This window comes from Coptis chinensis, chromosome 9 (genome assembly GCF_015680905.1).
Source record: "Coptis chinensis isolate HL-2020 chromosome 9, ASM1568090v1, whole genome shotgun sequence".
Taxonomy (NCBI): domain Eukaryota; kingdom Viridiplantae; phylum Streptophyta; class Magnoliopsida; order Ranunculales; family Ranunculaceae; genus Coptis; species Coptis chinensis.
This window is the reverse complement of record NC_141464.1, coordinates 72,940,128-73,084,306: the sequence shown is the minus strand read 5'-3', so window position 1 is coordinate 73,084,306 and position 144,179 is coordinate 72,940,128. Positions and strand designations below refer to the sequence as shown.

General features: G+C 35.8%; 5 protein-coding genes and 4 long non-coding RNA genes across 15 annotated transcripts; 3 read left to right on the top strand and 6 right to left on the bottom strand.

The window, feature by feature from the left end:
* Positions 1-11,439: 11,439 nt before the first annotated feature.
* LOC147477925 (uncharacterized) lies at positions 11,440-12,552 on the bottom strand. Its single transcript, XR_015208084.1, has 4 exons — positions 12,459-12,552; positions 12,287-12,379; positions 11,916-11,988; positions 11,440-11,486 (listed from the first exon to the last, which is right to left on the bottom strand). It is a non-coding gene; the product is annotated as an uncharacterized LOC147477925 (long non-coding RNA).
* A 3,034-nt stretch (positions 12,553-15,586) lies between these two features.
* LOC147477924 (uncharacterized) lies at positions 15,587-16,132 on the bottom strand. The gene is made up of 3 exons (XR_015207993.1): positions 15,979-16,132; positions 15,716-15,826; positions 15,587-15,640 (listed from the first exon to the last, which is right to left on the bottom strand). It is a non-coding gene; the product is annotated as an uncharacterized LOC147477924 (long non-coding RNA).
* Positions 16,133-47,889: 31,757 nt separating this feature from the next.
* On the top strand, positions 47,890-61,409 carry LOC147477922 (E3 ubiquitin ligase PQT3-like). 2 transcript variants are annotated; one of them, XM_086583217.1, is made up of 12 exons: positions 47,890-48,228; positions 48,365-48,480; positions 49,038-49,083; positions 57,028-57,127; positions 57,599-57,668; positions 57,764-57,924; positions 58,040-58,110; positions 59,772-59,837; positions 59,938-60,034; positions 60,127-60,278; positions 60,772-60,834; positions 60,984-61,409. In XM_086583217.1, coding segments are annotated over exons 6-11 (420 nt in total). In that variant the 5' UTR covers positions 47,890-48,228; positions 48,365-48,480; positions 49,038-49,083; positions 57,028-57,127; positions 57,599-57,668; positions 57,764-57,922; the 3' UTR covers positions 60,804-60,834; positions 60,984-61,409. The 2 variants fall into 2 exon arrangements, with proteins under 2 accessions (XP_086439343.1, XP_086439344.1); XM_086583218.1 differs by lacking the exons at positions 49,038-49,083; positions 57,028-57,127; positions 57,599-57,668.
* LOC147477923 (uncharacterized) lies at positions 50,421-52,386 on the bottom strand. The gene is made up of 2 exons (XM_086583270.1): positions 51,021-52,386; positions 50,421-50,911 (listed from the first exon to the last, which is right to left on the bottom strand). Exon 1 carries the CDS (start codon positions 52,356-52,358, stop codon positions 51,132-51,134), a length of 1,227 nt encoding a protein of 408 aa, XP_086439396.1. The 5' UTR covers positions 52,359-52,386; the 3' UTR covers positions 50,421-50,911; positions 51,021-51,131.
* A 12,999-nt stretch (positions 61,410-74,408) lies between the features above and the next one.
* LOC147477921 (protein DETOXIFICATION 40-like) lies at positions 74,409-79,333 on the top strand. 2 transcript variants are annotated; one of them, XM_086583712.1, is made up of 8 exons: positions 74,409-75,025; positions 75,138-75,769; positions 75,957-76,013; positions 76,187-76,425; positions 76,899-77,017; positions 77,134-77,220; positions 78,789-78,877; positions 79,072-79,333. In XM_086583712.1, exons 1-7 carry the CDS (start codon positions 74,675-74,677, stop codon positions 78,849-78,851), a joined length of 1,548 nt encoding a protein of 515 aa, XP_086439838.1. In that variant the 5' UTR covers positions 74,409-74,674; the 3' UTR covers positions 78,852-78,877; positions 79,072-79,333. The 2 variants fall into 2 exon arrangements, with proteins under 2 accessions (XP_086439838.1, XP_086439837.1); XM_086583711.1 differs by having other exon boundaries at positions 78,789-79,333.
* Positions 79,334-95,213: 15,880 nt separating this feature from the next.
* On the bottom strand, positions 95,214-102,904 carry LOC147477920 (heat shock protein 70 (Hsp 70) family protein). Of its 3 annotated transcripts, none has more exons than XM_086582170.1 (10): positions 102,761-102,904; positions 101,341-102,565; positions 100,650-100,862; positions 99,106-99,201; positions 98,148-98,309; positions 97,316-97,516; positions 96,169-96,315; positions 95,945-96,073; positions 95,739-95,869; positions 95,214-95,649 (listed from the first exon to the last, which is right to left on the bottom strand). In XM_086582170.1, the coding sequence occupies exons 2-10, from the start codon at positions 102,508-102,510 to the stop codon at positions 95,577-95,579; spliced, it is 2,322 nt and encodes a 773-aa protein (XP_086438296.1). In that variant the 5' UTR covers positions 102,511-102,565; positions 102,761-102,904; the 3' UTR covers positions 95,214-95,576. The 3 variants fall into 3 exon arrangements, with proteins under 3 accessions (XP_086438296.1, XP_086438297.1, XP_086438298.1); XM_086582171.1 differs by having other exon boundaries at positions 101,341-102,560; positions 102,761-102,903; XM_086582172.1 differs by having other exon boundaries at positions 101,341-102,525; positions 102,761-102,889.
* A 741-nt stretch (positions 102,905-103,645) lies between these two features.
* On the top strand, positions 103,646-109,773 carry LOC147477919 (proline--tRNA ligase, cytoplasmic-like). The gene is made up of 12 exons (XM_086582173.1): positions 103,646-103,833; positions 103,915-104,003; positions 104,194-104,286; positions 104,429-104,545; positions 105,242-105,429; positions 105,988-106,054; positions 106,578-106,700; positions 106,798-106,950; positions 107,369-107,650; positions 108,361-108,579; positions 109,264-109,363; positions 109,496-109,773. Exons 1-12 carry the CDS (start codon positions 103,788-103,790, stop codon positions 109,558-109,560), a joined length of 1,542 nt encoding a protein of 513 aa, XP_086438299.1. The 5' UTR covers positions 103,646-103,787; the 3' UTR covers positions 109,561-109,773.
* A 13,510-nt stretch (positions 109,774-123,283) lies between these two features.
* On the bottom strand, positions 123,284-126,294 carry LOC147477918 (uncharacterized). Of its 2 annotated transcripts, XR_015208489.1 has the most exons (4): positions 124,852-125,451; positions 124,421-124,484; positions 124,221-124,323; positions 123,284-123,850 (listed from the first exon to the last, which is right to left on the bottom strand). It is a non-coding gene; the product is annotated as an uncharacterized LOC147477918 (long non-coding RNA). The 2 variants fall into 2 exon arrangements; XR_015208490.1 differs by lacking the exon at positions 124,852-125,451 and adding an exon at positions 126,231-126,294 and having other exon boundaries at positions 123,284-124,323.
* Positions 126,295-126,426: 132 nt separating this feature from the next.
* LOC147477917 (uncharacterized) lies at positions 126,427-129,640 on the bottom strand. 2 transcript variants are annotated; one of them, XR_015208696.1, is made up of 11 exons: positions 129,589-129,640; positions 129,431-129,508; positions 129,321-129,348; positions 129,146-129,231; positions 128,931-129,064; positions 128,324-128,381; positions 128,182-128,204; positions 127,577-127,660; positions 127,399-127,463; positions 126,572-126,620; positions 126,427-126,473 (listed from the first exon to the last, which is right to left on the bottom strand). It is a non-coding gene; the product is annotated as an uncharacterized LOC147477917 (long non-coding RNA). The 2 variants fall into 2 exon arrangements; XR_015208697.1 differs by lacking the exon at positions 129,321-129,348 and having other exon boundaries at positions 129,589-129,637.
* Positions 129,641-144,179: the final 14,539 nt, after the last annotated feature.

The following is a 144,179-nucleotide window of genomic DNA, read 5'->3' as shown; positions in this document are numbered from 1 at the left end:
AACTCTTAGAAGTAATAATTCTTAGAAATAATTATTTTATGCTATGTTTTGGATGTTTGAAGTAATGTCTTAGGCTAAGTCCAATGATGCGGCAAAACACCAAATATCACGTAAATTGTGATCCAATGGTGCGTGAAATCGCTAACCCACTAACGCTATCGGTATAAGTTTGGCTAAGTATACAACCAATTTTAACGATATAGCGTATGCTCCGCACGCCAGAACGAGTGGTGGTCACAGAAAAAATTCGAAATAAATCTACACGCCTCTCTGTGGGTAGCGGCTAGAATTCGATTTAATTTTGAAATGAATCTACACACCTATCACTGTGGCGGTTAGAAGGAGAGAGAGATAGGAGAAAAGGTAAAATGGGGAGGGCGTGAAAAAACAAAGAGCCACACGGCAGTGTGAATGACTATTATAAAAGAAAATTTTCTCTCTTACACGCCTGTGTGAGTGATGGGGTGACTATTTTTGGGCTTTTGCTACACGCTTATGTCAATGGCGGGTAAAAAAAAACTATTAGATCAAACAACACTATCCCGCTAACTGCATATATTGTGCTATTGTGGTTTGCTGTTTTAGCGGTCCAAACCATTGGACTCAGCATTAACTTGACGACAACAAATTAAAAATGATTTCGACAAATTAGAAATTTGGAAATGACCGATTTGGTGTTTGACTTATTGGATATTGAATGTAGCTGGCGGGGGACCAAGTAGATAGTTATCCTACGATGGTTGCTCCACTTATTTATGGTGCGGTATGGTGGTTTGCTCCACTTATACATGGTAATTGTTGAATGGATGGCTAGCTGGTATTTTGAAATTTGGATGTGGACTACTCCAAGCATTGGGTAGACAACTCATTTAGAAAGCTAAAGGTCCAAAACTGATATGTGAAACAAGACGAATGTTGCACATTGGTTGATTTCTTGATATGCGCTACACAGTATAATTACAGCACTCAAGTCACATTCACTACGCCCTAATCTTTTCTCGAACCACCAAAGCCATTGATTTCTTGAACAATTTGTTTTGTATATCGATTGGCATTGTTTTTATATATCTATTGTTTTGTTAAAATTGAGTAGATGCATTTTTTTTTAATAGCTAGAATAGATAGATGTATTTGTTTGCACTATTCACTACTAAAGGAAGAGTTTTTTGTGTCACGTTTTAAGTGACACAAGAAGTCATCTGTGTCACTTTTTAAATTAATTCTGAAGTGACCTAACATCCCTCGACAAATAAAATTCAACCAAAAGGGACACAAAAGTCTTACCATATGTGTCACTTTATGTTAATAAAACGACACTTAAGAATAGCCTTTTGTGTTTTTAAGAAAGAGAGTCACATGATTTGTCAAAAACGACATATTAAGTATACTAATTGTGTAACTTTTAGACCAGAGCGTGACATAAGTACGTTAAAAGCGTTACAAAATTAAGTAGCTGCATTTTGTTTATCGATTGGCATTGTTTTTATATATCTATTGTTTTGTTAAAATTGAGTAGATGCATTTTTTTTAATAGCTAGAATAGATAGATGCATTTGTTCGCATTATTCACTACTAAATGAAGAGTTTTTTGTGTCACTTTTTAAATTAATTCTGAAGTGACCTAACAGCCCCCGACACATAAAATTCAACCAAAAGGGACACAAAAGCCTTACTAAATGTGTCACTTTCTATTAATAAAACGACACTTAAGAATAGCCTCTTGTGTCACTTTTAAGAAAAAGAGTCACATGGTTTGTCAAAAGCGATACATTAAGTATACTAATTGTGTCACTTTTAGACCAGAGCATGACATAAGTACGTTAAAAGCGTCACAAAAGCCCCCTACTTCTTGTGTCGCTTTTGGGAATCAACTCCATGTAACTCTAATGAAAAAGAAAGCGACACATAAGAGTGGTGAGCTATGTCACTTTTAACAAATATTATGTCGTTTTCCCCAAAAACGACATTAATGTAGATATATTTTTTTTTAAAAAAATTCTCATTAACCTGCATATATTCATATATATTCATTAACCTGCATATATTCATTAACCTGCATATATTCATATATATTCATTAACCTGCATATATTCATTAACCTGCATATATTCGAACATATATATTCATTTCTCAACCTGCATCCTGTACGTCATAACCAAAATCTCATTAACCTGCTTTATGACATAAACAACATCCACATTACCAAAACATCACAACCAAAATCACATTAACCTGCTTTATGATGAAAACATGCACTCGGGAAAAAAGAGACAACATTCAAAACAATTAACTTTTATTGATTTTATCGATCAAACCAAGTATTTATCATCTAGTTTGACCCCCCAACAAAATAAGTCATTCTAATACCAAACGAATCACAATAAAGCAAACAAAAAAAAAATTACATGATGCTAACGCTATCCTAGCTATATCTTAGCTTGTTGTGCGAACTTCCAACACCAAAAAACCTAGCTGCCATCTATTCATCTATTAATTGATTCAGGCATCCGCATTACGAAGTCCTCATACCACTATGACTATACAAAATTAAAGAGCAAGTGAATCAAGAAAGGTACGGTATATATATTGCACAAGTAAGAAAAAAAATCGATAAGAACAGTGTATGTTAGCAAGAGAGTCCAGTAGTAAGTAACTCTGGTTCTACCATATCTTATCACGTTAGCAAATAGCGATATACATATTGTATTGGGACTTATAGATAGTGCATAAGAAGAGAGGTGAGAGCGTCATTGAGGATGGTAAGGAATGTTCAGATTCATACTTTCTTCTATCAGTAAAGTTGTCTTCTTTCTGATAGTTGATTTTATACGTAATATGAAGCATCATCCAAATGTCAACACATGGCAGCATTTGAGTAAAAGAAAATAATAATAAAGCCAAAAGAAAAATAAGTAGACAATGAACTACTTGAAATATAACAACAACGTCATAGAAAAATTCCTATTAACTCCCTTTTAGGTGTAGCAGATAATAGAGTCAGATGATTTCAACACAAACATCATCAAACTATACAATTCTTGATATATATTCTCCTTGAGATAAAGTGCATACCTTAACCATAAGTGCATAGTTAAGGAGATAGTAAACAGTGTGAAGGCTTCTCATATAAAAAGCCTAAGCAACTTCAATTCATATTGCACTATATCTGATGGGAAAATCAACTAACCAATGACAATAACATCGTCTTCCTAGAATGCCAAGATGTAAAGCAAAAGTGCAACAAATGCTTGTAAGCATTCAGGAGTAGTACAAGAAAGCTTGACCCTTTAGTTGGCTCACACCTACTTAGAAATGAAGTGAAACATTTACATCCAGATAGATGAGCATTAAAAACAATTTCTCTTTAATTACAAGGATTTTTTTTTAAAGTGAAATATCTTTATCAAATTATAACTTCCAACAAGAATGCATGTACACAACCAAAGACTAAGTTACTCAACCATCAATCACAACCATGAATAAACCAAAGTCCTGTAAACAATTTAGGGAGGACATAATTTCTAATCCTTCATATTAAAAAAGACGAAGTCAAAAGTACTTCTAAAATAGTAAGGCATCTTACCTGTCCATAAGTTATCTGAAATTCAGTTATTATCCAGTAAGGAATTCGAGTGAAGCCAATCAAACACTCTCTCGCCTATGCATATGTACATGGTCTTGACATAATACATATTAAGACAAAGTCCCGTGTATTTGTTGTTTATCCACAATCCTTGCAGCAAGTCCTTCCTTGGTGACCTGTTCGCATGACTCAACAGTAATTATCATTACCTTGAGCTAGATATTTATCTTTGAATTTGAATATTGATTGTCTTGTTTTTTTTTCTTTAAATTTTGTTTGAATAGGATTGATAAATACATTTTTATTGTTACAAAATTTTAACACTCATATTAGTGTATGGAATTTTGATTCGTATACCAATTGGATTTTTTTTTTTGTATATCAACTTTTATGTTAAAGTTTGATTGATACATTTTCTAAAATAGGATGGCTAGATAGATGCATTTCTTCGCATTTTATACCTACATATACTGAAATGCAGTTAGTATATGAACTTTCATGAAGTATTAAACCCTAGTGCTTGAGTAATGAGATGATTGGGTCTATGTCTTCTATTTGGTAGTAGTGTTTAGTTGTTTTAATTGATGTAATGTGTTGTAGTTCGTTGTATTAGTATAGAATGTTAGTGGAGTGTGCTAAATTCATGCTTATGTAGTTGTAACAACATTTGGACTAAATTTGCTTTATTAATTAGCCTACTGTACTTTCCTACTGTCTTTGTTGTTGGAATTCTCCTTTTGATATTTTAAATAACTTATGTGAGCTTGGTTGAGAAGATAAACAAGTGTGTTCTTTCTCTCCTTGTATTTTGTATGATAGTCCCACATTGGTTGGTAAACTCTTGGAAACTAGTTTTTGCAGTCTATATCATTGTTTTAGTCTCACATTGGTTAGTGAACTCTTTGTGAGTGATTTGAAACTCTATATAAAGGCTTGTAGTCATCAACTAGAGATATTTAATTACGTACAGAGACCTAAACCCATCTCTTTCATTCAAGCCTTAGCCGCCAGAGAGAGTTGTGTTATTGTTCTAATATAGTAAGATATTGAATTGTATCTTAGTCTACTTTTGTCACACCCCAAATTTCTAGAATATTTAAAATAGGAAATTATCCAAGATATAATTATCTCAATCGTCACCCTATTCAATCATCTGAAAACCTAGGATAAAATGAAACCCTAATAACATATTATCAATCACGATATTAAAATATGAGATCAAATTTAAAACCAAAAGGAACAATCCTTCAATCACATTATTAAACTACAAAGAAACTAACTAACTCTATTACATCAGTCTCAAAACAAAACCGTACACTTTAGAAAAACTTAAACAAAAAAACTCCAAGAGCAAATCCAAATCACGTGTCCTCATCCACTGCACTCCACCATCTATGTTTCCAAGAACACACCCACGTTGCAAAACAAAGCAAACATGGGTCAGCAAATTGAATTTGCTGGTATGAGTAAGACTAAAAATATAGAAACAATATGTTCAATATTTCAAATAAAAGAATATACTATTACAATCAATTCAACTTAGAAGACAAGTTAGTTCTGTTTTCTCAAAACGGCATGTAGTTTCTTCCCAAGTAAGATTTCATCCCCAATATACAATTCCAAGAATCTCATATAACAGTACTTATAATTATTCTCACTTTCCAAAATAACTCATAACATAAATACCACTTATATTCCACTTATTAAATGCACATATGATAACCTAATTAAATATGAGTTTGATACACCTTACCTTTAAGCCAACACGTCGTCTTAGTGTAGGATATTTACGTCCCTGCATAAAAGATTAATAGATCTTACCCTCTTGCAAAACAGAGTTAGACATCACAATAAAATGATTTATCTCAGCCAGTCAAATTTCCATTCATAATCAAACCTCATTTAAGACATTTAAGTCTAATTGATACAACCTGGTTCGTCCCGCATATTCGGAGAATACCACTTATCATAATATCTATATCAAGGTTAGTCATTCACATAACATCATTACGTCATAAAGTTTCTATGTGCATAACCATAGATCTCAGACTACCACAAGTCATTAATATTTTTGTTATAACATATCAAGTTATAGTCATTTTACAATCATATAAAAGATCACAAACATTCACTAATATTATTCACAGTCACACTTCACATCCATAACATCACACAATTTCACATACTTTTAGTTCATTCAATTCCAGAATGTATCTTGTTTATTAATAACTTATTTACTGACCTCACCTTTAGTTCCTACTCCATGATTTGCACTTCACACATTTGCCAAATCACACATACTCGTGTGCCTCTCTCACACCGAGTACCACTACAAGACATATGTCCCAAGCGACCGGGGATATCACCTCCAAGAACATATTTACATCTTGCAAACTCGTTACTTGTGAGTCACAGACATCTCTAGGCTTTCCATGCGCATAATCACAGCTTCTTATGGGCATTCAATATCTAAGGTCATTCATGGCACATTCAATGAATACCTGGGGTCATTCCCCGTCACATTCAAGGAATACCCATCATACACTAACAGGTCATTCATGGTACATTCAATGAATACCTTGGGTCATTCTCGCCACATTCAAGGAATACCCATCATAACACTAACAGGTTATTCATGACACATTCAATGAATACCTTTCTATCACATGCCATCTTAAGTCATAATATATCATTACCAAATCCTGAGGGGTGGAGAGTTCCAAAGGTGTGGTCGACTCGTTGAAAATATTATTCTCATCTCACTTATCATTGTACTACCATTAATCATGCACAACAATTGATCATACGTACAGAAAATTATTTTCATGCATTAATGCAAATCAATCACGTATTTAAATATCATTGAACGCAACACGAATAGTCATCAATCAAATGCAATTCAAACAGCCACAATCATGTACACAATTAAATACTAACATTATACACATATAGTTATTACAAAAAACTAATATACACTATATAATATAGTGGTTGCACCTGTACATAAGGCTACCTATGTATCCAATCTTTCAAGATTAAAATCAAGTCTTACATAGCTCTAAACCAATAAATATCAACATTCTTAAATGTAGGGCTGTCAATGGATTGGTTTGGGTCGGGTTTTGAAAAATCCAAACCCGAACCGATAAGAAAATTGGGAACCTGAAACCGAACCGAACTGATAATATTATATCTAATCCGAAACCGAACCGAACTGAACCGATGAGATATATTGCAAACCGAACCCGAACCAAAAATTATAAAATCAATTAAATCTTAAATTAAATTAATTAATTTTAACCACACAATTGATAAATACATACAAAATTAATTATAAATATTACTAAAATGTTATTTTATCTGTTCGGGTTCATATCGGTTCGGTGGAGGGTAAACCCAAAACCAAACCAATATCTTATCGGTTCGGTTTGATTTCGGGTCAGTAGAGGGCAAACTAAATTAACAAAACCCAAACCGTTTTTTATCGATTTGGTTCGGACCGGTTATCGGGTTATCGAAATCCATTGACAGCCCTACTTGTATGTACCTTTAAGGAAAACAATAATTTATACTATATAGAATCACATACAATAAGTTTCAAATGCTCCCACAATCATTTACGTAAAATTTCATATTCAGAGATACACTATGAACCTTAAATCCAAAAACTCACAAATGAATATTTCTCTATTTTTTATTCTAAAAAAAATGATCTTATAAATCATGTCGGTTCCAAATAAAACCACAGTCTAAAAGTAGGCTACAAACACTATATAAAACACTCAAGAAGATTTTAAGAGACTCTTAGTTCATTACTAGACATATTTCCCAAAATAGGTTCATGCACATAAAGGATAACACTGTAGGTTTTCTAACCAACTTGTCAAAGCAATAACTTTTTCTACAGTCATCCAAATGATACACTACTTTATTATTTGAAAATTAGGATAAGTATACTTACTTCTTCATGTAGAACTCAAAGTCCCAACTGATAGGGTTGTATACTAAAATCATTACTTTTGTATTAACTCTAATTCTTTATATTTTGAATGAGAATCATATGGGCAAATGTTATGCATATTATATATATTATTAGTTATATGCATGTGTCTAATACTTTATGTTGTAGATGATATGGTGTGTGGTGACACACAGAAGATCATATCATCAGTACCTTATAAAGTATAAGTAAACGTTCACAACCTAGATGGATTTGGACAAACCATTGGTAACACTATACCAAAATAGGACATACCTAACGGTCAGAAACCGTTACTAAAAATATTTGTAACGGTTTTTTTGCGGCACAGTTTTGGCGTTTCTAATTCGTTATTAATATTCGTAACGGTGTAGAACCGTTACAAAATTATTTATTGTAACGGTTTTTTCTGTAACTAAAAATATTTGCTAACGATTTTCTTTGCTCAATTGTATTACTCTTCAGTAACGGTTTTATAAAATTAGTAACGCTTTTGTGTGTTACTCTTTTCTAACATCAGTAACGGTTTTTATAAAATTAGTAACGCTTTTTTGTATTACTGATTTATAGAATTTGCAACGGTTAATTTTCTTTGGTAACGGTTTTACTACTTTGTAAGTGTTAGTTATTGCAAAGTTTAGTTACGGTTTTCCACCGTTACAAAACTATTTCATACGTAAAAAAAATAATTTCCCCCAAAACCACCATTTTTGGGAGAATACTGAACCTGTATAAAAATGCCCCTACTTATTGGGTATTCTACAATTGTCTATAACATAAACAAGAAATCCCACAAGTATATCCAATCACATAATCTTTTATTAAAATAACATTACCAAAACATCTTTCATAAATAGGACTTGCCAAGAATGAAATACACATTTTTTTTCCAAATCAATAGGACTTGTCCTTAAACTCAAGCTTTCACGTCATTTGTATAGAACTAGCACCTTCAGTAGTTGCAAGCATCAGAGGATGACTTTGGGATGGTATCATCAAAAGTCCTTTTCATCCTATACACCAATAGAAATAAATAAAAATGAGTTAGGCAGTAGAAAACAAATATGTATAGATATATACTTATATCCTATTTTTAAGTAGTAGTTCCTTATACTCGGACTCACGGAATTCAGAAAAGAGAGTATGGTAGCAAACTAGTAACAATAGAAGCATAGTATAGACATAAAAGTTTATGTAACCCCAAAACCCTATAACCTTGTCAAACACCTTGACAAAGACATAAAAATGTCGACAGAGTCTCCTCTATATTTTCAACATTTCATATACATAAATCCTGTCATAACCTGAAAATCAAATAATATATTGATTAAAGAGAACCAGCTACTCAAATATATATTGATTTGTAAAACTAGCTATTTAACCATCTCGACTAATGCCAGTTAAGTCAAATAACCAATCCTCGAATCAAAAGACACTATAAATTATATACCAAAATTAAAATAAAAACAACATATATATACATCACTTCCACTTATATCAGTGTTATACACCTCTGTTAGTTCCAACCAGAGATACCACACTTCGAATATATATACACCATACCTTCACGCTACTCACATGTAAGAACCCATCTTCCAAAACAAAACTCATGAATATTCCAACATCCGCATACAATTGTCACATGAAACGAAAGAAAACCACACAAGAACCTTACCTTTCATTAACTGCTAGGTCTCATGTTGCTGCTCTCCATCTACATTCCAACACGAAACGTTAAAGCTAGTTCCTCACTCAGAGGCATTTTAGTTCCTTATTCCCCTAACAAAATAACTAAAGTAACATATACGCGATTAACAAAATAACTACATTTAACTTTACTTTTACCTTTAACCGAGTTAGTTTCACATCTGCTTTATGTGCCTTAATAGAAACTGAAGGTGTTTTTCCCAAATAGGTATCCCATATGGCAAACGTATCATCCACAGAATATGACGTAAAAACATCAGCTTCGGCAGGGCTCCACTGCATGAAGGAATTTAGACAACTTTTAGAATGGAATAGACTTCAAATTGAGGGCTTACCACATTAAAACACCCACACAAAAAAACGAAAAAGTTTTGTTAATCAAATTAGAGTGTACCTGGATATCCTCAACACTTCCGGCATGCCCAACAAAAGGAGTCGATTCTACTTTCCATGTTCTAGTAGACAAAGGCTCCCACAAATGAATAGCCTTCTTGCAATCCCCTTAAGACGTGAAAAATTAAAATAAGAAAGAAAATGGTAGCAGTGTTAGTTTTAAATAGATTGTTTTGCGGCAATGTAATTCAAATACATAACCAAACAGAGATATATCACATCAAATATATAACGAGACCCTTGAATAGATCTATTATTGGACCAAAGTGAATAAAAGAAAAATATACAAAAACAAACATTGTATAATATTACCATATACAATTGCCTTTCGTGTTACTCGGTAAAAAACAAGAAAAGCCCATAGCTATTGCTTCTAGGTATAGAATTAAAAGATAAAAACAGTATCTTCTGCAAATTTTGGTGAAATATTATGACACAAATAGAAAAGTTCATTGTTAAAAGATTGGTATCTGGGTGTATGGTCCACACACCCATACTACATAACCTCATAGTTTTAGATTCGACAGGTACGCATAAATATAGTGGTTCCTTAGAAGCTTGATCGACCGACATACAATAAATGACACAAACAACAAAGAAATTTAAACCGAAAAGCAAAAGAATTCATCTACAATGTGATCAACAATCAATACATTGCACAAATAATGCATGTATTCTTCTCATATTGCCTACATGTGGCTTCACCAAAATCCAGAGAAAAGTTGAAGATAATGGGACGCCCTGTGATTTAATCACGTCTCCAAGTCAACTTAACTAATAATTAAACAATTATAAGATTCATAACCAATTCAAGTAAGTATACTGTATACATCCTTAATCGATTCTAAAACATTATCAAGAAACTCCTGAACATTGTCGTAAACTATTAAAGTCGTTACCTAACTGTACACGTATATTCTATATTATCTGACTACAAGCTAAGTCTTATTTGTTAAACGATAGATGAGATATGATAACTAACCTGCATAAAACCTTCCAGTCAGACTCTAAACAGCAACTGCAGTCTGCAGCATGTTCAACTTAACATACACATTGCCCACCTACCAACAGAAGAAGCAAATTTTCATTATTTACGAAACATACAAACTTGGGGTGCACTACACTATCAAAGATAACTTACCATATGGTCAGCCAAGTTATCACAGATGTTCACTTTCAATCTCCCCATAAATCCTCATAGAAATCCTGCAACGACAAAGAAACTCATGTCAATTTTATCTAATTACAAATACACCCAAGTACATAGATCTAAATATAGAGATGAACTGAAGGTGAAATGGCCAGAAGGGAAATTAGGGAACAAAGAAATGCTAACCTAAATGTTGTTTGTCCCTCGAGAAAATTTAAAGACCAGTTTACAATGATCAACAATGTGTGCAGTTAGTCCAAATCCTCTGTTGGCCTTATGGAATGGTTTGGATGCCATGAACATGCTCGACAATTGAGCCTATAAAAGCAGCGAGTACTCAACGATTTAATAGCCCAAACACAAGGAACTATTTCTACCACTTTGTGTTTGTAGCATGGGGCTTTAGTATTGAGAGAATTCAAACCAGTATGCATGCCACTAATGACTATTTTATTCCTTTTTTTTTAAATAATGCATGACTGTTCTGTTCAGAATCCACTTCCACCGAGAAGTTTGTTTATTTCATTTCCCTAGGATCCAAAATTTGAAAATATGCAAGGTAGCCTATATTTTACTTTTATAACAAACACCATCTGGGTATAAAGGAGGTTTGGAAGAATTCTCCTACCTCGAGGTCAGTAGCACCATCTCCAATCATAACCATCTTCTTAAGCCTGCAAACCATAGCTTTCACATCACTACAAGAAAATAACAAACAGTGGACTCATATTTAGTCTACTTCACAAAGTCTTTACCGGCCTTCCGTCTACGATAATAAATCGGGAATGACAATAAATCTCGTCTCTATTTTGGGATGATAACTAATGTCTTTAGTCAACCTAAAAAACAAGTACGACGGGGTTCAAACAACTTAAGACAACATTTCTCATTCCTAATTGGAGACGGGGTACATATTCCAAGAGTGTCATATTTATGAAATTCTGGTGTACTGTAGTGCTAATATGGTAGCTAGTAAGTAATCAAATTGGTCAAGAATAAGTTAAGCATAGCTTAACGAAATTATATATTAGTTGAATATGCTAAAGTATTACCTAAATATGCATGGAATAACAATTATCTTCCGACAGCGCGAAGAAGTATACCTGCTCGGAACGTCCACTTTCATAAACACGGATTTTACTTTGCATATATGGTAACTTCCAGACGAAGTTGCTCCTGTGTTATCATAATATGTCTCCATTAGTCAATTGATAATATTAAAAAATTTAAATGGACAAAAGCTTTCACTCACAAGCAGTTTGTAGTAATCTTTACCTAAATATGCATGGAATAACAATTATCTTCCGACAAATAAGAAGCGATATACACCTTTCGAATGTCCACTTTCATAAACACGGATTTTACTTTGCATATCACGGTAACTTCCGGCGAAGTTGCTCCCGTGTTATCATAATATGTCTCCATCACCAATTGATAATATTAAAAATTTAAATGGACAAAAGCTTTCACTCACCAGCAGTTTGTAGTAATCTTTCCAGTTCTCCTCATTCAACTCAAAGTTGAAAAAGTTAGAGAAATCAGCGTCGGGATGCTGGACAAGAATAGCCTTCAAAAACAGAGAAAAAAAGTTGAAAAAAAACATATATTGCATTGGTTTAATGAGATCACAAACACATTATACTCACCAAGTTACCATCCATGACATGAAATTCCACTCCACTCCTACTCGTGTGTTTTCCCTACTATCTATTCCATCAACCAGCATTGCTTGGTAATTCAACTGCAAAGAACAACCAAACACCCACCACCCGTGTATTAGTCCAAAATCAATCATTACACAAGAGCTTAAAAAAACATCGCCGTCGGTTTCTTCCAAAATGCAGGACTCGCAAATGAATGCATAAAGAAAACTTTGCCACTTTTCTGGAATTGCAACCTTAAAGTACCACCCCTCGAAAAAATGACTGTTTACCACGTCAAACAAAAAAATAGTTGCTACGAGATACATTCAGCTGACCCCAGACATTTGCAATAAGGATTGGCTATTGTCTATCTTAATAGTGTCATTGTTGATGGATCTTTTTCGAGATGACCGCCCAACCAGATCATTACTTGGGAAGACAGAGGAAGTGGGGCGTGTCGAAATCACACCATCCCCCCTTCTTCATCAATAGCCTCATATAATAAAGTTAAACCCTATGCCTTCTTGGTACACCCTTGTAAATTCTCTCTTTTTAGTACCCCCCCTAGCCTTTGCCAATTTGCAATTTTGCACTCTGTTTGTAATGCTCTCTCTTCAGATTTTGCTTTAGTATTTGCTCTTTATGGCTGCCATGAGTCGGCCTATTTAAAACTCCCTATAAGCATATCATTACTCAATGTAGGAAAAGATTGCTAAAAGCTCTCCAACAACCTGCATAGAAATTTAGGAAATATATGGCTTCATACTACTATCATGGAAACAAAACAAGGTTACAGCATTAGCATCTCGCACAAGCCATGGTAAAAAATTAAGTAATAGGCGGCATGTAATATTCAAGAGAAAATTGATCAAAACAAGTATAAGCGTGGACACAAAGGGTTATATATATATATAAAGGAATATCAACAAGAAACAACAACAAGAAACAAGTCTCAGTAAGTGAGAATGCAAAGGGCATATAGTATGACTGAAATGAATATCATATTAGAACAATAAAGCCATTGAAATAAGCGCATAAATGGATCGAATAAAATTACAGATTGACCCAAAACTCGATTAAACGATAGAAAACCTTAGTCAATACACATTATATTTTTCAAATCGGTTTCAATCGATCATATGACACTTTCATCGAAACATTTACACTTCAATTGTGTTGAAAAATATAATAAAATACTTCAATTGCTTAACATCTCCTCTTTCTCAAAGCATAACGCCGACGCAGATATCCAAATGCGATGAAACTTGGTTCAGAAAACAAAGAACTTGCGTAACCAACTTTTATGTATAGGAAGTCAAAACCTGAATCTAGCTCTAACTTATATGTCGAAATTGTACATCCTGAACTCATTCAAGAGATACCCCAGGAATCACTATGTTCATTTAGACTCCATAGACTCATTATGGTCTGGACCGGAGGAGTGCTTCCTAGCATTAAGTACCTTATATACCATGAGCACCTCCTAGCATTATCTACCTTATATACACAGTTATCTAGTTCAAATCCCATATGGAAAGTGTAAGGCCCCAACCCACTATATCTCTTAGCTAACCATCCCAAGATATAATGAGTAGGAGAACCTTGCTACTTAACCGTCTCGACAAATGCCAGAACATTCAAGTAACAAGTTTACAAAATGAGATCATTATAATACACCTATGCAATAAGCCAAAGATACATATAAATGTCTCTAAATCTATTACATGAACAACATCATTGCTCAAGTTTCCAAAATATATTACAAACACTCATTGTTCTCTTTTACAATGTTTCTTATAACTCAAAAGTTAACTAACAAATATATAAAAGATAAGAAAATTATCCAAAGCCGAACTCTAACCGGACAATGTCCCAGATTGTTGGTTGTCCAACAAGTACACGAACCTCGACTCGATCGTTACTAGTACTGCTCATCTTCTACGCTCCAATAGGAACGCACCCCCGATGCAAGAAAATCATAAATGGATATAAAACTTCACTCCAAAGTCTACAGCTTCTGTTCAGACCAATCAAGCAAATTCCACATAATTTTTTTAAGGAAGCCGAATAAACACAGAACATGGGCTGGAAAATCCTAGTTAACATAGCTGTGCTAAAACAGTAGTATCTTTTTCTATATATATTGGATTGAAACAAATCCAATTGGATATCAAAGTTAAGTAAGAGTTCTACAACTTCTATTTGAACCTCAAAACCTAGTTCCAACTCACAAATCCACACAAGTCAACACAATAGTCCACAAAAAGGAAAGACAAACAAAACTAAGTTATCCTATTTGTCATAATTTCAAACTCTACAAACCCCAAGTTTCTAAGTTTTAGAAACATATCAACCCCAAATCAATTTTAGCAGGGAAAACATGAGAATCAACTCACCTGAATCAAGTCTAGTCAAAATCAATTTCAAATCCACCAATAATCAAGCAGATTTACATTTCTTCTTCAATTAAAACTTTAGCAATACAACTCCCTTGATGCTTGAATTCCACCGTGGTAATTGATTACATAAAGAAAAAAAAGAAGAAACCATCAATGAAAAGCATCCCCTAAATTTGTTTTTCTTTTAATTAGTCTTATCCGATAAATTTTCTAGAAAGAGAAAACCGAATAGAGAGTTCTCAAAAGAGCAATCTCTTTCCAACACAATCTCATGGGTTATTTCACTTGCCATGCATTAGTCCACCATAGACCCATTATTAAAAGTAGAGGCCCAACTAAATCCGACCCAAACAAATCCCAACATTTGGGGTTTTCTGAGAAAAAGCCACCTACTCAACGAGAATTATATTGTATGTTCTCTATTTCCAGTTAAAGAAGAGATACAAAAGTAAGCTTATCCTATGATATCACCATGACCTCAATCATAGAAAATATAAGTTGCATCCACCTTTTGCAAAATAAGAACATAAAACTTATACATAGTAAAACTAAAACTCGTGTCAAGCTTATTTCCGAAATAAATGTATACTTGAACAAGCCATTACATAAAGTAGGAGATGTCTGACTATATTGTGTATTGACATATATAGGGTTAAAAAAAGAACTTTCGGTAATGAATTCCCCTCATATTGTTTTGTTTTTTTCTATTGGAAATAGGAGATTTAGACGTACCAGAAACGTAAAGACCCCAGAGGAAGCAAAAAATGTGGCCTTCCTGCAAAAGATCTGCAAGGCATGCAAGTCATAATACTTAATACGGTAAACGCATTATCTATGCAAACAACATGGCAGAAGCATTACCTATGCAACTCTAGTCCACACGCTAAACTTGACTAACTCCAAGAAGAGTATGCTTTGGTTTGTCTGAATGAAACTGCAACTGCTGTACAAGATCACTTATGACTGAGATACCTAATAGCATTCATAAAGCAATTAAAGATTAAAATCGAACAAAAAACACAAAGGGCACCGCTGAAAATATCAAGCTAGGTCTAATTAACTAGAAGACCACATACTTAGTTTTAAAGCACAACAATATGATTTGAATAAGATACAATTAATACCTGTTTAAGAGCCTTAAGATCATTAGTTACATTCCCTCCATTGACGGTAGACAAGGCGAGCTGTCAAAGCTTGTTCATAGCGACAGTCATATACATATTTAACCTCTTAATCTAAAAACCCCAATTAATAAAATCAAATGAATTGAAATGGAATGTAATGACCACTTATTGTACGTTTCAACATACACAATAACATTAACAACACAAGAATCACAAAAAATAGGTTTTTTTAACAAATAACAAAACCAAATTTTGACAAATGAAAATAATTTTTAAAGCAAAACTAGTTTACAACTCACAACTTAACAACATTAACAACATTTGTCGCCAGTAACAACCAAGATCTAGCAACTCTAAAACAACTAGCACCAAACAATTCATAGTTAACATAACCCAAATACCAAAAAATAGACGAATATTTCATGCCCATCAAAGAAAAATCGAGATAACAAATACCCATGATAGATTCAGCGAACCCCATTGAATCCATAGTAATTAAACAATAAGAAATGAAAAAGAATGAAAAAAAGGAAAGAACTTTACCTCAATTTGGAGAAAGAACCCTTGGTTTGATCGAAGTTTAAAATACCCATATCAGTTTAGTGAACAATACAACAATTTACCAACAAAAATCAGACGAAAAAAACATAAACTTCAAGCTTTAAAATCATTAAATAAATATTATGTTTTGAGAGAGAGAGAGAGAGCTTACAATTTCAGAGAAGCTCGCAAGCTTTGTGTTCCTTGAAGAAGCTCTTAACGGCTTGTTAGAAGTTAGTCAAGTCACCCATTTTTTTTCTCTCTCTCTTTCCACTAGTTTTTCAAGATTTGTTAGTGAAAATAATGAGCGCCAGAATGGAAAACAATGAGCGCCAGAATGAAAATGCAGTGCGGGCCAGAATGAAAAACTAGCCCCACAACCTCAGCGACGAGTTCTAGAACGACCTCTACCGTCGTGTATTTACTACACAAAAACCCGTCCTCTATTTTAGTTTAGGACGGCTTAATGGCATATACGACCGTTTTTCCAATCTTAAATTTAGGACGGTCGATCGGGACAGTCCTAAACTGCTGTCATTTTTCAGCAATTCTGGTGTAGTGTAAGGATCTCTGACAGGATTTAATTGAAAGTTTGAATCTCTGATAAAATGTGAAAGAATTAAGCATTACTTGATACCCAATGCAGGATCCAATTACAGGTATAAAAAACGCAAAACCCTGCCATGCAACCTGCGACATTATTGCAATAATTCCCACAAGTTGTATAATTGAGAAAGCAACGGAACCTTTTTGGCACTTTATGATCTGTGGAATCCTGACGGAGGGATAATATATTAGCTCTTGAAATCCTCAAATATGAATCAACAGGAACTGTAATAAGGAAACCATTAAAGAGAAATAACAGACGATAAAAATCCATCTGCTTGGGGTAGCATAACAGATAATAAGACTACACACCTTTAGTACGAGATCCCCAACGTTCAATGGCAAAACAGTCCAAGGCACCACCATCCTCCCTCCTCCTTTATCCGGGCTTGGGACCGGCAAAGGTTAAAACCAATTATATTGATTTGCACAGGCAGAGTTAAAAATGGGTTAGTATGTTCTTCAACCTGCTAAGCAGACAAGCACACATATACTGCAATCAAAATTATGAAATATATAAATAAAGTATTTCATAAACACCATCCACATATTAAAGTTATTAATCAATCTCCAAAAGAGTATGAACATAGAAAAGTCACTATGACATCCATATTAAACAAAAGGCATTCAAGAAAGGATGCATAAACAGATCTGAGAGAGAAAAACCACAAAGACATATACTCAAACAAATTGATGGGTTTTATAACTTAGTTAAACTACTCAAGACCACACAAAATTCAGGAATGGGGATTAGACAAATTCAAAAAAAAAAAAAAAAAAAAAAAAACTAAAAAAAACGGTTACAAGTAAAATCTACCCATTTGCAGAAAAGCCCACCAAATCACTAGATTTAATTGAGAGAGCACGAGTGAAGACTGAAAAATAATCCCCAAACCAGGAAAAGAACATATACAAAACCATATTATTACTAAAATCATGAATTCCAACACTCAGCAGACTTACAGAACACTCAATATATGAAAATAAAAATCGAAATTTTCCATAGAAGAGTACAAGATATCAAAATATTAAGATAAAAATCATACATTTTGTTATAACTGAAGCAATTAGCACCAAAATTAGTGTTAGTTGTGTATTAAACACCTAGCAGTGTGAAAAAAGCGAAAAAGTATAAATTAGATTATGAAAATTATCAAACCGTAGAAGGAAAAGGAGAAGGAAGAGAAAACTACCGGATGGCGGTGGCGTGCGTATGTTGTTGATTAGGTTTAGAGAGAGAGAGGGGACGAAAAGTATAAGAGAGACCGAGAGAGGGGAAAAGAGAGAAGAGCACGATTATGTTATTTTTTTTTTCAAAATACTAATTTTGTTCAGTATTTTTTAATTTACTAATTATTATCTTAACCTTCATGGTTTTCTATCAAAACAAAACTTTAAAAATACGTTACAAATTAATTCTCGATTCAGGGATAATTAACGTAACACTTTATAGACAATTTTAACACCTAGAAAACGTTAGTAATGTAGTTACGCCTAATAAACGTTACAAACAAAAAAAAGTGTGCGTTACAAATATCATGTTTTGGTGTAGTGTAAGGTTATAGTATAATCTGGTATTAGTCTATCTTGACTATAGGATTACACTAGTACACTTTGTGTGTATTGAACAAGACCAAGTGAGGTTGTTTCTCTTTATACTGACTATATAAGAGAACAAACACCTCTGTTATTATGGATGCTTGTCCTCTTAATCCGGATATAATAACGGGCACTTACGTGCATTGTTCATTGCTTTAAATCATCAATGAGTGAGATTCATTTGTGAATCAACAAACTCGATGGATTGGGTAATGACATTGTATGTAAGGTGTGTTGTTGATTATAGAAGGAATCCGTGACTCGCAAGAAGTCGGGTTGATGATGTCCCTTTGAGGAGCTCATAAGGATTGTCATGTAAACCTTGTAGGTGGATTTAATCCGACATGACAATGAGGTTGAGTGGTACTACTCAAGGACATAAGAAGTTGATTAATGTAGTTGTCAGTAACTTGACTTAATCAACGGACATTCGATATCTTAAACACGTGGAGATCCACAAGCATATAATATGGAGCCCATAAACATAACACGTAATTTGGGATTAGGGCGGTAGTGCAACAATGGCCTTTAGTGGAATAAGCCATTTGTTGACGGACTTAGGCCGTGTGTTCTAGGCGAACATGGGAAGCCCAAGCCCGTCAGGAGGCCCAACCCTAATTTCTTCTCATGGTCCCTGTTGTAGCCTATAAAAACAAACCCTTCTCTCCTGGCTGAATTCACTATTCATTGGTTGAAAAAGAGAGGCAAGAAAAGTATATTTGAATTCGTTTCTAGCTTTATGAGTGAGATAGGCCAAGAGAGAAAGAAGGGGGTTGGTAGATCGTTGTCCACACAACGTCCAATCTATTGATAGAAATACAACAGAAGATCAAGAGGTTGTTGATTTCATAGCTATTGGATTCTCAGAGTTATCTTAGCCGATCTACATGTATGATTTTCTATCCAAAATCGTGAGAACCCATTAGTTCCACTACGCATGGTTTTCACGGTTTGTAAATATTTACATTCTAAAATAACGGTTCCTACACCAACCTCAGCCCATTTTGAAGAAAACCTAGGTTGAAAACGGTAAAAATCCTAATTTTTAGTAAACTAGATTTCTGATGGACTATCTTATGAATGGCTCAACTCTTTCCACAGGTGTCAAAATGAGACAAGGCTTTTTGAGTTGAAAAGAGGACTCTTAGAACTTACTCTTTAATGTTTTACAAAAATTTTAACTGTTACTCTAACTATATTATAACTGAACTTGAAAACAGTGCACAAAAACTGATTTCTGACGCACTGTTTTCTGTCAACCAAACTTCCTGACATTATATCTACCTCCAAAGAATTCGGAATAGGACGAGGCCAATTGAGTTAGAAAGAAGACACATAAAAATCACATTTTAATGTTTTACAAAAACTCTAACTCTCCCCCTAGCTTTATGCAATTTGTGATCAAACCCTATGCAGAAAACTATTTTCTAACGAATAGAATTTCTGACGCATAAAATTGTCGAGGTCATATCTTTTCCGTCACTCATCCAAATTAATTGAGGTTTACTGATTCGGATAAAATAATCTCTAAGGTTTCATTAGGTTTTGGTTTCGCATAAATCTACAACATATATTGTCCTATACACTTCCTACAATGCAATATGTCTAGAATATGTGCACAAATAGTCATCATATATTAAAGTCAGTTTTCATAATCTTAAACACGAGTATGAACTCGGATCAAAGTTTGAGGTTGTACCTCTATAAGTCTATATTCTAATGGTTTTGGAATCAACACAAAAGAATAAATTTTTGATTTTATATGATTTTATTATTGCAGACTACTCAGTTTCAGTCCCAGTTTTTGCGTCAGACTTCAACTTCAATTTCAGTATGCAAATCGACTAAATATTAAATTTTACAAAACATGAAAGTTGTAGATATGCATGTCTACAGTAAACAGGCGTAAGATTCATATCAAAAAGATCAAAAAAAAAAATTTCTATGCTTAAATTACCAAGAACAGTTATGAAATTCTGAAAATCAAAATCCTATAACATGAATCCAATGACTTCACATCGTTCAAAACAGTTGCCGGCCTATATAATACTACCAATCAATCAATAAACGCATGGTTTACTCACTATCGTATACAAATACTCCTCAACACAATAACACCTATATTTCAAAGCTAAACGTTTGGTGCCAATAACTCAATATACCGAAAGTCTCTGATTAAACAAATAATTTCGATCTCAAAGTTCCATTATAGAGAATTAAATACACTAATCTAAACAATAGTAATAAATCAATTATATAAAAATAAGGTTTTCACTACTCAGCCGAAGATAACCGGCGAACTCAAAAACCAATGGTAAGGTGCTCTCTCTCTCTCTCAAAAAAAAAAAAAAACTAACAAAGAGGGAGGGTTCGGTTGTAACCAAACCCCTCTAACTCTCCCACGTTTTTATCTTATTTTATTTTTATCTTTACTTTACTTTTTTTTATATTATTATTACTTTTTAAACCCTAATAAATAGGGAAAAATATAAAGAAAATAAACGGGGTGTTATAACTTCAGTCATTGAATCCTGTGAGTAGAGACACCTGTGAAGCCTTTACACTATCTAAGGGGGCGAAATCTCTTCTTAAGGACAGTGTATTCACACGCCTTGATAGTATGTTCTTCCTCTGTCCTTCTGTTCTATTCGATTATCTAACCTCTTATACAACAATCTTAAGAAGAGATTTCGCCCCTTCAGATAGTGTAAAGGCTTCACAGGTGTCTCTATAGCGGAGCCATTGATTATGGACTTATATTTAGTAGATTTCCATCATTGTTAGAAGGGTAATGTGTTATAAACTGGATCTAGTAGTGTTTATCCTTGGTGGAAATTGAGTGTCCTGGATATCATTCAAGCGCGCTAATCACCTTAGAAAAGGCATGTAATGATGCTGAGTGGGTTAGCAACCTCTTGACAAATCTTCCCATTGGCTCTAAACAACCTCCTGATGTGTATATTTTGCAACTGTCTCATTATAATAGCTAAGACATAAAGAGATATGTGCAATTGGAAAAATATTCATATAAGTTTGAGATATATCACTACACCACAATAGGGATTTTCTAACAATTGGAATTTTTCGTTTGTAACGCATACACAGCCGTTAGTAAATTACTGACAATTTTTCCGTTACAAAGTTACGTAACCATTAGTAAATTACGGGAATTATTTTGTGACCTTTATCAGATATTAACTAACGGTTATGCAAGCGTTACCAATGTTAAAAAGAAGTAAATAGCAAAAATGGGACTAATTAAAAGAAAACAAAAAACCAACGAAATGTTCAGCGGGATTGTTTTCATTTCGCGCTCATTAGGTCTATCCCTCAAGTGAAAAAAGAGTAAACAAAAAGAGAAAAATTGGTGTTGGTTATTGTTGCTGCTGATGCTGTTGTCAATGTAAGTGTTCATCTTCCTCGTTTCTTCTTCCAATCATTTCTTTCTCTTCTCCATCTTGCTCAATTCACAACTAATAAGAATTTTTTTGCTCGATTTCCTAGGGATTTTGAAGGTTACTTGTTGTGGTACCGAAAAGGATAAACCTTTATTTAATATCTCAACATGAAATTGTTTGATCTATGGAAGGAAACTTGCTTTAGCCAAGATAACTAATAATTAGGGTTTTTAATTCTTTTAAAATGGGGTTTGCTCAATCAAAATAGAGTGGGCTGTTTCATGTTAGATAGTTGTTTGTTGTTGTTTAACCCTTATAACTGTTTATTTATTATCTGTTGAGATCTTGTCCATTGTGAAAATTTTAAGCAAGCCCGCCCAATCCTCAGGGGTAATTTAGAGATAATTGCCATTTCTTACAATTTCACATCTAGGGTTTGCTCTCTCTCCACCCCTCAAGTCAGTTCTAGGAGATTTATGTTCAAGTTCTTCTTTCTTCAAGTTAACTCGTAAAATTTTCATGTTTGAGATTTCAATTGCGTAGCTCTCACCTCTCTAATTTCGGTTTGGATGTTTTTCTAAGTTTTCAATCATCTAGGTATACCAATAAATTGATTTCATTTTTTTCCCCCAAAAAATTTGTGCTTCCTTCCTCAAAAAGTAGGAAGGACACTCAAATGGAGAGGTTTGGGCCATGTCAGGAACATTGTTTGTCTAAAAAGGTACTATGGGAACGAAATTGTAAGTTATTCTCTGTAGAATTGTAATTTCTTTGTCCATCTGTGTTAAAAAATTGTTGAATAGTAAGTGTTGAATAAACTTATATAATCTGTTAGATTGCTAAAATGATATAATAAAAGGGTACAAGAGTATATATTTTTTTTTTTCTTAATTGGGTACAAGAGTGTATATTTTCTGATTTCATGGATTTGATGATAAAAGCTAATTTCGAAGTATTTATTTTCTGTTTATGTATGCTCCATATCTATTTTTCTAGTTTGTATAAATGAAATTAACTGTCTTACTTCCTGTCAAGAATTTCTAGGGGAGTTTTCGGGTTTCAGTATCTTACATACCTGTTGTAAGTACCCTCCGTTCTACACTTCAGAGCACGTGTCCACATGGCAGGACGTCTTACTTTAGCTCGTCCCACAACATCAGATCGTACCAACGACCCTGCATCCAGGTCGTCACCAGCAATAGTTACAACCATTCATGGAAAGATATCAACTAACACAATCTTGGAGCTCAATCAATGCCACAATCAAGAAAACATTAACTTTGTAACAACACATTAATGGTGAATCACCAAGATAGCACACAAGGTGGATCTGCAATCCATAACGGTTCAAGCACACCTCTATAAATAGAGAGAGATGAACTACGTAAGGCTTGATTCAAGTTTACCCCGAGAAATTTGATACGTAGGCAACTCTTATCCCAAGAAGAGTGCAACCATTTCCTATCCAACAAATCATCAGGTCGTAGTCCCAAAATAACCAACATCTACATTGGCGCCGTCTGCCGGTTCGTTTCCTTAAGAAAAGAACAACCACTTTTTTGTCAAGCCCACAAAGCTGGTCAGAAAAACCACAATGGAGCCCAACCTACAAGCATTGGCAGGCCAGATGAAGACACTCCAAGAAGCCTTCATCACTTTGCAACAAGAAAACCAGACAATGCGGAGCAGGCCAACTTCAACGCCAACAATGGCACCACAGAAGCCGGGGAGCACAACACTGTTGCAGCCCTAACCAACACCACCAATCAGCATTTAGAAGACTTCGCACAAAAACTAGAGAAGTCAAGAGAAAGAGCCAGCGCGATCCAGATCGCTCAGAAGATGCTAGAGACGTACAAAGCATCACCATTCATCCAAGATATCCGAAACAAACAACTTCCTTCAGAGTTCATCCAACCAAAGTTCCCGTTGTACGATGGTACCTCCTGCCCAGGCGAGCAAGTAGCTCGCTTCAGCCAAATCCTAGCACTCTACAGCCATCCTGACTGCGACTACACCTCAGGTCAAACTTTTTCCCCGCCGGTTTAAAAAGCGGGAGCAATAGACCGGTTTTACACACTCCCTCCGAGATTCAATCAACAACAACGACCTTCTTTGGCGAGGCGTTAAAGCGAGTTCGTCCACAATAGAAAGAAGCGCGCCGACCTGGACTCCTTGTTCCAGCTCAAACAAGCTCATGGCGAAACGATCCGAGCCTTCCTAGGACGTTTTAAGAATGACCTCCTCTCGCTGGAGTCAGGACTTAGTGACGGTTTTGCAATTTCTGCGTTCACAAACGCCCTCTTGGACGACTCCGGCCTAACAAGGTCCCTCATGCGCAACAAGCCAGACACCTCAGCCGACCTGTACCACAGAGTCGACAAATACATCAAATACGAAGAGTGGATGGCCAAGCACAAAGGCAAAGAGGTCCTCGCAGTTAGCAACGAGCCAAACCCCAAGGAAAGCAAGCAATATTTAAACAACAACAACAACAACAACAACAACAACAACAACAACAACAACAACAACAACAACAAGAGATCCAACGCCAGCAAACCCTCATACACAAAGAGAGAATTCTCCAACTTCTCCAGGATGCCAAGTTAAATCCTGAAGAAAATATATACAGCACCATACTTTAAACCAAACATCAATAAGGTGATAGCCATACCAGAGCATCCATACTGCCATTTCCACAAACTCCACCACCACGACACCAATGATTGCTGGAGTCTCAAGCACTACCTCCAAGACCTAGTGGAGGAAGGCAAATTAAAAGAGTTCTTGCTAGAAAGCGATCTGAGGCACAAGCTGGATGCCAAACGCCACAGAAGCAGGAGCCGCAACAATGAACGACCTGCCAACAATAGAAACAGAAGCAGGAGCAGATCAACTAGACGATCTAAGTCTCTAGGTCGGTCAAGGCACAACATGAGACATCACTCCTCCGACCAAGACGAGGACAAAGTAATCAACATGATTACAAACACCTCAAACGACGAAACCTCAGGTCGGGAGAAGCGCAGAAGAGTGGGAGCAATCCAAGAAATCTACCACCTCTCACACAAAGCCAAGATGATCAACCCCACCGACCCTAAGAGGACAACAATAATTTCATTCACAGGAGAGGATCTAGACAAGGTGTGCCTACCTCACAATGATGCCTTGGTAGTGCATGTCAAAATCAATGGTTGGACAGTCAAAAGAGTCCTCATCGATCCAGGGAGTTCATGCGATATACTGTTCTATCAAACATACAAGGACATGCACCTGCCGGACTCGGTGATGATAGAATCCAATGCACCGCTCTATGGGTTTAACGGAGATCGTACAGATGCCATCGGAGACGTAATCCTACCAGTCTCCATTGGCAAAAAAGAGGACATGGTCAAAACTTCAACACGCTTCAGTGTGATCGATGTCAGGTCGTCCTACACTGCCATTCTAGGACGCCATTGGATTCACAAAATCCAAACAATTCCATCAACCCTACACCAGGTCCTACGATATCCCGGTCCCAGAGGCATCATGGAGCTCATAAGCAACCAACTGGAAGCTCACCGATGTAATCAGGTCAGCACTACGATCTCACCAAAGCCTCAGGTCGTCGAAACTAAGGACGTCCCAAAAAGGCAGGATCCTCAAACATCCAGCCCTGCAGCAACAACATCAGAAAAGCTCAAAGAAAAACAAGCTCAAATAGAACCAGGAGAAAAAGTCAATTTGGGCACAACTGATGACCTAAATTTTTTTTATGTAGGGGCTGACTTAGACCCCAAGCTCAAGGAGCAGCTTGTTAAATTTCTATCTCTTAATAAAGATGTTTTTGCTTGGTCGTATATCGATATGCCAGGAATCGACCCTTAGGTCACTTGCCACAAGTTAAATGTAGATCCAACCGTCAAGCCTATCAAACAACGACCTAGGAAACTAGTACTCAAGTTTCAAAAAGTCATCAATGAAGAGATAGAAAAACTCAAAAATGTTGGACTCATCAAAAAAGTCGAGTACCCGACCTGGCTTGCCAACATAGTAGCCGTTCTAAAGAAGAATGGTCAGGTACGACTCTGCATAGATTTCACTAACGTCAACAAGCACTACCCAAAAGACAGCTTCCCCCTACCAAGAATCGACATACTGGTAGACCAAACTTGCGGCCATGAGCTTTTGTCATTCATGGACGCATACAGTGGGTACAACGTCGTACCTTTCGGCTTGAAGAATGCACGAGCAACCTACCTAAGACTGGTCACCAAAATGTTCAAAGACTTGCTAGGAGACACTATGGAGGTCTACATAGACGACATAGTGGTCAAAAGCGAAAAGGCAGGTGATCACATCTCCCACCTACAAGAGGCCTTTGAATGACTTCGCCAAAACCAGGTGAAGCTCAACCCAGCCAAATGCGTATTTGGAGTAGCCTCAGGGAAATTCTTAGGTTACCTCGTCTAACAAAGATGCATTGAAGCAAACCCAGAACAGATACGAGCTCTCCTTGAAATGCCAGAATCAACGACAAAGCAACAAATCCACTAGTTATCTGGCACGGTTTCAACCCTCAACAGGTTTATCTCGAGAGCATCAGACAAATGCAGACCATTCTTGCAAATACTCAAAAAGGGAGCAACATTCACTTGGACAGACGAGTGCCATAAAGCCTTCACCGACCTGAAAGCTTATTTATCAACTCCACACGTCCTGTCCAAACCAGAAGAATGAGAGACACTAGGGCTGTATGATAAACGTAAAAATTGATATAGTTCTACTCACAAATAAACGATGAAACTCAATGCAAGTAAAACTAAAATTGAACTTTACGTGTGATGTTTATCAAAGATTATTCTACTCTCGATTCTATCGAAATAGAGATGGAGTAAAAGATTCGTTTCACTCCTAGTTCGTTAGTATTCAATGCTTTCTAATATTATCAGTCCTAGCCAAAGTTAATGAGAGTATGATGAAGAGAATTATACTATAATGCAAATTCAAATACTAAACAAGATACAAATAACGAAATGACGGAATACTAAATTGATACTAGATAAAGAATTAGGGGGAATTGATTCCACTTTAACTCGACTTAATCAACTAACAAAGATTCGTCGTGATCCAAATTTCTATGCTTTCACATATCAAAATGGTAATTCTGATCCCTAATTATATATGCCAATCTCTACCAATTAATAACTAGCATGTGAAGCAACCAAACCCATTCTCATGGTGAACTAATTACTTTCTAAAATTGAATAGATTATCACGATGATTTCTAAGTTAACAAAGATCAAGCTTCATCAAGGCTTCTTCAACCCCTTTTAATGGAGGTTTAGCCTAGAATCATTATGTTATCATTTCCATACGAATTTAAACTAGACATCATATAAAGATTCTAACTTTACTAATTTAACTAATCAATAATTCAAATCTAAATTAACAACTAAGAAATGATTAACAACTAAGATCGAAATTGATTCTAATGAATTTAATAATTAAACTAGATTATGATTAACTAATTATGAAATAAAGACAACTAATTTATGAATTTAACAATACTAAAACTTAAACAAGACTTTAATCAATAACTAAATTGGAATGAAATTGAATACTTTATTATAAACTAATATTTGATTCTAAAATAAAAATTTATTTGTTCTAACACTAATTAATTGAAAAGTAAAACTAGCTCTAAAACAAGATAATGGAAAAACTAATTAATGGAATAAAAATAAAAAACTAGATCTAGATTATCCTCTAATGGCTACTTCCTATCTAAACTAATTATTTCTTAAGAGTTAAGTCTTCTCCATTCAAATGGAGGAAACCAGATCCACATTTTCGTGCATAAGCTGAGGAGCCATGTTTTGGGCCGGAAAATCGAACCCAAAGCCCAATTTCTTCAGTCCACATACCCCTTTCCAGTCAGATTTGACTTCAGCAGACTTTTCGTCCACTTCTGCTCCTCTGTTGGGTCAAGGCTTGGACCATTGGAAAGCTCTTTACGAGCCGGTCATTTTGACATAATTTAATTCCGAAGTCTAAGCCCAAAGATACGGTCTTCTGAAGTTCTGCTGACTTTCGTGTGCTGTTTCTACCAGAGTTGACTTTGACTTTTCAGCTTTGACCGGGATTTTTAAAGTCTTTTTCTCTTTGAATCTTGGCCTTTAATCACAGAATTCCTTAGCAACCAACCATTGCTCCTTTATCTCGCCAAAGTGACACATTTCTGCACATAATTGACTCTAAAGCCTGAAATACACAAAAACACGTAATCAACATTAACTCTTATTTATTACTCGCATAATTGGTCTAAAAGTATTATTGTTAAGGGGTTAAAACTACAGTTTTGGGCTCTTATCAAACCACCCCGAAACAGCATTTTGCTTGTCCTCAAGCAAATATGAGAAATTAGCATAAGTGGCCAAAAATGGAGTTCTAACTAATCTCGTTTCGCCGGATGCGATTGCATTAACCATATGCAATAAGGCCTTAAACCACTAGGAATTCCCTAGTGGACGAGTTATAGCCTCATGAGAGTTTTCCAGTGAAGGTACTCACAAACTTCATCTATACTACAACGACTAAGAAATAAAACTATTGTTTCCTTATTTATGCTCCAAATTATCTATATATCTCACTAGCAATGAATAAAGAATAATCAAGTCGAAACCTAAGCTAATATATGCATAATAATCAATTATCTACGAATAAACATATATACAATGAGTAATAATACTATGAAATACACTAGCAGTCCATTTCTAAAACTTCGGAATAAGCGTCCCTTAAGTAGGTCCTCACATAAATGTCAAGACAAAACCACTCTCGATTTTTCCGCTCAAGTTTTGCTACTCCAAATGCGATGGGCACACTTTATCTTACAATCTCAATGACACACAAGGAAGCCGGAGTCGATCAAACACATCTGCCACTTACTATCACACTAACCTATTCCTAATTGAGCTAGAGGTCTTATTAGGTGTTGCGGGGATTAGGAGATGGTTTAAGAAGGAAGAAAATGGATATTCCAAAAGGACAAGTCTGAGATAATAGAGTCTTCATATTATGTAGCTAGAGAAAACATTGTTATTTACTTTTGCTTCTACACTTTGTTTCCATCCTTAGCCATATATTTTTTTTCTTTTCCTTTGGCTTTTGACTCATTTGATTCTATTTTTGGAGTTCTAACTCTTTATTTTTTCTTATATATATATATATATATATATATATATATATATATATATATATATATATATATATATATATTTATTTATTTCGATGGAAACTTTCTTTTCTTATTTTGAAGCGACTAACAAATTCTTGATTTCAAAGGTCTTCCTCTTTTCTATTCTACATCTCTATTCTCAGACTCATTCAAAGAATGGGTAGGCTGATATATTTTTTTTATTTTGTTTTTGTAACAGGGTAAAGGATTTGCAGTTTATGAAAGGCTAAAGAAAAGCTCAAAGGGGCAACTAGCGGAAATTAATTCATAGGTTCGAAATTCTGGCTATATCGATCCAAAGAGGGCCTAAATTCTGGCTTAGGATATGGTATAGTGATCAAGCAAGTGGACGTGTGATTTCCCTATCCGGATTTTACTTCTCCCTTGATGTCATTTCTCAAATATTTCACTCATATAAGGCTTTAGGCTATATTCTCACAGGATTTGTAAAATAAGTACTCTAGCCTAGATTTCATAAACTTACTGCCAACAATCATAGATACTCATATAACATATTTATAGATAGATGCAAAGATTATTACCTACATATTAACCTAAGTTTCGAAAAACTATTCTAATGCAAAAGCTACGTGAGATTTCTAGATTATCAAGGGCCTAGAGAAGGAAAACAATACCAATATTCCTAAGTGTACAACATAAACATTTTATTAATATTTTTAAAATTTTTGAATTTTTAATTAGAAAACAAGTGCATATTATACATATTTATATCCTAACATATGCCTTAATTACATGTATTTCTATGCCCCCAAATAAGAAGCATGCTTTGTCCTCAAAGTATTTAAATAAAAAGGGTAGAGAAATATCATGGAAACACGTGAAATTCTGGAACATCTACAAAACAAGGTTAAAATATACTAATATAGAAAATAAAAACTGACGCAACTCTATATGAGTTCCACCCGTTATGGGGTTAACAAAAATTAAATTGCTTGGGACATAAGCAGACATTAACTGAACCCTAAACTTACCTTAACTCCCGATTAAGCGTCATCCTCATCATCTTCAATAAAGAAATGAGGTTCTTTCGCATCCTGCCACGCCATGGTAATTTGCCAGGCTTCACGCCACTTATCGTCTACTATAGCTAACCTGTCAAGCGCCACTTGGTCGGATGGGGTGTAAGGTGCAATCTGATGAGGTTGTATCCTCCACTCTTGCCAAGTCATTGCACGGAACGATTGAATAATACAATTGGTGGGTCTCACAATGTCGACCCCAACCCAATCCGTGAAACGGGCACAAAAAACAGGGAAGAAACATAGCATAATACGGCAAATTAAAACAGGCATAAGAAGGTACTTATGCCTCTTGCTATGGGTTTGGGCTAAACTAGACATTAGGGTCTGGGGAATATCATAGAGTGTACGTCCCCCAGCTAAAGCAAGGAAAATATCACAAGTTTCGTCATTTACAGAAGAATAACGTCATTCCCCTCTAATGTTTACCATGATCCAAAACATAACAGTGCTCACGTTCATAGACAGGCTACCAAGGGCGATGTTATAATCCCCTTGGTCCTCTATCCTAAAGATTCCGACCCCGTAATGCTCATGCAAATCCTTATAGTTATACATGTACATATTATCTACCAAATAGGCCCATGAGTCTTGTATTTCGGCGGGTATAACAAGTCCAAGCACAAAGGCTAGCAAGAACTTGGAAATTTCCATTGGTTCATCCCCGATGGTAATGGAGAACACTTGTTCTCCATCTAGTCTATCAAAGAACTTACAATTATAATAAAAATAAGATGTAAGCGCAGGAGAATAAAGTTTATCAGGACTTACCAATAGTAGCTCCCAGCCTATTAGAATGATCACTTTGCGAAACCACGCACCATAGGTGTCACTTTGGAACAAGTATTCAAAAGACTGTTCCAGTATGATACGACAGGATGTCATCATCAAACTACTCGCTGGAACAGCTGCAAATGATCCTGGAACAACCCACAAAAAATTGGAATTTTTCGTGTCTACGGAGGTCAGGGCGCGGGGTGCGCTCAACCTATGCCTGGGTAGGGTGCAGAGTGTGCTCAGGCTATGATCGAGCTCCAGTGCACTTAGCCGGGCGCCACTTTTTAGTTGGGATGGCGCTGGTCGCGGGGGTAAAATTTGATCGACAGTTCTTAGGCGCGCGGTAGCCGAAATAAACCGAGGTGCTAAAATGAAAAAGAAAAAGGGGAAACGTGGGAGTGAAAGGTGAGAGATGAAAGTGAGATATAGTGTGGGTTGTGAGTGTAGAATGAAAGAAGTTTATATAGGTTTTAAGTTTCCAAAACGAATCGGGAAGTTGCCAAAAAGCTTTAAGGCAATTGTCGGAAACAAAAAATTTCCAAAACCGAAAACGGAAACAACCTATATTCTTGATTCTAAAACAAACCTAATATCTTTTAGATTGAATTTAGAATAATAACTTCTAAACTCTTTTAGATTTCATCCTATCACAACATCTAATCATAGGTATGCCCATATCGACAATATTCTCAACCATCACTCCAAAACAACTTCTAAAATGGAGGATCATATAACAAATCATGCTACAGTAAATAATACCACCCCCAAATAATTCGGGAAGGTGGGATTAATAATAAAAACAACGCATAATTTGAAAAGAACTACGGAATCCAAAAAAACTTAATATCCCAACTAATAAAAACAATAAAAACAACTAAATAACATCGAAACAACAACTTTTTCTAAACCACTAGCCACATGATGAAGATGGACCTTGAGATGGAGATTGGGCCTGGGATGAAGATGGGGCCTGAGATGAAGAAAGGCCCGAGCCATCCGTCTTTTGGCGACGACCCTCATGCCTCTCAGACTCATCTGAAATAGAACCCTCCAAGGGTGGAATACGTCGTAGAATTTCTACTCGGAACAAGCGTTGTGCTTCCATCTTTGCCTTCAATTCATCAATGTATAATGCGCATCCTGACGCTGGACGAGAGTCTCCATGTTCTAATGGAGATCCGCCTAGCTCTTGTCGAGCACTTCAAAACTCGTATGAAGGGTCTTTTATTTATTTCAAATTATAATCTGCCTATCTCTTATATCTTCACAAATACCATAAATGCAACGCACGCCAATATGCAGCACTGACATGCGTTCTAAATCAGATGTACACCTCTCCAAGGCATCTTCATCCAAACATGTCATATCCTCCATTTCCTCATCCGAATCAACCACCCTATCCTCCGGCAACATCCAAGTCTTTTGGATACACTCCGTATAAATAATTTCATTTGAATGCAATTTCAACATAGTCCGCTCAGTTCTTGGTTCCCTCCCCCCCCCAAGACAACATTATCTTCATAATTAAAGCAGGAAATGGTGCAATACTCTTCCCAACTCCTCTAATCATATTTATCAAAAACTCGAGGATACAGAATTCATACCTCTTCTCTTGCAATATCCGATAATAACGCAAACATGTCAAACCGATGTCGCCACTTTCTCCTTCCCCATGACGTTCTTATCAATCCACCGAAGCTGCCCGTTGGTTGGTTCGCAGAGATGACCGCCAAAACCTGATGAGAATTCGGATTGTATTGACCCTCCATGAGAGTGTCATTCATCAATGCAGGAACTCCAGTATACTGGGATTCCTGCACGATGGCTTTGAGGTGGCGTTCAGGGGTAATGCCTACAATCTCAGCTAACTTCTCTCTCGATAATTCTCTCCTAGTCCCAACCACCTTCATGAAAAATTTCTGACCATCCAACTCTCTCTTCTTATAGAATTGTTCGACCAAATCGGAGTGGTAGAAATCATCTGTCGAGTACCACAACCTATTCTAATTCCTCCTAATCATCTCGTCATGAAAAAACGGGCGACAGTAAAAGCTTGTTCCGGCAAAATTCTTTGTCTTAGAGCCATTGAACCTTTGAAAGGATTTGTGGGTTTGAATAAGGTGGGGAAAAAGTTTGAAACCAAACTCACTAAAAACAATGGAAGGTGGTGCGGTGATGGTTGATTTTTTTTTTAATGTTTTTGGTGGTGTATAAGGTCGGAAATGGTGGTGGGGGTGTTGTGGAGAAGATTTGGAGTGGGGTTGAAATATGGGCGTGGTTGTATTTAGGTTTCTATTTTTTTTAAAAAAAATTTGGTTAGGGTTTTGAATTTGGTAATGGCGGAATTGGAAAGAGGAAGAAGAAGAACGCGATGCGTTCTTGGTTTACACTGTTGACTTGGGCCCAAGCCCAATTCGCTGTCCAAAAATTTTCGATTTTTCACGCAACTTCAAACTAAAATTGCCGCTTCGTTACCGGTCCGATTTATGCAAATGAGATATGGAAATGATCAGGAGAGAATTTCCAATCCAATGATCCATAAAACACTCTATTCCAACCGTGGGTGACATATAAGAAGATGGAAGACGCCTCGAAGTGCGTGTATAACGTAAGTTTTGCGAACGAATGAAATCTAAATTCATAGATAATGTCAACCTGAATCAGAATACGATTAAATGGCCTAAGCAACACAAATGGAAAGTTGAACAATCCAGAACAGAAAAAACGAACACCCCACCCCCAAACAAATTTTTGACAACAGAGTTTAGAAAATTTGTTTTAAAAGTGGGTCTTTTAAAGTCAGATTCCCGAGACTTCCTAGATTACTATATTTATGAATTTGATTTTTTTTTATTTTTATGAATAAAATTTAATATAAGAAAAACGAAAAACAATAAAGACATAATTCACACCATAGAGAAACATGACTCAAAACCCGAGAAAATATGCACGAGTGGAATACGTGAATTATGTTAATTGTGGACTTAGGATCCGGTACTTACAGTCACACACTTCATAGGGAGGGCTCGGTTACCTGAATGGTGCACATACCAATATATGGAATTGTAAGGAAGTACACCAAACAATAAAATGAGCCGTTTATAGTCAGATACTCGAGACTTTAACAAATAATTGGATATATCTGACTATAAACGGCTCATTTTATTGTTTGGTGTACTTCCTTACAATTCCATATATTGGTATGTGTATATATATATATATATATATATATATATATATACCCTGCAGTTTTCCATATATCAACAACCTAAAGAGTTGTGGGTCTTTTCATAAATAAATAACATGGAATGCACCCCCAAACAGAATCAAGCACCAATATTTTCTACGACGCAATTTATTGAAATGAAAGCGAAATTTGATAGATCTAGAACGTACCCGAGCATGCACCTTCTTCTTCATCTTTGAACGAGAGCGTGTCCAAGTGAATGATCATGAGAAAATAGGTGTTTGTGGAAGATATGTTGGATATGGATAAGTTTTAGAAGGAAGGAATGGAAAAAATGAGAATGTGGGTACTGTCTCAATTCTGAAAATGAAGGTGTCAAGTGCCTTTCCCTTGGGAATTATTTCTGTATTAAGAGAATTTAGAAAATCATTAGGCACAGAAGAAACAAGAGGGTCAAGCACAAACTCCAGGTTCCGTTGAAAAGGTGGAAGGTGGGGAAAATTGGTGATGGAAGATGAATAAGTGTCAGCTAGAACTCTCAGGTCTAGATCAATAGAAGCCTTGAGATATGCCAGACATTCCTCAATAGGTGGGTCAAAAGAATTACTGGGATAGAGGGTAAAAAATTCATCTTCCGTCATAGCGTCAAGGGATAAATGGATGTTGGCAGGGTGGGACTCGCGAGGTGGCAGGGATGAGTTGCAAAAGCGTTTAAGAAAATCTTCCTCAATTTCATCTACGTCCAAGGAGTCCTTGTCGAAGTTGGAACTTCCAAAGGAAAAAAAATTGTGCATCTGGTCATCCGGAAATGTGGTTTTGAAATAATCATGAGCTAAGCTCTCGATCATGCTAACCTCTCCATCGATATTCATGTTAGGAAACTGTTTGATCGTTTTAAAAACATTGACCTTAATGGAAAGATGGCCAAAGGACAAAGACATTGAACCATCGCGGTAGTTTATAAGCGCGTTGGCAGTTGCCAAGAAAGGGCACCCTAAAATGATCGAAACAGAGTCGTTAGTGACTTCTGTATCGAGGATAACAAAATATGCAGGATAGTAGAAATCCTGAACCTTAACCAGCACATTTTCAACTACACCCTTATGATACTTGATAGACATATCAGCTAATTGCAACATCATTGTTCTAGGTTGCATCTCTTGTAGACCTATTTGTTTATATAAATAATAAGGGAGTAAGTTAACACTCGCCCCGAGGTCTAATAAAGTAGTGGTCCTGTGAGTATCCCCTAAGGTGCATTATACAGTAGGACGACCAGGGTCCTTATACTTAACAATTCCATTGTATTCTGTTAAAGTTAGAAACTGTTTAGTTAAAAAGGCGTCTTTAGGAATCTTTGTCTTACACCTAGTAGTGCACAACTCTTTGAGAAACTTAGCATGGTGAGGTAACTTTTTAATTGCTTCTAGAAAAGGTAAGTTTATCATTAGATTTTTAAAAACTTCCCTAATCTTGTCAAAATTTGTATCCTTGTTTAACATAGCTAATCTCTGAGGAAACGGTGGTTTCTCTCTATATTTAGCATATGGATCAACAAGATGTTTAACCTTGATATTCTGTTTCTTTGGTTGTGGTTTAACTGGTACCTCTACAGGGGTAGGATATTCAATTATCATTTCAGTATCTAGTTCGCTATCCGGTGTAGGGACTACTGGTGGGGTAACTATAGGGATAATTACTTTGTTATCAACCACTCTGCCTGAACGGAGAGTGGTGATGGAATTTATCTCACCTACGTTTGCATTTTCATTACTAGTATTACCATTTACCTCAAAGGCTATGTTTGGTGTTTTAGGATTATCTATTGCTTGTCCTGGAAACACACCTTTGGGTTGTACTTTCTCTTGTGCTAACTGCTATAAGAAAAGTTGGATGGCTTGTAAAATCTGTTGTTGGGTTTGCATAAAGGCATCAAAATGATTTGGTTGTGGAGGAGTGTTAGCTATAGGTTGTGGGACAGGAACTATGTCACGTTGATTATTAATGGGTGGATTTTGACAGTTATTATTTACCGGAACGATACCTCTATTAGTATTATAATTATTATAATTACCCTGACCTTGTCCTTGTCGTGGTTGAGCTTGGTTGTTATAATTATAATTACCCTGACCTTGTCCTTGCCTTGGTGGAGCTTGGTTGTAATTGTTTGTTGGCCTAACATTTGGGTTAAACAACCTTGGAGGTTGTTGATTATTTCGCCAACTGAAGTTGGGGTTTTGTCGCCAAGCTGCGTTAGGTTCGCTATTAATGGAACAAACATTATCTTGTTGTGATTGTTGTTGTTCATAGGTGAGAGGACAATAGGAGTCTGAATGATCAGGACTCAAACAGAAATTACATGGATTGGAGTTGACATTCATGACGGGGATATGCGTTTGTTGAACAGAAATAGCCTTTACCTTTTTAGTGAGAGATCCGATTAAATTTTTAAATTCAGGATCGGATTTCATCTCAAACATACTGGTAGCCTTAACAATTGACGAAGAACTAGCGGAACAGGAGATATCATCACTACCCCCCCCCCCCCTAGTTATTATTACGCTTAGTTTGATCTTCTAAAAATTTATAAGCCTCTGAGGCTCCCTTACTGAGGAAACTACCCCCATTCATTATGTCAAGCACCTCTTTGTGGTGGTGCAACAGTTCCTTTGAAAAAGGCACGAACTAACGTGTCTTTCGCGAGGTTATGGTGTGAACACTCTATGAGAAGATCGGTGAAACGATTCCAAGCCTCAGAAAATGATTCATGAGGATTCTGTCAAAAGAGATGAATCTTGGAAAGCATTTCATCGGTCTTCAGTGGTGAGTAAAAATGTTCCATAAATAGTTGAACAAGTTTAGTCCACGAGTCCACAGAATTAGGCGTTTGGGCAGTTAACCAAGACGCCGCCTTATCGGCTAAAGTGAAGGGAAATACCATCAGTTTAATTTGTTCAGCACCAACCATAGGATGGTGGAATGTAGTAAGGACTTGGTCAATCCTATGCATGTGTTGATAAGACTTTTCATGGTTTAACCCATGAAAAATAGGTAACAAATTAAATATATTTGGGGGAATTCGGAAATCCCCCACTGGGTCTGATAGAACGTTGCAAGATTTTAGGCTATCGTTCAAGGCTTTGTAAAAGTCAGAGAGAGGAGACTCTCTTTCTTCAGCCATTGTTTCAGGTGTGGTGTGTGGTATGCTAGCTAGAGGTGTAGTGAGTGGTATACTAGAAAGGCGTGTTTGTTGACGTTGCCGGTTGATTACGTTAGGTGTTTTTCTTCGGTCCGACCTTAATCTCATGCAAGGCTAAGACCAATCTTAACTAAACATGACAACACTACAAACAATCCTGATATATTAGTATAAACCTCTAACTGGAGATGCAAGGTGTGGAAGAAAGGAGTACCTGAATGCCTCCTTGCTTCGCTTATAAATAACGTCTTGTTTATGCGAGCTCAGTGTATATAACAAGTTAGAACACTAAAAACCTTGAAAAAATAGAAGTTTGAAACAAACCTGTGGAAATCGGGCAGTTTCAGCAGGGTGGGGTCGTCGCCGAATAGGCCCTAGGTAGGGCGCTGGTCGCCAGTCCAACTCGAGCTCAGCGCCAGCCGGGGAGCTTGAACTTTGCCTTAAAGGCGCTGGTCGTCTCGGTAGAAACTCAAGTTCCAGCGCTTCAGCCAGGGGCGAAGTTTTCGCGTTGGCAAGCGGCGGTCGCCAAGTAAAAACTTGAGTTCCAGGCGCTTGGTTTGCGGGGTGGCTCTAATTTAGCCTCGCCTGTATGCTGTCACGCCTGTAATTCTACTAGGAAAATTTCAGTGCTGAAACGGACAACCACAGTTAGAATCAAACAAGGGTGGGTGAGTTATGGAACTTTGGAAACTAACAACACTAAAGAAAATTATACTAACGGGAACTAAGATGGCAACGACACCATTTGATAAACGGTAAAAATTTGATATAGTTCTACTCACAAATAAGCGATGAAATTTAATGCAAGTAAAACTAAAATTAAACTTTACGTGTGATGTTTATCAAAGATTATTCTACTCTCGATTCTATCGAAATAGAGATGGAGTAAAAGATTTGTTCAACTCCTAGTTCGTTAGTATTCAATGCTTTCTAAAATTATCAGTCCTAGCCAAAGTTAATGAGAGTATGATGAAGGGAATTATACTACGATGCAAATTCAAATACTAAACAAGATGCGAATAACGAAATGACGGAGTACTAAATTGATACTAGATAAAGAATTAGGGGGGATTGATTCCACCTTAACTCGACTTAATCAACTAACAAAGATTCGTCGTGATCCAAATTTCCATGCTTTCGCATATCAAAATGGTAATTTTAGTCCCTAATTATACATGGCAATCTCTACCAATTAATAACTAGCATGTGAAGCAACCAAACCCATTCTCATGGTGAACTAATTACTTTCTAGAATTGAATAGATTATCACGACGATTTCTAAGTTAACAAAGATCAAGCTTCATCAAGGCTTCTTCAACCCCCTCTAATGGAGGTTTAGTTTAGAATCATTATGCTATCATTTCCATATGAATTTAAACTAGACATCATATAAAGATTCTAACTTTACTAATTTAACTAATCAATAATTCAAATCTAAATTAACAACTAAGAAATGATTAACAACTAAGATCGAAATTGATTCTAATGAATTTAATAATTAAACTAGATTATGATTAACTAATTATGAAATAAAGACAACTAATTTATGAATTTAACAATACTAAAACTTAAACAAGACTTTAATCAATAACTAAATTGGAATTAAATTGAATACTTTATTATAAACTAATATTTGATTCTAAAATAAAAATTTATTTGTTCTAACACTAATTAATTGAAAAGTAAAACTAGCTCTAAAACAAGATAATGGAAAAACTAATTAATGGAATAAAAATAAAAAACTAGATCTAGATTATCCTCTAATGGCTATTTCCTACCTAAACTAATTATTTCTTAAGAGTTAAGTCTTCTCCATTCAAATGGAGGAGACCAGATCCACATTTTCGTGCATGGGCTGAGGAGCCATGTTTTGGGCCGGAAAATCGAGCCCAAAGCCCAATTTCTTCAGTCCACAGACCCCTTTCCAGTCGGATTTGACTTCAGCAGACTTTTTGTCCACTTCTGCTCTTCTGATTGGGTCAAGGCTTGGACCATTGGAAAGCTCTTTTTGAGTCGGTCATTTTGACATAATTTAGGCCCAATTCTAAAGTCTAAGCCCAAAGATATGGTCTTCTAAGTTCTCACGACTTTTGTGTCAAGCTTTACCAAGGCTGACTTTGACTTTTCAGCTTTTATCGGGCTTTTTAAAGGCTTTTTCTCCTTGAATCTTGGCCTTTAATCACAAAACTCCTTTGCAACCAATCCTTGCTCCTTTATCTCGCCAAAGTGACACATTTCTGCACATAATTGACTCCAAAGCCTGAAATACACAGAAACACGTAATCAACATTAACTCTTATTTAGTACTCGCATAATTGGTCTAAAAGTATTATTGTTAAGGGGTTAAAACTATAGTTTTTAGCTCTTATCACTGTACCTTGCAACTATCGACTTCGCAATCAGCTCAGTTCTCTTTCGTGAGCATGATGGAATCGAAAAGCCGGTCTACTTCACCAGCAAGACGTTGGCAGATGCAGAAAAGCACTACTCTCCGATAGAGAAAACAATGCTTTCTTTACTCTACTCAGCTCGGAAGTTCTGACCTTACTTCCAATCACACAGCATCAAGGTCATCACTGATGTACCCATCAAACAGGTATTGAGTTCTAATAACAAAATAGCCTGCATGGCCAAATGGGCTGAAGAACTCGGAGAACATCACATCGAAGTTCGCTCCTTAACGCCCTCGAAAAAGCCGTCGTTCTCGATTTCTTGGCAGATTTCCCCGTCGAAGACATCAACTGGGAACCCGAGCCAATCACTTCACTCCATCAATAAGCCACCCCAGACACATGGCACCTCCACGTAAATGGCGCATGCAATTGCAGTGGTAGTGGACTGGGGGCTGTATTAACTTCACCAGAGGGAGCCCAGCTACAAAAATCAATCAAAATCGATTTCGCAACATCCAACAACGAAGCATTGATCACAGGCCTCTAAATGGCACAGTAACTACAAGTCTCAAAGCTTAAAGCTTACAGCTGATTCCCAGCTAATCGTCGAGCAGATCACCAAAGAATATGTCACGAACTGAGCAAACTTGGCAAAGTATGCTCAGGTCGTTTATGACATAATCAGCTCGTTCAAAACATTCTCCTTAGACCACATTCCTCGAGAAGACAACAGACATGCAGACAACTTGGTTTTTCTAGCCTCCAAAACACAAGAGGCATGTCCGACCATAGTCTACATTGACATTCTGGAACGACCTGCTTACTAGAAAAAAATATCAACAGCCTCACAGATTTCCAGTCCTCATCCGAAGAAGAGATCAATCAATCTTGGATGGGCCTATTCCTCAAGTTCATCTTACATGGTGAGATCCCATAAAAAACAAAGCATGCTCGTGCAATACAACTTCGAACCCCAAGATACACAGTGATCAAAGGAAGACTGTTCCGCAAATTAGCAGGAGGACCCCTCCTAAGGTGCATAACTCCAAAGGAGGGACAACTCATTTTCGACGAAATCCACAAAGGTGAATGTGGCAACCACGCAGGAGCAAGATCATTGGCACACAAAGCAATCGCCCAAGGGTATTATTGGTCAGGCATGCATATCGAGGCAAAAAGGTACGTTCTTAAATGCCTCCAATGTCAAACTTTTGGCCACAATCACCTAAGTCCAGCAAGGGAATTGATCAACATAGCCAGCCCATGGCCGTTCCACATGTGGGGGCTAGATATCATGGGACCGTTCATCCTACAAAAGAAATCAGGGCTCAAATACGTCCTAGCAGCCACAGATTACTTCACCAAGTGGGTTGAAGCAATCCCACTAGTCCAAGTCAAGGAAGTCAACGTAGTCAACTTCATCTGGACTAATATAATCACTAGATTTGGTCTACCCCACACCCTAGTCATGGACAACGGAACACAATTTACTGGCACATAAGTCAAGGATTTTCTACAAAAATGGTGCATCACTCAAGCATTTTCTACACCTAGATATGCACAAAGCAATGGCCAAACAGAGGCCACCAACAAGGCCATCAAAAAAACCTCCAAAAGAAGTTGGAGAACAAGAAAAACCAATGGCCAGAGCAACTCGAAAACATTCTATGGGTATATAGAACAACAACTAGAGCCAGTACAAATGAGTCTCCTTTCACACTTTGCTTCGGAATGGAAGCAGTGATACCATCAGAACTCACAATCACAACTACACATTCTGACATTGTTGAATCAGGAGTCAATAACAACGTCTTGGCAAAAGAAGTTGATCTCCTAGAAGAACGTAGAGAAACTGACGCAATATCCCTAGCTCGGTACCACCAAACAATCCAACGTTCTTACAACAAGAGGGTCGTCCCAAGATCTTTCCAAGCTGGCGACTTAGTCCTCAAAAAGACTTTAGCACCAACCAAGCTCGACCCAAAATGGGAGGGCCCCTACATTGTTGACAAAGTCGTTGGAAATGGCTCATATTGGATCAAAACCCAGCTCGGTGATAGGCTTCCCCAACCTTGGAATACAGCTCTCCTCAAGCACTTTCACCAATAAGTTTTTCTCCAAGTACATAAGTCAATATGAATGAAATCTCATCAACATTTTGAATGCAGCTATCATTTTTTGCATTACATGAGCACCTTGCATTTCACAATACGCAGCCCGACCTAAGACATCACAATGTCAGGTCGGATATCAAGGACGGAGTTCAGAACGACTCAACAACAACAACACGCAGTGGTTAATTTCAATCAATTCAAATCAAGGTCCCCCAAAAGGACCCTAAACCAACTTAACACCAACGCCAGGGTTAGGTATGGTTCAACTATAATTGCCACTCAAAGGCCAATTATCAGACAAATTCAATCTAGGGGACCCCCAAAAGGACCCCAAGTCAACTAGACCTCACAAAGGGTTTAAGACAGACTCAAATATAATGGCCACTCAAAGGCTAATTATATCAATCAGAAGTTCCCCAAAAGGAAAGAATCAGGGCGTACACCTAGGGACAAGACGAAGCCTAGGTGCCAACTACGCAAATGCATTAGGTTGTACTCAAACGCTCTACGACCTGTGACAAAAGACGACCTAGCAAAGGCAAGCAGTCCATCAGGACTAGTACAACAAAGCACAGGTCGTCAAATAACAAACCAGTAAAAGCAAAAGCAATCACATGCATACTTCAAGCCAACTTCAGCAAGTAAGTAATTTAAATATTACAAAATTGGTTAGATACCAAGGCCCCCAGGTTATCCCGGGAAAACGACCTCAGTATCCCTATAAAAAAAATATTGTATCAGTATCAAGAGCTGTTTAAATATTGTTCAATGACCTCCCAACCCAAAATCAAACACAAGACGTTCAGAGTCAATTCACACAAGGAAGGTTCTCCACATTTAAAAGGTCCAGATCACCACCCTCTACAGCACCAGAACCAGTAGCCTGATCAACAACAACTTCAGAAACATCTGACCCAGAAACAATAGAAGGAACAGCTGGAGCAACCGGTGGCACAACGACTTGGTCAGATGGCAGATCAGATGGTCTACTAGCATCTACACCAGCATCTGCAGCAGACACTATTGCAACCCCACTTTCAATAGACATTTTAAGGTAATCATACTTATCCAATGCCTCAACATAATCATCCAACAGCAAGTACACATCGCCACTCTCCACCGTGTCCACCAAGTCGTTATATGCAGTCTCAGCTCGTTCAGTAATAGAGCACAGCCTCTTGCACTCATCGACCCATTGCTGAACCTCCATCTTTGCAGAATCCAGAGTAGGTTGCAACAGAGCCACTTTACCACCCAGCTATTGCACTTGATCCCTCAGCCCTGCAACTTCCATTCTCTCCACTTGCTGTTCAGCCACCAGTCTGCTACAAGTTTGCTTGTTGACATCCAGCTCCTTCTTGTAATGGTCGGAGATAGACGTCATATCCTTCAGCTTCCTATACATTGCCAGAACCTAGCAAACAAGATAACAAATATAGACATTAAAGTGGATCAAAATCAACAAGACCCAAAAGGAGCAAGCTCAGAACGGAAGAATACTCACATAACACAACGACCGTTCCATATCCACCAAGTTCACTTCCAGGCCTTTATTATCTAGCTTGTGCATATCCCTGACAAGCACAATACTCTCCAACAACGCCCCACCAAGCAAAGGGGACTTGAAGCTACAGTCACCATTCACAACAAACTTCGGCAACAAATTGTAGGGGTCCTCATACGTAACCATTCTATCAAGGACAACACCGCGTCACTCTTTCTTACTTGGTGCAGACTTTCGACCCCTTGCCCTCTCACTACTACTCGGCCTCACCTTTCTTTCTTCTTTCCTCGGGCCTCAGCCAACCCAGCATCATCAGCCAAATCAATCAGGTTCATCCTCTTTAGAGGAACCCGACCTGAAGACGAACGACCTTCAACAGAACCAGGTCGGTCTTTAGACTCAGTTCGTGCCTTCTTAGCCCCCTCCGACTCAACCACTTCAGAACGCCTTTTCATATTAGGCTTCCGGAACGAAGTGGGAGCATCACCCTCCCCACCAGCACTGCCACCTACAACACCACCGTCACTTCCAGCACTCGCATCTTCAGAGGAGAAGCAGTTGGATGCAGAACGATCTGCATCACCAGAGGAGAAGCGGTTGGACGCAGAGCGCCCTTCACCCCCCAACTCGGAACGCTGGGGTGCCAAACGATTTGCATCACCCAACTCAGAACGTTGGGATAGCAAACGATTTGCGTCACCTAACTCAGGAAATCTGAAAGACGTCACCCCTCCAGCCGCCCTCACCGCTCCAGAACGGTGTTTAGCGACCCCACCAGACGTCCTAGCTCCACCAGAACGGCTGTCACTAACACCTCTACTCATTTTCACTCCAAAAACAGGTGCTTTCTTTTGACTCTCCCTCTCCATGGCAGATTCCAAGCTAGAATCAGAAAGTTCAACCACTACCTTGCGAGCCCTAGCTTTTTGCTCCAGCCTCTTACGGTTGATTTTTTTCCCTCCACGCCTCTTAAAGTAATGTGCAACTTCCCCCAATAAAGCCTGCTTATCCTCCAAACTCAAACAAGCAAACCTTTCAATAACACCGTTCTTCATACGATCACAGATTGTAACCTCTACAAAAAAACAAACCAGATAAATCAGAACTTCCAAATTATCATTTAAGACACACATATTACGACCTACAACCAACGACCTACCACGAGGTTGTACAACACGTTTATCAATCTCCAAACCAGGCGGGCAATATCTACCTACAGCCAACAACGGCTTAGGCCCCCATTCCTCCTTACTCACCCCCATAATAACAAGAGACTTCCCCTTATAAACATGAAAACTAAAATTCACAACACCCAACTTCCTTACAACAAAGTGCTCCGTCACATCATTTAAACAGATGTGGTAGCCCCTGTCATTCAACAAATCCAATACATGGAGAATCCTCCAACTGTTCCCCACGAGTTGACAAGGGGGCTTTCCCCAAAAAGTTTAAAACCTCCACAAAAGATTTTAAAAAAGGGCTTCTTCATCCCAGCCTTCATCTGCCCATAACAAACAACTACTCCTCCACCCCAAGGAACGTAGTCGTTAGTATACAAATTCTTCTCCCCATCCATATCATACACAGACAGATCGGATTTCATCCAACCAAACTCCTTCCTCAAAGCAGCATAACAATCCACCGACTTAGGCTTCCTCTCATCCACCGTCTCCAACGAAGAAGACGACGAAGCCTCATCACCACTACAAACCCTATCCTCAAATTTTTCGTCACTTACCGTTCTCTCTCTCCATTTACCAACTTCAACCTTACCACTTACACTATCACTAGTCATAGAACAATCAAAGAAAGAAGGAAAGCTCAAATTTTTAAGTTGAAAACACGAACCTGATGGCAAGGGATGAGAAGTTTTTCCTTGTTTTCTTTCCTTTTCTTTCGCTCTGGATATTTTCCTTTTTCTCTTTGGTTGAAAAGTGAACAAACAAAAGCTTCTACAACTGAAAAACCCCTCAACTACCCAAAACACCTCAAGACAATCAAAACATTTCTTGTTCCCAAAACCTAAATCATTACACGCCCACAAATCGCCGTAACTCCGGGTCCACGAATCCAGCCCAACAGTTCCCGCACATTCCCCGAAACCTAAATTCAAAACAAAATAGCTGTCAGACACGTGCTTTCAAACTTTACTTTTTAACCGTTCTACTTCCACGCAACAGTTATCCAATGAATGAGTAAAAAAATAAAGGGGGTTGTGTAAGTACCCTCAGTTATACACTACAGAGCACGTGTCCACATGGCAGGACGTCTTACTTTAGCTCATCCTACAACATCATATCGTACCAATGACCCAAAGATCGTCAGTCGTCACAAAGAATAACGATTCTGACCATTCATGGAAAGATATCAACTAGCACAATCTTGGAGCTCAATCAACGCCGTAATCAAGGAAACATTAACTTTGTAACAACACATTAATGGCGAATCACCAAGATAGCACACAAGGTGGATCTGCAATCCATAACGGTTTAAGCACACCTCTATAAATACAGAGAGATGAACTACGTAAGGCTTTATTCAAGTTTACCCCGAGAAACTTGATACGTAAGCAACTATTATCCTAAGAAGAGTGCAGCCATTTCCTATCCAACAAATTATCAGGTCGTAGTCCTAAAATAACCAACATACATCTACACCTGTTAAGTATAAAATGTGGAACTGGGGTATGTCCTGCAAAGATGAGACTTGATTATTAGAATTTAGGAATATGTGTAGGATTGATATGCTTTTATGCACTAATGCATGGATCTAATATTGAGTTCCATTTATTGTTAAATGTTATATATGTAGGTTCAGTTTCGACCTCGTCATTATGATGTTCGATCAGTAGAGAAAGCTTGATCGTCTAAGCAGCTTAATTGTTGGTGAATGCACTAATTTTGGTCCTAGTTGAGGAGATGACGATAGACTCTTACTAGTAACTCGTTCTTTTTAATTTTTATCCATTATGAAGATACAAAGACTAGGTGTATTTTGCCTTCGTCTTTTTTCTACTTTCAATAGTTGTATATGCATTTGGTATGACCAATCACAATATATATTATTTGGCTTCTTTATTATTTTTTATTGTATTGTATTTTGCAACGAAATTTATGTAGTTCCGCATTTCTTTTGGTGTTTGAGGACCTGCATGAGATGAAATCATACTAAAACTGGTGCAACAATTGCTATGCGCTATTTGTATCCGTTAGAGTATTTTATTATTGTGTCCTGATTACTGCTTTTATTGCTAATGGTATGACTTATTACATGAACAAGCTCATACAAGTTCGTAGTTCAAGCACCACACGTGACAGGTAGGCGAGAATCAGCTGGGTAGCAGAAACTGGTAAGTTATGGGGCAATTATTTATATGAATATTTAAATATTAATGTATGGACTCGTGCTCTTTTTTGTAGTTGGGTAATGCATAGACTTTGTGTGCATATACTGAAATTGTTTATAGAGTATCAACATATGGTATTAGTGTTGTTTAATGAAGTTAAGACGGTATTGAACTCTAGTTTGTATGTGTTAGTTTTGTGATGAGTCTCTGTGCCATTGATATTAAGGGACAAAGCTTTCAATCCCCATGATAAGGGAAGTGAACTAGGTAGAACAAATTAATGAGGCACTTAGATTGTGTTGATGCCCTTCAACCAACACATTATCACCAATTCAAGCACTGAATTGAGATAACGTCCATGGTGGAAAAGTGTGCATTACCATTGATGCTATGTACTACAATTAGCATGGTATAAACTTAATTTTTTTGTTGATTTAATATCCTAATGCAAAGGCCATAGTTAAGTAGGTCGCCATACATGCAAGAGTCATTAGTTTACTATATTATTTGTTTCTTGAGTAGGTTATTTGTTGTCGTGTACTATGGTAGAGACTAAGGACGGATGGTGTACCACTCAAACTCCGAATATTTCAAATAAAAATTTAATTTTAAGGTCATAGTCATGGCAAGTTGACATATATGAAGTTTGGGGTAGCTTTTGGCTTGGCATTTTAACCCTTCTAATATAAAAATATATGGAAGCGTTATGATGTACGTTAAAAGTATTTTGATTCAAGGAAGAAAAAGGTTGTAGGTGTCTTTTTATTTGTGATTTGCTTGTAAGGGAATTTGGTAAGTTAAACCAGAGTGTGATGGAATATAGTTGTAGGTGTCTTTTTATTTGTCTGGTACTTTGATTGAATTAGAACTATTTTTTGGGGTTTTCTATTCTTAACACTTTTCCTTTTATTAAAAGAGGTTGTACTGAGTGAATATTTGACCGTTTGACCCCATTTTCCTTAACCTACTCAATCAATCTTTACAAGTCAAGGATTCGTAAGTGCGAGGTTTTTTCATTGGTTAGCTAATTGATACACCTCCATTTATAAAATAAAGTATAGACTTGTAGTCATTCGAAGAACTTCATTATGAGGACGAATGATTTGTACCTGTTCCTTTTGAATTTTTAAATTTCTTGGTCACTTGGTTGATGGATGCAATTTTAAGGAATCCTCAAGCCTTGTTGCAAGGGTTTAATTCCTGGTATTTTCTTGCTATACTCAAGTTGGTTACCTTTGTGTATGGATGTACTGTGTAGTAGCTAAAATGGCTATTCTTTTTAATAGATGCTCAAAGCAGCAAATCCATGACGCAGATGCTCGTGGGTAAGATTTCAAAGTATTATACACCAGTTCAGTAACAATCTAATATTTCTAGAAGCTATATACATTTTTCGAGAACAATGAAGACAAAATCACCTACTTAATTGATTTATTATACTTGTGTGTTCTTATTATGCAGGGGTTGTGCTTTGCTTTTTGAGGGTTCCTACTGCCCTTTCTTAAACTAGTGTGTCCACTCCCGTTTTATTTGAGAGTATTGGAAGTTTGGATCCTTTTGGCCTCTTGGCTGAAGATGTGAGCACACTCAATCTTATCTACTATTAGTTCCATCTCAATTATTTGTAGTAGATGTTAATTGTATAAATTTCATATATGAATAATATAAGTTTGAATTTTGATTGATCTAGAACTAGTTAAGTGGTCAGAAACAGGAAAGTTTTATAGTTAAAGAAGCACACATGTCAATTAAATTTGGAATATACCTTTGCACATTGCATACCACTACTACTAGGTGAAAGCACTAAAGTCTGACCATTTTCAGCACTAATATCCATTGATAGTGTACAGGGTTTTTTTTGTATTTGGCTAAAAAGGTGGGGAATTAATTGTTTGGCTTCCTATAAAAACTCCAAATTAGTTGGCGGTTTCTACCTAGGATACAATAAGCACTTGAAGGTGTAAAGTTTTAGATTTTACACTTATCAAGCTTCTCATACATCCAAACTATTTATGACCAAGGGGCTTTCTGCAGTTTGGAAATATATATTCTTCAATTATTATGTTTTGCTTTTTTGCGATTTGGTAATTATATCACATGTTCAAACTTATTTGAAACCAAAAAGTATGGACAGGGTACTGATTTTGACCTCGTCATCTCTAACGCTCAGACTAATGAAGGTTCGTTTATTACATCCTAATTAATTTGTTACCATTTCATCAATCCCTAGGCGTTGGATCAAGTATTAGTCTAAGTTATTGGCATACTAGTGAATGCCCGTGCCAATCGGCACTCTAGACACATTGTTTTTGAACAACACCCCAAGAGAGACCATCTCTATGGTAGCATTGGATTGATAATATAACCATTTCCAACAGTTTTATACTTCATAATCATTTCATATGCATACTAAAGTGAGCTTAATTATTGCAATTCTATACATTTCATTTCTCACAAACCAACTCATTACACATACCTTTACACATTTATTAATTCAATACATATCAGAATGAGAATGATGAAAATAAAAGGAGAGAGTCTTCAATTAAAAGCATCATCATTTTTTTAAAAAAAAAAAAAAAAAATCCAGCAGAGTCTCCTTTGTATTTTCAACATTTTAAAACCTAAATCTGCCATAACCCTCGAAAATCAAACAATACAATTCTCATAGATCAACTATACCAAAATATATAACTTCATATTTATACATAACACAAATTACTTCTAAAACTAAAAGACAACTCATTAAACATTAAAGAAGACTTTGCATAAATTTTCACCTGGGGCTAATTCTAGTAACGAAGGGAAAAATAAAATAAAATAAATACTCCACGCCCACTGATCGAGTTCCTTATTTCTCTCATTCTCCCCTCTATGCATATTGTTCACACCATTCTGCTACCATATGGATAAATGCGCCATGGAGCAAAGATTACAATCATGTCGCTGAAAAATTATGGCAATTTAACTTGGTACCTGCAAACAAACCACATACACATGATTTTTTTAGACTTGGTACATTTAGCATATTATTTACAAAAGAGATGGTTCTCAAAATAAAATAATCTCTATTCTTATTTTTAAGTATCCACGCTATCATAAAAAAAAAAAAAAAAAAAAAAAAAACTATCATAAAAACTTACATAGCATATATATGGATACAACATATTCTTTAATTTTTAAACCAATAAAAGTAATATTCTATAATTTCTCACTTGCCTTTTCTCATTGGTATCGATGTCCTTAGAGAAGAACTTCTGGGTATACGATATTTGTAGTACAATTTCTTGCATTAGGTGGAAGAAAAATGGATATTCTTTTTGAAGAAGTACATCTGGACATGGCCACATAGAGTTGCCCATGACTGAAAACTGGTGTCCTCAAATCAATGCCAACATATTTCACTGACTGGCCTTGCGACTTATTAATTGTCATGGCATAAGCTAGTCGAACAGGGAATTGTCGTCTTGATAGTTTGAAAGGCAACTCTGCATTTGAGGGAGCCAGAGATATTCTTGGGATGAGTACCGGATTTCCAGCTTTCTCTCTAGTCAAAATTTTGGCTTGAAGGACTTTACTCGCACATTGAAGCACCATAAGTCGTGTCCCATTGCAAAGGCCATCTTTAGGTGCTATGTTCCTGAGCAACATTATAGGGCATCCAGGTTTTAACTTGAGATTAAAAGGTGGTAAGCTAGAAGGGTCGAGGGAGTTCAGAAACTCGGTGGGATAGTGAGCCCCACTTGGATTATCAATATCATCTTCGATGATTTTATCTGCAGCCAAATACTCAAGGGCTTCACCAGGGAACAAATTTAGTGCAACCTCATTAATTGCACTCACATCATCATTAAGGGCAGCAAGAATAGTACGATCAGTTAAGAAATTTGGAGACGGTGTGTCCATAACATCCAATTGGGGATAGACAGAGAAAATGAGTTCTTGGATATTGGTACACTTGCGTATTCCATTCGGCAATTGTACGCATTCTTTGGGATTCGAACCAATCTAAATGAATTAAAGCAAAAAATGAATTCATTAGTTTTTAAAATAGTTCGTTTATATATGGAACTAATGGAGAAAAAAACATTCTAATTAGAAGGCATTAGTAGCACACCTCCAACAAAAAATCGGCGAATTCGACATTCTCGGACTCTGCCATTTCAAGCCGCATATTTTGTACCAAGTGCAAAACTTCTAAATAACTCCAAAGGAAAGAGCGTCGTAGTTATGCACCAACAAATTGCTCTCTCTGGCCTAACGGTATAACAGGCAGTGTTTGTCGAAAATCACCACCAAGAACTGTAGTGATACCACCAAATATCTTCTTGTTTCCACAAATATCTTGAAGTGTTCTATCCACAGCCTCAACACAGTATCTATGTTGCATGGGCACCTCGTCCCAAACAATTAGTTTTGTTTCTTTAAATAGGTCAGCAAGGTCAGAATGTTTAGTGAAACCGCAAAAAGTGGTATCCATCACATCAATTGGAATTTTAAATGTAGAATGAGCAGTGCGTCCACCAGACAATAACAGAGATGCAATTCCCGATGATGCCACCATGATGACAATAAGACCCATGCTGCGGCAGGCCTTTGCAATTGTATTATACAAAAAAGTTTTCCCTGTACCAGCTGCTCCATTCAAAAAGAAAAGTTTGTCCTTGTCACCAAATACTGAATCAGTCACAGCAGTATAAGCATGAAGTTGTTCGTCATTAAGACGACTAACATCAACTGCAGCCTCTTCTCCTATGCCTTCATGCTGAAGTTGGCGTTGCTCCCAAATGAGCCTATTGCCAACAATTTTTCTCCAATCCTCTTTTGGCTTTGGCATGGGCGGGAAATTTTCCAATGTCTTCCCAGATTCTAAAAGGACTTGTTCCACCAGATATAAGCCGTAATCTGTTATTTGCTCATCAGTTGGATCTGGGATGCCGTGCTTTGTTCGAAGCCAGTGTCCAAGATCATCACATATACTCGATGCAAATTTGCTCCAAAGTAGATCTGGTCGTAACGGATGACACTCTAAAAGAATTACACAAAACAACCTCCGCAGTTGATATCCAGTTTTCATAATCGCCGCCTCTTCTAGGCATTGTATCCACTCATCATCAGCTTCCAACAGCCCACGGGCAATACATGCTTCTTTGTATGTGTTGTACACGGTATCACCGACTTTATAAAGATATGCAAAAGAGGTAGGCCCTTTTACAACAGTAAGTAGCAAGCGTAGATAAAACCTCTCCCAGATATTAGGGCTTGCAAAATACATCCTACCAATGGAAGGTCCCTGAGTCCTAGGAGTCCACTCTTGAGAGTCTTTGTGAAAAACATAGTGTCTTGGAAATTCTTGATAGGTAAATGCTCGTGCATTTGGATCTTCAGCACAACACTTAAAGAAAGCTGTCAGTGTTGAGGTTTGGTCTCTGGCTCGGGCAAGAATTGCATCCATGGGCTCTTTGCTATTGAAAACAACCCTATGCATGCCTTCCAAATGAAGCACCAATCGTTGGACACTTGGAAACTCTTTATGCATTGGATTCTGAAATAGATGCCATGCAAACTTCGTTGGTCAATGTACCTTGCATCGATATATTCTTTGAATCTCATCATTTTCTTCCGCCACCACCATTTGCTTTGTCATAGCCTTTGTAGATGTACTTGTTAATATATTTAACAGCTTGACACGATGCACAAACTTTAACATTGATATGGCAATCAAATATTTCAGACAGATATGCATTGTAGGGAACAACATCTCCATTATCAACTTTAACCATTTTATTCTTCCTCTTCACAAAATATTTCTTGCCGATTAATCGCGCCTTCGGTAAATGGAGTACCCTTTTTATCCATAATTGTTTCCTCCACAAACTCTTTTGGATAGGCTTTGGTGCATCGACCATTTTCCATACATGAAGCACTTCGGATCTCGATCACCACGGGGGCTATGAACCATGCACTTCTTCACTTTTTCAAACAATGCGGGGGGGTGTTGGGGTCCGAATTCGCACATACAAATTTATCCACTTGCTCACTGTTTGAATCTTGTCATCATACGCGAGAAATAAAAGGCAATGCATGTGTGGAAGACCGCGCTTCTGAAATTCAATGGTATAGACATATGCAACCACCTGGCCGAAGATATCATTCTTCAAGATTTCTTTCATAATTGCTTTTCGTTTCAGCTCGAATACCCGTGCAACTATTTCAGGCCGAAGTGTCGAAGTTTGGTGTTCCTTGAGCGCATCTTTAATTTCCTGCCAATTAGGGTTTGCAATCACCGTAAGAAAAATATCTGGGTGCTTATAGTGTCGGGTGATAGCCATTGAATCCTGAAAAATCTCGTACATGTGCCTTGGACTTCCAACATGCGAGGAAGGCAAAATGAACCGTTGGCCAATTTGATCAGGACTTAATCCCTCAAGTGCAACATCTGTCAAGCACTTGTACACATCCGAATGGATGGTGTCTTGATTTAGTCTAATGTATCGTAGACGGTTCTGTTCATATGCAGCCCAAGCATCAACCAAAAATTCATGCAACAATTTACACCCTAGTAAGATGGATGAGTACTCTGTGGGTCGTTCAAACAAACGGTAGGCGTAATATAATAATTGAGTGAGTCTTGCATTGCTTGGAGCATTTCTCTTGACGTCCCACAACTTCAAATCAGGTGACCAACCCAAATCCCCATAAGGAAACAAAAGAACATAATGCAAAGGCAAATAAGCGGGATGACATTCGCTTATCCGTTCCAACTCATGCCCTCCTCTCAAGCGAAATACAATATCACGCATGGCATCAACCTTACTCCCATCTCCAGGCAATATCACTGCGATCTCATCAGTTGTCGGAAGATTGTACCTTCGTCTATCCGAACGCGGATCATAGTGTAAATGGACCGGAATATTGTTATTCTCAGAAGCATTTTCAGTTAAAACCTCAAATGCTTGCTTATAGATATCACAAAACTTGTGGGTCTGTAGAAGAGTTTCTTATACAGTTTTCAATACTTCCCTTGACAAATTCGGATTGCGATTGTGGCGGTGATCCAAAGCAGCTAGGGGATCATAAATATAAAGTTGTGAAAACTTAGGTTCCATCCCCGGATCAGGCAACAATGAACCGATTTGGTGCCGTAACTCCCCATGAACAGTGAATGAGGTAGGACCACGTCCATGTAACACACGATCGTTAAATTTACAACCAAGACTGGTAAAGGCATTACACACATTGTATTGCCGAATTTGCTCACGGAATAATCTTGCACGTTTATTAGATCCTTCAAATAAAGATTTAAGTGCCGGAGGCAGTGGAGAAAGAAGCGGTAGCTTAACTTTTCCTTGTAAACAACAAGTTCCAAATAAAGGTCGGTTGCGCCTTGATTTTGATAACTGTTCATCTTTCCAATGAAGGGCTGAACAAAATGGACAGAGAACATCCATCTTTCCCAGAAAGTGGCGGCGATTTGGAACTGGAAGCGCATGGCCTCTATGAGGATTAAGAATTTCTTCTTCACTTTAGTCAAATCCAGTCATATCATGATCACTGCAAAAATAGACCTATGATATATCACGCTTTACGGTATGTTGAAACCTAACAAAAGAGTGAGAATTTAAGCACTTGACTTACATAGTGTTATCCTCACAACTTTGCATTGTGACATCTTCCGTGATAGATGAAGAGGACCCAACTTCGTACGTTGACCTCGTCTTCTTAAAGGAATCTGATATGTAATCAGACATAATGTCTTTTTCCCTCCGTCTTCGATTTTGTTGTGCTATAGTCTTTTGATCGATATCTTTTTCTCTTCGAAGACGTTGTGCAATAGATCTCCGATTAGGAGGTGTAATAGAGCTTTGAGTGGGAGGCACAATAGATAAGAGATTGGGAGGCGCAGTAGATCTTCGATTAGGAGGCACAACAGATAACACATTAGGAGCTACGGGAGATCGTCGATTAGGAGGCACAATAGATAACCTATTAAGAGCCGCAGGAGAGCTTCGATTAGGAGGCACGACAGATAACCTATTAAGAGCTGCGGGAGATTTTCGATTAGAAGGCACAACAGATAACCTATTTGGAGCCGCATTAGATCTTCGATTAGGAGGCACAACAACAGATAACCTATTCGGAGCCGCATTAGATCTTCGATTAGGAGGCACAACAAATAAAATATTGGGAGTCGCAGTTGATCTTCGATTAGGAGGCACATATACCATATTATGAGACACAACATTTCTTCGATGTGGAGGCACATATACCAGATTGGGAGGTTTTGCTATGGAATTGGCTGGGTGAACTAACGATTCCCTTCCTCTCTCTTCAATGTGCTCTTTAACCATGATTGCCTAGGAAGCGTCAATTCGCAAAAATTTGGAAACACGCAAAGTTAAAGAATCAAAACAGAGCTCTAATCAAAGAGCACAGCAAAGACTCAAAGTAGTAAATATAAAAAAAGGAAACCAACCAGCAATGCTCGTAGACTTTTCCCACTAAAGTAAGACCACCAGTGGAACGAAGTAAGAAATTGCCTTCACTTACTTCTGAACGGTCAATTTAAATAAAATCACTTCCTATTAAATAAAAGGATTCTCCACTTCCTATTAGATATTGAAATTATAACAAATTGGCAAGAGTTTGAGTTGTCGAGATATATCTAGGAATTAACAAAGAAAATTCTAATTCTAATTAAGTCTACATTTTAACCATCTATTCTCCACTACCGATATATATCTAGGAATTAACAAAGAAAATTCTAATTCTAATTAAGTCTACATTTTAACTTCTGTCATTCTCCACTATTGATGGTAAAAAAGGAATTCGAAAATAACCCCATTAAACGGCTCTAGTAACGACAGCGATTACAAAAGTTAAAAAAAAATAGCACACCAAAGACAAAGTAACGACACCGGCAAGACAAAGTTAACAAATACCCATTTCTTAATTCAAAAAGAAAAACAAATAAGCTAGGGGTTCAATAAAATTGAAAAGAAAAATTCAAATAAGCTAGAGGGTTCAATAAATTTCACCTTAAAATCGAACAACAAAATAATACTTTGTGATCAAGGAATAGCAACGACGCCTTCTTGATCTCTCGGAAGTTGTCTCCACCTCCGCAAAGAACGGCGCCAAAGACAAAAGCTAAAAAATGGTACACATTTCTTTGATACCAATTTAGTAATTTGAAAATAAAAAACAAATAAGCTAGAGGGTTCAATAAAATTCACCTTAAACGACTTTAGATTATCAAAGTATCAAACCAAACAGTAGCAAGGAAGTCTTGCTATGGTCGTCCAATCCACTATCAACTTGACTATTCCAAGCCTTGCTATGGTCGTCCACTCCTAAACTGGATTCCAACTGAAAATTTTCTTCTCATACTCCTAAACCGCAAAATTTAGTTCACCCCTCCCCGCCACTTCCATCATCGTGATTTTTGATATCGAACTTGGAGGACGAGAATGTGGTACCGCATACCCTAGATCAGAAAGAGCATCCCGCTAGTTCGTTGTGTCGATTTTTCCATCTGCGGTCTTTGTCAAATCTCTCGAATATGGCCTAAGAAAGTGAACAAATTAAAATAGTGAATACCAAATATCATAAGAGTACACTTTCAACAGAGCACATTAATAGGAAGGGTGGCGGGAGGTTGCACACATCGGTTTTATAATTTATGCTATAACCCTATATTAAGGTGTTCAAGATAGAATTGCTCCTAAAAATTCTTTTAGTTGGAAAAGTTCGATATATCTATCTAATCAGAATTCAGAAGGATAACGATCACGTTACCGTTTGCAAATAAAGATACCTTGGATTAGGAATATCACTTGTTTGAGCCTACTGATACAATTACCAGCTTACCACCTAAACAGATGTGTAAAACCCCAGCAATAGAAATGGTGTAAAACCCCAGCGAGAGAAATGGTGAGAAGATGTGTTTTGGTAAAAAAAACCGAAACTAATGTTTTTTTGGGCTCGAACCCACGCCGTGGGATTTTGCTAGAAATGATCCTGACCGTCCTTTATTATAGTTTTGTCTTTTAGTGCTTAAAAAATCCCTATCTTATTAGATAGATTTTAGTATTTTATACACCACGTGTTGTTTGCTTTTTCAGAGAACCTCGGAGAAAATACGTTGATATGTCAAAATATATCTGTATTAGTTTGTAGGATTCCTGGACATCCTCATTTGCGCGGTGTGGTTAATCGAATAGAGTATGACCTCACACCTTTCGTTTTTAATTATTGCTACCTTCAGTTATGGTTAACCATTAATGTGATTAGTATATTGTCATTACTACTGTACATTACTTACCTGCAATTTAAATCAAGTCTCCCTTTTTGCATGCATGTGTGTATATTTGTAAACAGTAGTTAGATTCATATGGCACAGCCTAGTGCCTTGACAACTGTTTGTGATGGACATTGATATCCATTCAAGCTAGTTTAATTATCAGTTTTGTAATACCCTTGTGATATGAGCATGCTTTTTTTATTGAGCATGTCTTCAGTGCGCGACATGTATGGTGCGCAGGTAATGTGGGCCTTTGGATCAGTACTTTTGCCATGCAATACACACACACCTCTTGGTATGAGTGGCCCAGATTTGATAGCATACCATACGAACTGCGCACTATAGATTTAGTCTTTTTTATTAAGATGAGCAATTTTTTGGTTTTATTGTAGGCCTAAAGTTGAGAACAATGTGGAGTGTGACCAACCTGCAAAGATTTTCCCCCCTTTAGTCATTTAATATGTAAGCATTAGTTAATATATTTTGGTGGTTCCATTAGTTAAACTCACCACAACTTTTTAAATGATGTAAACACCTTGCTTTACTTGACCTTGCAGCCTGAGGAGAGGATAGAGGGGGATGATTTGTATACCACCCTTGACATTCCGCCAGTTCAATCCAACAAAATGGTGCTAGATACCCTTTCTTCTGATAAAGTTGAAGAGGATATCAATATTAAGGCTTTAGTTTACTCATCCGCCGCCTTGGATTGGTAAATGTAAGTCTTCCTGAATTATGTTGAATGTGTGAAGCATGTTGTGAAGCATGTACATTTAATTGTTTCAGGAGGGATTATTGTTGTTTTATGCTCATCCTTTACAATTTTGTCACAGGAAACCTCAAGACATTAATAGAGGCTTTGGAAGGGGTATGGGTGGGAGAATGAATGGGGGACGAGGATTTGGTAATCTTCTGATACTTGTAATCTGGATCCTTATCTTTACATGATTTTGGTCTTGATCCAGAAATTGCTCTTTCTTTTAGTTTCTTTGGTTGTTGTGTACTTTGAGTATTTGACACTTTGCTATGTCTGTAATATTGAATTTGATTGTGTGTGTGGTCTTTACTTTGTGATAAGAGTCCAAAACTGTAGTTTTAACTTCTTAATAATATTATATTTAGACCAATTATGTTTATAATAAATAAGAGTTAGTACTGTTTACGTACTTTTGTGTATTTTAGGTATTGGAGTCAACTATGTGAAGAAATATGCACTTTTGCAAGAGAAATGATCAAAAATTGGTTGCTAAGAAGTTCTATGGTTAAAGCCCAAGTTTCAAAGAGAAAAAATCTTTTTAAAGCCCAGTCAAAACTGAAAAGTCAAAGTCAATGCGGACAGAAATAAAGCATAAAAGTTAACAGAACTTCTGCAGGCCGTATCTTTAGACTCAGACCTCAGAATTGGACCTATTATATATCAAAACGACCGGCTCGGAAAGACCTTTCAAATGGTCCAGGCCTTGATCCAATTAGAGGATTAAAAGTAGATTAAAAGGGTGTTGTAGTAATTTCCCATAGAAAAACCCTTTTTAGACTTAAGTAATTAGGTTTTGGGCTTGATTTAGTGGCCCAAAACATATCTATAAAGCCCATACATTAAATTGTAAACTTAGCCCTCTCATATATAAAGAGGACTAAGGCAAAACTCTAAAGATCTCCTATCTATTCTCTTTAGTTTAACATAGTTTATGTTTTATTAGTCTAGCCACCATTAATAAAATTCAAGTTATTTTTAATACAATTATTACTTTAATTATATATTCTTCTTCTCATTATTTATTCCATGATAGTCTAATGAACCATAGCTAAATCTCTATTCGAAGGATTTGATTAAAGCTTTGGTATGTTAGTATAAAATAGTTATATTAAAGATCTTCAAGTCTAGGGTTTTCTATTTAGCAATAAATAAAATAAACCTAGACTAGAGGGTAGTTCATTCACCATCTTTATTAGTTGGCTAGAGATACCATGAATAATTAGGGATAAAAAAAACTTAACCTTTATGTTGAACCTTGTGTGAAAACATAAAAATTAGGGTTATAACAAACTCTATACTAGCATGTTAGGGATTAATCAAGGTAGATTTCAAATCTCCCTAATTATTTCTTCATATTCACATCTTAATATTTATTTTCCCTAGTTTAATTTAGAAGATATTCAATATTAGTTTTCACTATATTAGTTATATTTAGAATCATTATTCTTATGCTGTTTCATTATTAATCATTAGTGGAATTAGTATTATCTAAAGCAATTAGGAGTGAAATGAATTCTTACTCTAGTTTATTACATGATAATTGAGAGTAGAACTTTGATATAAAAGAATGCAAATTATAATTTACTTCTTCCTAGTATTATTAGCTAAGATAGGTAAAAGTGTAATTTATATTTTATCACTTTGTATTGAGGGTACTATAATATTGTTTCTTGTGTTTGGTATATTTCTTCCATTTTGGGTTACCTGTTTCTCTCGTAGTTCTTTTTCCCAGTTAAGCACTTATCCTTATCCGTCCTTTTTTTTCCCCAATTGAGTCTGAAATACGTACCCCACCTGCTTCTTATTAGGACAATTTGGGTTCGAGCGGAAGACTCCTCTTGAAGGTTATGTCTATCACAGATATAATATTCCTGGTATGTCTAATTATCTACTCTCATACGACTCACTATATTGCCTCTTAAAAATGATATAGTGACATAACGTCCTCATTGTCAAAATTTGATATCTCATCAGGACATTTTATTCAGCATTGCCCTACCGATGGGGATCCTATTTATGACAAGAGAGGGGTGAGAAATCCAACTGGTATTTCAGGTGGTGAAGTTGCTGAGTAAGCTTGACATCTCTACCATTTGTTGTTGGTACTATTTGAATTGATTGCTTGGCTTGGAGATTGATATGAACCAATTTAACTTGAAACAGGACTGCTTTTGACAGAATAGTTGAAGGATTATTTGCTTCTGGTCGGTCAGGTTATGAACTTCCACCGGAGCTCCACTGTCCATTGTGCAAAGAAGTAATGAAAGATGCTATGATGGCAAACAAGTGTTGTTTCAATAGTTTCTGTGACAAATGTAAGTATTGAGATAGCTTTTACAATTTTGTTTTATTCACTTACATTTATATTATCACTTTCCCACTTGGACAAAGATTATTTCGACTCCTTAAAGTAATTTTTTACCTACTTTAATCGATATGAAAAAGAAAATGTTTTTAATGATTATATGAATTTCTATGTTATATTGTCTTAATTCTAGATTGATATCCTTTGAATGCTTGTGTGTTCCATTCCTACCATTTCCTACTAATTTTGGGGAAAAAAATTGATAGGAATGTTAGAAGTTGTTTGGGTTATATGGAGTTAAGTGAAAGAGTTGTATCTTGGTCATTTGAAAGGATGGGCAATGATTGTTTTCTTCAATACTAGTGACTCCTTCATTGTTTTTGTTTAATGAAAGACCTCTCTTAGTCAAATTTCTATTTTGTGATTCTTATTCTTCATATCTTTTGTCTGGTACATTGTGCCTATTATCTCTGAAATTTATTAACTTTATGAACTATTTTCAGGTATAAGCATCAATGCAAAGAAAACTCTTTAGCATCAAAGCCCGAAAACTTTAGTGAAATAAGGTAAACTCAACTTCTTGTTCACTTATTTTATCATATCACTTTTTATTAATTGCAAAAACTTAATTAACACTTTAAGAAAAATGAAAACTTAAAATGCAATATTGTTGTATGTTTTGCCTCTAATTATATCCATTTGATGAACTTGGCAGGTGAATACCATCTTTCAAAAGAAGTATGGGGAAAGTTGACTTTGTTAATGTTAGTGATAGAGTTGTTAGAACAATGGGAGAGGTCCGAAGGCCGACATGGGAATCAGGTTATGGCGCACTATCGAGTTTTCGGTGTTCTATAAAGACATTAGTGTTTAGAGACAAGGAGTTACTGGTTGACAGGTTAGTGATGGATATAAAGTCTTTAGAGGTTAGTGTAGAGTTTCGTGAAGTTGTTTGGCTATCTCAGAAGTTGAGTATCAAACTTACTAGCTTATCATGTTGTACTTGTGTAATGGGGTTTGTTAATGTGTATGATGGTAAAAATCGCTTATGTAATTTTTCTTGTTCTCTTATAAATATAGTTTTACTTGTGAAAACAACAATTGGTTGAGGTTATATATGAATTCCGGTGTGCCAGCAAAATACAACACAAGAAATATAATTTTTTTTTAAACAATGAATCATTAGTAACAGATACAAAATTGTTAGAAATATTCTAACACTAACGGACAAAATATCTTACTATAAAATCATAGTGACACTTATATCCGTTACTGATGGAGGATAAAAAACTTTGGTATCCGTTACTAATACATTCTAATGGTTAGGTATCTGTTACTGAAATTAATTTCAGTAACATTTTATATTTGTTAGTAAATTTTCTAACGGATATTAAGTGTTACTAATATTTGTCATGCATTTGTGTCAAAGCAAGATAATCGTTAGTATTTTTTTTTTTGTAACAGATGTATATCCGTTACAAATAGACTAATATGGTGTAGTGTATATAACTTAATCAAGTAGTTTTTAGATATTATGTTAAGCCGGACTTAGTTTGGCCACATGTCTGACCGCACCACTTATTTGGAGGCAAGTGGTTATATGTCGAGGAGGATGGGACTTATGCTTATATACAGGGAGACACTGACGACAACCTTACTTATGTGATTGGGGATCCCATGAAGTAGGTTTAAAGGGAAAAACAAGTTACATCATCATCCTGACATTACTATCGTCTTATTTATGTTTATTAGAATCATTTGTTCATTTCTTTCCATATAGATAGCATGAACATAATATGACTATGTTTAATTAATATGATCCATAATCATAGACTTAAGTAACGCATATTCTTGTCATAAGAGTGCATATTATTGTTGTAGTTTTTTTTAGTGTTTGCAATATAATATGTTTTGCATGTAAGTTTGATTAGGTTGAGTAACCATTGAACTGTGGGAGTTTGTGACCCATATGCAATATGACACTGTTTTACCATAGTTTACCTCACAAGATAATTTGAAAGACACCGGCTTGCAAAGTATGGAATGGTTTTGGGCCTATCCAAAAATGCTTCAAAATGTGGCGAGTGTCTTGTCAAGGCTATTGTGAATGCATCTAAAAGAAGTCTTTTGAGACCTATAACTATTTAGTAGAAGTTCATTGGTTAAACTCATAACAGTGATGTTTGTTTTCAGTTGTCATGAGTGATAACAATCTTGCAGATACCACACTATTATTGAATGTCTTATATGCTAATTTAATTGAGATTGTGTTTTCTATGAAATTGACATTGAGTGGTTGAATGTTCATAATGAACTACAAAAAGAGAATCCCATAATTTCTGAACAATAAATTTTGAAAACTATCTATGAGTACATCCACCATTCACGGTGATGACGTTTACATGTTTCTTAAGGAAGATTCATTAACCTATAAGAATGTTGTCTATTTATGAGAAGTGTTTTTTTTAAGGATACAACTCCTCTAAATTAGACTTTTGATTTACACAATCATTAAGGGGAGGTAGTTAATCTACCTCTTGGGGGATATATAGGTTGAATTTGGATCTTCAAGAGAAATATAAAAACGTGATAGTTGTATTGCAAAATACAAGGCTAATATAAATAGCCAAGGGTACTAAGAAAAAATTTATACTATTTTGGAACCTTGCTTATGTAATTAAAATTTCTTCTTCAGAATTCTAAAGACTCTAGTTGAGTAGTTGTGATCTACAATTTTATTTATCAAATGGTTTTCTAAAAACTTTTTTAATAACGACAATCTTGATGAAGAAAAGTATATGCATTAACTTGAGACACTACAATACCAAGTAGTACCAGGTGATGAGCTTAAGGTACACAATTTAGTTAAATCTTTGAATAAGTTAATACAAGCGCCTATAAATGGCATGAGAAATTCGATAGTATATTGATGTATTGTGGATATCAAAATAACGATGTTAATAAAGATGTGTACTTTCTTTAGAATAAAGTAAGACATATATGTGTTAATCTCCCTTTGTTTAGATGATTTAATATCCTGAGTGCTAACATTGAGAATGTTTATGAGACAGAGAAATTCCTATTGAGACACATAGACTGTCATTAGAGATATGATAGTTAATTATGTTGTTTATCTCATTTCTGTGACTGCTATATTCAATTGTCAAGATGTTGACGTTTGAATATGGTTGTAGCCCACAACGTACCTTAAACCATATCGGTCGGATGGTATAAGGGAATTTCTAGCATTACAGAATTGAATGATTGGTGAATATAGGAATTAAAATTCATGTTGGTCTCATTATGTTGTTATAGCACTTTGTATAAATATTTTTCATTGGAAATAAAGTATGAGTATTATGACAGTAAGCCAACTGTGTCAAATATCCATCTTATGAAAAATAATCTACTTGTGTTTCTCATACTAAATATGTCAATATTATTGGTATCCTATTGTACTTGATGCATAGATATGTGAGACTTGACACTGCCTACATTAATAGCATACTGAGTTGATAACCCATTGTCCTTATAAGGAACATTGTATGTATATTGTCCAATTATCCAAATATTATAGCGAGCCATTGATTATGGACTTATATTTAGTAAATTTCCATCATTGTTGGAAGGGTAATGTGTTATAAACTGAATAAAGTAGTGTTTATGTTGTGGTGGAAATTGAGTGACTTGGATATCATTGAAGTGCACTAATTGCCTTAGAAAAGGCATGTGATGATGCTTAGTGGGCTAGCAACTTTTTGGCAAATCTTCCCATTGGCTCTAAACAGCCTCCTGATGTGTATATGTTTTGCAACTGTCTCATTGCAATAGCTAAGACATAAAGAAATATATGCAGTGGAAAAAGTATGTATATAAGTTTGAGATATAACTTAATCAAGCAACTGCTAGAGATTATGTTAGGTCGGACTTAGTTTGGCCAAATGTCTAACCGCACAACTTATTTGGAGGCAAGTGGTTATACGTCGAGGGGGATAGGACTTATGCCTATATATAGGGCGACATTGATGGCAACCCTACCTATATGATTGGGGATCCCATGAAGTAGGTTCAAAGGGAAAAATAAGTCACATCATCATCCTGCAATACTATCGTCTTATTTATTTATGAGACATCCCACCCTATGGCAAGATGGTACTATAGTATACATTGTATAACTAGAATTGTGGTGAGTATGGATGAGTTCTTTAACTTTTAATGGATTCCATAGTCCATATTTTAATGAGGTGGGGTAAATTGTAATGTACATCTAATGGATATCCACCCATATGAATGCAGAATTGGGTCGGTTCTTATGGATATTTGGGCAAATATTCTAGAGCATTCTTAGCCACATGTGTAGCGGGGGCAAAAAAGCAACACACCCTGGGAACAAACAATACAATGAAAGAGTAGTGTGGGTGCATGCCTTCTATCTCGCTACAAGGGAATGTTGGTTAAAATATTCTATTCTACCACTTTCATGTGAGATATGATTTGTTGTCCCTGTGACTGGTTTAAGCCCGAAAGGCACTAGTATTTTATGCACTGTAATTTTGATTCTCTCTGGCACTTCATTAACCCTTTTGTGATATCCTATTCCAAAATAGTGGGAGATTATAAGTATTTTGAAATAGTGGGGAATTGTTAGAATTCTCCTTTTGATATTTCAAATTACTTATGTGAGCTTGGTTGAGAAGATGAACAAGTGTGTTATTTCTCTCCTTGTATTTTGTGTGATAGTCCCACATTGGTTGGTAAACCCTTGGAAACCAGTTTTGCAGTCTATATTATTGTTTTAGTCCCACATTGGTTAGTGAACTCTTTGTTAGTGACTTAAACCTTTATAGAAAGGTTTGTAGTCATCAACTAGAGATATTCAATTACAGAGACCTAAACCTATCTCTTTCATTCAAGCCTTAGCCGCCATAGAGAGTTGTATTGTTGTTCTAGTAGAGTAGGCTATTGAATTGTATCTTAGCCTACTTCATTCATTGAATCCTGTGAGTAGAGACGCCTGTGAAGCCTTTACACCATCTGAAGGAGCGAAATCTCTTCTTAATTAAGGACAATGTATTCACACGCCTTGACAGTCTGTTCTTCCTCTGTCATTTTGTTATATTCGATTATCTAACCCCTTATACAACAATTGTACTTATGTCATATGTCTAAAGTTATTTATTTATTTTTAAAAAGCACAATCAGTAACCATTGTTTTAAGTATATTTACTTGACTTGTATGCTTAATTAGATATGGACAATGTTCTTATCGACATATTCTATAGTGATGTACTTCTAGGTCATACGAACGAGAACGGATTTATTCAAATATCAAAAGAGTGCAAGTGAAACACTCCAAAACAAATTATTTTGTCTCAACATGACTATTAATATGGTAACTCAACAAATGATGACTTTACGAGTGATAGCATTATGCACGTACTATTGTTGAAGCAACTAGGAGGTAGGTGTTTGAATAGAGTTATGAATAACAGAGGATCATAGCCAGGGAGGACAAGGGTTAATTGGGATCAAGAAGTAGCAAATTAAAGAATTTGGTGGTGGGTGGGGGGTACAACAATTCTACATATTAGAATTTTTAATTTCAAGGCATGCACAATGACATTTTATATGTGCTTTGGGTGTGGATAACACACAAAACACATATACAACACAAAACACACATACAATGTTTTGAAGACATAGTATGGGTAGTATTAATGTTAAGGTGTATTGTTTGTATATCTATATCTTAATATTAAAGCTCCCACAAGGGGTATTTTTTGAGCTCTATTAAAATTTCATGTCATCTCCTATTAAAACGGAAATTTCTCTCCTATTAAAACGGGAATTTCTCTTCTATTTGAAAAACGAGAATCCTTTTTTACAACGGGAATTCTTCTCCTATTATAACGGGAATTCATCTCCTATTAAAATAAATTCTACCACTTCTAATTAAAGTGATAATCATTTTCCTATTAAAATGGGAATTTCTCCCCTGTTGAAAAGGGAAAATCTAACATATCTAATTAAAATGAGAATTATTCTCCTATTAAATAATGATCTCTCTTCCAATTGAAAAAAACGGGTTTTTTAAAACTTAATTAAAATAATTTGTTAGAAAATTAAAACGGGATAGCGACTAAAACAGTAGTCCCAATTTTCTAAAAAAAATCTAAATATTTTCAAAAGAACCGGTGCGTATGCATGAGCCTACAAGCTAGTTATTACTATTACTATTATTATTATTATTATTATTATTATTCGCTATTTTTACACTTCATTAAGTTTAAAAACAAAAAGAAATTTTATTTCCAGAAAATTAGAATATTATTTGATGTGGGAAAAACCATGTTATCAAATATTGGCAAAACTGACAAATGTCATGAGCCATGAAATTTTTGCAAACAAACACGGACAAATCTCATATTTTCCTACTAAACATTTGCCAATAAACAAACACACTCTTAATGTTATATTCAAAAAAAGTACCAAAAAAATAAAGACAACTGTATATGGTCAAGGCTGTTTTAGAAATTCCAAAAGCAACTACATGCTAATTGCCAAAAACCAGTGGGAGTGGCCAACTTTTTATGAGACCGGTTTCTCTATAACCGGGTACAGAGATTGATCTCTGTACCACACACACATACATCTCGTATCTCGGCACACACACACACATCTCGGAGCACACACATAGGTATCGAGGCACACACACATCTCGGATTCGGATCAACGGCGAGATAACACGGTTACAGAGATGATTTCTGTACCCGGTTGTAGAGATCTCGAGTCCACTTTTTATGGGACCATATAAAGTTCATATATTCCTTCTTCAAGACGATACAGTACAACACCTGATACAGGAAACCGGCATATATGCTTTTTCATGGTATCATTATGGTTGGTCCTCTATTTTTGAAAACAACCCAATGTATCTTCGTAGTGCTTTAAGAACGAATCCGTACTAGGACTTTAATTTGGGAGAACAAACATTATAGCCCCGGCCCCCGACGATGTCCAATGTAAGTTTTTTTTTTTTTTTTTTGGCTGAATAATGGGACTGTAGTAGAACTAAACTCATCAATATCATTGATGAACAAGCAAAAAACTAGAGAAATTACTCAAATTAGGAAGAGTGAAGAACTCAAATTGTGCTTATTGTTTGTCAATCTTTTTCGTATCTGAAATGAGGCAAAGTCCCAATGACCGGCTGTAGTACCAAATTTGGGTAAAAGTAGCACGATCACTGTACTAAAAAATCATGAAGACTTGAACATCCAAACATTTCATTAGTACTGACAAGCAGTGTTTATTATTCCCAATGGAATATCAGAATTCCGCTTAATATTTTGTTTTTTCAAAAAATCAGAAAAAACAATATAAAGTCGAAATATTGATAATTCAAAAATTTTGTTGAAATTCCAAATACAACATGAGTTGAAATATTATAAATTTCAATTTTTGGATTTATCAAAATTCTGATAATTCCGAAATCCCAAACTATGCAAACAAGTAAACTGACAAAGACACTATAAACATTACCAATATATTGTTGTCAACATAGTACAAAATATCGGGATATAGCCAATGTTCATGAATCCGAACGGAATATCGAAATTTCATCCAATATTTTGATTTTTCAAAAAACCGAAAAAAACAATATAGGGTTGAAATATTGATTATGATTCTAAAATTAGTCGAAATTCCGAATATGACATGGGTTGAAATATTGTGAATTTTGGTTTTGTCGGAATTTTGATAATTTCAAAATCCCAAACTATGGATATAGCAATATATCGATACTTGATTTATAGATATGTATCGTGGATATATCCCTATGTAGAGATATTTTACATTAGGACATTTGTCAATATCGTGGATATATCGCGATATATTGTTAAATATTCATAACCTTTGTTGAAATCTCGATAAATATCGCAATATTTTGTACTATAGTTTGTCAATATTAATGTGTCATTCTTTTAGATATGCAAATGCAAATGGTTGATGAATCAATGTTTGCATTGTAAAGCTAATTAGCAATGCTTATTATCTTATATATCTAAGTAGAGGAGAAAATAATTTACTCGTTATCTTATCTGCAAATACTACTACATTACTACATCATGCGGCATATATAGATTCTTAGGAAAAGACAATTTTTTTTTAATCACCCATTCACCCAGGAGGAGAGTGACTTGTTGCTTAGTTTTGTCCTAAAAAGTAATTGAGTTGGGTGTAATAGTGTAAATGTATCATACTTCAACGAAAATTCCGTGCAAAAGATTAATCCCGACCTGATTTGGAAAAAGGAAAAAGACAATAGGAAATGGCGAGCATTAGATTTCTTTTATCTTTTTCTTTTTTCATGACATCCATTGTATTATTAAGTATCTTGGAAGGAAAAAAAATACAAATGTATGTGTACCCCTATCTTTTCCTAATTTAAAATTTCTGACTCTGACTTATAATCCTGCAACAGTATTATAATATTTGTTTATTATGTAATTTGTAACTTTTAGTCACACTTTTTAGAACGGGTTTTGTTTATGTTTGTTTATGTTATTTTCTCATATTTACAATATTATTTTTAGTGTCTTAATCAGTTAATTTGGACATAAAAACAACATGTGCCTCGCGCACATGCATCATGCCAGTAAATCATTAAAACCGTTGACACTCTCAAATGAAATAATTGACTCAATCAAATAAAGTAGCCAAACCAAAATAAATAAAAAAACAATCAACTAAATTGAAAGACCTAATTTCTTTGTGGGGCAGCACAATGATTAGAATATTAGCTTCTTGCTCTTACAATATCTCCAGTTTTTTAATTGTTTTCTAAAATCTCATGTGAAATTCCTCATACCATGGAAGCCTATCTATTTTTTTTCTTTTCAAAAGGAACTGCATTGGCCACGTGCGGCATGAAGGGGCCGGGTGCACGCGAGTTATAATTGGCAATTGGCACTGAACAATATCATGGACCACGGCGGTAACATGATCTCTGTCTCTCAGATTCTCTAGTGTTTTCAACTTCGAACCAGCCATGCAATAGGCATTGGGCCAAACTTACTAGCCTGTCTCTTCATCTGATGACCAACCAGTCAATCTGTGAGATTTAGGTTCTGTGGGTTAGGTTCACATTTGTGTCAATTTTGATCTTTCTAAAAAGTAGTGTTTTCAACTTTCTATTGCTTTCAAATATGCGAGAAATTTGTTTACTTCCACCCAAAACCAAACGATAGTACAATACCAACGCTTCGCCTACAGTTTTTTGACGCGTGGATTTTCCAAGTGCCAGCATTTTCTGTTTGTTGTTGTTGCAGCAGCAATCAATGTCAGGTACAGATGTGGCTAACAATATGGAGTTAGGGTTGAGTCATCAATGTGGCTAACAAGAAGTAATTATAGACATTGCGAGTTTCTTCTTTAAATTGCTTGTTTGATTTTTCAAACGTTTTGGCTTCTTGTAAATAGTGACTCAAATCTTACTATGAAATTCAATGTACAAGTCTATTTGATTTGCTTATTTTTTGTGTCATTTACTTCCGGATTATTAATAAATTAGTATGAATTTCCATTGTTGAGTTTGGTACTTTGATCTCGATCTGTTATCGATTACTTTTGTTAGTGTAGTGGCACTCAAGCAAGAGTGCTTTCAATTAGGGCTGTCAATGGATTTCGATAACTCGATAATCGATTCGAACCAAACCGATAAAAAACGGTTTGAGTTTTTATAATTTAGTTTGTTCTCTACCGACCCGAAACCGAACCGAACTGATAAGATATTGGTTTGGTTTGGGTTTGCTCTCCACCGAACCAATAAGATAATATTTTAGTAATATTTATGATTAATTTTGTATATGTTTATCAATTGTGTGGTTAAAATTAATTAATTTAATTTAAAATTTAATTGATTTTATAGTTTTTGGTTTGGGTCGGTTTGGGTTCGGTTTGCAATATATCTTATCGATTTGGTTCGGTTTCGGATTAAACATAATATTATCGGTTCGGTTTGGTTTTGGGTTTCTAATTTTCTTATCATTTCGGGTTTAATTTTTCCAAAACCCGACCCAAACCGATCTATTGACAACCCTACTTTCAACTCAGAGTCTCATACACTCTAAAGTTGACTCTCTCTTAACTCGATATTGTTGATTTCCAAATCTTATACATGGCATTGGCACGTTTCGATACAAAGCAATAGTGCTGAATTATTGTTGTAAGATACCAAAACAAGTATTGATGTAAGAGCAAATCCAAGAGAGAGCTGTTAAATTGGGCTGCTAAAAGGTGTCACATAGATTTTTTAGTTTGTCCAACTAAATTTAACACTCCAAAATAAAAAAAACAAATCCAATCGCGTTTTCTGTTTTGAAGTACTAAATGATACGGACGACATAATTTCAGCCGTCTGTCCATTATTTTGTAACTTACGTTGAATTTTTTTGGACAGACGATACAGTTTCTACTGTCCAACGAAATTTAATACACGGACGACAGAAACTATATCGTTCGTCTCCCGAACTCGTAGCGAAAATTTTAATTTTGATTGAATTTTTGACTCTTTATAAATTTAAGACCTTTTTAGCAGTCTTATTAGAATAACATTTATGTGGTTGAGGTGTTATATTTGTTTTTAGCAGTAAATATAGCTTGTCATTGGACTTGCTCTAATAACTAAGAAATACTGGCATTCTATATTAGAGGAAGACATATTAAAGAAAGTTACCAAAAGAAAAAGACATATTAAAGAAAGAACATGGTGGGAAGTAGGTGACTGGCCGGAGTAGCTGCCCTAGTACACAGGCCACACGATCTATGATAGCCATGTGATAGTACCTCACACTGGTTCCAACTTCCAAGTCCAAAGACATTGCAAGGAATTGAATGTACAAATAAATTGGTTTACCAAACTCCATAATCAAAGAATTTTAAAAGTTTGACAAGTCATAATGCAGATTTATATTTTGAAAGTCCATTGTGAAACTGTGAACTGACTCTTGAAGTATATGGGATATCGTACGTATGTCAATACAAATCAATTACAGAGACGGATTTCCAGAATCAGTATTTAGTTATTTATGTGCATACAGAAAATTAGGAGAGAAAATATATCAATTTAAGCGTTTGTTACGGACCAAAATATTGCCGATATATCTAATATATCATTGATATATATTGTTTTTTTTGGTATACCGACATTGATTTTTTTTATATATATCTACTGAATATTGAATTATTTTTTTCTGATATATATCTAAATTTCTGATATAAAATTTTATATCACCGATATAATTGATATATATGATATATATCGTTTAATTTTTAACTATTTTTTAATATAAATTTGATATTTTCAATATATTTTCAATATATATAATATTTATGATATTTTAAATAGTTTGGACTGATAAAAAAAAAATAGATATATCTTATATATATCAGTTTTTAAATACACCGATATATTCACTAATATCGATATTTTGGTCCTTGTTTGTTACAACATTCAGTGGTTGACTGTACGTTTTCACAATCATAGATTGATATAAAATTATAAATTCAACATTGTGTCAAAATGACCAAATTAATAAATCAATCAAGCTACAGTTGTACCTTTTTGTGACTCCCAGAGTCCAGTTTTGCTGTCCCGAAGCTACGCTGTCCAGCTATCCAGCCAATGGTATGGCTTAGAAGTAGGACTTATTTGTGAATATATATTTCAGAAGTATTGCACATAAGTCCTTACCAATTAACAATATCTTGCCACGATTTCAGCCACCAAAATCCATGTTTACATTCTCTTCCCCAACGTCTTTCATCTATCTCACCTTCGCCAGAAGAAAATCGGATAAAAGTTTTAAAACATAAAACATTCTCTTACTTAATCTCATTTGAAAATTGAAGTTGTTTTCCGGAACTTAAATATCAAGTAGCAACAAATTCAGGAGTAGCTGAAAGCAGTATCAAGTTAGTTCAATAAAATTTATTAACACTATCAACTTTTAGTGTATTTTGCAGGGACAGAAAACAATATAAATTATAATGTGATATATTTCTTAGCATTTTGTTCGCCAAAGAATGTCAAAAGTTTGGGTTGTGCAATGCCTAATCATTGTGGAGTATCGTACTATAGAGGCCAAACTGCCAAAGTGAATTAAGTGATGCGACTATGCAAAACTACTTCCTTTCGCCATGTCTGTTCTTCGTAGATGAAGAAAGCAAGCACTTACTTTCCTTTTTTACTTTGGGAGTTCTGTTGTGTTTGGCAACTACTGATTTTGTGATGCTAAAATCACGGATGAGAATGCTAAGAAGCCTAAGAAGCATGGATGTTTTTTAAGTCCTATTAAACTCATTGACATTTGCAACCAACCCAAACTGTGCAATCAAGGCATAAATCAAGTATGTTTACACTTTGCAATGTTCATGTTCTAGGTATCCACCTTCATTGTTTCTGAACATGTGATGTGAAATTGTGAATTACAACTCCAAAAATTGAAGTCGTTGCGCGCAGCTGTCCTTCAATCCTAATCAAAATTATGGGCATTGTGTGATTGTTATATGCCGGCCTCCAGTTCCACAAGTAAATGCATTGGTGAAACAATTTAGTGTTTCCTGATTAGAATAATCAGAATATATGGCTGACATTATTGCTAAGTTATTACAGATATAATTATGTGCTTTGATTAATATTAAGATCTATATGATCCGTTCGTATCGCTTTCTGTGTCTTCTATCTGAATTTATAAAACTAGCTTCATCAATATATGCTATTTGAGATTGCGACAAGTAAATAATGGCAATGAAAATAATATATTTTTTGTGGACTAGAAATACAAGATTTCCAAATAATGGCAATGAAAATAATATATTTTTTGAGGACTTGAAATACAAGATTTCCAATTTTTCTTTAAGAAGTATTATGGGTACATATAAAATTTCAAAACACGTTTCAATGAAGAGTTTCTTCAAGAAGAAAATTGTGTCCGTTTTCCGTCACTGCTTCTGCGCTTGCCCTGTGAAGTTTGCACGCTGTAATGGAATCTTTGACAAGAAATCAGAGTCGGATCATATAGTGTTCCATATAGTTCCATCACCCAAGTGCCCCTCCAGTTTGTGCTACAGGTTTTTAAACATTGCGCTCCTTAATTCCAGTGTTTGCCAATTCCGTTAGGAATGATTATTACTGGGGTTTGCAATTCCGATAGGGTCGGTTTAATTGGAATTCCGACATTCCATTTGAAATAACAGACTGATTCAAATGGGTACTTAGATGCTCAAACAGTTTCCACCATGTACTAATCTCAATGGCAAAGACCTATCCAGAAATAACAAATCTAACTTCATCTTTTAGGTAAGGATGATCTTCATTTAATAGTCACCAAAATGCTCGAGACAATAAAACAACGTTGCTAAGTTAAGAGGCACATACAACCATCTTGGAGATGACAAAATAAAATATACACCATTGATTGTTCACCAAAATGTTGATCGTAGTTCAGAATTACGGAATTGTCGGAATTCCAAGTGTTCCAAAAACCGGAAATGGGGTTGGAATTCCGATCTATTCCAACTAAAATTCGGTATTTATATTTCTCTACTGTTGTTATTTGGATTTTTTTCCAAAAATCAAAAGATTCAACGGAATTCCAAGATTCCGTTCAAAATCACAAACTACCATTTTGCTGTACATCCAAGAGTTTTCATTTGCATGGGTTTGTATTAACCTAGAAATGCACTTAGATTTTGACATCCATCAGTCCATCCCAAGAGAATATTATAGATTTATAGTACACAAATTAGACCGTGTTAGTGAATATTCATTCTAGAAAGGTCGGGGCCATGTTATAAGAAAATTGTAGCACCACACAGATAATTGATTGGTGCAAAACAAGAAATATATACTCCTTTGTTCAAACTCACTTAAATAGTGTGCAACACTCCAACTGTCTGAGATAAGGGATGAAGTCAGCTTACTCGTATGCCAAATTCGCATGTGACTGATCAAGCACTAATACTCTACATCCCCTCTATAATCAATCTTCATACATTAAATTGGTCCACAACTAAGCCCATACTCAAGCCCATTAAGTCTCTCCATTGGTACACTTGTCAGGAATAACTGATGTTCAAACTTATCATTTATATCAAATGGTGGGAACTACTTACACAATCATGTTCTGTGTATGAATGAAGCACATGATATTATCTCTGTAAAGCTTAATTTTCAAGCTGAGTTGGAGTAGCAAAACTGTCTAATACTTGCTCCAAAATGTTAATAGCCGTGCTATATAAGCCACTCAAATGTTCAGTGAATATTGAAGAATTCCAGAAAAAAACTCAATATAAACCCCCCCGCCTTATTATTATCACATCACCAACACCACCTCCTGCACCACCATGAAGGATACTCAACCCAATCAAGATGTTCTACTCCACCAAAGTTTTACCGACTCTAAAGAACCGCTTTTGGTACCATCTGGAATGGATGAACATCATGAAGAAACTAGCCATGAACTAGAAGATATACTATCAAACACAGAGCTATCTGCTTTCAATCGTATCTTAGCAGCTACGATTATTGAACTCAAACTTCTAATCAAGCTAGCTGCTCCAGCTGTTATTGTGTACATGATCAACTATCTCATGTCCATGTCCACACAAATCATGTCTGGTCATCTTGGTAATCTTGAATTAGCAGCTGCTTCACTAGGAAATACCGGTATCCAAGTTTTCGCGTATGGTCTTATGGTATGTTTAGCATCCTTTAATATCTACTTACTATTATTGTTTTCGTAGAAGCACGTTCTAAATGCTTGCTAGACAGATTCAGCCTCATGTGGCGTTGATTTTTTGTTTTTAGCTTGGCATGGGAAGTGCAGTAGAGACTCTATGTGGTCAAGCTTTTGGTGCCCGCAAATACAATATGCTAGGAGTCTATCTTCAAAGATCAACAATCCTTCTTATGCTAACTGGGATTCCACTTGCTATAATATACGTCTTTTCAAGGCCTATTTTGATCAAACTGGGGCAATCACCAGAGATTGCATCTGCTGCTGCAATATTCGTATACGGATTAATCCCACAAATATTTGCTTACGCCGCCAATTTTCCTATACAAAAGTTTCTGCAATCTCAGAGCATAGTAGCTCCAAGTGCATATATATCATCAGCAACACTAGTGGTGCATTTGATATTAAGTTACCTCTTAACTTACAAACTTGGTCTTGGGTTATTAGGTGCATCATTAATGTTAAGTATATCATGGTGGATTATTGTGGGAGCGCAGTTTTTGTATATTGTGAAGAGTGAAAGGTGTAAATACACATGGGCGGGGTTTAGTACAGAGGCATTTTCCGGTTTGCCTGGATTCTTGAAATTATCTGCTGCTTCCGCTGTGATGCTGTGTTTGGAGACTTGGTACTTTCAGATTTTGGTTTTGATTGCTGGACTACTGAAGAACCCTGAACTGGCTTTGGATTCTTTATCAGTTTGGTAAAGAACTTTACTTTTAAGTTATTCAACTCAATTATTTGATCTGTGATCCCATCATAATTACAGCATTGTGCCATAAAAAAGATGCTTCAGTGATCGTGATCTTAAATTGGACCATTAAATTTGCTCTGAAAAGAAACTTCTTTAACCATAAGTACATAACAACTTTATTGTTTGCCATGTGCAGCATGACTATCAATGGTTGGGTATTCATGATATCAGTTGGGTTCAATGCCGCAGCAAGGTAGATGCACCCTTAATTATTTTGTCCAAAGAGTTATACGTATTTTATGTTGATAATGATACCTGTCAAACTGGAAGTAGATGCAAAATTAAATCTAGTTTCATATTAATTAAATCATAGTACTTATGATATTTAATTGAAAAATCTAATTGTTAATGTGTACTTGATTGCAGTGTGAGGGTAAGCAATGAGCTTGGAGCTAGGCATCCAAAATCAGCAGCATTTTCTGTGATAGTTGTGACTGTATTATCATTCATCATTGCCGTTATTATAGCCATTATAATTCTCGCATTACGCCACGTCATCAGCTATGCTTTCACTGAAGGTGAAACTGTAGCCAATGCTGTTTCTGAACTCACTCCACTACTAGGTGTCACTCTGATTCTCAACGGGATCCAACCCGTCTTAACAGGTATAGTAATTAATACAAAATTACATATATATATACTTAAACACAAGAATAATGTTCAGTAGCAATTGTTACGATGTCGATTATCATGGAAATGACCATAATTTAACAAGATATATTCAAAACTTGGTGAAACAAAAGTTCTTTAGTTAATTTATATCTAATCATTGTAGTCCTTGGAATGGCGGATATGCTCATATGCTCAGCCTCCACAATTCGCAACACAGACTCTAGCACGTCAATATTCACTTGCTGTGAAGCCTGTGAGCTTGTGGCAAAGTCTGTTTCAAATAAGACTGAGAAATAATTAAAAGCTTCTATTACAGCAATAAATCATTCCAATGTGGCAAATTGGCAATGTATGAATTAAACAACCTGTTCACAACATAACGTTATAAATGATGGCTCACCATTTTGCTAGGCCACAAATCGTACTGTGGGGGTGGTGCATTAATTGTAGTTATATGTGATTGAAGGTGTCGCTGTTGGCTGCGGTTGGCAAACTTTTGTTGCATATGTGAATGTGGGATGTTACTATGTGGTTGGAGTTCCTCTAGGTGTTCTTCTCGGCTTTAAATTCAACCTTGGCGCTAAGGTACACCACTTTAATTGTGTGTGATCAAGACAAACGGAACTGTAATCAAGAGAAACATGTGTAATTCTTAATGATTATGATAGTTGATACTTCTTGATATATATATATGCGTGTAGGGAATTTGGTCAGGAATGATTGGTGGCACAATAATGCAGACCGTCATCTTATTGTGGGTGACTTTTAGAACAGATTGGAATAAAGAGGTACTAATTTCTTCTCCTTTATATAGATTTTGTTTTCAATTTTGTACCTCTAGTCTCTCTCATTGAGCAGAAAAAAGGTTCTAGTGCCTCTTCTGTTGTGAAGGTTGTTAGGTTTAGTAATTTAGGGTTGGCATACTTGCATATTAGCAACATTTGACACAATACTCGTACCATGGTATGTCAGTATGTGCAATGCGCTAATGATACGCTTATAGTGCAATTTGATGGCATATAGTGGAGAGTTAACTTTGGCTATAAATGATAAAACAGATTGAGACCGGTTCCTATATAACCGGGTACAGAGAATCTCTGTACCACACACACATATTTTGTATCTCGGCACACACACACATCTCGGAGCACACACACAGGTATCGAGACACACACACATATTTCGGATTCGGATCAACGACAAGATAACACGGTTACAGAAATGATCTCTGTACCCGGTTGTAGAGATCTCGAGTCCAAACAGATTTACTTTCAAGACAAAATGTAGTAATGTACTAGCACATTACAAACGAATAATGCATAGCAATCTTTTTCTTCTTAGTTCTTTGTCACTAAATTTATTGCATTTATTTAGTGATCATTCAAAGAACAACCTGTAAACTACCTTATCATCTTTTGGCAAATGATAAATGATGGGTGCGGTTCAAAACTCATTACCACACCTTTACCTAATTTCGCAATCAAATGTTGCCAAGGTGGTGCAATTTCCTGGAAATTAAATTATTGTTTCAACTGGTTTTGTTGGACAAAATTGCTTACCACATTCCTTTTAGGCTTGTAGTATCAAATCAAGAAAACTCACATAAAAAACAGAACAACCGTCAATCAATCAAAGCAGTGTATTTGGTAGTTCACCTGAACAGTACGTATTTTCTGTTTGTATTCCTTTATATATATATATTAAATAATATATAGAATAATATATTGTATTCCAATTAGGTCCTCCGACCACAGCCCTTGTCCAATCGACAATCGTTGTCTTTGACTGATTCGTATCACTTTAAAATGATTTGTCGTCACATCGTCAAAGCTGATATCTTTTGGCTTTATTGTACAAGGTCTTCACCTACGTACAAGGTGACAAAATAGTTGCTTTCTTACATAATCATCACACACTGTCAAGTGGGGTGAAATCAATTTTGTCAAAAAAAGCACATCTATAGCTCTAATATAATTTCACTAGATTTCATGCTTTGAATATATATGACTATATATTATATGAGCATGTCTTCAATGCGCAGGTCGTATAGTGCGCAGGTAATTATGGGTTTTAGATCAGTATTTTTGCCATTAAATACACACGCACTCTTAATATGAGTGGCCGAGATGTAATGGTGCACCATACATATAATAACGCATCATACATCTCGCGCAAATAGATTTAGCCATATTATATACATCATAATATTTTAGTGATGCGGAGAAAAAGAGGGCGAAGAAGCACAAGCACATATGGAATTGCAAACAATGCCCAATTTGGAGTTCTATTAATATATTTAATAAATAATTTTTTTAGACTTTCTTACGGATGTTTGCAATTGTTTTGATTTATGCAGGTGGACGAGGCTTTACTCAGGTTGAATAAATGGGATAACAAGAAAGAACCACTTCTAAAATAAGTTATTGAAGAAAGCTTGAGAGTTTAGTGAGTACTTTGAACTTTGAAGTGGCCTATCTTTATTAAAAATGTGGTACAGTTCATCACAGGCACGTACACAAAACATTGTGTCGACTGAATGAGGAGCTATATTATATCACCATTTTTTTTATGGTGGGTTCCCTCTAGTATTAACTCTAAGTCTCTAACTCTCTAAGAATACTTGTTAACTTGTTGTGAAGAAAAAGAAGTAGATGGACAAGTTGGTAGCTGAAGTCCTGAAGAATGGAGTGCATTATTGAGTGTGGTCCTCCTGGAGAGTATTTCGATGGTCTCGTTTGTCAGGAAGGGTTACAATATTACAGCAGTCATTTTCATGTGGATGAGTTGAAAATATGTTGCTGTTTTTTCTTTTGTTTTTTTGAATGAGCTTTGTGAGAGATTGTAGTGAAATTACTCTAATATGTTGAAATTAAGAGCCAACAAATTTAATTGAGTTTTTAACGATCTTCGCCCCCCCTCCAAATTTAATGATTTAGTACCACGAACTTTCAATTTCTTACTGAATGTCTAATTTTTATTTTCTGATGACCAAAATGTTTTTGTCTTTAATTTCTAAATTGTCACTCATTCATTTAAGTTATTATAGTCATCTAACTCGTCCCCATAGAATGAATCTGTGAATTTGATGGTGATTATATATCTTCTTCATCTACCATTCTACTTTCTTTTAGATAAAAAAGAATTTGGTTAGTGGTGGCAAGGTGGAGGTGGTGGTAGGGGTGGATGAAGAAGATACACTTATTAGTTACAAATTATATATATAAAAAAATAGATAGGGGCATTTTGGTAAGATAAACGTTTAAATGTACCAAATCGTAAAAATTAGAAGTTCATAGTATTAATTTAATAGGCGAGAAAAAAAATGTTCAGGTACCATTTAAGAAAAAACATGAAAGTTCGTGGTATTAAATAGTTAAATTCTGTCAAATTTGATAAAGATTATTATATAGTTCGTGTTCCTTTCTTCAAATTTTCCTTTATGGTACGTAAACCAATTTTTTACTCAAATCCAAAACAAAGCAAAACAAAAAAAACCAATTTTTTTTCAATCAGCCTGGACCATTGACCACTCTTATATGTAAAGAAATAGTTGCCCACTTGCCCTCCATTGGTCAAATCTATATCTTAATATTAAAGCTCCCACAAGGGTATTTTTCGAGCTCTATTAAAATTTTATGTCATCTCCTATTAAAACGGGAATTCTTCTCCTATTATAACGAGAATTTCTCTTCTATTAAAACAAATTCTAGCACTTATAATTAAAGTGGGAATCATTCTCCTATTAAAATGGGAATTCCTCACCTATTGAAAAGGAAAAATCTATCATATCTAATTAAAACGGGAATTATTCTCCTATTAAAACATGGTTTCTCTCCCAATTGAAAAAAAACGGGTTTTTAAAACTTAATTAAAACATTTTGTTAGAAAATTAAAACGGGTTAGTGACTAAAACGGTAGTCCCAATTTTCTAAAAAAAATCAAAATATTTTCAAAAGAGTCGGTGTGTATGCACGGGCCTACAAGCTAGTATTAATATTAAAGCTCCCACAATGGGTATTTTTCAAGCTCTATTAAAATTCCACATTATCATCTTCTATTAAAACGGGAATTTCTTTCCTATTAAAAAAATACATTTTAAGCACTTTTAATTAAAACGGAAATCATTCTCCTATTAAAATAATAATTCCTCTTCTATTAGAAAAAAGAAATTCTAACACTTCTGATTAAAACATGAATCTTTCTCTTATTAAAATGGGAATTTCTCTAATATTGAAAAAGAAAAATCTAGCATATCTAATAAAAACGAGAATCATTCTCCTACTAAAACGGAATCACACTTTTAAATTAAGTCAACTATTAAAACGGGATCCCTCTCCAAATTAAAAAATGGGTTTTTAAAACTTAATTAAAACAATTTGTTAGGAAATTAAAACGGGTTAGCGACGAAAATAGGAATCACGATTTGTTAGAAAATTTATATATGTATAGTTATATTGTTGAACAAGTTTTTAAAAGAGTTGCTGTGTATGTACATGCCTAGCTACATCAATATCAATATTTTAATATTAAGACTCTCACAAGGAGTATTTTTCTAGCTCTCTTAAAATTCCATGACATCAACTCCTATTAAAACGGGAATTTCTCTCATATTGAAAAGAAAATTTTTAACACTTCTAATTAAAACGGAAATCATTCTCCTATTGTAATGGGAATTTCTCTCCTATTGAAAAAGAAAAATTTAACATTTCTAATTAAAACGTGAATCCTTCTCCTATTAAAAACGGGAATCACACTTCTAAATTAAAATGGAATCCCTCCCCCAATTAAAAAATGGTGTTTTAAAACTTAATTAAAACAATTTGTTGAGAAATTAAAACGGGTTTTTAATACTTAATTAAAACAATTTGTTATAAAATTAAAACGGGTTAGCGACGAAAACAAGAATTACAATTTGTTAGAAAATTTATATATATACATTTATGATCGTTGAGCAAGTTTTTAAAAGAGCCAATACGTATGTACGGGTCTACTTTCTAATATACCTTAAAGTCAACCCCAACAGTTTCTAAATAATCTCTCATTATCCATGCGTACAAATATGATATTAAAAATAGAATACATATATTAATCTTGGGCAAGAAGCGATAAGCTAAGTCTAGATATCTTAAGCTAGCTTTGGGTGATAACAATACAAAGTTTTTTCATAATGCTACCAAAAACACTCCAGAAGCTGTAATAACAAAATTCTCTTGCTTGTTAAACAATGAAAATGATATTTCGCTAAATAATAGAACTGACATTGGTAATTATATTGTTTCTTTTTTTTTTTTGAAAATTTGTTTTTTTCCTCAAATCCTAATTTACCTAACAACATCCCTTTTATTGATGGTTTGCTTCATGACTTAGATAATTAGATGCTTGTGCTGTGTCTTTAAATGAGATTCATGCCATTTTATTTGCTATGGATCGGAACCATGCAAGGCGCCTGGTCCTTATGGTTTCACTCCTTTATCAAGGCCGGCTCACCCTATTGGGCCACATTATTTGTAAAGCCTTATATATCTTGTGGTATTTCTCTTTTTTTTTTTTTTTTTTTTGATAGGTAACTCTAGAGTCTGTTGAGCCTAATAGGCCTTATTTATAGACTTTAAAGTACAATTCCGTAAGCACAATCATATTTAATAATTTGTATATTCTTACAAACCTTTTCATATGGTAATTTATTCATTAATGGTTAGTTAGTTAACTATATTAAAGCTATAATTTATTTCCTATCTCCTAAAAATACACACACAACAACAACAACCCTTATAAGCTATCTTCTCTGATAAACACCCAAAAGTATAGTTTAAACCCCTTAATAGTATTACATTTAATTAAGCCAATTACGTTTATAGTAAATAAGAGTTAGTATTGTTTACGTGTTTTTGTATATTTCAGGTCTTGAAGTTGTTTATGCGCTTAAAGATGTTATTTTGCATGGAAAACGAGTCAAGATGATTGTCGAGGAAGTTCTACGTTTAAAGCCCAAAAATCATGAAGAAAACCCTTTTCAAGCCCAGTCAAAGTCAATTCGGATAGAAAAAGAACAAAAAAGTCAACAGAACTTCAAATCGGCGTATCTTTGGACTCGAGTATTGGAATTGGGCCTACTTTATATCAAAACGACCAGTACGGAATAAGCTTTCCAATTGACCCAGCTTTGCCCCAATCAGAGCTCTAAAAGTGGATAAAAAGAGCAATAAAATAATTTCCAACAATTGTGACCTCTTTAAACTTAATCTAATGGACTTTGGGTTCACATTAGAGACCTAAAGTCACCCCTTTTGGCCCATGCACGAAAATATAACTCTAACTCTCTCCTATATAAAGAGGTTTAAAGTTAAACTTAATACTCCTCTTCAAGCACCCCTTTCTTTAGTGTAGAGTAGGTTAGTTTAGTTTAGGGTTAAGTAATTAGGATTTATTCTTGTAGCCTTTACCTCTATTAAACCTCCATTAATAAAGCTTAGTTTTATTCAATTTATTGTTTCAATGTCTTTTATTTACTGTTTTGATATTGTTCTTCCAATAAAACAAGGCTAAACCTCCATTAGAGAAGGTTTATGAAGCCATGTGATGAGGATGATTAACCATTAGTATTATTGTTTTGCAAATAAGAACTTCAAGTTCTTCGTTATGAATAATTAGAGATAGAGCTCATAACGGGGAACTAGAGTTTAGAGCCACTACCAAAGAGATTTGTAGTGGAGCTAAACTCTCATGCTAGTGAAGTCTTGATCCGAGAGGACTTGGTGTTCATTAGGGATCAATAGGCAATTCGATAATCAACCTAATGGTCAATCGAATTGCGTAGTGGATTACCTCTCTCTATATCTTTCTCTCATTTAAATCTACTATTTTCTTAGCCTCATATTACTCTCTCATTAGTGCAATAGTTAGCTAGTCTAGAATCGTTATAAGTACGTGCAAGCAAGAGTGGATCTAAAACGATTACTCCCATATAACAATTGTTTAAGAGAGTATTATTATTATTGATTAAGAATGATTTTAGCATGTTAGAACTACTGTTTTCACATCTAATTTAACTATCTTGTCAAATGGCATCGTTTGCCATCTTGTTTGCCTACGTATTGCGTGTTTAGGTAGAAAAATTGTTTTCACTATTCACACCAAAGCACTGTTTTCACTGTTAATGTTTTTATGAAATATTTCTGCTATTGTTTTATTGCATACGAGTTGAGAAACCAACTCCCTCCAAATCCTGTGACCTGACCCTAAAATGTTCACCCTACTGTTTCTACTTGAGAACGTGCCCGCGCCTTCATTTTGCCCTTACGCAGCAGCACGCCCCGCGTATTACACCCTAGGCGCGACCCACCCAATTTGACCTATTTTGAAGCGTGCCCCGCACTCCTTTAAAGTTATGAAAAAAAAATGGTACCAAAACGCACCCCATGCCCAATTTATTAGCCTATTTTTTAGCGCACCCGCGCCTTATTTGAAGTAGAATAGATTTTTTATATATATATTAACTGCAATATTACATTGTAGGTACAGTATAGTACTTGTATGCCCTACCACTCAATAATTGCATAATTTTTTTTCATACTTTACGGTGTCTAATAAACTAAAAGAATTGGGGTTATCTAATTAAGGAACGTGCATGCATGGACAACCTCTCTCAATTCTCAAGTGGCATGGCCGTTAGTTTGAAAAGTTTTTAGTAGACGTGCTTCATGTTGAAGGCGCTATTTATATGCGTAGCAAAGACGCTCTAGGTAACACCTCTATACATCCTCGAATCTACTGTCAGAGGATTCTATTTCTAGTAATAATCAGACATATTTTTGCATGCTCATTAGGAATTGCCTATTAGACTTAAAACTTGCATGAGATTAAGATTTGGTACGCATAAACCTGCCTTATTAGTTTATCACAGACGCAAAAATAAATCGCATATCTAGAAATTCACACATCACCACACACAATTTATAGTTAGAGTTTTTGTATATTAATTAACATAGAATATATCTTTAAACCCAATATGGCTTATCAATATGTAGACCAACAATCATGTGGTTATTATGCAAATCCTTCACCATGTTCATGGTGTGGTAGTCTTTACTACTGGGCTTCTCAATGCCCATCATACCAAGAGTTTGGGTGTACTATAGGATATAATTATAATTATGAGCCCCAATTTTCAAACTTTCATAGTAACCCATACAATCAAGATTTTTCTAGTCATCCAAACTATTCATGGAGTTCCACCAACAACAATCAACCAGCCATTCAGTCTCAACCTAACCCATCACAGTACGAGATCCACCATAGTCACTTAAACGCCATATCCCAAGAGGGACTCATATTATATCCATTCGCCAATAACTATGACTATCAAGCACCTTACCAACCAGAACCACCCAACCAAGTTTCCTCTATGTTAATAACATTTGAGGAAATAATGGCCCAAAATAATATAATACTTAAGAACCTAGAACGGACAAGATTGATGCTTACCTCACCTACACCAGACCTTTTCCACCATGACAGAAATCAACCACCCATCTAGTTCGCCACCCTTCCCAGACCAAATTTCCTAACTAGTAGCCGACTCAACAAACATATTTAGGGAACAAAAGATTGACTCATAACAAACATTTAATGAACAAATAGCCGACTCAATTAGGGAACAAAATGCCATCACCCAAACTATGCTTCAAAATCTAGCCCAGATGATTTCCATGAATCTTTCACCCAACACATAACTTTCAACTTTGCCAGAGATCGACACATAAGTAGACAACCTATTCCCATAACCAAACCATTCGACCTAGTTAAAACATACCCTGAATTTCATGAACCATTACCTTCCCATGGCCTTCCCATTAACCATTATATTAACTCCACACCCTACCTGAATGAGGAAATTCTTGAAGACGACTCTTCATGACTTGTTTTTGGATGACCACTCAATAAATTTGAACGATGCCATTGAGGAACCTTATATTGTTTTAAAGGACTAGAGTGAGGCAATAGAAATTAACAATTATAATCTAAGACATGAACAAGTTAATGTGCAAGAATTAAAGGAAGTAACTTCTTTAGCACAATGTGAATCTCAATTAAGTTTGGCAGATAGAGTCAATCTCACAATGGACGAGATAGATGAATTTCTCAAAGATGCAAATGAATACCACAATTATGTGGATGTAAACAATTTAGATGAGGGATTTGACAAGTTTCTAAGAGCGTGTGAGGATCCACCAACTGATGAACCACCAACCCACCACCATTCACCTGAGTTACAACCTCCTAAAATCCAATCATCTACCATAACTACGCCATCCATTCCTCCACAATTTCAAAGGAACCTTAAAGTTGTACTAGAACCTTTTGCCTCAGAGATCCTCTATAATTTTTTCGACCCTCACGGTGAAGAGTTTTTGCCTAGAACACAAACCCATGAGTACACCATTCCTGTAGTTGAGAGTCAAGTGAGAAACCTAATTTGTCTTATTTTTCATCATCTGAGCCTCATGAAAGACATCAGGATTCATACTCCATTCCTTTCTCACCTAAAGTATCACTAGTTCATCTTTTGGGTCATTCTAACTCTTTAAAACAGCTACAACATGATGGTTTGCATATGTTATTTGATGGGTTGCATAAGTTTTCATTCATTCTTCTACATTATTACTTCCAATTATACTACTTCATTTTGTTTGGGGGTGCATTTAGTATCATGTTTTTATGGCTAGACCCCTAACTCTTTCAACTATTAGTTTATAGTTAACCACGCATCATCCATCTTGTGCCACTCCAGTTTCTTGTTTGTTTGAGGGTGTGCACAGTCTTGGGGAATTTGACTTAAAACGACCCCACATTAAGTCTAGGGAATCTGACTTTAAAAGACTCATACATTTTTTTGTAAAATACCACTTAAAAAGTGTTTTCAAATTTTATTTGGGGGTGGCGTATTTTGGTCTTTCATTTCAAAACTTTTTTGCCACCCTTTGCCTTTCATGCTTACTCCAGTCGAGTCTATTAAATTATGTTATTGAATTCTAGGTTAGTTAGTTACGTAATTTAATTATTCTATTAAATTATTTCATGAACCCCTTCTCTAAAATTGTTTGGGAGTGATATATTTAATTTTAGCACATTGTACATTAATGTATTAAAATTGCATGTATAAATATCGAAATCTTGATTTAATTGGGATGCATAATGTAATTAGGTACCTTAATTTCGTAAAATTTCACTATTTTGCGAATTTCGGAAGCTAATCATATAGGAGCCATGATATGCGCATGCTTGATTTTTGAACGTATAATATTATTTTATTTATGTTAGAGTCCGCTTATGTCCCAAAGCGTTATTTATTATTTCATGTTATTATCCCTATAATGGGAGTAACTCATATAGGAGTTGCGTATGTTTTTATTTCTTTATATTAATATAGATTAACCTTCTTTTTCAGGTGCTCCCATTTACAAACACGTTTCTATGATACTCTCTATCCTTTATTTCCATTCCATACTATGAGGACAAAACATGATTATGTTTGGGGGTGGTATAAAAACACGCTGTAAATGTTTAACCACATATTAGGTTGTATATTACGTATTATTTGTCGTATAAAAATATAAAAAATATAAAAATAGTTTATAATATACACTTAGTGATAATGATATTGTTCCTTTCTCCATGATGATGTTAGTTTAGAAATCTTACGTAGTACTTGAATTAGGATTTAATTTTTGAAACTTAGATTAATATGTAAGGTAATAGTCATTGCATCTTTTCACGAACATCTTGCATGAGCATCTATGATTGTACATGGCAGTATTTTTCTGAGACCTAGGTTAGAGTACTTAATACAAATCCTGTGAGCATCTAGCCTAAAAGTCTCATAAGTGAAATATCTAAGTGATGACACAAGGGAGAAGTAAATTCCGAGTAGAAAAATCACACATCCACTTGCTTGATTACCATACCATATCCTAAGCGAGAATTTAGACCCTCTTTGGATCGATATATAGCTAAATATTCATACATATAAGCAATTATCTGCTAGTTGCCCCATTGAGCCTTTTTATTAGCTTTTTCACAAACCACAAATCTTTTACCCAATAAAACAAAATAAAAAAATAAAATCAACCTACCTATCTAGATAAGTCTGAGAAATAGGATGAGTGAAGAAAAGAGAAGAGAAAAACATTTGTAAACAAAAATTAGTTAGTTGCTTCAGAAAAGAAAAAAAAGAAGAAATTTTCATCCAAAAAAAAGGAAAAGAAAAGAAAAAAAAAAAGTTAGAACTCCAAAAACAGAATCAAATGAGTCAAAAGCCAAAACAAAAGGGCTAAGGATGGAAACTAAGTGTAGAAGCAAAGTAAGAACAAGGTTTTCTCTAATTACATATTTTGAAGACCCTATTATCTCAGACTTGTTTTTTTGAATATCCATTTCCTTCCTTCTTAAACCAACACTTATACCCCGTATCACCTAATAAATACCTCTAGCTCAATTAAGAATATGTTGGTGTGATAGTAAGTGGTAGATGTGCTTGATCGACCTCGGCTTTCTTGGATTATCATTAAGATTGTGAGAAAACGTGTGCCCACTACACACTGGAATTAGCAAACTTGAGTGGAAAAATCAAAGTGTTATGTGTCTTGACACATTCCTTGTGATGACCTACTTAGGCACGCTACCCAAAAGTTTCATAAACGAACCTGCCATTGAATTTCATAGCATAGTTCATTGTATAGTTGTTTATTTTAAGATGATTTGATTATCATGCATGTATTAATTTAGGAGTTAGATTGATGATCCTTGTTTAATTGCTAGTGAGATGTATATTTCAGGTCTTGAAGTTGTTTATGCGCTTAAAGATGTCATTTTGCATGAAAAACGAGTCAAGATGATTGCCGAGGAAGTTCTATGTTTAAAGCCCAAGAATCATGAAGAAAAGCCTTTTTCAAGCCTAGTTAAAGCTGGGAAGTCAAAGTCAATTCGGGTAGAAAAAAAACAGAAAAGTCAACAAAATTTTAAATAGGCATATCAGAGCTGTAAAAGTGGACAAAAAAAAGCAATGAAGTAATTTCAAGAAGTTGTGGCCTATTTAGACTTAATCTAAGGGACTTTGGGCTCACATTAGAGGCCCAAAGTCCCCCTTTTTGGCCATGCATGAAAATGTAACCCTAACCCTCTCGTATATAAAGAGGGTTAAGGCTAAACTTAATACTCCTCTTCCAGCACCCCTTTATTTAGTGTAGAGTAAGTTAGTTTAGTTTAGGGTTAAGTAATTAGGGTTTATTCTTGTAGCCTCCACCTCCATTAAACCTCCATTAATAAAGCTTAGTTTTATTCAATTTATTGTTTTAATGTTTTTTATTTACTATTTTGATATTGTTCATCTAATGAAACAAATGCTAAACCTCCATTAGAGGAGGTTTATGAAGCCATGTGAGGATGATTAACCATTAGTATTATTACTTTGCAAATAAGAACTTCAAGTTCTTTGTTATGAGTAACTAGAAATAGAGCTCATAACGGGGAACTAGAGTTTAGAGCCACCACCAAAGAGATTTGTGGTAGAGCTAAACTCTCATGCTAGTGAAGCCTTGATCCGAGAGGATTTGGTGTTCACTAAGGATCAATAGACAATTCGATAATCAACCTAATGGTCAATCGAATTACGTGGTGGATTACCTCTCTCTATATCTTTCTCTCATTTAAATCTACTATTTTCATACCTTATATTTACTGTTTTCTTAGCCTCATATTACTCTCTCATTAGTGCAATAGTTAGCTAGTTTAGATTCGTTACAAGTGCGTGCAACCAAGAGTGGATCGAAAACAATTACTCCCATATAACAACTGTTTTAAAGAGTATTATTATTATAATGCCTAATTGAAGTGTGAAAAAAGCCTAAGTGCAAATGACATATGCGTTGTTAAATGACCGAAAAGATTGTTTCTACTCCTGATTATTTCCCAAGGTAATTTCTTTTGTTCTTTTATACTTTACAGTATGTTAAAATAATGATTCAGTTGTTGTTTTTATGAAATTGGGTTGTTAGTTTATCTGTGGATTGTGTTGTTTTGGTTATGGGGGTACAAGAAGCCATGTTCATACTGTTAGAATGATGTTAATTGGGTTGGACAACATTGCATTGTAATTGTTTGACAAATTGTTTAAAAGCATAATTATATCATTATCAATTAAGAAAATGTTGTGAAATTAGTTTGGATGAAGTTAATTAAATATTGGATTGTAGTAGGTGATTATGCGGCTATGTATGTTGTGTAAGTAAGGCTCGATTTTTAGTATCGACGACAAGCAATAGTTCTGTAAGAAAAATCCAAGGATTTATGGTGTGGACATTTTAATATTTAGAGAAAGTAGTCAAACAGGATAGAGGGGTTAGGGGAGGGATTAAAGGACCGTGTGTTTATGCTATGTTCTCAAACTTTGTGTTTGTGATGTTTAATTTGCTGGGTTTTTTACTTGTTCAGTTAGCCTTTAAGGAATTATTATTATTATTATTTTATAGTGTATGCAATTGATTTTTGTGTAGATAATTAGATAGGATATGGATAAATTCATATGAAGCGTATTCTTGATCAATCACCCATGGCCGTGGTAGTAGAAATACTCCCCCTAATCAAGTGCAACATACGCTAAAGCGAAACCGTGTTGTTTTCATATTCAAAAGGTTATTGCGATATACTCCTAAACGTATTAGGAATTTATCGTCAGTAGTCACATTCCGTGGTGCACTACCTCGATGAAATTCCTCGCTCCGCCACTACTTTTACCTAGGGCCTAGTATTGTCTTGAGCCAGCCCTGTCATTTATTCTATCAAGACAAGTGGGATATAATCAAAACTGATTTGTTTAATGTTATTAATATTTTTTTCAAAAACAATTGTCTGCTTCCCACTTTTAATCATACTAATATAACTTTAATTCCAAAAATTCCTAATCCTAATTAGGTAAAGAATTTCCATCATATTAGCTTATGCAATATTATTTATAGAATTATTTCTAAAATCCTAGCCAATAGGCTTAAACCCATGCTAAGCAAGTTAGTGTCTGCCATGCAATCTGCCTTTGTCCAACAGAGACAGATCACTGACAACACTATTTTCCTTTAGGAGATTTTGTATAAGCTCAAAAAGCCAAAAAGGGATTCATGGATGTATGGCTATTAAATTAGACATGCATAAGGTGGCCTTTGATCAAATTGAGTGGACGTTTATTTTTCAAATGTTAAAATAATTTGGCTTCTGTTCAAAATGGGTTAACTAGTTAAGTACATGTCTAACCACTATCTCCTTCTCAGTGGCGAGCTAGGAAATTAAGTGAGGGCGAGCCACCCAGACAACCAAACATACCAAAAAAAAAAAACTCATTTTTTTTAAACTAATATTTCAAACACAATCACAAAACAAGTATAAGATAAATATCAAAATTCATATAAAATGGTAGCAATAAATGTATTATAAAAAAGAAAAAAGGTGGGATGCTTTCGTAGAGTAACTATTTACTTGCTTGGTATTTCTTGGTTTCCAAATATGATAATAATTCTTTGTTTAATGTTGTTATATGAGATAAGATTGGTTTTGAGATAGAGTCTCCATGTGATTTTTTTTTATTTGGAGGAATCCAGTTCTGGAATTGGATCAACATGTATTTAACAAAAAATATTGAGAGTGAACAAGGATGTGATCCATGTGTTCATTTGCCTAGTAGTGACACACATTTCAAATAATTAAAGAATATGGAAAGTCGACCAAATTCGTCATTATCTTGTGTCTCTAGAGGTGGTTAGTCCAACGCCAAATGTACTAGTAAGAATAAGAGTGTTGGATTGAATTTACTCGGTCGCTACTCGTTTGAAGAGTGAATAGCGAGTAGGTGTAATCGGTCGGGGATTAATCAACATTAATTGGGCAATTTTTCATAACACTATATTTTTTTACAAATACTTATTAAATATATTTAACTTTGAAATACCAACAAAATGAAACCAATTAAGAACCCAATCAATCAATAAACAATCAAAACACTCAATCAACTAAAATAAATATGATTAAAGTGTAGAACTTTACAAAATTAAGGGTTGGTCGAATCGGCTAAATGTCGAGTTTAATATTTAACATTGAAATAGTTGAAATAGTGAACACAATTACTCGGCTAATCGGTCAAGTACTCGGGGAATTTTTGATCCCGATTGTGATCGGGGATTAAATTGTTAGTCGGGTCAGCTGCGAATACTCAACGATTTAATAGCCAATAGTGGGTAACTGTTTTTGGGTGGGTTTGGTTTCCTTTTTGGTTTTTCTCTTTTCTTATTTGCTTGGGTTTTAGTTACAAGGGAATAGGATGAATAGTATGTTTTTTTTTGTTTGAGAAAGTGAGGGTGCGCCAAGGTGTACCCTGGGTCCCCCTGGCTCCGTCACTGCTCCTTCTCTATAAACTTGAACGGTGCTCCTCATGGCCAGTAAGTTTTGTGCTAGTAAAGGTATCAGGCAGGGTGATCCCTTATCACCATCCTCTTTATCATCTATAATGAATTTTTTTCTAGATTAATATTTAATCTTCTATCTTCTAATCACATATATATATCCATGGTATACTTATATCTAGGTCATCTATTCCTATTACTCATCTTATGTTTGTAGATGATTGTTTTATTTCTATGCGTGCCAATATAGTTGAAGCTCATCATGTTCTTAAGAGTATAAATAATAGCTTATTGTAGTCTATCCGGTCAATCAATAATTTTAGTAAATCATCTATCATTTTTAGTCATAATTTGCATCATAGACGTAAGAAGCTTATTTCTAGAATTTTAAAAATCCCTCTTTCTAATTCTAGTAACACTTATCTAGGCATTGATTTTAACCCTTCTAAACTTAATTTCATTAGTACTACTAGAATTATGAATAAAATTCTGGTTAGGATGAACTCTTGGAACAACAAGCTTTTATCCATAGCAGGTAGAGGCACACTTGTTAAAAGTGTTGTCTCTCCCATTTTTTTTTTTTTTTTTTTTTTAAAGTGGAAATTTTATTGATAATGATAATGAGTTTTACAAATAATTAGGACAAACGTGCAACAAGCTGTGCTGCAAGTCTTTTGAATAGCAAATATTATCCTCCTAAACACAAACTCGTTAGAACCAGCTGTCATTACGTTACTGTCCATAACTTTCTGCAACCTCTTAAGGAGCTCAACCGACTGTTATTCCAAGAAACCAAAAGTGTCGAAACTGAACGGAATGAAACAATGTTGGTCAGCCTTACAAGCATCCCCGTGTTTCTTAATCTTTCCCACCGCTGCTCTATTAGCCGCTCCTCCTACTTCAAAGACTCCATTCTTAAGTTTGTTTGTTTGTTTTTTTTTCCTCTGATAATCTCTGCTATTCCTATTTGCACTATGAAGACTCAGCTCATATCATGTCGAAACCTTTTAATTTGTCATCAACTTGATATGTTGAATGCAAATTTCTAAATTTCTAGTGGGGGCACAATGATCAAGGATCAAATAAAATGCATGTTAAATTGGAATTCTTGCTGTGAGAAGAAAAGCTTGGGGGGATAGGGATGTAAATGGGCGGGTTTGCCATCCCCATCCCCATTCCCGACTTCAATATCACTCTCCATACGATCCACCCGCCCCATCCCCAATCGAGAGATAATCGAGGATTCCTCATACCTGCCCCACTCCCTATTAACCAACTTAACAAAAGAAATTTTTTATACTTATAACCTAACTAAACTATTTTTCTTCTTTATATTAAAGACCCTTCATGGATTTTGCATTAGCCTAGTGGAAAAATGGTCATGGTTTTAAAAATGAGGTCTCGAGTTTAATTTAGTCTATTGCACCATTTTGATAAATATACATAATATAAATAATATATGCAAATTATATACAATACATACTTAATTGGTGCGGGATCGGGTAGGGGACCCCAATCCCCGTACCCGCCTCATTTACATCCGAGGGGGAGCAGGTTTTAGACACTCTTATTTTAAAAGCTAAGTATTTAAAAACATTTCTTTTCTAAAAGCAAAAGCTTCTAAGTCTGCTTCCTCCTGGTGGAAGAATGTCATTAAGGTTATAAATGCTATCTCCTCGATACCTTGCTTGATTATTATTGATGGTGAAGGTATTGACATTTGGGAGGATAACTAGATCCCTTCCATTCCTTTCAAAAACCTTTTGGTCCCAAACCAAATGGTATGAATAGCATCAGGTACTATACGTTTCTGATCTCATTGATCAAGATAGTCATTCCTGGAACATTAACCTCATAAGCTCTTTGTTTACTGATTATGATCAACAAGAGATTTTAAAAACTAAGATTCATAATAATAATATACATCAAAAAATGTTTTGGTCTTTAGAAAATAAAAATGGAAAATTTTCAATCAAGTCTGCATATAATTGGTTTTAAGTCAATTAAATCCTCCTGGTTCTAAACATCATTATAACTATGTAAAGAGTGCTTGGAATGTTATTTGGAAAATCAATGCCCCTCTTAGGATTAAGTTAATCATGTGAAAAGTCCTTAATCATATTCTTCCAACTAGGAAGATTTTGTTTGATAGGCATAATTGTAATTCTGATATACGTCCTCGTTCTTTAACTGATACGGAAACTATTAAGCATGCTTTATTCAGCTGTTCTTGTTTAGATAAGATTTGGTTTGCATCTTCCATAGCTATACGTTTTTTCTGAATGGTATAATAACTTTGGAATCAATGATGTGATAAACAGGATTGTCTCACATTGTATTTCTAAGGCTGATGTTATTGAAAATCTAATTATTCTTGCTACTACTGCATTTTCTATTTGGTTGGATAGAAACAATCTGGTTTTCGAAACCAACTATAAAGTTTTAAATCCTTTCTTACTGATTCAGCAAGCAACAAAATCAATTGTTCCTATTAAGTCACCTGTTAATCTTAAATACTTGATACCAAATAAGTATCTGCATAACCTACATATGTTGGCTTCTGATGGAGGCTACGACCCTTTTAAGAATAAAACTGGTGCTGGTTTTACACTTAACAAATGGAATGGTGAACTTTCTTATGCAGGAAGCAGGCCACTCGAAGCAGGCTCAGCAGAAGAAGCCGAACTGCAAGCGCTAAGTGTAGGGTTGCATTATGCCTTATTTCAAAAAATTGAAGCAGTTGTAGTTTGCTCAGACAATCAGGCGATTGCAAACGAGATCAATGGTGTCTGCACCTCTGTTTCATGGAGTCTATCGAGTCTTTTGGAGGAGATAAAAATCTTCACCCAGTCCTTTGTTTTCTGCAAGTTAGTTTTTTGTCCTATAAGGTTGATTCAACATGCGCATCTTACGGCAGAATCAGCCAAGTCCGATGTCCAGTTAGCTTGTAATGGGCATGCACCCTTCTCTGTCAAGACTAGTTTTAGTCGAGTCGAAACTGATTTGTATCAGCTATTTGCTATTTATCAATGGAATGGTTCTATGTTTTAAAAACAAGTAGCTCGAATCTGTTCTATGACAAGAAGATTAGTCTATTGATCAGAAACAGTTCAAGAGTTCTCAACTGATTAAACTCTCTGCATTTATTCTAGACTGAATTAGAAATTAGTTGAGGTAACGACCATTGTTAAGAGTTTGGATTAAATAAGTCAAGTCACGCGTGTCGTCCTAGAGCACATTTGCTTAGACTCTAGAAGTCGCCAACTAGTGGAGTCGTTTAGTCAGACACTAGGCCACTTTCTTTAAGTGCTCTATCTTCTATTATTTAAGAAATGCAATGCACTGAATGATAGCTCACTTTCATCAATTATCTCGTCATGCTACAAACATTTGGAATACAACAGAAAGAGTAACCTTTGTTTTTCCTTCACGTCACAAGAAAAACAGAAAACTAAAAGTTACAAGCCTAACAGTCAATGGTCCCTCTCAAAATCAACATGTAAAAGTGAATATCCTAAACACAAGTAATGATTCACAAGACTAAAGCTAGTAACTGTGGGAGACACGAGAAAATTGATTACTGTGTACCTTCATATATTCTCAACAAAATCCTTAAGGAAATGTAAATTTGTCACGAGGAGTAAGAAAACTTGTGCCTGGTTGAAGAGGAACCATCTCAGTTGGTTCACATGCTGTCCTCTCTATATTGCTGAATGCGGGTCTTGTTCTGTCCTTGGAGGAGAAGCTTTTGGTCTCAAAATATGTTTGCATGTCCTGAATACAGTCAAAGATAGTAGTTAAAGTACGGCATGTCAATAAAGTAGGACTTGGAACTTCCCAGGTTGATTAGGAAGGAGATTTACATGTTTAGTGCTTCCACCCTCCTCCTGATCTCACTTGACCATAGTAATGGGTCGGTGTTCTTGGGCAAAGAATCCTGCTGTTGTGTTTTCTCCCGAAGCCACTGTTCTGCTTTGAAACATTCGTTAAGAACCTGCAAACATGTAAACATCAGACTGATGATCACTTAAACATGTACCTATAATTGATTTATAACATGAATTTTTACCGCGTCTCTTTCACCAGAAGGAAGCGATTTAACACCCATCCTATAATCCACAATGCAGTTTAAGAAATCCCTTGTCGCTTGGGCTCTGCCTTCTTCATCTTTATATCGACTTTCGATTGGATCCACTAACTATTCCCAACCAAGTAAAATTCAAGTATTAGTAACAAATCTCATAAGAAAGAAGGCAGAGAATTAAAATTCTGTAACAAATAAGAGATTGTAACCTTCTTCAGATCCTCCAGTTTGCCAGTGTAAACCTTTTCAGACTCATCATCTCCTTCCTCGTAAAGCCATTCCTCTGTCTGTTGTAGACTTCTGGATATGTTTTCCCTCTCCGAATCACTTGCATATCCACGGTATGTATCAAACAACTAATTACACTTGTATTAGTAATTTCAAGAATTAAAACAAAAACATAAATAAATAAATAAATAAAAAACAAAAAGAAGAAGAAGAAGAAAAAGAAGGAGCTAGACTAACCTACTTGGCTAAGTGACTCAGTATTAATGAAAGACTGAAACATATATGAATACATTATTTTTCTATGGTTGCATCCGGATGAAAAAATTGCTGAAGTGGATCTCTCCACGTGGATAGAACCTGCAGGGGTTGTTCTTTGGGACAATTACACATCAGGAACTTAGGAATTGTTTTTCTTTTTCTCTCTTTACCTAGTACTGGTGAGTGGTGACTCTCTTTACCTCCCCTCCTCTCTCTTTCCCCTCTCCATGAATACGAAGCCAATTTTTCAAAAAACAGAAAAGTACTGAGAGCATCACCGTCAAAAACAAGAACCGAAAACATGTATTCCAATCCCAAGTAAGAAGAACAAAAAATAAGTAAATAACAAGGATGGTAAGATTCCTGATGAATAAAGGCACTACAAATAGTCACACATTCTATTTCCGTGGTGAAGTTCATTCAGAAGTAGTATTAAGTATAAAAAATGATGTCACAAAAATAAACAGTGAATTGGAACTTGAACTCAGAGAAAAGCAAGAGCAAGATTATCTTGTTGATATATATAATAAAGGGTTAACTAGAATTACCACCACCACCACTAGATGAGCCAATTAGGAACGCCCCCTCCCCCCCCCCCACACACACACACACACAAATACAAACACACACGGTCAACCCAATTTGATTTTTTTTTTTTTTTTTTTTTTTTGGGGGGGGGGGGCGTAATACTAGTTAACCCTATAACAAAATGACATCTAACGTGAAAATAAACTCACATATAAGCGCTGTAATGCAGTGTTAAACTGTTAAATAATATTATTTATGTTAAGTTCTTCAATTCAATTATATGGCCACTTTGTCCTATTTTCTAAATCAAGCTTCCAGACATTGTTTACTACAATGGTATACCTTATTACGCATGTCATAGACATAAGCTTCCAAAGCATTCTTTTTGTCTTTGGTTCGTTCCATAATTTGATCCTGCTGCACCAACCTAAGCTCTTTATCATGAGCTTCTAAGACTTGGGCTTTTGTCATTCCACCATATACAGTCTCGTGAATAGGTACCTCGATCCTCCTAGAGTGCCTGCTCTTCCTCGTTTCATCAGCCTGCACATGGTAATTACAGAACACCGAAGTTCCAAGATGTAATCACTTTGATTCAGGCCAGAGCATTTTGAACTTGACAAACAATAATATGAAGCCCCAACGGCAGACAAGAAAGATATAAAAGAATATCTCGTCACTGTTTAAAAAACCCGTAAGAGCCTTTTCCTTTCAGAGACGAGACATCCAAATGCTGCATGCCAGAAACCTGACAATTATGGTAAAAGCCAAACATGGAGAAGAAAAAACAAAATTAAAGCTCCAAAACAGTGTTTGATCCGAATTCTGAAACCCTTGTTTAAAACTTTAAATCCACAAGCATTTATCCCGGAATTTGTAAAGGTCTCATATCAATATACTATTATCATCAGAATGCTTCCATGACTTTGCCATTTGAGTTCAAGATCCATTCAAATAATTCTAACAAACAGTATGTCCAAGTTGTAAGTCCTGGTCGAGTTTGTGAAATAACCTAAACAAGGGGTCCACGCACCATGACTGGACATAACTATATTACAACAGAAACAAAGTTTTATTGAATCCTTATATTTCATTAAAAAAAAGAAGAAAATAACACATACACACACACCAAGAGAACCAGCTGTGGCCCAAATTAGAGTTCAACAGAACTTACAGCATGCATGGGTGAGGATTCACGCTGTTGAAAGGCACTGTTGTCAGCAGGACTTGGTACGGCATCAGAAGAAACTCCACCAGGAATATCAGCCTCCACTTTGTCAACATTCAAATTGAAGTTGTCTCTCATAATGACATCATCTAATTGATCCTGTAACAACTGAAGCAGAAAACAATTGCAGGTGGAGTTCGTCAGCTTTAATAAATGCAAATATGAGGTTCTTCGAAATGGCAAAAGAATAAAATAATCTTACATATGAACGATTTTGCTAGTCATTCAATATAAGATTTGACAAGTCAAACCTTGACAAGAAAGAATAAGTCTCATGCACGAATGGTTTTCAAATAATATGAATGGTACATTAGTACCATATATAATATAAACCGTTCAAATGCTTCCCATTCACTGACCATGCTATTGATAGAGGAAAAAAACAATACTCCAACGTTGAACCAGCATTTTGTGCAAGGCATTAGAGCAAAGACCTACTAATATTTTCAGCATACTAGATAATTAGATATAGTACCACAACAAAACGAACTTCCTTTGCCTTTTTGACTAATAATATTGTTCCGCAGTACATAAATTACTTAAACAAATAGAGTAGAAATACTTTGTATGCCTGCTCACCTGTCAATATCATCATCAATGAGAAAAAAAAAAAGATAAACTTGGAACACACGGATCCAAAAAAAAACAATGGACCAAACGCTCGTTATCTATCTTTTCCTCTCACTGATCTCCATTTTCCCCTTCAAGTAAGTAAGATAATAGATTGGAACATGTGGACTTACAAGTTACAAAACATGATTATTGTTCACCCACTGTGAGAACATTGATGTTAAACAAACTGAGTTTCCATGTCAATATTTTGGGCAACATTTCTGATTTCTCTAATGGAAGTTTTTCACATGAAGTTTACATATAACATCTTTTACCAACTACAGATACTTACTGATGCTGACTCCACCAAAACTATCCCATGAAGGTTTAGCTGTACTTTGACTTTGACTTTAACTTTATCTGCTTGGGTAACTTGGAAAGGGCCCATCTGCATACACAATTACTTAGCAGTTCAATTTAATTGTACATATAATTCACAAGGACAAGCTCCCTGCCACAGCTCAGCAATGACAAATGAAAATTAATAGCATAAACACCTAAAGTCTTAAAGAAGGTAGACCAGTGTTTTAAAAAACGCTAGGCAGTAGTCGGGCGGTAGGGTAGCGCCTAGTGCCTAGGCCTTCTAGACGGCGCCTAAACAGGCTAGGCGCTAGGCGGTTTTATTTAATTAATTAAATATTTAAATATATATGTATATATAAAAATGAAGAAATGGAGCCAATTATAGACTTAAAAGTGAACTCAAAAGTCAACAATAATCGTCCCAACAAGTCATGCATCAGTGCATCACACAAATATCAAGGAAAATATGTGGTGAACATATCAAGATAAGTATGTAACTGTTGAAATAAACAAAAGAAAAGCAAACAAAGAAAATTTCTATTGTCATCTTCTTCCCACATCTTGCTTTCAACTGCTTTGCCCCCCACCCTTTTCAACAAACATCAATATATCATAGCAAGGCTTTTCTCTCTAGTTGATTGTTACTTGCATCTCCATCTCCCATTTTCCTTTTACCATATCTTTGAATCACAAGAGTTTACTCATCTTCCACACTTGCTAACACATCAGCCTAAGGTAAGAAAATCAAATCACAATCAAATAAACTCGCTTACTCACAAGTAAATTAAGATTCACAACCAGCACAACTAAGAAAATGGGTTGAATTGAAAGGTTAAGAGGAAAGTTCGAGAAAATGGGTGTTTAATCGCGGGTCTGATTTCGTCTCTCCTGTTTTTTTTACTTTTTTCCAATTCTTCCTTATTTCGCCGTCCAGCCCCGCCTAGACCGATTAATCAGCCGCCTGGACCCTTCTAATCGGACCCCTGATTTATCTATCGATTACACACCAAAACAGTTCGGCTTGACACCGCCTAGCGCCTAGACACTGCCTAGGCAGCCGCCTAGACCGTTTTTTAGAACACTGAGATAGACTAAGTAAGAATCCAGAATAAGATAATGACGATGTTAATAATTAAAATAGAGGGCCAGAAATAGATAGAAAATGAAACTATAACCTATGTAATCCAGTTTCCTAACTTCTATGTGAAGGTAATCATGGAGAAATGCTTTGAAGCTTTAAAATGGAATCTTAAGTATTGACAGTAAATTTTCCATACGGCTTGGCAATTAATTGAGTCAATCCAAGTAAAGCATACACAAACAATTCCTAACATGGTATACAGTGGAAACTAGAATGGAAGTTAACAAATCATTTCACGAAGAAAGTGGCAATGTGTATAAATATCCAACGTCATAGGTGGACCCTTGCTAGATTCATTCTTAAGCAAGCTTCAAAAATTTGCAAAAGAAACAAAGATGTGAAAGTAATAAAACTAATTTATTTTGAAAGAAGCAATTTAAAAGTAAGTATACCGTGAAACAACTAATCTTGGGAGAAGTGCCAGGAGGCAATTCACTTTGATCAGCGTAATATGCTTCCAGACGGAAAATATTGGTTCGATGAAGTGTAAGAACTTTAGAACTTGGAATAGGTTGACCTCTTGGAAACAAGATACCATTTGACAAAGTGCAAATTGGACCATCTTCTGTGGAGAATCCTATGGAAAATGGAAATGAATCCTGAACCTGCAAGACAAGCATATGCTAACACTTAATTAAGTTGTATGAACAAGAACTATATATACAAATGAACAAGAACAAGAACAAGAACTATAAATTGTATTCATTTTCTAAACCCCGCTCTTAGAAGTACGTACTTATTTTAAGTTAAAATGAATACGTAAGAAAATTTCACCTAGAAAATGAATTCAAACCTAATTTTTTTAATATGATCATTATGTATGATAGGACTTTACATTTTAATATGAATGTTTTCACCAGTAAATATGACAGTGACACATCCTTTTTTTTAGGTTCACTAGGATTCTTATTATGAGGAACTTTGGATCACCTTGGTAGGAATCTTATAGCTAAAAGGTTGTAAACCACAAGGAAGAAAGAAGGTGCTAAAATGATCTATTAACAATGATTTAGAAAGTGTAAACCAAGCATACTGATGTCCATGATGATGAAAGAACATAACAGTTTGTAGCAAGATGCAGACCTCGTAATCTCTGACCCGGAATATTGGGCTAAGCATAGCGCATTGAAGAGCACATCCACGCGCCACACACTCGCTTGCATTCAGTGTCCGGCTGGGTTCTCTATTAAACAAAGAAGACAACATTCTTGAAACAGCTGGTACACGTGATCCAGATCCTACAAGCTCTACTGAGTGGATCTTGTCCACTGTCAAACCCGCATCAGACAGAACCTTCTTACAAGGAAGGCGAATCCTCTCCACTAAACCCGATGACAGTTTCTCAAATTCCTCCCTTTTGATAAAACTTTTCACATCTTTCTCATCCATTAAGCACTCAATGTTCAAAGGTGCCTCTGCATTTGCACTAAGAACCTTTTTAAGTTTTTCACATGCTGCCCTCAACCTGGTGCATGCCCTGAGATTAGAATAGACATTAATATGATACTCATCCTTGAACTTTGTTGCAAAATAGTTAAACAAGATCTCATCAAAGTCTCTCCCTCCCAGACGCCTGTCAAAAGCATGCGACATAATCCTCACTTGTCCAGCCTCAAAGGACGCAACAGTAACTTGAGTGTCGCAATGACCTATGTCAACGAAAACAACATAAGTGGGACCAGCATTGGACAAATCTGTCTTGTAAATCCCATAACCAAGTGCAGTTGCTGTGCAGTCATGCATCAATCTTAACGGTTTCAATCCTGCTATCTCCGCAGCATTCAAGTACGCCCTCCTCTGCAAATCCGTAAAATAAGACGGAATACCAATCACACAATGAGATACAGCTGTTTCAAGACTCTTCTCTGTTATCTCTTTTAAATGTGAGAGTAGCATTGCTAATAGTTGAACTGGAGTAAACGTCTGAATCTCACCCAAATAACGCAAATGAATAAAAATACCACCATCGGGGCCTTCCGAAGTCTCAAAAGGAAATAACCGAAGCTCATCCTGAACATCCACTTGCCTATAATTCAAACCAATCAATCTTTTCAACTGCGATATTGTCGATTTTGGATTCATCATTGCTGAAGCAGCTCCAGCCGCACCCAAAAACCGTTGCTTCTCACCAAACGACACCACAGCAGGTGTCTCGCGATTAGATTCATCATTCAATAAAACATCAATACCTCTTTGCTTTGCAGCTGCAATGACACAATTCTCATTCCCAATATCAAATCCCACCACACTCATCTCTCTCTACTACACCTTAACAAAAACACACCTCAAGCTATCAAATCAACCTATTCTACAAACACATTTCCCGCACAAAACGTTAATCCATTGAAATTTTCAGGTCTAATGTAAAACTAACAAGAACACATAAAAGTTAAGAGGAAACGTGAAAAGATGATAAAAATGTGATGAATCATAATTACGTGGCAGTTTAAGCTTATAGTAATAAATAAGATAATTGGAAAGAGAAAGAAGAAAACAATAATACCTGGTGTGGTGTTGAAGATTAATCAAACCCTAGAAACAAAACTGGAGATGGAGAGACAAAAATGGAGGAAAAGTTGAGAGCTCAGAATGATAAAACTATTTTTTTTTTTTTTGTTTATATATAGAAATAAAGCCTAATTTGGTTTTAACGTCTCATTTTTAATTCTATTTCTTAATGACAAAAATCAATTTATAAGTTTTTAACTCTATTTCATTTTTAATTCTATTTATAAGTTTGCCAAAAAAAAAAAAGTTACAAAATCAATATTTGTGGGCCGTATAAAAATTCGTAGGTTTATAACAATTTTCAAGGAGCAATTTATGGACAGTTAATAAAAATTCATGGTGTGAAAATCATATCTACAATGAATCAAGACTTAATTCATATTTTCAAAGAGTATTGTATAAAACGTTATATAAAAAGTGTTGTAAACGGAATCTATCTCATATATGTTGACATTATGCATTAATTCATATTGTTATATAAATTTCACAATAGCTAGGTGTGGACATTATCCACGTGATCCAGGGTCAAAAGAAGAGTACTAGTATATTGCAAAGCAATGGGGAGTGAGCGAAGCTGGAGAGAAGAGTTATTGAGGGGCGAAGGAGAAACGAGACCAACCAATCGACATTCTAGACCCCACCCTAGACCCAAAAACTTTCAGATGATCAACTTTGCTTATTACGCCACTATCTAAAATTCTGGTTATGAGTAATTATCTATAAAATTCTAACATTGAAGCCGTTTACAAACACAGAATTGGCTAGGGAGTTGGTTAAAACTTTGTAGCTGAGAGGACAGTGTTCCTAGAAGTCTGGGTGTAATAAAGATTAGCGGTGACAGTAGAAAGCTTCAGCAATTTTTGAGTAGGCAAGCTAGAAAGTCATAACTCGGATACTGGGCCCAATACCACACCTATAAATTGGGATTTTTTTAAACATTGACACGACCGCACGTCCAGCCAACAGCGGCTATCAACTCAAAACTCTAAAAACCCTCTCACCCACACTACTCTAAGACAAAAATGGCTAGTGATGAAGGACAAGAAAGTACTTCCAACGCAACGAGTGGTGAGTTTTCTGTACTTTATCATATATATATATAACATAATCTTGTTTGGAAAAAAGTTGATAAGTAGTTTGAGTTATCAGGTGGTGGAGAAGCTAAACATAAAGAAGAAGAAACTAGTTGGAGTTTATCGTATAAAAAATATGGAAATTTCGAACAATGGTATTTGGAGGTAACTTTTTACGTGACACTCAATATGGTGTGCTTGTGTATGATTTGTTATAAGCATTACAGTTGACTGTCCATCCATAGTACGTGTAATATATGGTGGTGTGTTTTGTGTTTCATTAGAATTAAGAACATGTTCATATTTCATGATGCATATGTGATATGTATTTGACGTTTTTTATTGGCTTGTTTAGGTGGTTGTGAGTAGTGAATTGATAGAGTATTTTGATATAGGGGGCTGTTATATTCTTAGGCCTTTGACGGTGTCGATTTGGGAAATTATGAAAGTATGTAATTCTCCTTTTCTCTTTTTGCAATAGGTTTTAAGTTGGAAAATAGTTCAAGGACAGGTGGTAATGATTGATTAATAGGTGGTAAACATTAATTGTAGTTTTTAATTGATGATTTTGCATTGTTGGCGATATGCAGGACTTCTTTGATGCGGAGATAAAGAAGATGAAAGTCAAACAATGTTACTTCCCTTTTTTGCTCTCTGAAGCTGCTTTAGAATGGAAAGAAAATCCAAACAAAGGGTTTGCTGCAAAGGTTAGAGTCTCATGTCTCATATATGCCTTGATATGCTATTAAAAATTTAAAACAAGTTTGGTACTCTGTTTTTCTTAAAATCTATAGAATGTTTTTGTTGATTTGATACAAAGTATCTATATGAGCTTCGGAAATCTCTGAGCTTTTTTAACTGAAGGATGTCTTAGCTTTCCTTAATACCGATTACTTTTTCTGATAAAAATTTTGTTATTTTATTATAGTGATTTATTATAAAGTTTTAATTGTTGCAGTTGCCTAGCTATCATCTCTCATAACCTTAGGTAATAGAATGTCCAAAAGATTGTGTCATGAGACAATAAAATCATCACATGCTAGTAGTAGTAGAGTTTCTAACTCCATCCTGCCAAATAGAGAGATAAAACGAAAATGCACAAACCTTCTCTTTTAGGAGCTTTTAGTAGTTGTTGGCAGTGCAAATTCAATTTCGTCTGGGTGGCACTCTCCTGCTTGGGGATTTGTATGCATTAGATCTCTAGAGTCTTTTCAGCATTAGGATGTTGGAGTTCTTTGTACTGGGGATGCTGTTCTTGCCTTGTGACTTTTGTATGAGTTGGCTTCCCAGAGGTAGCTAGTTTCTAATTTAGTTAACAATTAATTACTTCAACTCTTACTTCTAGTCTTCATAACTCACTTACGTTTAGAATTATCGATCAATAATATTTTGAGCTTTCATAGGTTGCTTGGGTTACCAGGTCTGGAGAAACTGACTTAGAGAACCATATAGCACTCCGTCCTACAAGTGAGACAGTTATGTATCCCTCTTTTCCTAAATGGATAAGGAGCCACCGTGATTTGCCATTGAAGCTTAACCAGTGGTGCAATGTTGTTCGGTGGGAGTTCAACAATCCCACTCCTTTAATCAGGTATCTATTCACCTTGAATTTATCAGCACACTTATCTTATGTCCTACATTCATGGATTAACCTTTGTATGCAGCACATTGTTTAACTTGTTAATTAATTTAACAAAGGAAATTGGTCAGTGTTCGAATGCAATTTGTCTAAATAATATGTACCTGGTACTTCATTTTTGTTTGCAAGGGCATATAACTTATGAAAAGGTCACTTCACTAGAGTTATAACCGTCCTACTCGTCCTTTTATCTTCACGAATAAAGTTTTGAAACTTGGTTGTGTTGAAAATTCCACAATCCATGTCGACGATTTCTCACTGGTTTGAATTTGATTATCATTTGTAAAAGTAATAAGTTAATAACATATCTACTGGTAGCCTGAAAAGTTTCTTGTGATGGAAATATACCACATATATTGGAGTATTTATTTTGATTATAGAGGTCATATAAATGCTACAAAGAAATTAATGATACTGGAATATTATTATTTCACAGAAAACAGAGTAAAAATGAAACTATAACACTTTAACTGTGTTTAACTGTTGCTATGTAATTTTCTGTTGTATTAGGAGTCGCGAGTTTCTATGGCAAGAAGGGCACACTGCTTTTGCTACAAAGGCTGAAGCAGATAAAGAGGTACTACTTTGCAAATTTGTAATTATTTATTTTGTTTCTCTCCTTCCAGTCTTTATTTTTGATCAAAAAATATATTTATTGATATGAAAAATAAATCAAACAAATGATTTAGAGGTCAAGCGCGCTACAAATTGCGCCGCTAGAATTTCTTTTGTCATTTTTATTTTTTATTTTTTTTCCTCATTTGTAAAAACCAAGCTTTATTTGAGTTAAAGTTAAAGAACAATTGGGTTCAAAGTAAACTTTTCTGGAACAAGGTGTACTACCTGATTAATTTGGAAAACTGAGCCAATCTGTTAACTAGTTCAGTGCAATTAAAACTTTATTGGCAACTCTATGAAGTATTGGATTCCAGATGATGGTATATTCAGGATTAGCTTTTGTAGTTGCGGCTATCTGTCTTAGACTCTAGTGCAGATGCTGTTATCTCTTATCTGACAACCAGAAGATATTCTGTTGCATGTTGCATATATTTTTGGATACGTGGTCAGTCTATTTTCATTTATGTGATAATATTTATCAGGTTCGTGAAATATTGGAGCTCTATAGAAGGATATACGAGGAGTATCTAGCAATCCCAGTTGTAAAAGGGAAGGCAAGCAAGCTTGAAAAGTTTCCTGGTGGGCTTTATACAACAACTGTTGAGGTGACTCGTGATAGTTTCGTGCAACTCATCTACTTGTTTCAGTGATTACTATAAACTATGAGCTTTCTGCATCTCTGTTCTGATTATATTTTGGCAGGCATTTATTCCAAATACTGGTCGTGGCATACAAGGTGCAACATCCCATTGCCTCGGTCAGAATTTTGCCAAGATGTTCGAGATAAACTTCGAGAATGAGATGAGAGAGAAGGCTATGGTCTGGCAGAATTCCTGGAAGCAGCACTTTCGAACAGTAACTCTCACACAATTTCTTTTGTTATTTTTTATTTCACATAATTGCTTAGGTACTTAACAGTACTGAGTTAACCATCTCTGTGAAATTTTATAAAGGCATTGGATGAGAAGCACTTCTGCTGATATTTTCCAACTGTCCTAGAATAGTTAAAATTTGAGTGTGAAAACCAATAGACTCTTCGTCAGATCAAGAGTTCATTTAATATAGAACTTATAGAAGTCTGATTCATTCTGAAAGTAATTTATATCTCCTGTTCACTTAGCTGTTTGTAGGACTGTTCATTCTTGTATATGAAGAGACGAGATGTGCATTTGACAAATCTGAAAAACATAAATTTGCTTGGCAAGTCCTTGTCGCTATCTGCCAGCCAAAGAAAGTAGTATAATGTACTCGTTTCATTCTCTTACTTCTACAGATTGGAGTCATGGTGATGGTTCATGGTGATGACAAAGGTTTGGTTCTTCCACCTAAAGTGGCATCCATCCAAGTTATTGTGGTTCCTGTTCCTTACGAAGACGCTGATATGCAAGTCATCTTTGATGTGTGCTCTGCCACTGTGGAAACATTGAGCAATGCCGGTGTCCGTGCTGAGAAAGATATAGAAGAGGATTCACCTAGTTGGAAATACTCACAGTGGGAAATGAAAGGTGTTCCTTTAAGGATTGAGATTGGGCCAAAAGACATGGCTAATAATCAAGTAAGCTGCAGGCTGAACTATTATCTTTGGAAATACATCTAGTTATGTAATTGTTTCCATTTTTCATTTGTTTGAGTTCGATATCTGTCTTCAAGTGTGTCTTGCTGCTAAATCTTGTGTCCCTTAGAATCATCTTTCAGATTATAGATCTCCCTTTTACAAGGTGAAAGTGAACCAATGCTTTCATCATAAGACAGAAAGCAGCATCATCACTTCCAACTGTTTATCTAGCTCTTATATAGTGACCCCCACTTAGCACGATGATAACCATCAGTCTTAGAAATGTAGTTTGAATTTAGAGAAATGTAAAATTTAATTAGATGAAAAGCAATACGATTTGTTAGGGGATTTGACATTCGCGGTGCATTTACGCTAAGGATTGTATGGATATTATCTTATACATTAAACATAATTTTAGCTATATACATTTCTCAACAGCAATGTCTGCATATAAGGCACATAAGCAGGGGAGTGCAGATGCGCTTAATTTTGACACATAGCAGCTGGATACACTTACCATGGACTAACGTATTCAAAAGTCTCAACATACCGGGTAGAATTACAGAAAAGTTGGGGTATTCTGTTGTGGAATCAGTTGTAGACTTGTAGGCACTTTGTATCAGCACAAGACAATTGTGTGTTCTTAATGGCACTTTTGTACTCTTATTACATCCTAGGCTAAACCATATTTTATGTTCATATCTTGACAGGTACGTGTTGTCCGTCGTGACAATTCATCTGAAACTCTAATACCAATGTCCAGTATTGTTGAGAATGTCAAACTTATTTTGGACAACATTCAGCAAAGCCTTTTTGATGTAGCAAAACAAAAGAGAGATGCTTGCATAAAGGTTTCAAAGACATGGGAAGAATTCACAACAGCGCTGAACGATAAAAAAATGATCCTATCCCCTTGGTGTGATGAGGAGGTATTATATAATTTATCTGGTCTTAACCTTATATTTTCAAGTGTGCTATCTCGTCTGCATGCAGTATACAAGGGTTTCTGTTGTGATGATGCTGGTACTTAAGAACTTAAATCCACTTTTATTGCTAATATTTTGTTATGTCCTGCAAATACTCAAGCTTTCTTAGCTAGCTGGCGCCTCCAAGAAGTCGGTGATGTTGGAGTTTACTCTGGTTTTCTAAAAATAAAAAACCAATTACACTTTTGAGTTCTACAGATGTTTAGACTTTGATTTAATGCACCACTAATTTATTTATAAACTTAAAGCTATTGAAAACTTCCCGAAATTCAATTTTGTAAGTTATTACTTTCAGATAAGCGAAAGAGCTATATAATAGAAAGAGCAAATGTATAGAGATCTTAAGACTACTTGTTAGTTGTAAACTTGTAAATAGGAAAACCTACATGGGTGAACAGATGGGAGATACCCTATCTGACCTATTATAGGTTTACTGACAGGTAGCATATTGTGTTGTTTTGAGGCCTGACTTGTTACTGTGGAATGTACCTATAAACATTACCCAGTAGGTGAGTTTGGTTTTGTCACTATCTGACAATGTATATAAAATAATACTGCTGACTTAGCAAAAAAAATGAAGACTACATTATTCACTGTGCAAAATCATACTGATGTTTTGTTCTCCAGGAAGTTGAGATAGACGTGAAAGCGCTTACAGAGGGTGAGAGCGGAGCAGCCAAGACCCTTTGCACCCCTTTTGAGGAAGATCAGCCTGAAATGCCCGAAGGTACCATCTGTATACTATACATTTGAAAAGTATATTCGGATGAAGGAGCATGGGCATCCTGTTGGATTTAAGTTTCCATCTTGAGTAGTATTCTCTTTGTCCTCTCATTTCACATTTGTATATTGTCTGCAGGAACATTATGCTTTGCCTCAGGAAAGCCTGCAAAGAAGTGGACATATTGGGGTAGGAGCTACTAGCCGCAGCAGACATTCACTAAGAAAGCTTACAGTTGCATTTGCATTACTGTCTTTTTCTTGATCTGAACAAGTTATCCTACGCAACTATATGGCCTAAAGAATTCACTCGCCCCAGTGTATTCTAACCATAAAATGTGCTATCTCCTGTATATATTTAACATGAAGAAACAATTACTTGTTAAAATCAAATAAAGAGACGAAATGGTATCTTAATCTTCATTTCACAAATTGGGCATCACGAAAAATGTAATCTTTTAACGAAATACTCAAATCCCAGTTCCCAATGCTTTGTAGGAAATTGAACAGACAATTGGTGTGCAATCACGAAAACAACTATAAATCAAAACAAAGGGACTTCTTGATTCACATTTACAACAGTGTAAAATACAAGACTACTATAAACAAGCTTGTAGAATTATCTGCCCTGCAGTTTTTTGCCTCCCTCTTTTTTTCCCGCCATTTTTCTGTTATAAAAAGTAGTTAGATTTTGGTCGGGTTTTGTGACTGTCCGTTTTAACAAAATGGACCATTGGAGAAGCCCACGAACTAGGTTCTATTCTAGGCGGATTCTTTTTAAAGAGTGGAGACCTAAGCGAACGAGCCCAAGCCCAATCACTAGTCGGTTTTAAATCATCAACCCGAGAAACACCACAAATAGGCCCCTCTTGTAGGGTATATAAAGACACCACTTCTTTCCTATTTCCTATTTCCAATCAATCATCATTGTCATTGTTACCATTATCTTTGTTGTACTAACAATCTCCTCATCTCTTTTTTAACTCAACAAATTTCTCGTGATAATCGCATGAACTCTAAATAACAAATTGTTGTAAATGACAATTTGATTGGTATCATAGAACATGAATTTGAACTTTGAACACGTTCTATATATAGCAAAACATTATTAATTTATTTGAGAGGCATCAACAACCCTTTAATTCATTAAAAAATTCTTTCTTTCTCTATATGCAAATAAAACATATTTTTTTATTTGCATTCAATTGAAAATAAATTAATGAGAGAAAAATGTCGAGTTGGTGGAGGTACAGATCTAATTTTTGGTAAAGGCGCATAGTTGGTGTCCATAGCACATTCAGAGGTTTGTTTGTTTACAATTAGAAAAGTGATGCCCTTGATAAAATTTGTGGTCTCTTTATGAAAACCCTTCCTCAACAACTAACTATTAACTTTTTAAGCTCCAATTTAAAACTACATTTTTATCTCAAAAATGTCCTTGGCCACAACAAATATATTTTTTAATAAATATTATTAATTAAATAAGAAATACCCGGAACTCACATTTATTTTTGCTAAAGATAATTGTATTAATAGCAAAGAGATGCTACAAAAGTGGGAAATAATAATAATAAAAAAGAAAAGAAAAATGTTACCCGTAACTCGCCTACAACCAACCTTTATACTTTAATTTCAATATATATTTTTTCTCAGTTGCATCAATGATTTATTATTAAATTTTCATTGATTATTATTATTATTGCCATTATAAAAAAAAATTTCGGTATATTCCCCCTTTCTTTGGCAAATGCCAACATGTGCATTTACTACCTTGTTCCATGCTTCTCCTCGTTGTTCCACCTCTTCCCCTGACTGCATTCTCCTCTTCAAACTTTATCTTGTTTTTTGTTTCTCATATTGCATGCATATGCATAGTAGTACATGTCATGATCCCTTTCTGTGCCAAATCCTCAATTCTGCTACAACTCTATTTGAGTATGTCTTCATACTAGGTCTTACCAATGGCTCCGTGTGTTTTTTTTTTTTAATGAGATAATATTTAAAATTTTATGGTTAATTTAAAATTTGAAATGTTTTCATCAATTTATTACTTGAATGATTGTTGTTGTTTTTTTACTTTTCGGTAGACCTATACCTTGTCTTGCAGGGGTGGTAGTTTGATTCCTTTGTGAGCACTACTAAGCCTTCGCCTTTATAGTAAAGTTTGGCAACTTGTTACTAAATGGTGTGGCAACTTGTAGGGGCGGTAGTTTGACTCCTTTGTTACTAGAAGGATGGAAGGCTCGTACATACAAATTTGTTAGTATTTGTTTTACCACCCTTGAGGTTGCAATTCTATCTTGTATATTGGAGTTGATATGAATATACAATTTTGTATTAATTGTTGATTGAAAATATACTAATGGGTTTCCTGAGATTGAAATTGTAGCATACGAGCATAGTGAGAGCAACAATGATTGGTATATTCCCGTGCACATGCACAAACCGTTTATTACAAATAGAAGACAAATTGTACCAAAAAGAGCTACGCTTTGAGCTAAAACCTGAAAACTCCTCCACCCATGAATAAAAATTTCACTTTCCTTCCTCCTCAAAACCCACAATTCCCACCTTCTTCTCTTGAACCCTCTTCCATTCTAACCACACTCTCCAATCTAAAAAACTTGATTGATATAGCAGAAACAACCTTAAACTCTACAACCAATCTTCTCGATCAATTCATCAAATGAACAACAAAAAGACTACTTCATTCCTTGCCCATTCAATTCTAACCATCGAACGCCACCTCAATACTTATTCCCACACACCCTTCAATGCCAGAATTCGATTGATTTCACTCTTTTGGGTTCTTTGCCTTACCCAAATTCGTTTAAGTCCCAAGACGATCTTTTTCTTCAGTGCTTGAGTGAAGGGGATGGTGATTTGTGCTTTTCGATTGATGGGTATGGTGATTTTGGATTGAATTTCTTTTATAAAGATTGCCCAGGTGTTTACTGTTCTTCTTCTGAGGTTGGAACTACTAGTAAGAGGACTTTTACACTGCTAATTTTGTAGTTAGTAGTGATGTTAGTGTAAAAGAGTGTTTTAGTTCGCCTTTACATACGATATCAGAAGGAAATTGGGATTTTATGTCGGAAAAATCGAGTTCGTTGATGAGCGAACTGCCTACGTATCTTACTCTCGATTCTGGGGGGAGAGAACAATCAGGTCTGGCGTAGTTCAAATGGGAAGTATTTATAGGTGATGAAAGTGAATTTTCACCCAACACATGTAAAGATCAGCACAAATGTAGGGTGGAGATTATATAAAGTCGTCCGAAGCTGTGAACTACGATGTTCTGTTTAGGTAGTAGGTAAGTAATGATGAGAATTAGTAGCGGGGGTTAGTAACTTGCGTTAATTTAAAATGTGGTCGATGTCGGGCGGCCTATACCTTGATTTGTTAATGCGTCAAACTTTAGTCATGATTGCTTCTAGAAGGTGGGTTGAGTCATGATATAGAACGATTTGCGTTATGATACGAACTATTCTAGAGCCATCTCATAGCTCGTGAATGCGATCTAGTGACGTAGGTCGGAGGAGTAAGTCAGAGGTCGGTGTGGTATTTCCACCATGCTGAGCACGTGCTTGATATTCTTGAAGGAGAATATCACTCCCTCATAGTTAGGATAAGTAAATGTGTTTCGAATGAATGCTTGGGCACTATACTTCCTTCGGATTTCTTAGCTTTGAGAAGTGAAGTTGAGAGATGGAATGGTTTTCATAGTTTGTATGGATTATCAGTGCTTAGAGTGGTTTCGTGTTTACAAATGGTTAAGGATAATTGTAAAGGAGCGTTTTAATCTTTCTCTACATACAAGATTAGGACGAGAAAGGGGATTAATTATTGGAAAGATCGAAGTTAAGTTTTTGCCGAACCCGCTTTGGGTTCTACGATATCTATCTCTCCGATTCGAGGGAGAGAAGAATCAGGTCTGGGTTCATATGGAAAGTATTTATCGCTAGAGAGTGTGGATTTCTATCTAACACGCACTACACCATAACAGGCTATTTGCAACGGAAAAAAAACGTTGCTAATAATTTTCACAATGCTTTTTAAGCGATGCAAATATAGAGTGGGTAAAGTGTTGGAAATTTTTGCAACGGTTAATAAGCGTTGAAAACAAAAATTTCCAACGGTTATTAACCGTTACAATAATGATTTGTAATACTTTTTGTAACTATTTCGTACACAAATTTAAAACCTTTGCAATGGTTTTTTGATTTCACAAACGTTTTTTAAGCGTTACTAATTGGTTAAAATATTATCAACGGTTCTTAACCATTGCAAAATTGTTAGTTAATTTAAAAAAAAAAATTTAAATCGTTTGTAACGGTTATAAACCGTTGCTGGTAAAAAAAAATTCTCATATTTTGTAGCGAAACCAGCTAAACCTACAAAAAATGAATGACATCTACAATTTTGTGTCATTGAATACCCATAAAAATGAAAAATTAAATAACCACATGTTAAGAATAGATATGCAAATTCAATCAGATAGGCAAATTAAGACGCCATATTTAGCAAATAATACAACCTTTGAACCAATTATCAAACCCTCCAAAAATTCTCCCATTTACTTCTTCAAAAAGAACTGACCATAAGTACAGAATACCCTTGAATCCCAGAATGGTACCCACCCAATCAAGCACTTCCTATTCTCCAAGGATACCCCAAAGAATTGAAATCCACTTCTATTCCCATCTGATGTATTGATTTGTTTTTGTCAACTGGAAAAAAAAAATACCAAAAGAGAGAAAAGAAAAATAATTGGAATCAGCTCATAATGTATTTCCATCCACACAAAGTGCTTATAAGAATAAAAGGTATGTTTTAGCCCCTAACCAAAGATTTGCATCTTCTACATTATCATATCTAAAATGATTCTTAACCTAGGAGCCCTACATGTACTATTACATGGCAAATAAAGAGTTCCAACCCATTCATATCCCAAAATTGATTCTTACATGACTGTTCACTATTGTGTGTAAATTGGGAATAGGCTGCACCACCAAACTATTGCAGCACATACACACTATTTGGTCACAATGGCAAATGATTGGTATACTGACTATGGCTAAATATAGACAACAAAGAACAACCAAAAGAGCCCATTTAAAGTTTCTTAAGTAGCAAGGCCTGAATTTTATATATTGAAAAGAAAATCTTATGAACATTTCGGGATTTGAGCCACCACAAGACAAACAAACGAAAGAAAGGCATACCTTAGAAGGAGTTTGATTAAATAGTAAGTCCTTCAATAATGACTTGTTGAGATCAACAACAGTGGGAGGACAATCATTTCCATTTGCATAATTAAAAATTTGAGCCTGTCTCATTAGATCATTTGAATCTGCTTGTAAAACAAATAAAATACAAAAGTCACTAATAACAATGATATTGTGGTTCCACATCCATAAATACATTAACATAAAACTATGTTTGACATATCATGGTAAGTCAAAAACCTCAGAGTTATAAGGCATTACCCTTGTAGTCCTGAAAAACAGAACTAAATGAATGCTGACCTTCGCTCCTTTTTGTGTGTGAGATGTGGTATATGGATGATGTAGATAGATGATGGTCGTTGAACAAAAAGAAGCGTATCAAAACCTAATTATCCCTCAATAAGTAAATGATGAGTAGGGTATCGTTCCACTTTTAAGTGTATGTTTATATGAAGGACAAGACTGGAAAGGGGGTTTGAGGGATTAAAAACTATAATTTTAGAGATTTTAGATTCTAATGCTAAACTAAACTAAACTAACTAAACTTATACTGAAGCTAAGAATTGGAAATAGGGAAAGAATATGAGAGAGATGGATTCAAGAGATTTAAATCCACCAATGCTTTTGATTCAATGACTTTTTGCTTCATATTGTTCTCCAAGTAGACTCACAATCCAGCAACCGAAAGTGCCGATGCCTTTTTTGGGAAACATCGTTAAACAATTAACTCTACTTAAGGTTGTTCCTATGTTCATGTTACTAGTATCTTCTTTCCTTTTATGTGAGCTTGGGCAGCTATTCAATAAATCACCATCTAAGGCAAACACAAGAAATACTTCCCTTACTCTAAAACACTACACAATTAGAAGAAAAGTAGAGAATAATAGTATAATATTCAATTACAATAAATAAAACTCTATTCTAGCATTATATTCAATTGAAATAAATAAAAGTATGTTACTAGCAAATATTCAATTGCAATAAATAAAACCCTAAACTAGCATGATATTCAATTGTAATAAATAAAAACCTTAATCTATACTTCCATCCCCTAGTGTGGGTAATGGAACTAATAACTAAAAACATAAAGAACTAACCTGATTGAAGAACATCATGAACCAGAAGAATCATTAAACCTTAAGCAGCCGCTTCATCTCCTCCCTTGAAGGAGAAGATTAGCCTTCCATATAGAAGGAAGAACACGAAGAACGAAAAAGAGAAGAGTCAAGAGCATAAGACTAGAAAGACTAATTTATTAAGACTCACTAGTTAAAACCGATCTTTTATTATTAATCTCTCTCTGCTTCAAGTTAAGGAGACAAGAATATAAGTGAATTGGCAAAATACATGAGGCACTTAGGTCCTCTATTTATAGGGTTACAATGAGCTCTAGAAGCATTCCAAACCGTCATTTGTTTCCTAATACAAATAGACTTCTTCCGAGTCCAACTTTATCTCCAAAACCGAGAAGGAATTGGATCAAGATGTCGATTCATGCGTCTAGGCGCACTATTCATCGTCCTAGACTTAATTAATCGTCACGGGCCGATCGATCCATGCGTCCCAGACTTGATCAATGCGTCTGGACGCTCGATCTATGCGTCCCAGACGCGTAAGCCTATTTTGTCTCTTCTGCTATATCCTTTTATCCTCTTTTGTGGGCTTTGGTCCAAGCAATGAATTCTTTGGCCTTGGGCTTCCAAATAGGCTTTAAAATAGGTCCAAGTCGCATCTTTAATAGCTTCAATTCCTTAGCCTTTTCCATGATTGTCCACGGGCTTCCCATGTGATCCTTAATGCTCCGTATTGCTCCGTTTTACCCCTTTTTCTCTAATATTCTACAAAACTCTCTCTTTGACTTGTAGAATCATAAAACATAACTTACAAATACTATTAGTCTACTAAGATGGCTAAACAAGAGGCATAATCGAGGGTTAAATTACACTTTTTGAGCACTTATCACAACTCCCAACTAGCCTTTTGCTAGTCTCTTAGCAAATAAGATAAAAATAGATAAGTGATCAAAATCACATCCTAATAACAAAAATAAAATCCTAACTCATTTTCGTAGGCATCGCGATTGCATTTACCATATGCAACAAGGCTTTAAACCTTTAAGTTCCCCAAAAAGGATGAGTTATAGTCTCGTGAGGGTTTTCAGGTGATATACCCACAAAATCAATCAATAGAATGTTCAAGAATGATATTATTTTTCAAAGAGAGAAATTCCTTACCCACTTAGTGCTTACTCCAATAGACAGTCTCCATTGCTAACTATATTACTGCAAAGACTCATAGATTATGATGGGGAGATAGTAAAAATTGACAAAATTCTCAATCAAGGCTTATGTGTGTACTTAGTCAATCTCCTATACTCTCCTATCCAAGAAACGGAATCCTTAGTTTACCATAGGTAGATAATCTTGACTTTCAATCCTCACCGGTCATACTCTCATAAAAGAATCTCTCAGAAGATGGTCTACTATTTTACCTCATGTATGTGGGGAAAAGAATAATGCATACGAACATCCCACATACTACCTTGAAAAACAGACTTCTGAATAAAAGTAGTCTCATGGAAAGAATGTCAATCACATATGAAGTGTCGGATCCTTCACTTTAGCATCCTCTCACCTATTCTAGACTTTATACCATACTATAGTGATAAGTCATAGGTTGTAACTTGGCTTGGGTATTGGTTTATGAAGGAAAGGTAAAAGGGATTTTAAGGTTGTTTCTGAAAAACACTAAGGGTTTTGCTTTCATTCTTTGGAAGATTTCTTTAAATTCTGTATTGCAGAGAAAATTCGTCCTTTGTCTTAGCTTTTCTATCCATTCTGTTAAACCTTTTTTTTTTTTTTTAGCTCAGTGGTATATCCTTGATTAATACTGGATATACTTGTTTTCCACTAGCTTCTTTCACTTAGAACAGAATGATGGTCTTTATTGTATCTCTCTGGTATTTCCTTGTAATCTTCCTTTTGTGCTCTTTCTTCCTCTTTGTGTCCCTCGTTTTTCTCGAAACATATGAGTATGGTTGATAAAGATTTTGGCTATACTCCTTTGTCCGAGTTGGGTAAAAAGGGTATAGGGTTTTATGAAAGAAAATGGCTTATTGTAAGGTGCAAAAGGGTTTAACATGATGGTCCTACTAGGTGGGATAAAGGCTGAATGGGTTCACTACTTGGCTTATCAGTATGATACTCTGTTTCGAATAGACTACAAGACCTAATGGCTATCTCCCCAGTTGATGTCACTTCGTGATTAACCAAATCAACAAATAATGAGACTATATTACAACGACATAAAGAACTGAAAGATGTTGAGTCACTAAAACTCGGATTTTTCATAAGAACTCTCCAAAGAATGGGTATAAAGCTCAAGTCTCATGGGCTAAGTCTAAAAATTCTACTTCCAGTTTACTAGGGGTTTAAATCTCTCTTCTAGCAAAAGTATACAAAACTGATCAAGTATTATGGTGGTGCCTTGATAAAGAATTCTATCAACAAGAACTATGTTCGAGCATAATAAATAGTCTAAGCGATAATGAAATCAATAATATCAACTATCTATCAAACTCAACACTAAGCAGTATAGAATATATATCTCAGACTCATCTTTAAAATTCATTTTTCTCATGCTACTGATATAGAAACAAAAATATTTTTGTTTTTGAAAACTAATTTTCGAAATTCATTTCTCAAGTACTTCTCAAGTACACCCTCCCCCTACTTATGCATGCACTGACCTCAATGTATAAAGAAGTAAATGAAATGAATGAGAAAAAGGTAGGATATTACCATTGATGCCGAATATCAGAATTAGTTCAAGAAACAAATTTTTAGGTCTTTTTTTACCGATCCCCAAGACGTAATGTGAGTATTTTAAAGTCAGATTCTCAAGACTTTTGAGTCCTTTATAGTCAGATCCTCAAGACTAGTATATCATGCATTATCAATTTGGAGTGAGGAGATCAGATTTTCTTACCCAAATCTGACGAATGTTTGGAGGACGAGGAGGTCTCACCTTATGGGTTATCAAAAATACTCCTTGATATGTCGGAAAGATTGATGGTGAAGTTGCTTCTCTACCTTGAACTATTTTAGGTCTAATGATTTTGTGATAGGCCTTGTGGTTCCTCTGTGTAGAAGCTTGACAAAAATCTTTCTTTCTAACAGGACAATAATATCTGATGTGCCCTTTACCACCACAATACTGATAATAGATATCTGGCTGACTGCGCTCAAGGTGGGTGGTAGGCTGTTTCACATACTTCTCTCGTTCAGACAATGATGGTGTAGAAGAGGCTTCAACAGTGCAATGCTTCTTATCAATATGGTCCACTTTCTGCTTTAGAAGACTCATTTCAGTTTCTAGATTCTGTTGTTTTTCCAAAACTTCTTTAAGCTGATTCTCTAGTAATTGATTTTTCTGGGCAGAAGTATGTTGTTCATCCTGAAATGTAGAGTTCATCTTCTCAAGGTATGATACTCTCTTTATCAATTTTCCATTATGCTCACTTAAATCCTGAATTTTCTGCAGAGATTCTAAGAACATGGCTAGCAACGCCTCTGTGGTGTGGTTCTCAGGTTCATCATAGTTTTTTTTATAGATTGAGCACTTTCAATTGTATCTTCGAATGGGACGAATTCTTGTATCATGCTATCAAGGAAGTACACCTCTCCACTTTCGGCTTCATCACAATCCTTATGCAACAGATGAAAGATATTTATGTCCATGGACATCTTACCAAAGTTGATCTTCATTTCACCATTGTGACAATTTATCAAAGCTTTTGTGGTAGCGAGGAAAGGTCGGCCTAGAATAATTGGAATTTTATCAAAGGCCTCCTGGGTGTCTATCACAATGAAATCCACTGGATAGTAGAAATCGGCTACTTGAACAAGAACATCCTCAACTATGCCTCTAGGAATCTTGGTAGAACGGTCAGCTAACTTCAATTTGACTTATGTAGGCTTTAGGTTCTCCAAGCTGAACGCTTGGTACACATGATGGGAATCTTGGTAGAACGGTCAGCTAACTTCAATTTGACTTTTGTAGGCTTTAGGTTCTCCAGGCCCAATGCTTGGTACACATGATATGGCAAGAGATTAACACTAGCACCAAGGTCTAAAAGAGCATTACCTGTGAATTTTTCTCCTATCTTGCATGATATTGTAGGACTTCCTGGATCTTTGAGCTTGACTGGAGCTTGCTAATGGATAATAGATGTTGTTTGTCCAGCTAGAAACGCTTGCTTTGGAACATGAGTACTTCTCTTTATGTTGCATGCATCCTTCAAGAATTTGGCATATGATGGCAACTGCTTGATCGCTTTGAAAAAGGGATATTGATGTTATCTTTCTCAAATGCCTCCTTCATCTCTAAAAATTGCTTGTCCTTTTTGCTTTGAGCAAAAAACATTGGAAAAGGTGCCTTTGGTACAAACACATCAGCATGTATCTGCTCTTCTTTCTCTTCGACATTCTTGCATATCTTGTCTTGTTCATCTTGACAATTAGGAGTGGAAAGGATTTCCCCCACTTCCTTTCGAACTTCATTTGAAATCTTGATTGATTGCTTTGTAACAATGTCATCATGAGAAGGTAAGTCAACCTTGTTGTCTATCTTTAATCCTGATCTGAGAATAGTAACTGAGTTGACATGATCATGGAGTTGATCAGTACTAGAAGTTGTCCTAATGTGGCATACATCTTCACTCTTCAATATTGGTTCCAATAAGCTAGGTTGAGTGGTTTGTGTCTTTATAGACAAAGCAGTGGTGAGTTGGTCGACCTTAGCCTCTAGAGACTCCATTCTAGAACATTGACTTGCACGAGATTGGAGATTGAGACCGCGGCTGTGCAAGAAGCTCTAGAACAGTTTCAAACTTCGATTTTTCGTGATAGCAAAGTAATTGCATTCTCTAGGTTGGCGGTCGCGGCATAATTTCTCCTAGGATCGGCACTAACTCTCCACTTGTATTGGAATTTTGTTGAGAGTATAATTGTTGTTGAGGGAGCAATTGTGAAACTTGACTTGTCTATGGAATATAACTTTGATCTTGAGAACACGGGGTCCAAAGCGATACGCCTCCAATAATTACCTTGAAAGTTATTACCACCTTGGTTGGGCCTCTCAAATGAGTTTATATTGTACTATCCAACCGATGCATGTTGATAGTAACAGAACATTCTAGAGTTGTATGAGAAGTGTCCCAACGGACTTAGCGAGTATTGGCTAGCTTGCATGACCGGGAGATATTTAGCTTGAGACTTGTTGAACTTGGAGGATTCATAGAGAACCCATTAAATTTCTTACTCGAGTTTCAATGTTGGTGGCCAGCCGCCAATGTAGACTTCAGTTCTTGATCCGATTGTTCATGTGCTTGGTAACCAAATTGCTTTGGCTCCCCTCCATGCTAGCGACATCCTCGTTGCTAGTAGTCCATTGTTGTGTTTCTTCACTAAATTCTAGAGAAATTTGTAAGCTTCCTCTCCATCCATTGATGTAAATTTGCCTTTGTGTATTGGATATCATCATCTTTGTTCATCATCGAGAGTCCTCGATAGAAAAAATGAGCCATGTGCTCTTGTCATATCCATGATGTGGACATGAGACTAGCAGATTATTGAATTTCTCCCAAACTTTGATGATATTCTTCTTCCACTTTTCCTTTGAAATTGCTAATGGCTTGCTGCATGGCATCTGTCTTCTGGGGTGGGTAGAACTTATTCATAAACTTTGTTCTCAACTTCTCCAAATTATCTATTGAATTGATCGGCTGTGCAGTTAACCATTCGGAGGCTTTACCTTCGAGTGAGAGTGGAAAAAGAATCAACTTGATACTCTCATCTTTGATATTCTGGTTCTTGAAAGTTCTGAGGACTGATAGAAATTTGTTCATGTGAACATATGGATGAACATTATCTGAACCATTAAACTTTGGAAGCATAGAGATTACTGATGCTTTAAGTTCAAACTGGTTAGATTCTGTCTCTTGAAAAACAATACTGCTTGGTGGGTCTCCAATGATTGGTGAATAGAAATCAGTTAGCTTCTTCCTCTGTTGTGCTTGCATGGGTGGGATAGCTTCAGGATTATTGGTGTCCACAACACCTCCATCATTCGTCGTCGGCCATTGTATCAATCTGTCTAGTATTCTTGCTATCACGAAGATGATGAAAACTATCCTACTATGCTTGAATGCAATTAAACTAATATGCAACTATTCTAAATTATACTAATATCTTGAAACTACTTTCCTTCAACTGGGTTGGGCTTTGCAGCTAGTATCTCGCCGTTGTCTAAAAAAATTTTCTCTTCTAGGGTTATGGTGAATCACTTGGATTGCTTAAGTACCACCGCCCCACGAGGCGATAGTCCGTTTGTCAAGATTCGGACAATAAACATTAGAGTTTGATATTTCGCTGTGTTGGCTTACAACTTCAATTGTTGAAAAGGTCCTAAATGCAATTATACTAGAAAGCAATAAAACTAAACTATGATGCAACTAAACTAAGAATGAAATAAAAAGAATGAAGATTCTACTAACCTGGATGGTAGATCTTGTCTTCGAGATGTCCTTCAAGCTTCTCTCTTTCTCAAAAGGATGGATGATGTGGCTAATTATACCTGAATATCCAAAGTTTTAATCTTGAAAGAAAACGTTAAACATAAACAACTTAAAACGGCAGCGGCGCCATTTGACCTTCGCTCCTTTTTGTGTGTGAGATGTGGTATATGGATGATGTAGATAGATGATGGTCGTTGAACAAAAAGAAGCGTATCAAAACCTAATTATCCCTCAATAAGTAAATGATTAGTAGGGTATCGTTCCACTTTTAAGTGTATGTTTATATGAAGGACATGACTGGAAAGGGGGTTTGAGGGATTAAAAACTAGAATTGTAGAGATTTTAGATTCTAATGCTAAACTAAACTAAACTTATACTAAAGCTAAGAATTGGAAATAGGGAAAGAATATGAGAGAGATAGATTCAAGAGATTCAAATCCACCAATGCTTTTGATTCAATGACTTTTTGCTTCATGTTGTTCTCCAAGTAGACTACAATCGAGGCAACCCGAAATGAGTCGATGCCTTTTTTTGGTGAAAACATCGTTAAACAATTAACTCTACTTAAGGTTGTTCCTATGTTCATGTTACTAGTATCTTCTTTCCTTTTATGTGAGCTTGGGCAGCTATTCAATGAATCACCATCTAAGGCAAACACAAGGAATACTTCCCTTACTCTAAAACACTACACAATTAGAAGAAAAGTAGAGAATAATAGTATAATATTCAATTACAATAAATAAAACTCTATTCTAGCATTATATTCAATTGCAATAAATAAAAATATGTTACTAGCAAATATTCAATTGCAATAAATAAAACCCTAAACTAGCATGATATTCAATTGTAATAAATAAAAACCTTAATCTATACTTCCATCCCCTGGTGTGGGCAATGGAACTAATAACTAAAAACATAAAAAACTAACTTGATTGAAGAACATCATGAACCAGAAGAATCATTAAACCTTAAGCACTGGCTTCATCTCCTCCCTTGAAGGAGAAGATTAGCCTTCCATATAGAAGGAAAAACGAAAAAACGAAGAAGAAGAGTCGAAGAACATAAGACTAGAAAGACTAATTTATTAAGACTCAGCTAGTTAAAACCGATCTTTTATTATTAATCTCTCTCTGCCTCAAGTTCTGGAGACAAGAATATAAGTGAATTGGCAAAATACATGAGGCACTTAGGTCCTCTATTTATAGGGGTTACAATGAGCTCTAGAAGCATTCCAAACCGTCATTTGTTTCCTAATACAAATAGACTTCTTCCAGAGTCCAACTTCATCTCCAAAACTGAGAAGGAATTGGCTACAATGTTGATTCATGCGTCTGGACGCACTATTCATGCGTCCCAGACTTAATCAATGCGTCTGGATGCTCGATCCATGCATCCCAGACTTGATCAATGCGTCTGGACGCTCGATCTATGCGTCCCAGACGCGTAAGCCTATTTTGTCTCTTCTGCTCTATCCTTTTATCCTCTTTTGCGGGCTTTGGTCCAAGTAACGAATCCTTTGGCCTTGGGCTTCCAAATAGGCTTTAAAATAAGTCCAAGTCGCATCTTTAATAGCTTCAATTCCTTAGCCTTTTCCATGATTGTCCACGGGCTTCCCATGTGATCCTTAATGCTCCGCATTGCTCCGTTTTACCCATTTTTCTCTAATATTCTACAAAACTCTCTCTTTGACCTGTAGAATCATAAAACATAACTTACAAACACTATTAGTCCACTAAGATGGCTAAACAAGAGGCATAATCGAGGGTTAAATTGCATTTTTTGAGCACTTATCAAATGCCCAAAGACCAAAATTACTGATAACCTTGACATATTAGTATACTACTACGAGCAAATACAAAAAGTGAACAAACATTTAACTATAATCATCCCTTTGGACTTTTAAATAGGATATCAATGTTGTCAATGTGAGTTTTTTTCAAATGGGAACGTAACAAACCAGCATAAATTCAGTGATTAATAGATTCACAAGCATTAGTAAATAAAGCAATATAACTAAATTTCCAAGGTATAATATGAAAGTTAAATGAAAATAAGCATACATATCATCTGAGCTGAGTTGCATCCCACCATCACTAAAGCAATTGGAAAGCCATTCCTCAGAGGACTGATCCAACCCACCATTACTAAAAGTAGATTTATCTCCTAACATAGACCAAATAATTAGGACAAAGCTTAGCAACTGTTTACATCCCTGCATTTCTTGCACTATAATGGAGAAGATTTAGGAGAAAAAACAAACCATAACATCCCGAGTCCCACTGTGTATTTTCAGGTGAAACCTCTTCCATGTAGTCCTCTTTGTCCTACACAAGTAAAACCGGATACATATGAAAATAGTAAGTGAAGATGTTCCATCACAGAGAATGATACTCTTTTGGGGCTACTAACAACAAGCAATCATTGCAAAGTACCGACTGATATATCGAGTAATGGCAGTTCAACCCCTGCACCCCATAATGACATTCAAATGAACCCTAAACAAAAAAATTGAAAATTTGTACACATGAATATGCCAAGTCAACTATCCACAACCATTATAGGCATATATAAGAGAACTGCATATGTTGCACAAAACTACATTATAAGCATTTTATAAATACATGCTCATATACATGACAATCAATACACGACAAGAAAACTGTCCTCATAATAATGGTGGAATATACAAACCTTTGATTTTTCAAACGCAAATTGGGTGTTTTCATCGCAAAGTAGAGAATCGGTAGATAGAGGGCTGAACTGTAGCATTCGCCTCCGCTTTACTTGAGATCAGAGGCGGCTCAAGGCAATCGGGGGCCCTAAGCAAAGTTTGAATATGGGGCCTTATAGTATTAATATATACTAATAAAATTGTTACATCTTATAGATTTGTTTACATTATTTCATATGAATGCAAACCTCAATTTATTTAACAAAGAATTTAGAATATAACAATTATTATAAAAATTGATCCCAACTTTTTATTTTTTTTCTTTATTGAATAGTCATCTCATAAATTTGAAACTTCAATAGATTTATTTAACAAAGAAATGCACAAGAGAGAGAAGAATAATTCTATACCAAATAAAATAATATATATAATGATGGATTATAGAGAAAAACCAAAAAAGACAAAAAAAGAATGGAGGTAAGATTGAAGTGTTGGCTTCAATGCCCCATATTTGATTATTTGTTATAGAGTGATGAAGAATTTTAATAAATTATAGAGACATATATGTATTTTTTTGGAGAAGGCGAAAATGCGAAGGAAACGAAGGCGTTTAACATGATTTTCTAGTTTCCAATTTTCCAATGTAAAAGCGTTTATCTAACAGATTAAAATAAATGAAAAACAATAATAATAGGGTTTTTTTTTTTTTTTTTTTTTACTAATAAAGCAATAGTGGGCTGTGAGCTAAAATATTTTGGAGGCCCCTTGGGCTGTGGGGCCCTAAGCGGCTGCTTATTATGCTATGGGGTAGAGCCGGCCTTGCTTGAAATGAATATTCTTTATACTCTACCACTTCTTTGTTTGAGTTTTCTAGATTCCACATTTGCAAATCATTAATTCGTCGGGCAAAAGAAATAAAATCATTTACTAGGACAGAGACTAAGACGCACTCCTACTATTGGAATTTAGTTACATTGCTTTGCTCTTGTCATTCTTTATAGGGAATACATTGGGGCGCCTTTGGCATGCTTTGTGTTAACCATACAAAGTTAAAATGCAACTTTTGCCTCCCTTAATTACTCCCTCACGCATTCATTACTTCTCTCATCCAAATGTGCCCACAAAATTTGGAATTAGAAAACACTAAGCAGGACAATTTCTCTACACCACCTCTCTCCCCACACACAGGTTGATTTCATCTCGATATGCTTCACCAAGGAATGGGACAATGAATCCTACCTCGAAAAAGATCACATCTATGATCCCCAACAGAATATTGTTTTATACCCTATCATGCAACCTTATCACACCTATTTTTCAGCCAAAGTTTTGGTTTCTGGTCCAAAACATACCTACTTAATATATAGCATACAATGGTATGTTTGTGTTTTATGTTTACCTTTTCAAACAGGTGGCACATACAGAGTGGAAAGGAACTATTGGCTACTTTATTAATGTCCGTCACTAATATCTCTGAGAATTCTTTGGGCTGCAGGAAAAATAACCATTATTAAGAAAGCAATTTGAAGCTTTAGATATAACATAATGATAAAGCAAGGACTTATACAAATAAAGAAAGATCCAACTGAAATACATGTGAGTAGTCAGGACCCAAATAACTTGTGCTTAGTGCATTGACAATCTAAACCAGATAAAATAACTATCAAACAGTAACCATACATGGAAAATTTAAGATAAGTTACAATTTTAGTTAATTTGAATTTAAATTTTAATACTCACAGGAGTCAACCGATCCTTTTCTTGCTCTCTAATGGTGGATGTCCATTTTCTGCGACCAAAAAAATTATAGTTTCTAGCATTTAAAAAGCTTATTATACTTTAGAAAGTGTTCACTACCATAATTATGTGCACAAATGAAATCCAACTCAACCAAGTCAAAAGACTCAAAACCAGATCACAAAAGAAGCCACAAAAATTTCTGAAGAAATCATATAAGGACAAGATTACAACCGCATCACAAACACCCATCAGAACTTCAAGGTGGTAAAGCAGTTGCTTCCCCACATTTAGTTAAAGTGAAAAGGAGTTTGCGGAGATCAACATTATTCAAGACGCGCCAAAAGCATTTTAAAATACAACATTAATTCCTTTTTTGATGATTTCAGGTGCAAAGTATTTATGGTAACAACATGCAAAATTACACCGATTAGCACACATTATGACATTACACAACACCTAGAGAACACTGAGACTTAACACTATACCATGTGACAGACACGAACATTTGTAGCTTACAAAGATAGTAAGATAACACGTTAAGTAAAAACTAAGCCTCAATTCATATGACGATCTATAACCATATTGGTAATTGGCTCATAATATCATATCAGGATACAAGTATTTGAAATGATAATAGCACAAATATGTTATACAGACATTAGATGAGTGCAATGTCAGCATGTTAAACATATTTAGTGTTGCTATAATCTATAAGTCCGAGTACTAGATCATTCCTTATCCAAAAATAAAAAACAAAAGTACTAGATCATTTTAACTGCAAGTATTATAGATTAAACATCTTCAAAATTTATTTGTAACCAAGTTACCTATTTGTCAGGATGAGTGCCTTTGATAGATGGCTGCGAAATTGTGTAATAACGAGGGATACCGCCTAAAGAGAACAAAAGACCATTTGCTTTGTTAAACAAGAGTATCCAAGGTGTACAAATACTTAGATGTTTTGGAGGTGAAATGTACTTGTCAATTGAAGAAATTCACATTTACCCGATTCATAGCTACATATGCATAACCCTTATGAATAAATACTCTGCACCCAGCAACAAGTTTTGGAACTTCTTCAAAAGGTACCTTCATATATATTATTTTAATATCCATCAACTACATTTTACATTATGAATTAACATATACTACTAACAATCCGGTATAATTATGATGATGGATGCTTGCTTAAGGAATGGAGACTGAATAAGATAATTATTACACTGTATGGATGATACACTCAGTGAACTGCTGCTCACAAAATCAATTAATTGTGTCCTTAGAATAGATGATATAGAGTCTTATTGGTTGGGATGTCAATGGAATTGTGTCAAGGGAAGTAACAAGCTAACAAGCTTATGCATGGGTAATATACCTTTGGATCTGTATTATGATAGGTGTTACAGTAAATGTATTTACTTTCCATTGACACACATTATCCTCGAGATATTAAGCATGCAATCCACATAGATCTTGAATGAACAACATATATTTGATAAAAATGAGTGTAACCAACCATCTTTAGACAGCTAGAGCACCCAAATAGAAAGGACAAGCACTTTCCATTACGGTGCAAATTGAAAATGTCAGCATACTGCAGAATAACTAACCTTGAAGTATATGGTATCAGCTGCTGCAAAACAGACAAACAAGAAAAAATAGCACGTCAATCGATATGAGAAAACAAAAGAAGATGGTCGCTAGCTGTTGTAAAAAAATGTTTTACAAAATTAATGACTAATATTATTTTACCAGTAAGTTTAGAATGATCAATTGAGCGTGCTACTTGGATCAGTTTATCCTTCACATTCTGTACAAAAAAGAAAACTAAAGATAAATAAGTTTGGAACTTCAAGTCTCTAGAGTTCAACACATTATTGCAGTCAAATACATCTTGATATATTTGAAAGGCTCTACTGCTGAAGGCATTGTGTGCAATAAGAGATAGAAGATCAACAAATGAATTTTACTTGTAAGCAGACTGAAGACACATGAGCAAGCCAACTCGTAATGCAAGTCAGCTAAACAAGATTCAGTTAGACTGTTATCTACATTAGCAAAGTTTGTTACAATTCAGTTTTTACTCTTTTGTGTATTCTGTTATGTTTGTAACCATATTCAGTTTTAAAGGTTCTATAAATACATAATAGAAATTATAATTCTCATCGTCTCATTATCAAATCAAACAAATTATAAGCATTTTCACATATTTCTCTTAGCCATGTATTGCTTAAAATAGTTGTACGTTTCCAAAACTATCTGCTACTCACAAGTCACAACCACAAGCTCACATACACACACACACCAAGCGGAAATAATCAAGTAACTAATGAAAAACTAAGAGAAAAGAGATACTTACACTGGAAATACAATTTCGACACCAATACCAGCAATTATATTCCGAATACGAATAGTCATGTGAATCCCTGCATTTTGCTTCGATATAACTATCCCTTTATATATAGATTGCCTACGCCTATTTTCCAGCACTTCCTACATATTATACATACACAAATAAAACATCACAAAATTCTACACTAGAAAAAAAAAACAAAAAAAGAACAAAAAACTTACCAATTTAATCTGCACAATATCTCCAGTCCTAAGGTCAGGAGTAGGCATTTCTTTATCGACGCCTCAATCGCCCTCTTATTCAGAATCTAAACAACCCCATTCAAATATAAATAATTAAAACAAAACTATTAGAAGAACTAGTACAAAAAATAGCAAAAAAAAAAAAAAAAAGTACCCCCATTATATCTCCAAGCTTGACATTTCTTTACCATGCAAAACAAAAACCCAATCAACTTTAAAATACTAACTTTAATCTAATAATAGGGAGTAAAAAAGATGGGTTACCTGGTAAAGATGACAGAGATTGAGGAAAAGTGATGAGTTAGTTAGGTGCTGATCCAAATTGAAATTGTATCAACCCAACTAAACAGTGAAAACGAAAAACAATTAATTGAGAGAGATGAAAAACAATTAATTCAGAGAAATTTAAAAAAACGACTTACCCCTAGTTTTTATTGAGCGGTAGCGGCAGTGAAAGGGAGTGGAAGAGAGAAGGTAGCAGCAGTGAGAGGGAGAGGAGAGAAAGAGAGGTTATGTTTTATATTTCGATGAAATAATGAGCGCGATTTTATTTCGTTTCCCTCTTTCGCCCAAAATTTCAAGTTTCTAACACATACCCTTACGGTTTGCTATAATTTGAAAGCGTTAGCAATTAATTCTTGAAATTCCTCCTGAATTAAAGCAACACTTATCAACATTCGCAACGCTTATATAGCGTAGGCAACTTACCAACACTAAAAAAGTATTACAAAGCAAAAAAGGTGTGTGTTGCAAATAACCTGTTATGGTGTAGTGACGTGTACTGTCAAATACAAATGTATGGTTAAGATTGAGAAGGAGTATGGGAATGGTGTTGGTAGGAATTCTGGAATGATGGGGATTAGTTACAGTGGTTAGTAACTTGTGGCAATGGATTGTGTAAGTGCAGCTTTGGTAATGATTGCTTCTAGAAGATAGGTTGAGTCATGATATAGAACGATCTACGTGGTGATTCGATCTGTTCTAGAGCGATCTCGTAGCTCGTGGACGTGAGCTAATGATGTAGGTCGTTCTGAAGGTAGGTCGGAGAACTAGGTCAGAGGTCGGTGTGGTATTTCCACTATGCTGAGCACGTGCTTGATATTCCTAAATGAGAATATCACTCCCTCACAATAATGATGTGTTGAAATGGGTGATTTCGAATTCTCCCTGTTATGGGGTTGTTATTGGTGTGCCTATGAGGGATCATAAATGTTTGCTTTTGATCGAGACTTTGTCTGAAAGTGGTTGCAGTGGAAGCACATTGGTTAAATGAGTCAATGTCAAACAAAAATGTTAAAGAGGGGAATGTGAGGTCTTTAAGTTTTAACTGTCCAGTCATAGTTGAAGCTATGAATTGGTTAGCATCTCAACTTTCTGCATTGTATGGAGAAGCAAACGGGAGGTTCTTTACTATTAACATGCTAAAGCATCGTGTATTGAATGCTGCATCTAGTGTATTGTTATTTTCTTTAGAGAAGGAAAAGATAGGAATCAGTGCTTCGAAAGAAGGATGTGGAAAGTTATGTGACACTATTACTGAAATGGATTTCGAGTTCTCTAGTGACAGTGGTTGGGAATGTCAAAGTTGAAGAACTACCTGAGGAATGTGAAAGGGAGAACTTGCTTAGTACTGAAAACTCGAGTCATGGATTAGTTTTCGTATCACAGATTGCAGCAGCAATTGCTGTGTTGCATGAGCGATCTCTGCTTGAGGGAAAAATCAAGGGGTTACGTGATGCCCAGTTAATTTCCACGTCACAGCTGTATGCTTCATTTGGCACTAATCAATATGTTTGTCAATTTTTCTGTGTACGAAAAACAATTAAAAAAGGTATTGAACTTTACATGTTTTGACAATATGGGTACTATTTTTTTTCCGGTCAATTTGGGGAGCAAACTTTTTAATTTTTGCAATGTGAGGACATGTGTAATATGACATCTAAATTTCTCACATGGTGTTTCACAATTTGAATTAATTTCCATGGTCATGAGGTTGTAGCATGGTCATGAGGTTGTAGAATGTTAGCACGGTGTATAACAATGTATGTAACTTGTGAATTATGAAACACCGTGTGAGAAATTTAGACTACATGTGTAACTAGTCCCCACATTGCAAAAATTAAAAAGTTTGGTCCCCATATTGTCAAAAAAAAGTTTAGTCCCCATATTGTCAAAACTTGTAAAGTTCGATACCCTTTTTAGTCGTTTTTCGTTCTGTGTATATTAGATTAGATGGTCACCTCATTCTTGCCAGATGACCTTTTAACATTTGCACGAAGAAGTCATTTTTTTTTGTAGTCTTTACATCTTTCATTAGGCAACTTTTAGTTCGAAGTTTTAACTAATCTTACAGTGTTCATTTACATTGTAGACTAGTTGAACATTCTCACGTGACAACTAGAGCTGACGAGGAGAGGAGAAAACGCTCTAACTATAGACATATTGTTGAGCATGATGGGCTTCTTTGGCATCGATCACGTAATCAGGTATGTTTTTTAGTTGTACTGCTCTTGTTTTACCATGCATGCATGATGGTCTTTGAATCCGTAGAATAACAACAGGACATCTTATTATCCAAAAGGCTCCAACTACCCCGACAATATCCTCATAAGGATGAGGGTCCGCGAACCGTTGGATGTGTGATCCAATGGTCTGAAAATCAAAAACAAAAATAATGAGAGAGAAAATGAGAGGATGTTGTATTTCTAAACCGTTGGATCACACATCCAACGGTTCGCGGACCTCGTCCCTATGAGGACATCCTCGGGGTAGACAACCTCTATCCTAAATTGAAAAAAATGTTAGGGTTTTGTAATACCGAAGTGCACGAATATTTTCTTTATGGCCTTAATTAGTAGCCTTCTTTTATTCAGGGAGTGACTCTCAATGACAAAACTGCCGAAAACGTAACTCTCAAGGACACCATTTTTTTTTCGTAACTCACAAGGACCGGATAGATGAAAGGTCAAGTATATCCTTGACGCAAAATAAAAAACGGATCGGATAGATGAAATGTCAAGTATACCCCTGACACGAAATAATTAACTTCCCAGCCCAGATGAAACGACCTGGTGTATTTAGTATGAACAATCATTGCTCATACCTTTAAATAGGTGTAAACATTCATTGTTCATACCCCCAATTACAAACATCAGTTATGAACAATGAGTGTTCATACCTATTGGAGCTATGAACAATAATCCAATAGGTATGAACATTGATCCAGTTATGAACATGGATTGTTCATACCTATTTGGGAGTATGAAAAATCATTGTTCATACATCAAACATGAACAATCATTGTTCATGACTACTTTAAATTTTTTTTTCAATTGGTAGGTATGAACATTGATTGTTCATAGTCCTTGGGTATGAACATTGATTGGGTATGAACATTCGATGTTAATAGTGAACATTCAATGTTCATAGTCCTTGGGTATGAACATTGATTGGGTATGAACATTTAATGTTCATAGTCCTTATTTAGGTATGAACATTCAATGTTCATAGTGAATATGAACATTCAATGTTCATAATGAACATTCAATGTTCATATTCCTTTGGGTATGAACATTGACTGGGTATAAACATTGAATGTTCATAATCCTTTTGGTATGAACATTCAATGTTCATAGTCCTTTGGGTATGAACATTCAATGTTCATACATCAATATATTGTATAATGTACATTCACCTATTTGGATATGAACAATCATTGTTCATACACCAGCAGAAGGTATGAATACTCATTGTTCATAGTAAAATGACAAAAAAAGTCAAATCGAAAAATATTTATTTTAAATCCGGGCCATTTGTTCTTGAAGGTTATTTTCACGGAAGGGTATAACTGACATTTAAAAAAATGTAAAAAGGCGGGGCCAACTTATTTTGTCCTTGAGGGTTACTAATTTTGAAATAGTGGGTTTGTGAGTTACTTTTTCCTAAAATTTGTCCTTGTGAGTTACTCACAAAAAACCGTGTCCTCTAGACTTCATTTTCCCCAAAATTGGGCCTTGAGACCAATTTCTTGTCTTTTATTTAGTTAAGAAGAGTTTAGTTAGGAGGTTGTCTACCCCGAGGATGTCTTCATAGGGACGAGGTCTACAACCATTGGATGTGTGATCCAACGGTTTAGAAATACAACATCTTCTCATTTTCTCTCTCATCCTTTTTGTTTTTTATTTTGAGACCATTAAATCACACATCCAACGGTTCCGGACTCTCATCCCTATTTGGGTAGCTGGAGCCTTTAGTTAATTACCTCATCCATTGAGGCCCAATAGGGCCTTGCCCTTTGTCTAGTGATGTCATATAAATGGAGAGGAAAGGGAAGTTCTTGAATTGACATTGACTCATGAAACTAGGGAGGGGGGTGGAGGATGGGTTGAGCTCATTGATGCATTACAAAATGAAAGTGTGGCAAGCTGTTTGAATCCTTATTCTTATATAAAGTGATTAGCTTGGTATTTAAGCATGGTTAACCAGGGTAGAACATGCATCTTATTGAAGAACTAACGGGTTGATAAAATAATAGATATGTAAATATGTTGAGAATAAGCTGGAAATTGAACATTTGAAAATAGGATTACGATTACAAGTGCAATAAAATCAAGCGAGAATTTATGTTCAGAATAGGCGCGTTATAACTTTTATTATGGCTGCCAGTTTCATCGAGTCTAAAGAGCAGTTACAACTCAACAGAAGTCTGAAGCACATTAAATCGACCGCACACAAGAAGAATGACAAAATTAGAATAGCTTTTAATTTTCAATTTGTCATCATCTATTCTCGTATGCCAAGTCACTTTATGAGACTGAGAGTACTACATATTCATGGGTTATTCCTAGATGCAATCACGCAACACAAATACACCTTATGATTCGAGGTTCTCATGTGCAAAACCTGAAATTGTCAAATTCTAGTAGCTTAAACAAGATTAATATTTAAACCCACCACCAAATAGCAATGAATTCCCTTGGAAAGGGAGCATTGTGCCACTTGGAATTTCATAAGAAGATGACCCACGATGGCACAATCCATGCAAGCCAGGTCAGACAAGCAATTTCATCCCTTTACACCAAGAACTGATCCATACACGTAATATTGGCATTTTTGGCCTCATTATCACCTCTGGACATTTGTATTTGGATTGATCATCAGCTTATTGATGAAAAATTCAAAAAATGTTTTTCAAAATCCCAAATTAAAAGTCCATAAGTTACTTGTGAAGATCACAACGTCAAATTTGAATAGCCCAACAACATGGCTGTGGCATACTGGTATTATGGTATAGTGGTATGTCACCCCAAAACTGCCCTGTACGTGAATATTGGATCATGCATTTTGATTACGTAATACGGTAATAACGGCATAGTTTTTTAATGGCAGGCCTGGTCGCCTGGAGGACCAATGAGTTAAAGGTGAAAAGAAAAAAACTTGGATAGTTGGATTAGCTGGTCCATATAATTATGGTCCTTTAGGAAGGACTGACCGCAAGGCACCACTGCCTACAGCGTGTTACAAATGGGGTGTGCTGTCTCAAGAAGTCCATAATAAATTCCAACCTCTCAAAGACATCTGATACAAAATCTGAAATTGAACCTCTCTAGATTATGTGGGCTAACATGTAATACAGAAACGCCCCAAATGATATGACCTAGCAACGGTGTCGCAAATGTTCTTCAACTGCAGCAAGCAGCAGTGCTATTGTTGCGTACATGCTCTTATGCCTATAACTAGTACAGTGAGAAGCAAAGGAATAACTCCTTTAGCAGGAGCCATGGACGGAAAGAAGAAGAAGCGGACAGCATTCCTCTGGCTGATCTAGCAAACATGGCTGATTGGCTGGCGACTATCTTCTCTAGAAACCTCGGATTGGTCTGTCTTAGAGTGTTAGGATTAGAGTTAGGTTGTTTTTTATTCAGTGTATACCAGTTAAATTCCTATCTTTTAGCTTCGTGGCAACAACCATTCATGTCAACCCTCCATTTTGCACTAAAAGGCGCTGTGTTTACAAGAGTCAAGAGACCAGTTGATTTCGTTTATCTCAAAATCAAAAGGTAAAATAAAAGATTCCTACACAAATTTAAGCATGATCATTAAGATTGTGGTGGATGTAGAAAACTCACCAAACACTAAACATAACCCAGAAATCCACCAAACAACACTGAAGCCCACACGTTAGAAAAAACAGATTCAAGACAACAACTAAACAAAGTAAAAGAAGCAAATTCCACTCAAGAAACAGTAGGTTTTCGTTTTTCACCAGTGCTTTTAAGTGGTAGTAGCTTTGAGTCTTTGACATCCAATGAATGTGAAGATTAACACCACAGATTCACAGGCATATATTATCGAAAAAAAAAAGATTCACAGGCATATATTTTTTTACTACTTTAGTTGTTTAGTTTTGTCGTATGGGCACCTATTATATTGCAAAACCATTAAAGTCAGACTGCATGTTTCACAAAAGAGAAACCCTTAAATGAAGAAGAATAAGATGTTTTGGTTTTTGACTTACAATAGTAGCTGTAAAGGTGTATTTTAGTTTCCCTTCACATATAAAGGTTGAAGGAGAATGGGGTTAGGTTTTGGAGAGACTGAGTTCGCTGATGAGCGAGCTGCCTACGTTTCTTCTCTTGATTCTGGGGGGAGAGAAGAATCAGGTCTCACGTAGTTCATGTAGGTGGTATTTATAGGTAGAATGGGGTGTGGATCCATGAGACACGTGTGCTGGCATGTCCATATGTAGGGTGGAGATTATGAATGTGTGTTAGGTTGGTTTTGGTAGGAATTGTGTGATGATTGGGAGTGGGTGCAGTAGTTCATATTTCACGGTGATTGGAAGTACAGGTAAGGCTCTGATGATGATTACATCTGGATTAGGGATGGTGTCTTTATTCGAAGCGTTCTCCTTTAGGTCGTTCGTTCGTCTTGAGGTATTCTTGAGCGAGCTGAAGTATACCACCTACGTGAAGCGAGCTGCTCAGGACTCGATCTTGGAGGTCAATGACACGAGTTCGTTATGATCTCTGCTTATGCTTAACGTGTGCTTAATATTCCCATAGTGGGAATATTACTCCCTTACACAGTCCCCTCCCATAGATTATGTTGTATATATAAGCGATCTGCTGAGAGAAAATGGTAGTACGTGTTGAACATGAGTGGAAGGGCGAGTTGGTGTGGACGGATCCGACTGGCACACCGTAAAGCTCGAGTCGTATTGTATGACTTCTTAACTGGAATTGAAAATTGGCATGTGGTTTGCACGTGACAGAATCATAGCAGTTGATAAAGAAACGTGTTGCCGCATGATAAGCACCCAAAAGTGTATTATGAAACCCCATTGAGACATATAAATTTGGTTAATTATGTGTTTAATAATCATGAAATAAATATGTTTTCATACTTTTGCAGGTATTTGCAGTAAACATGGAAATATTGGTTAAACCTGCGATAAAGCACGAGGAACGGCGTATATATGAATTCTTCCAAATCCGCATAGAAACATCAAACTTCCAAAGCTCCTACCTCTCGAACCAGGACTCCGAATGCGACAAGAGAGCTGCTCAGACAATTAGGGCGATGAACTCTACGCATAGGCGGGAAGTTGTAAAAACTGCCCAAAATATCGGACCGCCACTGGACTGCACATAGACCCACTATGCGGGGCCACAAGATTGGATGAGTCATCAATCATGGAGCATGTCAAGACAAAAATAACAAATTATTGGTGCAAAGTTGACACCTTGCATGTAATAAATTAGATTAGGCGTTAATAGTGAAAAAAAGGCAAGGTGTCACTTTGTTTTAATGTGGTGGATAAAAATGAATTAATGTGGTTTGATGATTCACGTGGGAGGAAATGAGATTTCTCTCAAATGGAGAAGAAATTAGACAAGGGTGGGGGACACTCCATTTACTCCCTTGACTTATTTTCCTTACATTGCATTATTTTAGTTCCTTAGTGAAAAAAAAATCATAAGTTAGTTTTTAGTTTTGGTAAGAAGCTTGTAATAGTTTTAATGGAGGAAACACTTGTTTTCTTCTAGAAAATAAATAGAAGTGAGTTTGATTGTTTATCTTCTTCCTTTTTCTCTCTTTCTTTATTTCTCTAGTTTAAATTCCTTGTCTCAAGGATCATGAGCTAACTTCCTTTTTGGGGAGTTACTCCAACTCATGTGAGGGAAAAACAATTGTTGTTGGTTTGGTAGGTTTTTAGGAAGAACAACTAACTCTACATCCTATCCCAAAATGATAGTTGGTGTAGTGTCTAGTTAGGAATCAAGCAATGAGCTTAGAGATAAGTCATTGCTTGGTTTCACTTGCTAGCATGTATGAGCTATTTAGTGAGCCATACATGCTAGGGATCAAATCTTTTCTTTCATTAGGGACTTGTCTATGAGTCTAGGAAGAATCAATAAACCTTTTCAAATCAACAACGAAATGTTAGTTTCACATGAGGAGGATTAACTCTCCACCTTTCTTCTTAGTAATTTGTATTTTGTTTAAGTGCATGATTTCAACTTTAACGTATTTCTAAATGTTGTGTAGGAAAGAAAACCTAGCATTAGTATTATAACCTTACTCCTTAGTTCCCTTTATTGTAACAACCAATTTGTAGTTGTCCTAGACTTTAGGTTGGTTCGAATCCTTATTCCAACTCTATGAAATCGATGATCGTGAGTAAGGACCTTGAGTTGCTTTTGCATCAATTTAGAGAGTTCAAACCTCTAAGTATTAGTAAAGAAGCATATATCAAATGGCGCCGCTGCTGTTCTAAAGCCATAGGACTTGTGCTACGGATCGGAAGTTGCATCAAGGGGGAACCCCCATTCTCTTTCTTCCTTTCCTTTTCGTTCATTTTTACATTTTTGTTGTTTTTTCATATTTTTGCCTCAATGACTGTAAAGCTCACGGATTTTTCGTTCCACTTCCGTACCAAAAGTTAGAACCGGGAAAGATAAATACAGGCGATTATAAGACTTTTGAGAAAATTTGAAAGTATTCTGAATTACTGAACAAGCGTGCGCGGGTGTGGAGTCGCGTGCGCGAGTGGGACCCGCGTCCGCGGGTGAATTTCTTCAGTTGTTGCTCCTATTCAACCACCAGCATCTCCTGATCTACCTTGATCCATTTCCAGGCCTAAATATGTGGCCCTGTACCTGAAAAATTCGATAATCCTTTGGGATTAATCGCGTCGACGAATTGAAACGTTTGTTTTAGTTCACAGGCGGAAAAGCGGGAAGCTACGGTTCCAAAATTTCAGTATTATTGTAATTTTTTTTTTGTTTTTTTTTTCTGCATGTATGCCATGTATATAGTATTAGGGAAAATTTATGGATTATTATTTAAGTTTTAGCCTAGAATTATGCATGAATCAAGTTCGTACACCAGTAAATATTTATATACGATTATACGAACATGAATTGCATATTAATGTATATTTACATATTAGTGGTACTGTTTTGCATGAGTATATGTCTTTCTACGTATAAATGTTTCTTATTACATGTTTAATATTTCTCTACGATATCGCATTACCGTATTGTCTAATAAGTCGATTTTGTCAAGAAAGAGGAGAACATTCCAACGAGGGTTAAAATCTGAGTTGGGTAACTTGTTTCTAAACCTACGGGTAAAGTCTGCTCTCTATATGACATTCGCAATCTCAATGAGTATTGTCGAAATCGAATTATTATGCAATACAAGAGTCGATTTTAGTTTATATATAATACCTTGCATGTTTAGTTTTGTCAGATTTATCTGCGTATGTATACTATATCTGCATGCTTATGTATTTAGATACGTATGAGTGATTCAAATTTGTCTGTTACTGTTGATATACGTTTACGTAATATCGATTTACAAATTAGCGTACATATACGTATTACTGATGTATATTTGCCTATACGTATGGAAATATTTATCGATGACACAAGCTTGCCTATTCGTATAGCTATACGTATGAGTAGAGTACATTCACATGCTATTGCACCTAGTATTGTATGAGTAGATTGTATTTTCACCCTTGCATAAATCTTTAAAAAAAATAAAAAAATAAAAACAAATTAAATTAAAATTAATACCGCCTTTGCATAAATTTTAATTCCATCAATCTTAAATCATATTCCAATGGTGTCTAGGAAACTTGAAAGATTGAGGTTACTTAATTAGAACCGTGCTTGCACGGAAAGCCTCCCTCATATCTCTCTTGTGACCTAGCTGTTGGTTTATGCACACGTGTTCCTAGCTTCACTGCTATGTTAGCAGCAGCTTAGGCATATGTTGTTAAACTCTAATACTTAAGATAATAATAAAATTCGAGTCCTACTAAATTCCTTCTGTAAGTTAGATCATATTTTATGCTTGCATGAGATTAAGGTCTGGTTCCACTAAAGAAATTGAACATACCTATCGTCGAAAAAAATACGATAAGCAATTGCGTAAGTTCTCACCTAAAAATTGTTCTTCTATTGCTAATTACCTTCATCACAATCCTTCGTTGCCATCAACTTCTGTCATTATGGCCGACGATCCTCCACCAGCAAAGAAGCCCCTCTCGGATTTCTATACTGCATTACAGGAAGGACCTTCTTCCTGCATCAAACTTGAGGACATTGTCGGTGATTTTCGTATCCCACCAAACGTTTTCAGTTTGTTACCTATATATCATGGTTTGGAGCACGAAAAACCTTACAATCATCTTCGTAGGCTTCAACAAATGGCAACAACATTTCACCATCCAGCAGTCTCTAAGGAACAACTCTTGCTTCGATGTTTCCATTCACTTTAGCGGAAAAAGCGTCAATCGGCTAGCGGACAAATGTAGCCACATCCATAGATACATGGAATAAACTAGTTCAAGCTTTCATGCTTCAATTTTACACTCGAAGAAAACAACCTGAAATGCTTCGAAAATTCAATTCTTTTCGTCAAAATCCTCATGAATCCTTTTACGAAGCATGGAGTCGCTTTTATCGATCTTCATTTAGAATGTCCTCATCACCAACCGGACAAAGTCGTCCTTGTTCGCTCATTCTTTAATGGTTTTCTCGATCATCAAAAAGAAACTCTTGATATAATGAACGGCGGTTGCTTCATGGACAAAGGAGCTACCGAAGCTTATACTTTTCTTGAAAAACAAGCGAAAAAAGGTATACACCGGGTAACACCGAAGTCGCCTCGGTCATCAAAGGACAATGTTACAAAGGCCACATCTATTTTTGAGGTAAAACCCGATCCCAAATAAAAAATTTGATAGAATCCCTAACTAAAAAGTAGATGCCCTTGCAGTTCAAGTAAACGATCAACTACCAAAACCAAATATGAACGTTGACACCGCCTTGTGGTCCTTTGTCTTAGTCCCGACCATCCTGATGCATATTGTCCCTTGTTGTATGCTTCCCTTACTCAACAATCGGAGGAGGCATGTGCATTCAACATTCCCAATGCACCGTGGAGACAACATCCGAATTTCGCTTGGCGCCAAAATAACCAATAAATGGGGGCTCCTCCAGGTTTCGTTAATCCACCTGTTCGACCTACCAACAATTTTATTCCATACCGCCAAGGAAATAATTAACAATACCAACAAGGTCAATTTCAAAATAATTCCAATGCTAACTATCAAACCAACCGCAGCCTTGTTCCAGCTAATCCAGATCCCAACTATAATCAACAACTTCTAAGCAATAATCGAGAACTACTACCTGTTGCACAACCTGCGCCAACCATTATGGATAGGACAAATGAGCCTTTCTTTGCTTACATGAACCAACAGTCTCAAATTTTAACGTCTATCCAACAATTACTTCAAAGATTGGCGCAAAGAAAAGAGTCGAAGGTGTGTTTCCTGCACAAGCAGTTCAATCCCTAAACCAGCAAACCACGACCTTTGAACTCACCAATGCCTTCGGTACAAGCACCCCCAACCAAGGTGAGGTGCATGCAATCACTACTCTACGATCTGGAAAAACTATAGACAATTAGATACGTATGCCAGATGATCAACCAAAGGAAAAAGAGGGTTCCAAGGAATCTATTTCTAATAATGAACCTACAGAAGATTCTCCAGATCTAACAAAGTCAACACCTCCAAATGTAGGAAACAAGCAAGTAGACCCCTTTGCCAAATTCCGCCCTAAGGCACCGTTTCCTACACGCTTGGCAAAGAATAAACCTGATGAGAATTTTGCTAAAATTCGAGAGACTTTTCAAAATTTTACAATCAACTTACCTTTTCTCGATGCCTTAAAACTATTACCAAAACATGCAAAATTTATGAAAGATATGTGCACCACAAAAAGGAGAACTAATGTTCCTCAACAAGCGTTCCTCATCAGCAAGCAGTTTCCTCCATCAATTGAACAATGGTATAGTAAAATAAAAGGACCCCCGTAGACAAAGCGGTTCCATGCACCTTAGGTGACAAATACACGGCCTATTGCACTACTAGACCTAGGACCTAGTGTGAACTTACTTCCATATTATTTATTTAAACAACTAGGTCTTCATGAGCTCAAACCTACCACCATGACTCTACAGTTAGCAGATCGTTCCATAAAGTATCCAAAAGGAATTGTGGAAAACGCCCTTTGTAAAAGTCCAAGATTTCTTCTATCCTGTAGACTTTGTTATTTTGGATACAGAAGTTGCATGTGATTCCATTCCTATCATCTTAGGACGTCCGTTCCTCGCCACTGCTAATGCTCTTATTAACTGTAGAGATGGTTCCATGACCATGTCCTTCGGAAATCTTTCGGTCGAGGTGAATGTGTTCAAGTTGATGAAACAACTTCCAGAGCCTGACATTGATGGTGAGGTCAACAGGGTTGACAGCATTCCGCAAGAGTATTTCACAAACTCTTTTCCTGAAGATGAAGTGTACCAATTTCTTTCCTTTAGCGAATCTGAGTTTGAGGACGATGATTATACACACGGCGGCAAATGAGTTATTAGAGTCGATACCATTATTTGACCCTACAAATGGTGATGTCAAGTAACTTGGATGATCATTAATCTGTTTACTGCATGGATGATGACCTTCCTCAAGAATCTTTAATACCCACTCCGCCCACCCTTGAATTAAAACCTCTTCCTTCGGAATTAAAATACGTACAACTTGATGCAGATGGTCGTCATCCAGTTATTATTTCTTCACAATTGACTAACGATCAGGAAGCTTGTTTAATTAATGTCATTCAACAACATCGCTCTGCTATTGGATGGTCCCTCGATGACATTAAAGGCATTGAACCTAATGTGTGCACCCATCGCATACACCTGGAAGAAAATGCTAAGACGTCACGTGAACCACAGCTTCGCCTAAACCCTACCATGAAAGATGTGGTCCGAGAGGAAGTGTTAAAATTACTAGATCGCGGGCATTATTTACCCTATCTCGATAGTGTTTGGGTGAGTCCCGTACCCGTAGTTCCAAAGAAATCTGGCATTACAGTTGTGCGAAATGATAAAGATGAATGCATTTCCGCTCGTATCCCAATAAAATGGCGAATATGCATTGACTATCGCAAACTTAATGCCGTCACTCGTAAGGATCACTTTCCACTTCCATTCATCGATCAGATGCTTGAACGTTTAGCCGGTCATGCCTATTACTATTTTCTTGATGGTTATTCAGGTTATTTTCAGATAGTCATAGACCCTGCTGATCAAGAAAAGACAACGTTCACCTGTCCCTTTGGTACATTTGCATATAGACGAATGCCTTTCGGCCTTTGCAATGCACCTGGTACTTTCCAACGCTGCATGCTTCATATTTTCAGTGATATGGTTGAACGGTTTATGGAAGTATTCATGGATGACTTCTCAATATATTGGGATTCTTTCGATAGCTGTCTATCAAATCTTGAAAAGGTCTTTACACGTTGTGAAGAGAAAAACCTTGTTCTTAATTGGGAAAAATGTCATTTCATGGTTACTAAAGAAATAGTTTTAGGACACATCGTTTCAAAGGACGGAATCAAAGTCAACAAAGCTAAGATAGAAAAAATTGCTTCACTTCCCATACCAAAAACAGTTCGAGACATTCGCGTATTCTTAGGACACGCAGGTTTCTATAGGAGATTTATACAAGATTTCTCAAAGGTTGCTAGACCTTTAACCAATCTCCTGCTTAAAGATGCCGTTTTTTATTTCAGTTTCAGTTGCAAACAAGCCTTTGAGATATTAAAAACCGCATTAACTACCGCTCCCATAATTCAACCACCTGATTGGTCTAAACCTTTTGAATTAATGTGTGACGCGAGCGACTATGCTATAGGAGTAGTACTAGGGCAACGCCGAGAAGATAAGCCAGTTGTCATTTACTATGCGAGTAAAACCCTTAATGAAGCTCAACGTAACTATACCACCACTGAGAAAGAGTTTCTCGCCGTTGTATATGCGTTGGATAAGTTTCGTCCTTACCTAGTGGGTTCTCCAACTATTGTCTACACTGACCATGCGGCACTTTGTTATCTATTAGCGAAAAAAGATGCAAAACAAAGGTTGATCCGATGGATTCTCCTTTTGCAAGAGTTTACTCTCGAAATTAGAGATAAAAAGGTAGCGAAAATGTGGTTCCGCACCATTTATCAAGACTTGTCAGTGATGTTGATACTGATACCGAACCTATCTGTGATTCCTTTCCGGATGAACACTTGTACTCTATTTTTTCGTCCCCTTGGTACACCGACATAGTAAATTACTTAGTTACCGAGGAAGTCCCTTTATCTTGGTCTCGTAATGACCGGAAAAAGTTTTTATCCACTGTGAAATTCTATTTCTGGGATGATCCCTACCTCTTCAAGTATTGTTCAGACCAACTAATCCGCCGTTGCATTCCCGACTGGGAACACAACGATGTGTTATCCTTCTGCCATGAACAATCTTGTGGTGGTCATTTTAGTGGTAAGAAAACTGCGGCCAAGGTTCTACAATGTGGTTTTTATTGGCCAACACTGTTTAGAGATGCACATGAGCATTGCAAAGCATGCAATCGCTGCCAGCAGTT

Bases quoted from the DNA above. Each gene is read 5' to 3' on its own strand.
- LOC147477919 (XM_086582173.1), top strand. From the start codon at position 103,788: ATGGCTAGTGATGAAGGACAAGAAAGTACTTCCAACGCAACGAGTG. The intron at 108,580-109,263 runs GTATTATATAAT...TTTGTTCTCCAG, and splicing joins CCCCTTGGTGTGATGAGGAG to GAAGTTGAGATAGACGTGAA. The intron at 109,364-109,495 runs GTACCATCTGTA...TATTGTCTGCAG, and splicing joins TCAGCCTGAAATGCCCGAAG to GAACATTATGCTTTGCCTCA.
- LOC147477920 (XM_086582170.1), bottom strand. From the start codon at position 102,510: ATGAGTGTGGTGGGATTTGATATTGGGAATGAGAATTGTGTCATTGCA. The intron at 96,316-97,315 runs GTATACCATTGT...AAGTGTAATTAG, and splicing joins TCTATGACATGCGTAATAAG to TTGTTTGATACATACCGTGG. The intron at 95,650-95,738 runs GTAAATCTCCTT...GACTGTATTCAG, and splicing joins AGGGTGGAAGCACTAAACAT to GACATGCAAACATATTTTGA.
- LOC147477923 (XM_086583270.1), bottom strand. From the start codon at position 52,358: ATGGATGCAATTCTTGCCCGAGCCAGAGACCAAACCTCAACACTGACA.
- LOC147477922 (XM_086583218.1), top strand. The intron at 58,111-59,771 runs GTAATCTTCTGA...GCTTCTTATTAG, and splicing joins GAATGGGGGACGAGGATTTG to GACAATTTGGGTTCGAGCGG. The intron at 60,279-60,771 runs GTAAGTATTGAG...AACTATTTTCAG, and splicing joins CAATAGTTTCTGTGACAAAT to GTATAAGCATCAATGCAAAG.
- LOC147477921 (XM_086583712.1), top strand. From the start codon at position 74,675: ATGAAGGATACTCAACCCAATCAAGATGTTCTACTCCACCAAAGTTTT. The intron at 75,770-75,956 runs GTAAAGAACTTT...TGCCATGTGCAG, and splicing joins TTGGATTCTTTATCAGTTTG to CATGACTATCAATGGTTGGG. The intron at 76,426-76,898 runs GTATAGTAATTA...ATGTGATTGAAG, and splicing joins GATCCAACCCGTCTTAACAG to GTGTCGCTGTTGGCTGCGGT.